This window comes from Rhinolophus hipposideros (genome assembly GCF_964194185.1).
Source record: "Rhinolophus hipposideros genome assembly, chromosome: X".
NCBI classification, from domain to species: domain Eukaryota; kingdom Metazoa; phylum Chordata; class Mammalia; order Chiroptera; family Rhinolophidae; genus Rhinolophus; species Rhinolophus hipposideros.
In genome coordinates this window covers 6,989,188-7,126,108 of record NC_138046.1, presented here as the reverse complement: position 1 = coordinate 7,126,108, position 136,921 = coordinate 6,989,188, and the positions used below count along the sequence as shown (strand labels likewise).

The 136,921-nt window shown below is 54.8% G+C and overlaps 7 protein-coding genes across 25 annotated transcripts; 2 read left to right on the top strand and 5 right to left on the bottom strand.

Moving 5' to 3' along the window:
- Positions 1-982: 982 nt before the first annotated feature.
- L1CAM (L1 cell adhesion molecule) lies at positions 983-25,423 on the bottom strand. Of its 4 annotated transcripts, XM_081043952.1 has the most exons (29): positions 25,303-25,423; positions 15,492-15,682; positions 12,711-12,725; positions 11,951-12,056; positions 11,530-11,732; positions 10,585-10,707; positions 10,309-10,479; positions 9,959-10,070; positions 9,654-9,838; positions 9,354-9,485; positions 9,074-9,217; positions 8,491-8,602; positions 8,206-8,372; positions 7,947-8,103; positions 7,604-7,728; positions 7,333-7,443; positions 6,893-7,090; positions 6,573-6,643; positions 6,167-6,389; positions 5,458-5,573; positions 5,054-5,258; positions 4,837-4,959; positions 4,548-4,721; positions 4,329-4,448; positions 4,053-4,208; positions 3,431-3,565; positions 3,071-3,143; positions 2,159-2,404; positions 983-2,035 (listed from the first exon to the last, which is right to left on the bottom strand). In XM_081043952.1, exons 2-28 carry the CDS (start codon positions 15,565-15,567, stop codon positions 2,173-2,175), a joined length of 3,765 nt encoding a protein of 1,254 aa, XP_080900078.1. In that variant the 5' UTR covers positions 15,568-15,682; positions 25,303-25,423; the 3' UTR covers positions 983-2,035; positions 2,159-2,172. The 4 variants fall into 4 exon arrangements, with proteins under 4 accessions (XP_080900078.1, XP_080900077.1, XP_080900079.1 ...); XM_081043951.1 differs by having other exon boundaries at positions 983-2,404; XM_081043954.1 differs by lacking the exons at positions 983-2,035; positions 2,159-2,404 and adding an exon at positions 2,816-2,970.
- Positions 25,424-47,868: 22,445 nt separating this feature from the next.
- Positions 47,869-50,751, top strand: AVPR2 (arginine vasopressin receptor 2). The gene is made up of 4 exons (XM_081041773.1): positions 47,869-48,195; positions 48,729-48,772; positions 49,135-50,019; positions 50,191-50,751. Exons 1-4 carry the CDS (start codon positions 48,116-48,118, stop codon positions 50,394-50,396), a joined length of 1,215 nt encoding a protein of 404 aa, XP_080897899.1. The 5' UTR covers positions 47,869-48,115; the 3' UTR covers positions 50,397-50,751.
- Positions 50,752-51,055: 304 nt separating this feature from the next.
- On the bottom strand, positions 51,056-69,058 carry ARHGAP4 (Rho GTPase activating protein 4). Of its 4 annotated transcripts, none has more exons than XM_081042796.1 (22): positions 66,943-67,065; positions 62,979-63,186; positions 62,741-62,903; positions 62,476-62,538; positions 61,982-62,188; positions 61,090-61,218; positions 60,792-61,013; positions 56,576-56,677; positions 56,243-56,434; positions 56,066-56,150; positions 55,870-55,897; positions 55,515-55,617; positions 54,887-54,947; positions 54,727-54,804; positions 54,511-54,645; positions 54,302-54,407; positions 53,973-54,206; positions 53,804-53,886; positions 53,542-53,725; positions 53,258-53,350; positions 52,829-52,922; positions 51,056-51,681 (listed from the first exon to the last, which is right to left on the bottom strand). In XM_081042796.1, the coding sequence occupies exons 1-22, from the start codon at positions 67,007-67,009 to the stop codon at positions 51,448-51,450; spliced, it is 2,871 nt and encodes a 956-aa protein (XP_080898922.1). In that variant the 5' UTR covers positions 67,010-67,065; the 3' UTR covers positions 51,056-51,447. The 4 variants fall into 4 exon arrangements, with proteins under 4 accessions (XP_080898922.1, XP_080898923.1, XP_080898921.1 ...); XM_081042797.1 differs by having other exon boundaries at positions 51,058-51,681; positions 53,813-53,886; positions 66,943-67,099; XM_081042795.1 differs by lacking the exon at positions 66,943-67,065 and adding an exon at positions 68,958-69,058 and having other exon boundaries at positions 51,058-51,681; positions 53,542-53,886.
- Positions 69,059-70,419: 1,361 nt separating this feature from the next.
- On the bottom strand, positions 70,420-75,942 carry NAA10 (N-alpha-acetyltransferase 10, NatA catalytic subunit). The gene is made up of 8 exons (XM_081042610.1): positions 75,792-75,942; positions 75,251-75,349; positions 74,839-74,897; positions 73,980-74,025; positions 73,779-73,894; positions 73,536-73,580; positions 72,123-72,207; positions 70,420-71,420 (listed from the first exon to the last, which is right to left on the bottom strand). Exons 1-8 carry the CDS (start codon positions 75,810-75,812, stop codon positions 71,184-71,186), a joined length of 708 nt encoding a protein of 235 aa, XP_080898736.1. The 5' UTR covers positions 75,813-75,942; the 3' UTR covers positions 70,420-71,183.
- Positions 75,943-76,112: 170 nt separating this feature from the next.
- Positions 76,113-82,681, bottom strand: RENBP (renin binding protein). 5 transcript variants are annotated; one of them, XM_081042609.1, is made up of 11 exons: positions 82,582-82,681; positions 82,192-82,301; positions 81,963-82,038; positions 81,672-81,747; positions 81,326-81,498; positions 80,561-80,785; positions 79,912-79,993; positions 79,381-79,556; positions 78,735-78,866; positions 76,429-76,516; positions 76,113-76,339 (listed from the first exon to the last, which is right to left on the bottom strand). In XM_081042609.1, the coding sequence occupies exons 1-11, from the start codon at positions 82,606-82,608 to the stop codon at positions 76,206-76,208; spliced, it is 1,299 nt and encodes a 432-aa protein (XP_080898735.1). In that variant the 5' UTR covers positions 82,609-82,681; the 3' UTR covers positions 76,113-76,205. The 5 variants fall into 5 exon arrangements, with proteins under 5 accessions (XP_080898735.1, XP_080898732.1, XP_080898731.1 ...); XM_081042606.1 differs by having other exon boundaries at positions 79,267-79,556; positions 82,582-82,664; XM_081042605.1 differs by having other exon boundaries at positions 79,267-79,556; positions 82,522-82,625.
- Positions 82,682-85,525: 2,844 nt separating this feature from the next.
- On the bottom strand, positions 85,526-110,338 carry HCFC1 (host cell factor C1). 9 transcript variants are annotated; one of them, XM_081043363.1, is made up of 26 exons: positions 108,924-110,338; positions 102,850-102,998; positions 102,469-102,629; positions 101,676-101,884; positions 100,659-100,743; positions 100,059-100,165; positions 98,762-98,941; positions 98,271-98,630; positions 97,834-97,994; positions 97,109-97,306; positions 96,536-96,760; positions 96,343-96,447; positions 95,903-96,122; positions 95,476-95,618; positions 95,187-95,325; positions 94,758-94,978; positions 92,655-94,173; positions 92,258-92,421; positions 91,194-91,767; positions 90,437-90,760; positions 90,119-90,237; positions 89,892-90,029; positions 89,312-89,497; positions 88,338-88,641; positions 87,764-87,827; positions 85,526-87,541 (listed from the first exon to the last, which is right to left on the bottom strand). In XM_081043363.1, the coding sequence occupies exons 1-26, from the start codon at positions 109,114-109,116 to the stop codon at positions 87,502-87,504; spliced, it is 6,288 nt and encodes a 2,095-aa protein (XP_080899489.1). In that variant the 5' UTR covers positions 109,117-110,338; the 3' UTR covers positions 85,526-87,501. The 9 variants fall into 9 exon arrangements, with proteins under 9 accessions (XP_080899489.1, XP_080899490.1, XP_080899491.1 ...); XM_081043364.1 differs by having other exon boundaries at positions 90,437-90,757; XM_081043365.1 differs by having other exon boundaries at positions 91,194-91,638.
- A 4,691-nt stretch (positions 110,339-115,029) lies between these two features.
- TMEM187 (transmembrane protein 187) lies at positions 115,030-116,450 on the top strand (the record flags this gene model as incomplete). The annotated part of the gene is made up of 1 exon (XM_081042977.1): positions 115,030-116,450. One exon carries the CDS (start codon positions 115,030-115,032, stop codon positions 115,828-115,830), a length of 801 nt encoding a protein of 266 aa, XP_080899103.1. The 3' UTR covers positions 115,831-116,450.
- Between the last annotated feature and the right edge of the window lie 20,471 nt (positions 116,451-136,921).

The following is a 136,921-nucleotide window of genomic DNA, read 5'->3' as shown; positions in this document are numbered from 1 at the left end:
TCTGTTTCTTTAGGGGCACAGCCCAGAGGTTACCTCTTCACTCACATTCCACTGGCCCCACCTAAGTGCAATGGAGCATGGGAAATATATCTTCAGCTATTGTTATGTAAGAACAAGAAGACTGATATGAACAAGCAGACACTGCTACAGGTGGAAATTAAGCAGAGATGAGTGTAGACAAGTCTTGAGGGGGTTTCCTGCAAGAAGGAGCAGAGAAATGGGGCAAGAGCTGGAAGGGTGTGGTTAGGAGTGGGTGTTTTTGGTGATAAAAGCTATTACAGCACATTTGTCTGCCCACAGGACTGACCAACAGAGACAGAAAAATGAGAAGTACAGAAAAAGAGAAGGAAGATGCACGAGAACAATCCTCCAGTGGGTCACGAAGATGAGACCCAGTGCTGGGTGGAGTGGCTGACCTCAATGGACTGTGGCTCACCCATGGGGGCCAGGGAAAGGCAGAGGGTTCCGGGAGGGGCAGGGGAAATGGATTTGACGGTGGAGAAAGAAATTCCCTTCTGGTGCTTTCTACTCACTCAGTTCAACATGAAACAAAGGTCTCGGCTGTCAGTGCAGAGACCAGGGGTTGGGGAAAGGGATGGGCCCTCACCTGGAGGAGCAAGGAGAGAAATGGCTCAGCAGTTCCCAAGGCAGGCTAGCTGTCCCTGTGAGACCTGAGATTTGTGTGCGGTCATTCATTTAACATGCATTATACTGGTGTTGATGGCTGTCACCCAGGGAGGTCTACTTCAGCAGGGCACGGAGGCTGGGAGCCAGGCGGGCGCGCACAGGTTGGTTGTTACATGAGACAGGAAAGAGGCTCCTGGGACCTGCCAGGTTGCAGAAACAAGGGGCCCAAGGATGGGGAGAGCCCAGAGCTGCCCCAGAGGGCCAGCAGAGGGGAGAGGGGCAGGCAGTAAGGCCTGGAAGCTGCAGCAGAGGGACATGGTCAGGGAAGTCATGCTCAGTAAAATGACAAGGGTTTCTCTTCATTTCCAGGTTTTATTTGCCTGGTATAATTCTGATATTTATATACATATATATATATACTTTTGTTTCTTGTAAAGGGCTCATTAACAGACCAAGCAAAGGCAGACAGAGGGGGTGGGGGCTGCCGGCAGCACAGCAGAGCTGGGAGAACCCATCTTTCCTTTTTTTTTTTTGTCTGTTTTTATTTTTCCTGGGATGGGATCATCAAAGCTAATTGCTATAAAACCTAGAAACCACCTAGAGACTCAGACATCTGCCTACACACTAGTGGCATATGGGAAAAGGGCAAGGGTAGGTACTTTCAAAGTCACGGTGTATTTACATTCCCAAGGTAGGCGGAGGGGAAGGCTGAGGAAGGAAACTGTTCAGACTGGGAGTGGAGGGCTAAGAGGTCCTGGGGTCCCGTGGGGGCTGGGAGAGGCCCGGGGCAGTGGGGAGGAGGCATGCCTGCCCCGCACCCCGGCAGTGATGGAGGCCACTTGGATGATGTCTGGTGGGTAACGAAGGCAGCGTGTGTATGGAGCTCCTCGAAGCCAGCCCCAGGCTAGGGTGGGCAATGGGAGGATGGATGCTGGGCTCTCCACATGGCTTCCTCTGTACCTGTGGCCAGCTTGTCCAGCTCCCATCCTGGTTGGAGCAGAAATGGCAAAGGGAGCAGGTGGTGGGGACACGGAGTTCTATCCCCAGTCCCAGCCAGACTGGCCAAGGAGTGGCTGGGCGTGAAGGTGCCAACTCTGGTTCTGAGGAGACTCCATCAGGCAGCATCTGAGAGACCCCTCTGGGGCCATCCCCACTCCCCCCCCCCCCCCCCCGCCCCACAGCCCTTCTGCCCAGAAGCTGGCGAGGCAGCACCTGAAGGCTCCTGATGTGTGAGTGATTGGCCGGCCCCCAAACTGGAGCAAAGCAGTGTGCCCAAGAAGGGGTGCAGGTGGGTTTTGGCAAAGAAGTGGGGACCGGGTAGTCAGAAGGGGATTAGGCAGTGAGATTCTCTTCTCTGCTCCGGACTCAAGCCTTCCCACGCGCTCAGGGCCAGAGGGTGGGGTGCGGCCTGGTGGAGACAGGGACGGGCCTCAGTCCCAAGGTCAGGGACCCAGAACAGGCATCGGGCTCAGGGGTCTTGGCCTCTGACTCCCCTGAGGCCCAGCCCTGGGCTGTACCCTGCCTGTCTTGCCTGACTGGACCCCACTACTCCAGGGTCCCTGCAGGGTTGATGGGGGAGGCAGCTCCTGAGCTGTCATTGCCTCCTGCTGCCTCCTTCTCCTTCTTGCCACTGTACTGGCCAATGAAAGAGCCGTCCTCATTGAACTGGACATCCACGCTGCCCCCATAGTCAGCCAGGCTATCATCGCTGCCCAGGGGCTTGATGTCTCCATTGAGAGATGGTTGGCTGCTGCCGAAGGCCTTTTCCTCGTTGTCACTGGAGGGGCAGAGGGCGGGAGGGAGTGGGAGGCTGCCCAGTGGAATCCAGCAAGAGCTGGCAGGTGCTGGCCCGAGGGAGGAGGCCTGGCTGGGGGGCATGGCGAGCTCATGGTGGCCTAGATTCTGTCTTCCTTCCATTTGCTTTGAATGCATTGGGGAAGAGGTTTTCATCCTCGGCACATATCCGGGAGGGCAGTTGGCATGCACGCCACCAGAGGGGCAAGGCTTGGGCATACCCAGGATCCTGGTAGATGTGAGGGAGCAAGTGGGCACTCAGCTTGGGGGGCTCATGGGGCCTGGCAAGACAGACAGGGGCACCTCTCTGGCTGTCAGTCCTTGTAGAGCCCAGAGAAGGGATCTGGAAAGGTGACAGTGTGCACAGGAGGAATTGAGGGTGTTGGCTTGTCCCTGAAACAGGGAGCTGCCAGGACAGAAGGCTGGGGCAACGCTGAGCCCAGCAAGCGGGGACCCATGGCGCTCCCAAGCACACAGTCCACAGGAGGGTCCCTGCCATTGGGGTCTGACAGTGTCTTCCCACCACTCCTGCCTTACCTCTCCAGGGACCTGATGTCACCCAGCAGCACAGAGAAGAGAGAGAGACAGGGTCAGATATGAAAGTGAGGGGAGTGCTGGGTGGTCAGCTGGCAATGACCGCCCTGCTCACCTGTACTCGCCGAAGGTCTCGTCCTTCATTGGCCGGGCCTCGGAGTCCACCTGGGTGTCCTCTTTGTCCTTCACTGGAGACACACAGAGGGGGCCAGGCTTCTTCTCCCACCCCAGCCTGTGCCTGGACACTGGGCCCCATCCCCAGGCGAGGGACGTGATGAGGCTCTCACTCTGTGCTCGGAGCAATCCCAGCACCGCCTCGGCAGCTCTCCGAAGCCAGTAAGCCTTCAAGGATGTACCACTCACCCCACGTGGGCCTGGCTACCATTGGCTCTGGGCCCCTGCCTGCCCCCAACATGCTCATGCTGTCCTGCTGGAGGCTCAGGGACCAAGAAGGGTGGCCCGGGGTCAGGGTTACCTGAGTACTTGCCACCCTTGCTGCGCTTGATAAAGCAGAGGATGAGCAAGAGGAGGAGTAAGAGAATGATGGCACTGACGAAGCCGATGAACCAGCCCTCGGCGGCAAAGCCGGGAGAAGGGAGTCTCACTCGGCCTGAGGGGGAAATCCCAGGCTGGGGTGAGACAGCCCTCAGCCCAAGCCCCTGCCTTCAGGTTTATGGCCTCGAGTGCGGGCCTCATTTGGAGCCTCGGGCTTCATCACTCACAACCCCTCCGCCCCCAGGCACTGGGGCATAGATGCCCTTAGACATAGACACCGGAGGGCCCGGGCGTGGGGGTGTGATGACCTGGGGCAGAAGCGTGCCTGTAACTGACCCTCCTGCGGGACTCTCTGGGGAGCAGGGAGGAGGATCTTCTGAGTAAATGACCGCATTGGAAACAGTTAAAACAGAAGGATAGTAAAATGGGCCATTTCAGGAGCCCGGACTTCTCTGTCATAGGCCGAGGGGCACCGAGATTCTTGGAGGAGGAGAGAGGAGCCATGGCACGGGGCCTGGGGCCTGGGGCCTGGGGCAGTGGTGGCTATGTGAGGGATGGAGGGAAACTGACTGAGAAGTGCATGCGGCTCCCTGGGGCCTCACCGGTGCCATTAGTCTTCACAATCATGTGATACAGGAGCACCGCCTCCTTGACCAAGCTGATGTCATAGTTAGTGTCAGGCTGCAGATCCCACTGTGTGTAGGATGTCTGGTTGTAGCTGACACACCGCGGTAGGAGATGAGGACTCATCTTCTCTTCTGCAGGAGTGAGAGCAGCAGGTGTAAGCGGGAATGCCGGGCAGCACGCTGGCTCCACACCAACCCCAGCCCTTCTGAGCCCAGAGCCCCTTCTCCCCTACAGGCCCCATTTGTGCTCACCGCCCCGGGGTTTGAACTGGATCTGGAACCTGAAGTTGCACTGGCCCTCCTTGGGGACCCAGGAGACCACGCTGTAATTCTCACCAGCCATGGCCGAGATGTTGCTGAAATCCAGGATCCCTGGGGAGTGAGAGGAGGGTGTGGGACCTTGAGGCAGACCAAGGCCCACTCGGCTGGGTCCAGCTGCCTGGTGGGGCCCGCTCAGCCCTTCCGGCTTACCAGTTAAGGCCATGGTGCCTCCTTCCTGCACAATGGCCTCCCCAGGGCCCTCCTTCGTGGTGGCCTGCAGCTGGAAGCGGTACCGCAGGTGGGGGCTGAGGTTGGTCAGGTTGTGCATTCGCAGCTCAGGGTCCGAAAGGTTGAAGGACAAGTGTTCCATGTTCCCATCATCCACTGCAAGGACAGGTGGGGAGTCAGCTTTGGCAGCCAGCTCTGCCCGCCCCCCGCCCAGCTCCCCTCCATCTCCCGGCCGGGCTGGACTGGGGCTCTGGAGCCACAACGCACGTACGTGGGTGGTAGGAGAGCACGTAGCCGGTGAGCACGCCATTGTGGCTGAGTGGAGGCTGCCAATGCAGCAGCAGGCTGGTGTCTGACTGGCACTCCAGATGCAACTCCTCAGGTTGGCTGGGCACTGCGGGGTACAGAGACGAGCAGCAGGTCCTCGCCCAGGCTCGACCTGGGCAGGGAGGAGGGTCTGGGATTGGGACTCGGGGTGCAAGTCTCACCTCCCTCTGGGGTGCTGAAGGTCCTATTTTCGCTGGCGGGCCCCAGACCCCGGCTGTTGAAGGCCTGTACCTCCAGATGGTAGAAGCTGTAGGGCCGCAGGTCTCCCAGGATGACGCTGGTGGTATTGGCAGGCACCAACATGTGGTCTTTGTGGACATGCCGTCTGCTGTGCTTCCTCTGACTGCCCTCCCACCAGTACGTCACCTGAAAGGCAGCATGGGCCCAGCAGTGACCCCCGGGCACATGCTAGCCCCTGTCCTCAACAGCGACCCTGTCTTCCAAACCCAAAGACTTTCGGGAGAGTAGCTGGCAAGGGGCAGAGGTCTGCGGCCAATCCTGTCCCTCCTGGTGGCCTCACACCTCACCAGGGGATACCCCCAGCTCCCACACCTTGGACCCTTACATTGTATCCACGGAGGTGACCCTTGACCTGAGCTGGGTCCACAGGCAACCACTTGACCAGCACGGCGCTTGAGTTGAGGATCTTAATGTCTTCCAGCACAGGCCACGCCTGGGGATCTGGAGAGAGTCAGTGGCATGGACGAGGGCCCGTGGCTCCTGAGGCCAGCCCAGAACCCTCCCTCAGGGGGAATCATGGATTTAGATGCTCTATGGGATTGGGCAATTTGAGGAGCAGGGCATTTGCTTGGTTTCACGGTCTCTTCCTGCAGATTGTTTATTGTTACGTTGGTGCAAAAGTTACTGTGGTTTAAAAGGTTAAAAATAATTGCAAAAACCGCAATTACTTCTGCACCAACCTAATAGTTGCAAGGCACAAAAATAGTAACTCCGAGGACAAGTAACCAGAAAAGATCTTGACTGGGTGATCAAGATGAACATCTGGTAATGTTCCAGATTCAAGGAAAGGAAAGCAGCCGGACAACTAGACCCAATGCAGGATCTTAGACTGGGGGAAAAGAAAGCACTGATTGATACAAATGGAATATCAGCTGCCAACTAGAGATGTTGTTTCTGGACTTTTGCAACGGCACTGCGGTAATGTAAGGTAATATCCTTACTCCTAAGAAATGCACTATGAGGGGTAGGGGCTAGGTGTGCGGTGGGAGGAGTGCGCTGTGCAGGCTCATGCGGGCTCCACCTCTGCTACTCACAGTCTTCCCCAGAGTAGCCGATGGTGACCTGTGGCTCGGGGCCCTTGCCGTGGCTGTTGATGGCCTGGACCTTGATCTCATAGGGCACAAACGTGGACGTGTTGGACACCACCAAGAAGGGGTCGCTCACAATCTGTTCCTGCCAGGCCCCCCGTGTCCCCTGAAGGCGCCACTGCACGCGGTACTGAACCTGAGGGGCATTCCAGTCCATCCACCGGAGTGGCTGGAGGGGGCAAACAGAAGAGGAGCTGGTCGGCAAGAGTACCCCTTTCCTGTGACCCGCCTCCTCCATGACCCAGCCTCACATCCCCAGTCATCTTCGGGGCCTTAGCACAGACGGGGGAGTTAACAAACACCTGGGTCCTGGTCTGACATCTAGGGGCGAGCTCAGCCCAGGCCCCCTCACCTTCCAAGTGATGACCATGTTGTTAGTCTCATTCCCTTCCCCCTTCACGTCCACGGGGTTCTTCTCTGGGGCTGGAAAGTAATGTGTTGTTAACACATCAACACTGCGGGCTCCCGCTGAGGCAGTGAAGGCTGATGACCAAGGAAGGAATGGCCCATACTGGCCCTGGAAGCCAGGAGCCAATAGCCCTAAAAGAACCCTGCCCTCCAGCGCCCTCTGGAAACGTGAAAGCAGAGGAGCTTGGGAACAGTAACCTCTGCAGCCCCTCCTTGCAGAGCCTTGGGACCCTGGCGTCTGAGGCCCTCTCCCAGGTGGCTCACCTGCCTCAGGTGTGACCACAGGCTCAGAGGCCGGGCTGGGCTCCCCAGGGCCGTATTTGTTGATGGCAGTGACTCTAAAGGTATAGCGGACATAGGGTGACAGCTTGAGGGTGGTGGAGGTCTGGTTTCCGGGCACCTTTCCCAGACTGTACCATTTGTCAGGCTCCATCTCCTGGTCTTCAAATTCAATGTCATACTCTGCCAAGAAGTGAACCAGCAATGGCGTAATCAGTGTGTGTCATGGTGGAGGGATAACAGGGGTCCAAGTCTGGCTTTCCCTGAGGAAAGGAGTGCCCAAGGCAAGGGGTATTCTCGGATTTGCACGAGGAACTGTGAGCCCCAGTGAGGTGGCAGTCATGGAGTCAGGGCCCCTGGGAGGAGGAAGGGCTAGCAGGGGAAGCAGTTGGGGAGGTGGGTGGCACCATGCTCAGGCCTCTTACTCTCAATGGGTGAGTTGTGGTCGTCAGCGGGGCTCCAAGACAGCTGCACCTGGTTCTGCTTTGGCGGGTGATGATCAGACAGCTCCAGGCGAGGCACTGGCCCAGGGCTCCCTGAGGGCCATGGAGGGTGGGTTCTCTTGACCACTTGTGAGCCAGACGCCCTGCCCCCCAGCTCAAAAGGGCCCTGGAATGTGAGCCTGGGTTCCTGTGCCCTAAGGCCTGTGCCCCCCATGCTTCCAGGCCACGAGCCTGATACCGCCCTAGAACTCACCCACCACAAGGAGCTTGGCCCTCCTTTCCACCACATCCAGCTTGGTGCTGGCCACACAGCTATAATTGCCCTGGTCACTGTAGTCCAGGCTGTGAATGACCAGACGCTCGTCCTCTATGAAGTACCTGGCAGGAAATGGTGGGGCGATACTTGTCCTTCTGCTTCCAGCACATCCACCACTTTCTGCCATCTGCACCCTGCTCCCCTCTCCTCCCTGTCCTGCCAGAACCTTCTCCCTCAAAGCAGGGGCGCTCCCCCCATGGATGAGGCCAGGAGGTCTGGACATTCTGCTTTTCCCACTCTGCCCCATTCCACTGAGCCCATGTTGGGGCTGGGCCCGCACTTGTCACTGTCCCCAAGCTCCTGGAGGTGTCGGCCATCCCTGCGCCACGTGATACTGTGTTGCAAGGAGGGGTCAAAGGAGGCCCGGCACGTGAATGTCACTCTTGAGCCTTTCTTCTCGATGGCGTCCTGGGGCTCCTGTATGATCTGAGTGGCATCTGAGGGCAATGAAGGGAAGGGAGGGTCACTCTGGTGTCTTCCAGAGACCCTGACCGTCCCTCCTGGAAGTGCTGCTGACCACATGGGGGGGGTCGCCTGACCTTTGACCTGCAGGTTTGCCACAATGGTTACATTGTTCTGGTCATTGGCAGCCTGGCAGAAATAGTGTCCAGTGTCGTTGGCCTGGAGGTCTCGGATGCCCAGGGTCCCATTGGTGTAGGGGAAGAAGCGTTCATCCTGTAGCACGGTCTTTCCTTCTTTGTCCAGCCTAGACAAGCAGGGCAAGCAAGCCTGGCTCAGACCCCACCGGCATGCTCCTCTGCCCTCCCTGGCTCCCTGGGCCAGAAGATGGCTTCCACCATGCCTGCCGGAGTGGGGGAACTCACCACTGGACGCTGGGCACGGGGGCTCCAAAGGCCTTGCATAGAAGGTAGGCAGTGCTGCCCTCAACCGCCAAGTAGGTCTCGTTGTCTGGGGTCAGGATCTTGGCCGGCAGCTCTGGAAGCAGGAGTCACAGGAGACAGAGCGGGACAGGGGGTTGGAGGCCGATTCCGGGCTCAGCAGGGGAGCCCTGCCCATTTTGCGTCCTTGTGTCCAGCTCCAGCCCCCAACCGCCTAAGCGTCTCCTTCACTTCAGACACACTGCCCCCTCTGCCTTGGCCGTGCCTCCCATCCCAGCCACCCACCTTTTACCAATGATTCAAGACACACTGACAGTCTACCCCTTCTGGAAAGCCTTCCAGGCCTCGCCCCATGTTCCCTGAGGCTCCAGGACAGGAGCCACCAGGCTGGCCTCAGGCACGTGCTGGCCAGGGTAAGCCTCTGTGCCCCAGAGAGGAGACAGGCAGCTGAGGTGGACAAACAGCTGCTGGCTGAGTTGGCCTGGTGGCCTTGCCTGGTGGGCCGCAGGGACTAGGGCTTATGAGGCACAGAGGAGAGCGCGGGCAGGCCCAGCTGGCTAGCACTCACGGACGACATAGATGTAGGCATTGGCCAGCAGGAGCCCATGCCGGTTGCGGGCCTCACACTGGGTCACCATTGTGTCGCTGGGCTGCACGTTGCTCAGGATCAGGGCTCCATGCTGGATCCGGTACTTCTGGTCCTTGGCTAGCTCTGTGCATGCGGCAGGTGGGCCCGAGGGCCAGGGCAGAGGAGTGAGCCGTGCTGAGGTCCCTTCTCACCCTCCTCTTCCTCCCCTCCTGTTCCCAGGGCCCCCCACCCTCCCTGCCCCTGCCCGAGGCCCTCTCACCCTCCACAGGGATCCCATTGATTCTCCAGGTAACCTCTGGTTGGGGCCTGCCCTGCACTTGACAGTCCAGGCGGGCAGTCTCCCCGGGCCCGTACAAGTGGCTCTGGGGCTTGTGCAGCCAATACGGGGCAGCTGTGAGGAAGAGGAGAGCCACCCTGAACCCACAGCCTCCAGCCAGCTTTTGCCCCTCACTCAACCCCCACCGTGCCTGACAGTAGGCATCGCAGACTGTCGTGCCCGGAGGTCCGTCTGCATAGCCTTGCAGTGGGGCACGGGTGATGCCCCACAGGGGCAGCATACCCTCCACAGTGACGTAGTAGGCGTGCCGGTCACTGCCCAGCGAGTTCTCAGCCAGGCAACGGTACTCGCCGTCATCCTCCTCGCCCACATCCAGCAGGTGCAGGGTCTTGTTGTGGTTCTGGTAAGTGACTCGGTCGGCTGGCATGGGGCCACTTGGGCGAAGCCACTTGATGGTGGGCGTGGGGCTGCCCGGGGCCATGGTGCAGGGACGCCAAGTAGGAGAGGAGAGGGGAGAGAGGACAGGGCTGCTGAGCCCCGCTGCTCGGCACAGGCCCCGCCCACTCCCACCCCGGGCACCGACTCACAAGCCCTCGGCAATGCACTCCAGGACCAAAGGCTGCCCCTGCAAGGCCACCAGGTGGCTGCTGGCGTTGGCGGGGAAGAGCAGGCGCGGCCTCCTGTCGATCATGCTGTTGGCTGTGAGAAGCAAGGGCATGGGTGACTCTGGACACCTCGGTGAGCCCCTGGGGGTTCGGTTTTCTCCTCTGCTAAAGGAAGGGCCCGGTCTCTGTACTTGCCACCTAGGAAAGGGTCTGGGCAGGGTTCAGATGGCAGTCTAGCTGTCCTCGAGGAAGACCGAAGTCCTCCAATCTAGGGGATTGGCCAGGCCTGAGGGTGAGAGGAGTGGGGCGGTGTTAGAGCCTTTGGGACTCACTGGCCTTGACCCGGAGGTCAATTGGTTCCTTTTGAATGATGGTCCGAGTGCCAGGGAAGTGGGCATGGCAGATGTAGTCTGAGTGGTTGTCCGAGGTGAGCACGTTGGCAAAGTAGAGGTTGCCATTCTGGCCCATTGTCACCCGCTCATCCTGTTTGATGTGCAAGATCTCTGCAGGAGTTGGGGGACAAGGAGGCAGAGGTCAGGAACCCCCCTCCAGGAAGGCACTCCCACTGGCGCCCCCACCCCATGCAGCAGCCCCTTGTGGACACCCACTGCTGTTCATCCAGTAGATTCGCAGCGGCTCTGCACTGGGTGGAGGGTGGCAAGGCAGAATCACTGACTCCCCTTCTTCTACCTCGACAGGTTTGACTGTCTCCTTTGGCCACTTGGGGGCACCTAGAAGGGACAGAGAGGCCAGCAGGGTGGGTCCCATCTCTCCTCCTTATCAAGGCTGGGCAAGGCAAGGGAAAGGAGGAGGGATGGCTGAGGGCACGAGGGCCAGGCTGTAAGGAAGGTCACACTTTGTAAGGAAGGCAGACACTTTGGTTCCTTTACAGGCTCAGGGCTGAGACCGGAACTCCACGCGGAGGAGACGACGGACAGGCCAGATGGCTGTGAAGGGTTAACCGTCCACAATTCTCAGCTCCCACCCCCAGGACAAGATGAGGATGGGTGGGGGGAGGCTGAGGTACAGCAGTGGGGGAAGGGAGCTGTGGAAGGATGCGGGAGTCACAGACCCTTCCATCATCCTGACATAGAAACCATGGCAACGGTTCCCAAGGTAACCGAAGGGGCAAAGAGGAGAGGAGCGTGCTTGGGAGGCAGAAAGCTCAGGGAGGATGGAATGCAGAGGGAAAACCCCAGGGAAAAGGCGACACAGATAAAGGCAGAGCCAGAGAGGCCAGGTCAGAGGTGGGGAGAAGAAGCAGGAGGGAGGCAAGAAGAGAAGCAGAGGGAAGGAGACAGAGAGGTGGGGGAGGTGGAGAGAAATGACCTGAGAGTGGTGAAGGAAACAGGATTACAGAAATGAAAGGGGACAGAAGCCTAAGCGGAGACAGGGCAAGCTAGAGGGAGCTACAATACACACGGAGAAGCCACCCTCCACCCACTCCGTCAGCCAACAAGCCTGAGCCCATGAGCTCCCACAGGTCCCTGAGACCTGGTCGGGGACCCGCTCCTGTGCCCCCGATCCTTGCTAGTCCCTGCAGCGCCTCGCACCTTCGGCCATGAGCTGGATTTCATGGGACATGGCGGTACCCAGCTTATTGCTGGCAAAGCAGCGATAGGTGCCCTGGAACCTCTGAGCAAAGTTGCTGTTGTTGCCGGTGATGGTGAAGGAACCAGAGTGCGGAGCCTTGCGCACGGTCACACCCAGCTCCTCTTTGGGTTTGAAGTGGACACCATCCCGGGTCCAACGGAACCTGTGGGCAGAAAAGGGCTCAGAGGAGCAAGGCTCTGGAGCCTGGGTCAGGGGCTGGAACAGAACACAGCAAAGGCACTAGCAGCCAGTGGGTCCTCGAGGGGGAGGAGGCAGATGTGAGGCGACGGAGCTCAGAAGTTGGGAGGCCTGGGGGGGCATGAGGATGCGAGGCGGAGGTCAGCAGTCAAAAACAGAGCTTAGAGAGTGACGGTCACTCACTGTACTTCAGGTTTGCCACTGGCTTCACACTTGAGGCTTATGTCATCCGTGGGGAAGACAACCAGGCGCCGTGGAGACTGTTCTGTGATGACAGGTGGTTCCATCACTGGGGATAGGACAGGAGAGGAGTGGTGAGGATGACGTCTGACTGGCGTCATGGCCTCAACCCCCATCTCATCAAGAGGGAAGGAGGATGTGGAGCCCCTAGAGGCCCCAGGGCCATGGGGGTAGGGGAGGAGGGGGACAAAGCTAGAGAGACTGAGTAGCTTGGCCACAGGTGTGTGGGACATGAAAAGAGGGAGAAAGGGACATGGAACAAATGTAGAAAGAGACAGAACAGAGGGAAGACAGCAACAAAAGTTACGAAGACGCCTCAAAGAGAGAGATGAAGCCAAAGAGAGAAGCAAAGAGTATGGAAGAAAAAAAAAAAGAGAGCCAACAAAAGCCAAGAACACAGAAAGCAAGGACATACCCCTCACGGGAGAGGCGGAGGATGGGGGCAACAGAGAAGACAGAGCACCAGAAAGAAATGGCAAAAGTGAGTGAGAAAAGCCAGGTCAGGGCAGAGACAGAACAAAGACTGTCCCCACACAGGTGACAGGGAGAGGCTGAGGTGAGCTTCTAGGCTGAGACCGTGGGACAAGGACCCAAGAGCCAGAAAAGACAGCAACCAATACAGGGCACGTGGCACACAGGAAAGGCGAGGGAGAAGGGGACATGCTGGCCTTCTGGAAAACACTGCCACCCTCCCCCACCTTACCGTGGTATCCTTCATCTGAGAAATCCAGGCAGCAAGGGAGAAAGTGGAGAGAAATTCTGACAGGCAGCCCCAGCAGGGTGCTCGATGGCAATGGGAAGAAATAAGCATGTGCAGACCCCCTGGGGAAGGGGAGGGCGAGAGAGGAATCTATGGCCGTGTAACTTCGGGGCACATGCAGGGCTGGAGCTACGGTAGGTCAAGACCCAGGACAGGACAGAGCCCGGATCACCGGTTGGGGGGGGGGCAATGCCCAGGAGGAGACAGGCCACAGCGCCAGAGGGCAGGGGGAGAGAAATCTGTGCCTTTAACAAGGCGTGCCCTTTGGACAGACCTTGTATCTCCCTGGCAGGGCCTGGCTGGGTCTGCAGAACTGACCCCCACCCCACTCAGGACGCCTCAGAAGCCTGGGAGGGCCCCCTCCCCTGCTCCAGCCCACTTCCCTCCTAATCCAATTAGCACAGCTCAGTGTTTTCAATTACCCAGGCCCAGCCTTCAGAGCCCAGCTGCCCCATCCCTGCAAAACCCTCCCAAAGGCCCTGCTGCATCTGAGTTTCCATCCCCTGCAGGGCCACGGATATAGCAGCCCCCTTGTTTTCTGCCCGTCCTTCCTCTCAGCCTGCTCCTGAGCTCCCTGGGGTGGAGGCCACAGTCACTGGCCAGTGGCAGGACTCAGCCCGGCACTGGCCAGGGTGGCCGTGGAGCGGGGAGAGGGAGGAGAGGCAGGATGGGGAGGAGAGTACTTGGCTGCTTCTGAAAGCTTTGTCTCTGCAGAACACCTCAACGTAAGGGTCCTCAAGAGAGAGGAAGGGCTCCCTGGGGACACTGCAGAGAAAGCCCTGAGGGGCCAGTGCAGGAAGCCCAAGAGCAAGAGACAACGACAGGGACTACAGGATGGGGAAATCCAACTGGGGAGAGAAAGACAAAAAGAGACAAAGGGGCCGGGAATGTCTGGGGAGCGAGCAAGCTCAAGCTGGAGGCCACGTTGTAGCAGCGTCAATACGAAGTGCCACTCCTGGCCAGGGCAGCCTTGGAAATGCCATGGTCTTTGGCCTACTTTTCCTTCCTTGCTTTTGCCTTTCTGCAAGTCTCCCTGCCTCTCCAGACACACACGCCCGGGCAGATGGCCCAGCCAGTGCGATAGCAGGGTGGGCCGATACCCAGGGTAAGACCTGAAAAGCAACTGAGAGGAGATGGAGAGGGAAGGGGGACAAGTACATACATGGATGTGAATATGCAAAAGTGTGAGTCCGGGCACACGAGTGTGGATGCCCCAGGGTGTACTTCAGTAGGTTCATGAGTGTCCACTGTGTATTTGCATAGGGGTGTGTCTTGCCAGAGTACCTCTGAAGGCTGTGCGTGTGTGCGTGTACTTACATTCAGTGTACAGTTTTGTACTGTACACCCGCCTGTGTCTGTGTGGACGACCGGTCCTTTGTACCTAAATCCCTCACTTTTGTGTATGTGTGTGTGTGTGTGTGTGCGCGCCCGTGCACATGTCTGTGGGCCTCTGCCGCTTCCGTGTCTTTGTCCCTGGCTTGATACAGGTGGCTTGTCTGTCTACCCCCGTGTGTGTCCATGTGCATCTGTAGCTGGGGGAGTCTGCAACCTTTCTCTTGTCATCCTTCTCCACCTCCTTCAAACCCTCACTGCCCCCCAACGCCAGGTGCCTTCTAAGCCCACCTCCTTTGGCCCCTGTCCCATCCCTGGCATGGACAGTCTTTCCCATTTTCAGCCCCTAGCTCTTCTCTCAGGGACACTGGTCTCCTCCAGGTCCAGGCTCAGAGACAAAGGTGGCAAGGTAATGGGGGAAGGGATTGGAGCTACGGAAGGAGTACGCTCAAGATACACAAATTCTACCCTGTGAAATGCCCCTCACAGAAGCCCAACAGCAACTTACAGCAGTGTGTTTACATCTCCTGCTCACACTGAGGAGAAAACACTGTCATAGTAACGCCCCCCTCATCCCCCCAACATAATCAAATGTTAACAGTCTGATAACCTACAGACATTCACAAACCTGACCAATAAGTAAGTAACAATTCTGGTGATTCACCAACTTACCCATATAGGAAATTCCAATCACACTCAGGAATACCCACTTAGTCAATTATAACCACACACATCCACACACACAAATATAGTCTGTCCAACTCACAAGCATACATACATACTCATGTTCAGTCGCCTTCTAGCTCCACTCCCCAATACCCCCAACCCTACCCATGACCCCCCACTCACAACCCCCCCATAATGCTCCAGCAGCCCCACCTCCCAAATAGCTACACATCAAATCGTAAAGATCCAGAAGGCTTCTGGACCTTTTCAAGGTGTCTCTTCCTGTCTCAGTACACAGGGCTTCAAGGGCTCAAGATGAGATTACCGAAGTCAGAAGTGGGAGCAAGACTTGAATCCAGACCTTTGCACAAGCTAGTTGAGCCCTGGGGACAGCCCTATTCTCTCTCCCGCCACACCCCTGAGGGAGTGGGGTGGGGGCAGACCGGGACGAGCAGAGGAGGCCCGAGGAGGCGGGTCCAGCGCCAGGCCCGCTCTCCGTGGTGCTGAAACCTCCCCTGCCCGCCCCTGTACCCTGTCCGTGGTGCTGACACACCCTGCGCCTTCCATCCTGTTCTCTCCAGAGGTACCCAACTTCCTGGGTACCTCCTGCTCACTCCGTGCCCGAGAATAATGGGGTGAGGGTCCGGAACCGGGAGAAGGCAGAAGATAAAGAGGAGCCCAGCGCAGTGGTGAAGGGAGGCGCCGAGGCTCCCTCCAGCTACTCACATTCCTTGGGGATCTGGATGAGCAGGCAGGGGCTGCACAGGAGGAGAGGCCACAAGTATCGCAGCGCCACGGCCATCTTCCCGGCGGTGCCGGCGACTCGGCACAGCAGGCCGGACTCAGCTCAGGCTCTGGCCAGCCCGGAGGGAAGGGGGCTGGTGGGCAGCTTGGGGCGGGAGCCGGGGGTTGGGGCACTGGGAGAGAGGAAGAGGGATGGGTGGGGGAGGAGAGAGGAGAGAACGGATGGTGGTTAGTGACCAACATCTGGGGGAGCCCGGGCTACTGGCCCCGCCCCCAGCCCCACCCTAGGCTGGCCGGCTCCCCCGTTCTTCCCCCAACCTTGGAGGGAGAAACCTGAAAGAGATTAAGCACTGGCTGGGCCTCCGGGTTGCTTGTCATTCCCTGCTTACTCTCTCTGCCTTCCCCACCAGCTGCATCTCCAGCTCCAACTTGTTGCCCCAATCAGCTCCCCTGGGCATGCCACAGGCCGCTCTGTGCATGTTGTCCCCATGTGTGACTCGACATGCCAGCTAGCAGGTGCCTGTGGGCATGAATGCGGATGTGGAACTGCATGCAGCCAAATGTGCACGTCGGTATTTATGTGGCTGTGTGTGTGTGCGCGCGTGCGCACGCATGCAGGAGCACATTTGTATGTCATCTCTGGAAAGGGGCTGCACGCAGGAACGTGTGTCTTCTTGTGTGTCTGTATCTCTGCAGGTGAGTCCTCATGTCTGCTACTGGTGTGCACACATAAGCATGGGTGCACACGTATGTAGAGAAGAAGTCTTGTCGTCTCATTGCTATGGGTTTCAGAGCCAAATGATCCCTGGGTGCTGTTCAAGCCTCAAAAGCTGCCAGGAGGTGGGGGGCTTGGGAAGTGGAGGCAGGGAAGGAATGAAAGGGGCCCAAGGAGGCTGCATTTCACAGAGTAAGTTGAGGAAAAGGAAGAAGAATGGGGGAAGGAAGCCTCCCTCAGGAAATGGCAGCAGGGAGAGAGGGAAGGAGGAAAACACCTCTCTGCTGTCCCTCAGGCCCCCTGGGAGCAAGGGGTGACTGTGGCCTCCCTAATTCCAAATGCTCCAGGCCAGGGACAGAGAAATCCCTGCGACAGTGTTTCTGACACCTCTCCAAGGTCTGGCAAGCCCAGCTTCTGGGTCTTTCTCTGAGTCTTCAGGACTCAACTACTAGTTGAGTCCACCCAAACCCCAAGTATCACCAGCCACACCTACATTTCCTCCTGCATGCAAGGAGTCCAGAAGACTGGGGGCCCAGGGAAGGGGAGGAGCTTCTCTACCAATGACTAGAAGAGGAAACAGACTCCAAAGAAGATACAACTTTGGCTCCAAACAGGAAAAAACGTGGAAAAGGCAAGTGGTGAAAGTGCAGGAGGAGCAAGAGCAGGATGGTGGAGCTTGGGTGTGGATGCCCTCACCAAATCCATACTGGGCATCCTTTCCGTGCCAGCCAGGAAGTTACTGAGCTGTGTGTGTGTGGGGGGAACTGAACCTCAACCAGAAGGCTGAAGGGGTGAGTGGGGAGGCCGGGAAGCGGTGCTAAGGCATCTGTACTGTCAGGAGGCAACTGGGAGCCACAAAATGGTTTTATGTAAGGTAACCCGAGAAGAGCAGCGAATGTAGCAGTCTGCCTGGGGACTGGGCAGAGAAGGTAGCTTGTGGCAAACAGCAGTCAGCTTGGAGCTCTCAGACTCCTGTACCCAATGCTGCAGGGGGAGGTGGAGAAGCACCGGGGTGGATCCACGTGGATGGGCTGAAGGCCAAGAGAATGACTTGCAGTATAGGAAGTGGCAAACACATAGCCAATTCTCTACATGCAAGAGCTGAGCTGGGGCCCAGAAGGGAGGAGCAACACTGGACCTATTCCACCCCCACCTTCCCTCACAAAGCCGGTGCAAGCAGGGTGGGCCCCAGGCAGCCTTGGCCTCAACTTCAAGGCCTGTAGGAAGCAGTAGGAGACTCAGATCAGAGGGCAGGCGATCAAACAACAGCCTTGGGAGCTCTGAGAGCTCTGGTCTTAGGAGGGGGAGGGGAGGGATAAGAGAGAAAAGAAGCTCGAAGAAGGACCTTCCCGAAGAAGGACTTTCCCATACTGGAGGATACCCAAGTGCTCTCTTTGCTGGAATGATGATCCCTGTGGTGTCAGCTCAATTTGTCCTCCAATTCTAGGCTCCCAGAATGGGGTCTGGCATGTATATCCCGGGTGGATATGTCAAGGAAAGATACCTCCAACTCTCTGCTCCCCACTCCCTACCCCATCCCAATGCCCCCGTCTCACATGCAACCTCTTTTGGTCTCCTGGTATTTGCCAACCAGCTCACCACCTTCTTGGGAGCTCAGAGACAAGCAGGAGCCAGAAGGTGGAGAGGCCCCCTGACAGCTGGGAGGGGGCTCTGCCTCTTCTCCTCCCACTACTGCTGGGTCTCTGATCTCTCGCCATTCCTCTGGCAATTACAGAGCAAGCAGCTCAGGTTGTCAGCTCAGCAGGCCCCCCACTCCCCCATCAGCACTTCCAGGGGCAAGGGAGGGGGGAGTATTCCACAAGCTGGTGTACAGATGGAGCCAAGGCCATGTCTGTGAAGGGGGGCAGGCTGGGGAAGACTGAAGGGTGACAGACAGGGCGAGAAAGAAGCAGGAGGGAGCAGGAGACGCTGAGAAGTGGGGCTGGGGGAGGGAATGGAAGACAAAGACGGATGGTGGACCACCACGTAACCAAGATGGAGAAATCCAGAAACCGAGCCTGAGGTATCAGGGAAAGAAAGAGGAGCGGGAAAAGGAGTGCAAAGGGTGGGAGACAGCTGCAGACAGCACTGATGAGAAGTGGGTGAGTGGAAGAGTGAGGGGCGTCCTTGTGTGTGTGTTGAGTGCGCACAGGTCTACCCTGGGGGATGCTCCAGGCAAGAGGCGGGGAAGGAGGACGGGAGATGGACCTGAGTCAGAGGAGGGGGCCTTCTTGGGCTTGGAGGTCAGGCTCGACTGATGGGCAGGCAGGGCAGAGAGACAAATGGACAGCGGAGAATCTATGAGCCAGCAGCAGAGAAACAAAGCCCACAAGTACAAAGACGACAATGACAGAGACAGAGCGGCTGGTCCCTGGCCACTTGTGGCATTGGAGCACGGGTGCGGTTGTAAAAGAAGATGAATGAGCCACTGCTGGCTGCCCCTCAGGGACCACAGTGGATCCTTCCAAGATCGCTGGTAAGGTGGAGTGAGCAACCGCCTTGATGGGGGGAGATGCCCACGCGTGCACAGGCACAACAGCGAGTGTCTCTGTGCTCACCCACACGTGTATCCACTGCATCCACCCGCCGCTGTGCTAGGGAAGGGCACAACAAAGGCAGTCTGTTCCTGAGTGGGTCCAGATGGGAACCCATCCTTCCCTGGGGCCTCACACACTACTCACGGGCTGGCAGAGAGAAAGGGCGTAGCAGGTGCTGAGGTGGAAGAGGTCGCCCAGGTCAGCCCCACTGGAGCCTTCAGGGAGGGGCTCAGTGGGACCGCAGAGGAGCCCCACCCCTGGCCACACCCTGGCCCCACTGTCCCCCTGGTAACTCCTCTCCTTTGGCCTCTGTCCACTGACTGGGGGGGACTTGGGAGGACATGAAGCCACACCGAAACCTAGGGTGGCTTGCTTTCCTCCCTGAATACACACACACACACACACACACACACACACACACACACTGGAAACCTATAAAGGTGCCCTGCCCTGCATGCGCTCAACGCAAAGGTGCCCACCAGCTCCCACGTCCCGCCTTGAGTCCTCTCTGCCCCTCCCATCTGATGGAAATGCACCTGACCAAGAGAGAAGTAACAAGAGGTCCCTCCAGCCCAGTGAGTGTTAAGAATGGCAGTGCCCTGTGACCTAGCAAGCCTGAGTGGGGGCAGGGCTGGGGGCTCAACTCATGTGAGATGGTCAGAGTTTGTGCACCAGGTCTGCATACTTGTAGGTCTGGGAGGCACACGGGGTGGCACCCATGCCTAGGTTGTCTCCTCAGCAGGGCTGGGGGGGGGGGCTTGGAGCCCGTGGGTGTGTATATGACGGTGTGGGTGACACCTACATCCCATGCACTGTGTTCCTTTAAGGCTCCCTCTCTCCCCCCAGGCTGTGGCTGGCGGGTTTCCATGGAGATGGAGCCCAACTCCCTCCTCTGGCAGAGATAGGGGAAGCCTAGAGGAAAGCTAGCCGCAGAGTAATTGGTTATTTAGATAATACATAAAGGAGGCTGCTTGGTGGGAGCCCCCACAGGTACATGAGGGCATGGAGGTCTTAAAGGACTGCAGTTTCATCCTCCGTGCTCTCCGCCTTGCCCCTCCCTAAGCCCCCACCCACCCAGAGCACACCATCAGCTGCTATAAGGCTGAGGTCTCCAAGGCAACTGACAGCTCACCTGTAAAGGACCATTCTTAAAGGAAGAGGAAGGGGCTGGATGGAGGTTAACCCTTTGTGGGAAAGCAAGAACAGACAGTCTCCAATGGGGAAGAAGGGGGAAACTCACCATCGTGGGCGGGGACAGTTTTCCTCCACTCCCGTGTTATAGTCAGCTGCCCCATTTTATTGACTAAATTCACGGATAGCACGTATCACATGCCAGAGACTCTTTTAAGCACTTTTACACATGACATTCATTTAATCCTTAAAATTGCCCTGGGGAAGGATGTGCTATCATTATCCCCATTTTACAGATGAGGAAAGTGAAGTTCAGAGAACCAGAGCATCACGTCCACGGTCTCAGAGCTGGCACTTACGCTCACCAGCGATGGGGTTCTGAATGGGCAGAGGCTCCCTCTGGGAGTCAGCTCACTTCTAAGAAATTTGGTGCCTGCTCCCATTCCCAGGGGGACAAGGATGGCCTCCAAGCCGTTCTGGCCCCTGGGGAATGGCTTATTTGCTAGCCAGATGGCAGGCAAATGTGGAGGGCAGGGAGGGAAATCTTGGGAGGAGGTCACACGGAAGTGGGATATGACCCACATCACGTCTCAGCAGAGTAGGAACCATCCCATCCCTTGGCCCTTGGCCTTGGGTTTTACATGAGCCCCCCTCACCCCCCAACATCCAAGGACTCTGTCCAAGAGAAGGCAAATTCCTTTCCCTGTCCAGCTCAGTGACAGCCTGGGTTTCTCTGCCCTCTCCCATTATCCACAATCTTGGGTTGCTCTGATCCCTTTTCTTGAAACCAAAGGCCCCACAGCCCCCTCACAAAGGGGCTTCGGCTACCTGGAAGGCACCTCTCCCCAGTCAGTGTTTACGGATAGTGTTGGCTCCCTGTGTAGAAGGGGAAACTGAGGCCCAGTGGAGTAGAGGTGGAGACTCTGACCTCCCAGACCCCCCAGAATGTCAGTAGTACAGCCAAGTTTCCCATGTACAGTTGGAAAAACTGATGCCCACGGCCTAGAATCTGTGTCCCCCTCCACCCTCTCTAAGTCCTCCCTCCAGTTCTGAAAAGTGGACTCAGAACAAGATCAGAAACCCCCGACGTGAGAAAGGAACCTGGCACAAGAGGGGGCTTCGGGGACCAGACCAGAGGGGCGACGGGCTGTTCCTACGGGCTGGCGGGACCTGCCTCCAGGACCCGAGGGGAGAGAAAGCTGCAGAGCAGGCAGGCAGAGCTGAGGAAGGCACTAAGCAAAGGGGAGAGGCAAGAGGGGGCCTAGGCAGCAGCAAGAAGCGCCGGCCCCACGCCTTGGAGCTTGCTGTTCACACCCACCCGTCCTGGGATGCCTGTCCCAAGTGTGGGGATGGGGTGCCTAGAAACAGCTCAGACATTGCCAGGCCCCTCCGGCCCCCTCAGGGCTCCCCACTCCTAAATGGTTAAAGGGCAGAGGGGGCACAGGAAGCCTGGGGGCGGACAATGGAGCCTCTGTCATCCCAGGCATTCCTAAGGCATGAACACAGGCAGCAGGGGAGGGGCCAGAGGGCACCCCCCAACTGGAAGCTCCATATCATGCAGCAAGGCATGCCAGCCCCCGAGGCCACCACCATCACTTTCGCCCCTTCCTAGCATAGGCCCAGTCGGGGCATCTGAGGGGTCCTACGTGGGCACAGGAGGATCGATGTGCACATGCTGTCTCTCACATGCATGCAACCAGATACGTGATCCCCACACATGCAAATACTGCAAGCCACACACACACACACACACACACACACACACACACACGCCCAAAGCCGCCCCCAGATAAACCCCCAGCTCAGCTGCCCTCTCCCAATTTGCCTGGCTCTGTTTGAAACCGGAGAGCTGAGAGGAGGGGGCTCCTGGGGACTCATTCCCTCCCTTTAAGCTCCACCATCAGACTGACATCAAGAAGGACAGTTCAGAAGACCCCCTAGGCTCATTGCACAAAGCTCAGGACGCTGTCACCCTCCTGCTCCACCCAATCCAAGGCTGTCCTTGCAGGGTTTAGGGCCAGGGACTGGCATGAGTGTCAGGACAGTGGCTGGGTATTCCCTCCCCAGCTTCGTGACCTGGGGAGAACATGGAGAACCCAGGCAAGTTCCTGAGGCATAGGGTGGGGGGCACTGGACAAAGAAAAGCTTCTGGAAAGACCAGCAGTCCAGGCTCTCCCCCTGCAGAGGAACTCGCCACTCTCCAGGCTCCTCCCTCTCTCCAACCTTTAGGAAACCACAAAGATCCTGTTGATATCTGGGGAGAAAGCAGGCTGGCCTTGCTAACCCCTTACCCCCTAGTCTTCTGGCTGGAGGCCACCAGGCACCCCCTGTCCACCCTCTAGGTCACACGAGGCCCCCACAGGAGATGTGGGCCCTACCCAAAGCCATGGAGCCCACTGGACACGTACTAGGTGGCTGCCACACCCGTTCTGAGGCTCAGAGTTCAGAGGGGTCAAGTTCAGGTGGGAGCAGGACAGGAGAGACCAGGACAGGAGAGACGGTAAATAAGGCAGGAGGGGAGAGAAGCCAGACAAAAGGGGAAGCGGAGAGATGGCGCCCAGGGCACCGACAGGGAGGGGTGGGGCAGGCAGAGGCAGGGGCAAGAGAGGAGGGGAGTGGTGCGCCCCCACAGTGAAACTCTAACTGAGCAAGGAGGGGAAAGGTGATGGTCGGGGACATGCGTGGAGTGGTGGGCAGCCGACAAAGAGAGAGCAGGGCGGCAGGGCCACAGAAGGGAATTGCCCAGGATGGGTACAGGGCCCCCTCTAGGGACCTAAACCCAACAGTTTCCAGTCAGGGGAGGAGGGGGCAGAGCAAAGCCAGCAGCCAGCATGGGACCCTAGAGAGGGGATTCAGACCTCCTGCCTCCCTTATTGTCCCCTACAGGGTGGGGCAGGGCCCCTGGGACTCACATCCACAGAGGTTGCCTGGTGGAGCAGAGTAGTTGGCTGAGATGCTGATCCTCTACTCCATTCTCCCCCAGAGCACTCCTCCTCCTCACCCCACAGCTGTTTCAACCTTTAGCCCAAGAAGGAGATCCAGGAAAAGCTTCCATCACACCTTCGTGTGGCCTCTCCTGGAGGCTGGGCTGCTCTGCAAGGCCACATGGCACTTACTGCCCAGAGGAGTGCCCCAGAGGCGTTCTCTCCAGCTGCAGCCATTTAAAGTGGCACCAGGGAATGTTTACCTTGAAAGGGACCTTGGAGTTTAAGGAGTCCGTGCCCTCGTGTGATAGCCAAGAGGGCTGACACTCAAACACAGGGAAGGGACTGAGGTTCCGGAGTCACTGGGCTGGGGCGTGGCAAGGATGGCACAGGGGCTGGCCTGCGCAGCTGGCCTTGGCAGAAAGAGGCTGATGGGGTCCAGCCTGAGAGCCCTCACCCACTGGAGAAGGCGTCAGACAAGGCCCTTCACTCCCCGCCTCCCTTGCCCCTTCAGAGAGTCAGTCACAAAGGGGAAAAGAAAACCAGTATGTGCCCTCTGAGGATGCAGATGGTGTTGGTCTGGTTCGTTACTGGCTTTTCCATGGGCAGTTGTGAGTTGGCCCAAGTGGGCACTTGGCAGTGAGCAGTTGCCCAGCGAATGGCCAGGGAGGACCTCATTACTGTGCAGGGAGGGGTCACCGCCGCCTAGGGGAGCTGTGTGCCCACTCAGTGCTCTGCAGCGGGCTGGGCACTAGGGGAGGAACTTCTTGGGAGCACCTTGTAGCAAATCAAGGAGACAGGCTGGGGTGTGCTGAGTGCGTCTCTCTCTTAGCGATCAGATCATCGGTGAGCCTTCATTTCTTTTGTTCTTTTCTGTGTATTTCAAGTATACCACAGTAAGATGTACTACCTTTGGGGTCGTGCACACACACAGACATAAATAAGTATGGAGAGAGAGAGAGGCTAGGATGCAGCAGAGAGAAATGGCCAGGAGCCGGGGAGTCCCAGTCCCAGCCCTGACCTGAGCTCGCCATGTGGTCACAGACAGCCAAGAGCCCCGAAGACTCAGGAGCCCATGGGTGCACGTGCTGGCGCTGCATGGGCGTTGTGCCAGGTGAGAGGCCGGCCCAGCCGAGTCCATTGCCTGCAGCAAGAAGCTGGTCAGAGGCGAGAGGCCCCAGGCAGGCCTCTGCCCCAGCCACCCCGCAGCGGGACAAGAAAAACGGGGCTTGGTAGCACTTCGTGGGAAGAAAGGCTGACTGCATTATTCAGTATCAGGGCTACATGAGTCAGCAGAGATGGCACTGGGCTGCCCAGAAGCCCCTGCCCTCTGGGAGGAGTTAACTGGAAGCAGGGCACCTACTTGGAGGAGAGTGCCAGGCCCTCACTTCTTGGGGTGGGCAGATGGCCCTAGGCCTGCCTCCTGGACACAGGCAGGGATGGGCAGGGCTCCAGATATCCTGTAGGGGGCAGCAGGCTGTACTAGGTGCTCTTCGCAACCCCTGCCAACCAAGAGACTCCCAAAAATCTGCCCTAGGAAGGGGAGGAATAGGAATTGCAGACCCTCCCATAACTGAACAGAGCGGGGACGCCTTGGCAATGGGCAAAAGACCTGCAGTGGTCGGGGCAGGGCCTCAGCTCCAGCATCTTGCTTTCCAGCATCCCTGGTCCTGGGTCAGTGAGGCCCTCCTTCCTACCCCTCTACCTGACGGACCCATATTCTACAAGGACTACACCAGTGTGTGCCCAGGTTGACCTCACTGGCTGCACCCTTTCCTGGCCACAAGAGCCTGCAGAAACTGGCTCCAGACGCACCCTGCGCCCCTGGGGAGGAGATCCCCGTCCTGTTGCGGTCTTGGAGGGGAGCCCCAGGGAGTCCAGCCCGGGGTTAGAAAGAAGAGGGAGGAGAACAAAGCCCCCACCCCCATCTTGGGGCCAGAAGGCCAGGCAGCGCCCAGCCCAGTTCCCTCCCCTCCCATTGCAGGGACAGCCTAGCCCAACCTCCCCCCTACCACGCTGGCGGCCGGATTTTCAGTGGAACAGGGCCCTCGACTGGAGAAGACGGGCAGCCACGCCCAGGGCCACACCCCACGGCAGCCGATGGGGGGTGGTCACCAGGCCCCATCAGGCTCCCTTTCTCACACATGCCCACACCCTTAAGGAGCTGCCACCTTCAGCCCTCACCTGCCTGCACAGACCCTGCCTCACTGCCCATGGAGTGACCCTCCCCGGGTGGGTATTTTGGGCGCCGCCCAGGTACCCCTCACCTGTCGGACGCCAGCCCTGGCCTTCTTCCCCGGCCCTGCTAGGGTCCGCAGGGTCCAGAGCTGGGGGCCCGGCCTGGGTGGGGCTCCTGCCGCCCCGCCCGTGAACGCCCGCCGGACGGAGCAGCTCTGCCCGCTCTCGCCGCCTGGGCAGGGCTGGGATGGGGGGCCCGGGGCGTCGCAGCCGCGGCTCGGTCGCGAGGGCAGTCCTGCCCGCCTTACCTGAGCTACGGCCGCCGCTCGGGCTGCCCGCCCAGCCTCCGCGAACGCCGGCCTCGGACCCGCCGCCCGAGTGCGTCTGCTGTGCCGCTGCTGCTGCGGCGGCGGCGGCGGCGGCGGGGCGGGGGCGGGGCGGGGCGGGGCGGGCGTGCGCGCAGGGGAGGGGGAGGGGAGAGCAGGGAAGGCGGGAGAGGGGGGAGTGAGATCACCTCCCCCGCCGCCCGCTCCGCCCCGCCGCGCCCTCGCGCCTCGTCCCGGCGGAGCCCCGCGCGTGCTGGGAGCCTCTGCTGGCCCCCTCGGGGAGCTCAGTGGGACCCGCGCCCGCAGCCCCCAAGTCCCTGGCCCGGGAGCGCCTCGCACCCCGGCGACCGAGCCACAGTGAAGGCGTGGGGCAGGTATCGCCTGGCGGGTGCTCCAGGGGCACGGGGCTGGGCCGTGGACAGTCGGGTGGGAAAACAGATCCCACCCAGCCGCCTCCAGTCCCTCTAGGGTGATGGCGAGCTACGGGCACCCACAAGCAACGCGGGCCCGGCCATACCCCGGGCTTGAGGTGGTTAGACGCCCCTCAACCCAAGACAGGATTCCAGAACCCCCCCCCCCAATCCTAGGCGCCCGGTCCCGGAGGGGCGCGCGGGCCTCGATCTCAGTCCACCGGGGACGCGCAGAGGGGCACAGCCTCCTGCGCACTCCAGAGCCCGGGGACAAGGAGGTCGTGGAGAGGGCGCCCCTCTTAACTGCCACTCCCAATTCCCAGATATTCCTGACTCCCGGCCAGCTTTTCCAGGCTCGGCGTCTTATTTCTTTGTCGCGGGTATTGGCCCCATCCCGACCTTTCCCGTTGGTCTCACTCTCCCGCAGCCCTGCCCTGGAAGCCTGGGAAAAGAGCTCCTCCCCAGCGCCCCCCTAGGCTTGCGGCGGTCACGCAGAGGGCGCAGGAATTCCGGAGTGAGCTGAGCCGGCCGCAGGGCAAGGAAGGCCTAGGGCCCAGATGGCAGATTGCAGCCCGGGTGGCCACGGTATTTTTATGGGCATGCCTGATGCCCAGTGAAGCATTCCCGGGGCCCTCAGCTCAGCCGCCCGAGACCCTCCAAGCCCTGCAGGTGGCCCACACGGGAGGGGCCCTGGAGTCCTGGCCTGTAGTCCCCACCCCATCTGCCCATCTCCATGGGAGCTTCTATTTATCCTGAAAGAGGAGGCTTGGAGTGGCCCCACCTACCCTCAGGGAGGGTCTGGATGCCATGGGGGTCTTTAGTAGGAGCATGGACAAGACTAGACACCTGAGTGAAGGTGGTGGGCGCTTCTCACCCAGTTCTGGCCCACTCCTAGGGCTGCCAGTGACCGACCACCGTTTGCTTCTAGGAGCCCCAGAGTGGAAGTGCTGGCAGGGCTCTTATGCCAATCAGCCCAGCCCCTTCAGAGGCAGCGAGGAGGCTGAGCAGGGGAACAAGGCCAGTGGGACAGCAGCTGCCTGTGAAGGGCGGGCCTGCGCACCCAAGAGGGGGGGATTTTCCATGAGGCACTGAGCTGTGGTATGCTTCCTGCCTGCTCTGATCCGACTTCTGATAGGCCGGCCTCCCTCCCTGTCAGCCGCCTCTGCCTCCCCCCACCCCCCACCCGAAGTTTCCAGCCTTTTCCCCCAGCCCCAACTTCTACAAATCCTTTATGGAATATAGGGTTTGATTCTGGTCACTGCGACAATGACAGGAGTAAAGTAAGAGGAGGACAGAACCCCTTTAGTACGCTCCACTAAAGTGCATGATGATAGGTTCCGTCTCCATTTATTATACTACTACCCATCGCTATTATTACACTAAATCACAATTATTGAACCTACCGTTGTTCTAAGCATATTTCATGTATTAGCCTATTTATTTTGCACACCAACCAGTGTGTGTGTGTGTGGGGGTCAGTCATTAGCCCAAATGACAGATGAGGACTCTGAAGCCCAAGGCGGCAAGGAATGTGTCCAGGGAGCACAGCCAGGAAGTGTCTTTCTTCACCACGTCATTGCATCTGCATATGACCTTGTGATGAAGCCCCTGTTAATCATCCTCATCCTCCAAGTGAGGAAGCCCAGGTCCAGACAGACAGCCCCACAGCCAGGAGGCGCTGTGCCAAGCATTCCCTATGCATTTGCTCACTGACTCCTCAGTCCATCACTATGAAGTACACTCCATTTCACAGATGAGGAAACTGAGGTTGAGGCAGACCAAGCGACTTACCCAAGATCACTTAGAAGGTAAGTGGCAGAGCTGGGATTTGAACTTTCTTCTACATATGTGACTGCAAAGCCCATTCTCCCACAGCCTTTTGCCAAGATGGAGGGGTCAACGGGAACAAGAGCAGAACTTTGGGCAGAGCAAGTCCCAGGAGAAGCAGGAGGTGATGGCCTTGAACAAGAGGTGAGCTATCACTCCACTGCCACATGCTTGCTGAGGAAGCTGGGGGAGTACTGGACAGACAGACAGGTGGGTCTTGCCCCTTCACTCCCCCTTCAATGGCAAGTTCTCCTCACACCTCCCTGTAACCCACCCCTCATGGGCACAGTCAACTAATTAAGGGCTGCCCCCAGAGTCTGGCCAGACCCCCCTCCCAGATAGCCATGTGATGAGGGGGCTGGAGTCACAAAAGCCAGTGGGGCAGGAAGAAAGTGCCAGTGGGCTAGCAGGGTGGGCTCATGAAGCTGACCTATCTTTCTCTACTCATCCCCTCTCAATCTATGTCTTCGTTCTTTGATGTATCCCTTGAAACAGCATATTATTTGGTTTGGTTTAATTTGATCCTATCTAAAAATCCCTATCTTTTTTAAAAAATCAGTTTTATTGAAGTATAATTTATATACAGTAAAATTTGCCCTTTTAAAAAGGAGTGTATAGTTCGATGACTTTTGATAAATGTCCCATAACCACCATCAACATCAAGATACAGAACATTTCCATGACCTCCCTAAATTCCCTCGTGCTCCTTTTCAGCCCACCACTCCCTCCAGCCCCAGCTCCTGGCCCCTGGCTCCCACTGGTCTACCTTCTGTCTTTGCCAGAATTTATTACAAAAACAATTGTACAGTATGTACCTCTTTCGCCGGCTTCTTTTGCTCAGGGTAGTTCTTGAGATTCATCCATGTTGTATGTGTGTTTGTGGCAACAGTTTTTCCTTTTTATCACTGAGTAGTATGCCATTGTTTGCTTAGTCATGCACCCATTGATGGACATCCGGGTAGTTTCCAGTTTTGCTCAAAAACATAAAAAGGAAAAACTCACAGGGAGGTTTTTGTATAAGCAGCCTTCATTTCTGTATGGTAACCACTGAGCAGTGGGAATGCTGGTCACATGGTGACTTTGTCTACCTGTCTTTGACCTGTAGGGTTTAGTTGATTATATCACACTGGTTGCTGTATGTTTGGATTTACTCTTGCCCACTTATTAAGTACTTTCTATTTGCCCTGCTTTCTAGATGCCTCTCCCTCTACCTCCACTTTCTATCAGTGAAGGTTTGAGGCAGGAAACAGACATCGCTTCAGCCATCTTACACAGAAAGGGATTCGGTACGAGGAATGGTACACAACCATCAGAGGGGCCAGAGGGTGTGTTCTGGGTGGGGTCCACAGGACACCACCCCAGAACCAGCTCTCCAAAGGAGCTGCCACCTCTGCCACCATCATCAAGGTGGGGGAACAGGCGGCCACCAGTGTAACTGTTGAGTTCAAGAAGACACACGCCACCATAGTCAAGAGCCAGGGATCAGCAAGCTGGGACCTAGAAGTCATCACTTACCCAAGAGCAGAAGATGGACACAGGAGCATTGCTGCTGAAGCCCCACACCTCCTTGATCTTGGTATCCAGCAGAAAAACAGCTCCACACAGCAGGAAAATGGCCTCCCCTTCCTTCAGCCTTCTCAATCTTGTGTAAGTGTACCTACCTAATTGGCAAAACCTCATTTGCTTCCCAGAGCCCGGCTGCACACAGTCCGGGAAACACCACACCTCGGCAAAAGTACAAAGGCACATTAAAAGGAGGTGGGAGTAAGTGCTGGGCCCAAGTTACTCTGACCTTGATCATCTTTCAGATGGATTGAATTTGTTTTGTTTCATTTTTTTCCTCTATTTGTTTAGAAGTACTGTATGAATTTTTTAGTAGTTAATCTAGTTACTTTAACACGCATTCTTAACAAATCCTAAAGTTAATCAATATCTCTGCCCTGGTGGTTTTAACTGGTGGCCGAAAATTCTTTGTTGCTCCTCCCTTCAAGAGGTAGTACATACTTCCCCTCCTCTTAACTGGGGGCTGGACTTCGTGACTCCTTTTTAATGACTAGAGTGAAGCAGAGGTGACGGCTGCACCTTTGGGGAGCAGGTCATGAAAAGCACCTCGACTTCCTCCCTGTTCTCTCTCCTGGGTTGCCCTTTCTGGAAGAAGCCAGCCACCATGTTGTATGGGCACCAAGCAGCCCTATCGAGAGGCTCCTTTGAGGCTCTTCTCATTGTGCCTGGCCACCCTCTGCACCTTCTTATGCCATCACTCTGCCTGATTCACCAGTGACTCCCAACCTTCCTCTCACCCACACAGCACCCCAACCTCTCAGTTTCTTGACCTTATCTTCAAAGACCTTGACCTCACCTCAGCCTCCCCTTCTCACCGCTGTGCCTCACAGTCCCCTTCATCATCCATAGAAGTGCTCTGACATGTTAAGTTCCAAATGCCAACTCTCTGGGCATGACCTCCAATCTGCTCCTTGCTGTCCTCCACCTTCCTTTTTCCTACTGCCCCTCTATTTTAACCTCACAGAACTTTCCAGTCCCTTCATCCCTGCTCCCAATCTATTAGATCCCACTTGGTCTTTCTCTCTTCCACATCCCGCCTAGACCCTATAATGTATCTCTTCATCATGCTCAAGTTTCTCCATTAATGGATGATTCATGTAGGAATGGGGGAGACAATTACATTAGTCAGGGTTCTTCAGAGAAACAGAGCCAACAGGTAGAGGTATGTGTGTGTGTAAAGAGATTTACTATAAGAAACTGGCTCATGTGACTATGGAACCTAAGAAGTCCCAAGTTGTATAGTTAGCAAGCTGGAGACTTGGGAGAACCAACGGTATAAGTTCCAGCCCAAGGGAAGAAGACCAATGTCTCAGCTCAAGTAGTTAGGCAGGAGGGTTCCCTCTTACTCTGGCTCTTTGTTCTATTCAGATCTTCATTGGGTTGGAGGAGCCCCACCCACCTTAGGGAGGGCAATCTGCTTTACTCAGTCTACGATTCAGGTGTTAATCTCATCCGAGACACACCCAGAATGATGTGTGTCCAAATGTCTGGGCAGCACGTGGGCCAGTCAGTTTGATACATAAAAATAACCATCACAACAGTAACCTCAGACATGTGGACAGGAAGCCGGGGAGAGTCAACACCTGAGCTTTGGGGAGTCTGAACCAGGTTTTTGACCAGGCTTTCTTATTCCTGCCCCCAGGTTCCCGCCCCTGAGCTGTTATGGTGATTCAGCCCCTTCTGCTCCTGCCACCACCAACCAACAACCTCACCTCCTCTGTGGCCATCTTTTTTTCATCTCTTTGCTTCTAATTAATCCTAGTTTATGCTTCCCCTTGGCTTCTAATGCTTCATGATGATTACACATAACCTTTTCTCCACAGGTCTTTTGGCTTCTAAACTTACTGCAGCTTAAGTACCTATGAGAAAGAAGCTTATTGGCCCAAATAGTCACTATCCTTATTTGGGAGGAGCCTTCATATCAGGTAACTTGGATAGGGAACTGGCCAGTCTATAGCTGTTCTTATTCAGGTGCTTATACCTGGTCCAAGCAACTGAGGCCAAGGTTGGGGCAGGCTATGTGATATACAGAATGACCATCTGTTATTGCCTGAATTTTGTGACCCCTCTAGAAATCATATGTTGAAGCCCTAACCCCCATGTGACTGTATTTAAAGATGGGGCCTCTAAGTAATTTAGGTTAGATGAGGTCATAAGTGTGGGGCCCTGATATGATAGGATTAATGTCCTTATAAGAAGATACCAGAGAATGAGCTCTCTCTCTCTCTTTTTCTCTCTCTCTCTCCTCTCATCTATGTGAGGATGCAGTGAGAAGAAAACCATCTATCAAGAGAAATACCGGGCCAGCCTGGTGGCTCAGCATTGCTCCATACTAAGCTATACTCAGTATTGGCTCAGTACGGAGCTATGTCCTCCTAACGTTGAGGTCGCCGGTTCGAATCCCACGTGGGCCAGTGAGCTGCACCCTCTACAGCTAAGACTGTGAACAACAGCTCTCCCTGGAGCTGGGCTGCTGTGAGCTGCTGAGTGGTGCTGCGGGCTACCGTGTGCTGCCATGAGTGCCCGGCAGCCGGTGTGAACGGCCGGCATCTGGCAAGAGCTGCCATGGGCTGCTGTGAGCAGCCAACCGACTGCCTCAGCCTGGGGGAGCGCAAGGCTCGTAATACCAGCGTGGGCCAGGGAGCTGTGTCCTACACAACTAGACTGAGAAACAACGGCTTGAACCGGAGTGGGGAGGGAGGTGGAAGAAGAGGGAAAAAAACAAAGAATGCCTTCACCAGAAACCAACCCTGTTTGACCTAGGACTTCCAACCTCCAGAACCGTGCGAAATAAATGTCTGATGTTTAAGCCCCGAGTCAATGGATGTTTAAGCCCCCAGTCGATGGTATTTTGTTATGGAAGCCCAACCTTACCAAGACATTATCTATGTGTAAATCACTGCCTAGAGGTGCTCCCATAGCAGGGAGCTATGTCTCAGTAGACATCTTGCTTGGCCTGTCCAGTCTCACTACACTTAAGTCACTTTATCTCTTGTTTTTCCTACAAACCCCCAGGCTTTGAACAGAATTGTCCATCTGATTTCTCTGCTTTTCCTCACAGGCTGCAGAGAGAGCTGCTGGAGACAATCACATCAGTGTGTAGACAGGTATCACTAGGGACTCATGAGCTCCAAACAAGCTGGCTTGTGAGTAGCACAATTCTGCCACGCGACCCTACCCAGAATCCCTCTCTTTCCACTCAGTGGCTCTTCCAGACTTTCTCCACATGCTGTTGATTTGGAAACAAAGGGAACAGATTAAACACATGCATTTACTTTCTTTCCCTCCTGAAACCCCACTAAAATGACATTAAATGATTTTTTTTTTTAAGGAGGGTGCAGCTCACAGTGGCCCATATGGGAATCGAACCAGCAACCTTGATGTTATCAGCACCACGCTCTAACCAACTGAGCTAACCGGCCACCCCTAAATGACTTTTTAAAAGCAAAATTCCCAAGGACAAAAATAACAGGAGATGAGATAACAGCAACGAGATTGTGATAGTTGAGCAGTAACCACTGTAGCATATCTAAGAAAGTGGGGGCAGTGGGGACCACTGCGAAGGAGCTGAATTCACATGGCAAAGCTCACACATGGCTTTAGAAATCAGCAGTGAGAATGGGTGTGAATATCAAGCTGCAGTTGAAAATCTGTTTAGGAGGCACTTAGGCCTCCAGGTACCATCCTCCATCTCAGCAGAAGAGGAAGTTCATTCTTTGGAGTTGATGGAACCAAGAATGTATTGATTGGGGAACAGCAGGAACAGCTTACGGAGTACCACACTGAAAACAGGGCAACTAAGTGAATGTTTACTTACTAGATATGGAGCACTCTGGGCCCTCTTGTCCTACTCAGTTCCTTGAGTGCTGACAGCTAGCCTCAGGCATCAGACAGAAGATCTTTCTCTGGGCTATTTGACCATTCCAAGAGGAAGGAACTAAAAGAGTGACCTTGGGATTCCCCACTAAAACAGCCCAGGTACATCACACTACAATGAAGCCCATAGATCACAAGCCCACTCTTTTCTTTTCTTTCTTTTTTTTTAAAGATTTTATTGGGGAAGGGGAACAGGACTTTATTTGGGAACAGTGTGTACTTCCAGGACTTTTTTCCAAGTCAAGTTGTTGTCCTTTCAGTCTTAGTTGTGGAGGGCACAGCTCAGCTCCAGGTCCAGTTGCCATTGCTAGTTGCAGGGGGCACTGCCCACCACCCCTTGCGGGAGTTGAGGAATCAAACTGGCAACCTTGTGGTTGAGAGGATGCACTCCAACCAACTGAGCCTTTCGGGAGGCAGCTCAGCTCAAGGTGCCGTGTTCAATCTTAGTTGCAGGGGGCGCTGCCCACCATCCCTTGCAGGACTCGAGGAATTGAACTGGTAACCTTGTGGTTGAGAGGCCACTGGCCCATATGGGAATCGAACCGGCAGCCTTTGGAGTTAGGAGCACGGAGCTCCAACCACCTGAGCCACCGGGCCGGCCCAGCCCACTCTTTTCAATAAGCTTTTAGTATCCCATTCTTAAACATGAGACGACAGCCAAGGATCACTAGACATCTGAGTAAACCTTTCACATGAAAGCATAAAAGACAGAGATAAATGAAGAACAAAACAATCTGTGCGTAACAGGACTATGAGAGATAAGAAATATTTTCTTAAAAACTCCTTAGCTTCCTAGGGGAGATAATAGAACGTGAATATCTATTGAAAAGAACAGGGTTCTATAAAAAGGAACATTCAGAGAACAAACAAGAACTTTCTGTGGCAGCATAAATTAAAGAGGGATATAGAAGTTGCAAGACAACATCAATTCCATCCTAGCTACAAGAAGCTGGATAACCTATAAAATCATAGGCTTTCTTTTTTTTCTCTTTTAAGCCTATCAGGAAGCTGAACCTGCCAAAAGAAGAAAAAGATGTGAGCCAAAATCTGAAAAATGTCAAGCCTTTCCTAGGAAAAAGACCCATTGCTGCTTTCATCCTTGGCAGCAGCAGGAGAAGAAGAAGGCTGCCATAGACTTGTGTAAGAAGAAAACAGAGGGCCTTTTTGTGAGATATAGATAAGGTATTACAGAATTGTACACCTGACATCTATGTAACTTTAGTAACAATTGTCACACCCAATAAACTTTATTAAAAAAAGAAGAAAACAGAGGGCCTTTTAACAAAATTGTAAAGGTCAAGTATGGACTGGCATGAGAGTTTTAATCCCTATGGACCTCAGACAAAAAGAGAGTTGTCATTCACACACAACTCTTTTCCATAGGCTTTCACCAACAAAATTTGGAGGCAAAGCAGGTGGACTAAGCAATTCTTTCTGAGGTATAGATGTACTAGGCATGCTGAAGTCTGAATGCAAGGCAGGAGAAATGAGAGAAACCACACTCCAGGCCTTCCATTGGCAGTTGGTGGCTGGAGAAGGGAAGAAGAGTTGAGAGGGATCAACCCCAGGCTGAAGGGACAGAGGATCTGTTGAAGTCTTAAGGCGGTTTAGGAGGACTGACAGAAACCTTCCAGGCTCCCTAAGTCTTATACTGAGTACAAAGCAGAAGCCAGTTATGACAGGAGTCGAGGCAGGGGACCTGAAAGAGACGCTCGTGAGGCACATGTTCATGGATCTACTGAAGTCTAAAGGTGAGCTAGAACTAAGACAAATCCCCCAGGTACTCAGATCACAAGTATTGTTAAAGAGGAGGTTCTGGCCCTATCTTGAAATACATTGAAGCCTATGTGGAACTGAATCTAGCTAAATCAACAAGAAATCCCAGACACAGCTTAAGTACAGACAAGATTGACTCAAAAACACCCCCCCACACACACACATGATCTAATGACCTAATAGAAGAAGAAACATATCCTTCTTCTTTGGGGCCATAAATCTCATTATACTCCCTATTGTTCTATTATATACAATGTCTGGCATTCGGTAAAAAAATTAAGATACATGTGAAAAAGCAAGGAAATATGACCTACCAGCAACAGAAGAAGCAATCAATAAAACCAGACACAGAGATGGCCCAGATGTTGGAATTATCAGACAGAGACTTTAAAATAATGACATATGTATCATAATTCCAACACCCCCTAGGCACTTCACAAACTGCTGAAAAACAAATTGAAAAAAAAAAACCCACACAAATCTTGAAAGCAGTCAGAGAAAAAAAGACATGCTACATACAAGGGAACAATAAGAGTGGCAGCAGACTCCTGATCTAAAAACAGTAGAGGCCAAAAGATAATGGAACAACATCTTTAAATACTGAAACAAAATAAAAATTTTTCAATCTGAAATTCTATATCCACTGAAAATACCTTACAAAAATTAAGACAAAATAAAGTTGCATCCCCAGGTGAGAATAAATAAAAAATTCATCTCCAGAATTCATCTTCAGACTCACAATAAAAGAAATGCTAAAATAAATTATTTAGCTAGAATAGAAATTATACCAGACTGAGTAAATATATATGACTACTTACCGTTTAAAGTAAAAACAATAACAATGTGATGTGGTGTTATCTTTTTGCATATTGTATGTAAAAATAATGTGTGACAACCAGAACACAAAGGTTGGGACTGTAGCAATTGGAATATTGTTGTAACATCCTTATATTATTCATGAAGTGGTAGAATATTTCTTTGAAGGTAAAATGTGCTAAGTTAAAGAAAGAAATTGTAATCTCTAGAGCAACAATTTAAAAAATAACACAAAAAGATTTGTATCTAAAATGTCAATAAGGAGATTTCCAGTCAAGATGGAGCAGTAGGTAAAAGCTGTGTTTACATTCCCTCACTACCATATCAAAATTACAGCTGTCCTACAAAGCAACCATCATTGAGAATCACCTAAAATCTTGCTGAACCAAAGCCCTACAACTAAGGACATGCAAAAAAAAGCCACCTTAAGTCTTGTTGGAGGGGCAGAGATGCAGAACTGGCTGATCCCACACCTCCATATGACCATTAAAAATTGGGAGGGATATGTCAGCTGCAGAGATCCCCCTGGAGAAGCAAGGGGTACCAGCCCCTCCCCAGCCCAGATGTCATGCAGGGTGGCATGCGGGGTGTCAGCTCCCGCTCCCTGCACAAGAACACAGGATCTGATGAGTCCAAAAAGGAACACTAATGGAGCCATAGATAGGGGAGTCACACCACTATAGTCTCGCTGGCGGCTGGGTTGGAGGCACAGGAAGCAGGAGCCACACGATCCACAATCTGCCGTCCACTTCTCTGCCAACCAACCTCACTTGCTAACTGCCATCCAGCTTACTAGCTCAGCCACGGCAGTTATATCAGTGGCCAATGGCTAACTGGTAACAGCTGATGGCCAACTAGTCACAGCTGATGGCCATCCAATCACAGTTGATGGCCACTTACTACCTGAGCCAGCACCTTTCCATGTGAGGCCGAGAGCCTGGAAACTGCTCTCTGGGGCTCTGTCCCCACACCAGGTTTCCAGGGCTGGGCTGAGAAGTCCCCTTAATTTCTGGCTGTGAAAATCAGCGGAGATTGTGGTTGAGTGAGACGGAGGGCAGCTGGAGTCCCAGGTGCTCCTCTTAAAGCGAATACACCAGACTTACCAATGGAATCACTGGCTCTGAGCTCCAGCACTGGGGCAGCAGCTGGAGAGGCAGCAGGGACATATAGTGGGGAACTGAGTTGTCTAGCTTCAGGACAGGGGCTGCAAGGGCAATTTTCTCCTGGATGGAGGAGCTGGCGGAGGCTGTTGTTTGTTTCTTGAGCCCTCCCTCTTCCCAGCATGCTGATGCAGGTGGCCGCCATATCCAAATCTCCATCAAGCTGGCTAAAGCTGTTACTTCGCCACGCCCTAGTGATTCGAGACCCTGCCCCACCCAACTTTTGGGCACACCCAAATATCTTCCAGTAGCTTTTTCATACAAACTGCCTGTCTTGACTTATACTGAATACTTTCCTAGGGTTTCTCAAAGGTTTGTGGAACCCAGACAAGCAGCATCTGGCTTGAGCATGTCATGTACCTCTGGCTGAGCAGCCCTAAACCTGGCGCTAGTGGGAGCCGACCTTGGTTCACAACATGGCCTCTTGAGGCACTTCCAAGCATGGCACTGGCGGTGACTACCTGTGGATTTCTTTGTGGCTCCTGCCAGGTGGTCCCAGTACAGCAGAGGCTGTGGCTAAACTTGACCTGCAGCAGGTCCCCTCCCAGTGGCCCTGGAGCTGGAGTGCCAAGTGGCCATCTTCAAAATGAGCTAGAGCATTCGCCAGCCACCACCAAGGATGACACACCCAAGGGACAGATTAGGCAGGCACCAGAGTCCTGCTGAGGCAGATCCTGCTCCATAGGATCAGCCCCTGCACAACAACTCTTCCACTGTAGTCAAGGCCGGTCCTCACAACCAGTGAGCCCAAGGGTCAGTCCCTCCCACTGATGTGCAATTATCAACCAAGGCTCAACTACAAGAGGATGGCACACACAACCCACACAAGGGACACACCTGGAGTGCGTGGCTCAGGTGACCAGAAAGACTGCTCCACTGAGCCCCACAGCACACCTACTACGTGAGGCCATTCTACTAAGACTGGAAAACATAGCAGCCCTACCTAATACCTAGAAACAAACACAGGGAGGCAGCCAAAATGGAGAGACAAACATGTCTCAAATGAAAGAACAAAACAAAGCTCTAGAAAAAGAATTAAACAAAATAGAGACAAGTAATCTACCAGATGCAGAGTTCCAAACACTGGTTATAAGAATGCTCAATGATCTCAAGGAGAACTTCAACAAAGAGATAGGAAACATAAAAACAGAGATAGAAAACATAAGAAAGAACCAGTCAGAAGTAAAGAATACAATGAAGAAATGAAGAAATGAAGAACACATTACAGGGAATCCACAGATTAGATGAAGCAGAGGATCAAACCAGCAATTTAGAAGATAAAGTAGCAAAAATACCCAATCAGAACAGCAAAAAGAAAAAAAGAATTCAAAAATTGAGGAAAGTGGGGCCGCCCCTGTGGCTCAAGCAGTTGGAGCCACTAACTCCGAAGGCTGCCGGTTCGATTCCCAAATGGGCCAGTGGGCTCTCAACCACAAGGTTGCTGGTTCAATTCCTTGAGTCCCGCAAGGGATGGTGGGCTCCACCCCCTGCAACTAAGATTGAACACAGCACCTCGAGCTGAGCTGCCGCTGAGCTCCCGGATGGCTCAGTTGGTTGGAGCACGTCCTATAAACCACAAGGTTGCCGGTTCGACTCCCACAAGGGATGGCAACTGGACCTGGAGCTGAGCTGTGCCCCCCATAACTAAGACTGAAAGGACAACAACTTGAAGCTGAACGGCACCCTCCACAACTAAGACTGAAAGGACAACAACTTCACTTAGAAAAAAGTCCTGGAAGTACACACTGTTCCCCAATAAAGCCCTGTTCCCCTTCCCCAATAAAATCTTTAAAAAAAAAAAAAGAAGAAGTACAAATTGGTAGTTACAAAACACTCATGGGGATGTAAAATATGGGGAATCTAATAAATAATATGGTAATAACTATGTATAGTGCCAGGTGGGTACTGGTCAGGGGGATCACTTCCTAAATTATATGAATGTCTGACCACTATGCTGTACACCGGAAACTAATATAAAATCATATTGAATGTCAACTCTAACTTAAAAATTTTAAAAAGAGGGGGGGAGATAAAGAAGAATAAAAGGCTCAAAGTCACAAATATATAAAACAAATAAGTCTTGGGGATGTAATATCCAGCATAGGAAATATAGTCAATAGTACTGTGATAGGGTGGTATGATGTCTTATCGTTGCTGGACTTACCATGGTGATCACATCTTTAGCATGAGGAATATAATCAATAATGTGGTAATAACTCTCTACAGTGCCAGGTGGTACTGTTGAATACCTACAATGTACACCTGAAACTAATATAATATTGTACGTTAGCTATATTTTAATAAAACTTTTTTAAAAGTCAACAAAGAAGATGAAGTACTAAAAAAATCCAATTTGTCTGCCCAAAGAAGACAGAAAAGGAGGAAAAGAACAAAAATGGATGGAACAAATAGAAGTCACACACTGAGTTGGTAGATTCAAACCCAAAGATAATTATATTAAATATAAGTGGACTACGTGGGCTAAAACTCTATTCCAGTTATTTTTGTTGCATAAGAAATTGCTCCAAACTTTAGTGTTTTAAAATATTACAATATAGGGCGGCCGGTTAGCTCAGTTATTTAGAGCCCAGTGCTCTTAACAACAAGGTTGCCGGTTCGATCCCCACAGGGGCCACTGTGAGCTGCGCCCTCCACAAGTAGATTGAGATAACTACTTGACTTGGAGCTGATGGGTCCTGGAAAAACACCCTTAAATAAATAAAAGTTTTAAAAGTTTTTTAAAAAATTAAAAAATAAAAATAAAATAAAATACCACTATAATACTCTTATTGCTCATGTTTCTGTGATTTAGTATATGAGAAAGGCATTACTCAAAAACGTAAACAGGATTACCATATGGTCCACCAATTCCACTCCTAAGTATATCTTCAAAAGAATTGAAAACAGGGACTCAAACACAAAGTCGGGGACTTGTACAGGAATGTTCCTAGCAGCATGAGTCACAGTAGCCAAAAAGTGGAAACAACCCAATGTCCTTCAACAGGTGAATGGAAAAACAAAAGTGGCAGAGCCATACAATAGAATAGTATTCATCCATAAAAGGGAATGAAGTCTGAATATATGCTACAATGCGGAGGAAACTTGAAAACATTATGAGTGAAAGAAAACTAAAGGACAAATATTGTATGAAATATCTGGGCTAGGCAAATTCATGGAGATAGAAAGTAGATTAGAGGTTACTCGAGGCTGAGGAGAGGGAAGAATGAAGAGTTATTGCTTAATGGGTACAGAGCTTCTATTTATGGTGATAAAAAAAGTTTCAGAAAAAGAAAACAGGGGTGATGGTTGCACAACATTGGGAATGTAATTAATGCCACTGAATTGTACAATTAAAATGGTTAATATATATATTCCACAATTAAAAAAGAATCTGAGAAGTGTTCAACTGGACAGTTTTGACTGAGGGTCTTTCATGAGGTTGCTGTCACAGATAGTGGCTGAAGCTGGAACAGTATGGAGCTGGAGCAAGTTAGAGCTGACTGGGCATCTCTCCCTCTTTATGTCACCTCAGAGCCCTTCCACGTGGTCTCTCCAGGAGGGCTAGTTTGGGTTTCTTCATAGCATGGCAGTCTCAGGGAAGTTGGAGTGCTTAGGTGGTGGCTAAAGGCAGGAAGAGTGAAATTCCTGTTCACAAGGCAGAAGCTGCATTGTCTTTTCTGACCTAGCCTCAGAAATCAAGTGGCATCACTTTAACCATATCGTGTTGATTCAAAGCAAGTCACAAGCCTGCCCAGATTAGAGGAGGGAGGGTTAAATTCCACCTCTTGATGGAAAAATGGCAAGGCTCCAGAAGAGCATGTGGAATGGGAGACATTGTTGGGGCTACCTTTGAAAAACACAATCTGCCACACACACCAGTGAAAAGGCAGAGACTTGTCAGGCTACACAAAATAGCTATATGTTATTTACAAGAAGCGTACTTGAAGCATAAAGACACAGACAAGTTGAAAGTAAAAAGACGGAAAAAGATACACGATACAAACACTGCACATAAGAAAGCTGATATGGCTATATTAATATCAGAAAGTAGAATTCAAGGCAAAAAGTATTACCAGAGATAAAGAGGGACATTTCCCAATGGAAAAGGACAAATAATCAAGAAGATATAATCTTTGTACATATGTAAGCACCTAATAATAACAAAGCTCCCAAATACATGAAACAAAAGTTGACAACACCAAAGCATTCTAGACATAGACAAATCTCCAAACATAGTTGGAGACACTAATATCTCTTTCTCAGTAATCGATAAAACAAATAGGAAAAAAATCAGTAAGAATATAGAAGATTTGAACAACACTATCAACTAAGTGACCTAATTGATATTTTCAGAATACTATACTCAGCAACAAGAAAATACACATTCTACTTAAGTGCAGATGTAGTAACATTCACCAACATGGGTAGATAACATTCTGAGCAGTAGAACAAGCCTCAGTGAATTACCAAGGCTAGAAATCATACAAAGTAGGATTTCTGATCAGAGGGATGTTGAATTACAAATCAATAACAGAATGCTATCAAGGTAATTTTCAAATATTTGGAAATGAGAAAAATATACTTCTAAATAACCCATGGCTCAAAGGAGAAATCATAAATTAAATTAGAAAATATATGTAATTGAATAAAACTAAAGACATAAAATACCAAAAATCGGGAATTCAACTAAATAAACGATTGCAGGAAAATGTATAACATTAACTGCATATATTAGAAAAGAAGAAAGGTCCCAAATCAATTATTTAAACTCACACTTTAAGAAACTAGAAAAAGAAGAGCAAATTAAATCCAAAATAAATAGAAGGGAGAAAATAATAAAGAGCAGAAATCGATGGACCAGAAAACAGAAAAAGCAACACAGTACATATATGAAACTGAAAGCTGATTTGAAAAGATTAATGAAATTGATAAACCTCTAGCCAGTCTGATTAGAAAAAAATGGAGAAAAGATAGACATTATCAATATCAAAAATCAAAGAGGGGAGATCATTACAGACCTTACAAACATTAAAAGAATAATAAGGGAATATTGTGAAAAACTCATGCCAATACATTCGAGGACTTAGGTGAAATGGACAAATTCTGTGAAAGATACAAACTATCAAAGTCCACTCAGGAAGAAATAGATAATCTGAATAATCTCTTAAAGGAATTGAGTTTGTAGCTAAAAACATTCCCACAAAGAAAACTCCAGGCCTATATGGCTCCACTGGTAAAGTCTACCAAACGTTATGGGAGAAATAAAACCAATTCTACACAAACTCTTCCAGAAAATAGAAGAAGAAGGAACATTTCCTAACTCATTTTACAAGGTAAGCATTACCCTCACACCTAAGCCAAAGACATCATACAAAAAAGGAAACTACACCAGTATCCCTCATGCATACACGTGATGTAAAAATACTAACCAAAATGTTAGCCAATCAAATCTAGCAATGTATTAAATAAGAAGATACATCATGGCCAAGTAGGGTTCCTCCCAGGAATGCCAGTTTACTTTGAGATTTGGCAATAGTCAACATGATCAGCCAAATTAACAGAACAATGACAACAAAGAAAACCACGAAATCATTTCAATAGACGTAGGAGAAACATTGGACAAAATTCCACACCCACTCATGATAAAAGCTCTCAGTAAACTAGGAATAGAGGGAAACTTCCTTAGCCTGATAAAGGCAGCCTATGAAAAACCCACAGTTAACATCATATTTAATGACGACAGAACGACTGCTTTTCCTTTATGATCAGGAACAAGGCACATCTGTTTATGATCAGGAACATCTGCGCTCATCACTTTTACTCGACGTTGCACTAGAGGTCCTAGCTAGTGCAGTAAGGCAGGAAAAAGAAATAAAAGGCATATAGCTTAGAAAGGAAAAGTAAAAGTGTCTTTATTCAGAGACAACATGATTGTCTATGTGAAAAAAAAATCCTAAGAAATGTACAAAAACAGTAGAATAAGTGAATTTAGCAAAGTTGCAGGATGTCAATATGCAAACATTAATACTGTTTTTGTATACTAGTAACAGACAATCAGAAACTGACATTTTAAAGTACCATTTACAAATAGCATCAAAAATATGAAATACTTAGGCATAACTTAATAACATGTGCAAAACCTGTATATTCAAAACTACAAAATATTGCTGAGAGAAATTCAAGAAACTTAAATAAATGGAGAGAAATAGCATATTCAGGGGTTGAAAGACTCACTATGGTTAAGACGTCAATTCTCCCACATTTACCTATAGAGTCAATGTAATGGCAAGTAAAATTCAGGATTTTTGCGCAGAAACTGACAAACTGATTTTAAATTTTATATGGAAATGCAAATTACCTAGACTAGCCAAAGTGATTTTGAGAAAGAACAAAGTTAAAGGATTTATACTGAGTTCAAGACTTACTATAAATCTACAGTAACCAAGAGTATAATGTTGGTATAAAGATAGGATATAGATCAATGGAACAGAACTGAGAGTCCAGAAATAGACCCACTTCCATATGATCAATTTGTGGCAAAAGGGCCAAGGTAATTCAACGAGGAAAGGACATTCTTTTGAAGAAATGGTGCTGGAAAAACTGGTTATTCACATGCAAAAGAATGAACCTATACCTTTACCTCATGCCATGCACAAAACTTAACTTGAAATGAATCCCAGACCTAAATATAAGAGTTAGAAATATAAACCTTCTAGAAGAAATCATAGAATATCTGTGACACTGGATTAGGCAAATATTTTTTAGATAGGACACAAAAAACACAAACCATGAAAAAAACAAGATAAAATTAGACTATTTTTTTTTAAATTGGGGAAGGGGAACAGGACTTTTATTGAGGAACAGTGTGTACTTCCAGGACTTTTTGTTCCAAGTCAAGTTGTCCTTTCAGTTTTAGTTGTGGAGGGCACAGCTCAGCTCCAGGTCCAGTTGCCATTGCTAGTTGCAGGGGGCGCTGCCCACCATCCCTTGCAGGAGTTGAGGAATCGAACAGGCAACCTTGTGGTTGACAGTCTGTGCTCCAACCAACTGAGCCATCTGGGAGGCAGCTCAGCTCAAGGTGCCCTATTCAACCTTAGTTGCAGGGGGCGGAGACCACCATCCCTTGCGGGATTCGAGGAATTGAACTGGCAACCTTGTGGTTGAGAGCCCACTGGCCCATGTGGGAATCGAACCGGCAGCCTTCAGTGTTAGGAGCACGGAGCTCCAACCGCCTGAGCCACCGAGCTGGCCTAGACTGTATTGAAATTTAAAATGTTTGCTTTTTAAAAGACACTATTAGTAAAAGGAAAAGGCAAGCCACAGACTGGGAGAAAATATTTGCAAAACATCGGTTAAAGGATTTGTAACCAAAATATATTTTAAAAAACAAAAACAAAAAAATTACAACTCAATACTTGAGAAAACTTTTAAAAATTGACAAAAGATTTGACTAGATATTTCACCAATGAATATATACAAATGGCAACTAAATATACGTAAAGATTCTCACTATCATAAGTCATAAGGAAAATGCAAAATAAAACCCCAATAAAATACCACTGAAAAGGTTAAGATTAAAGAAGCTTAAAAAATGACAGACTAATCGCAGTAAGTGCTGGCGAAGAGGCAGAGCAAATGGAACGGTCATGTCTCATGATGAGTGTGGAAAACAATTTTCCAGTTTCTTATCAACTAAAGCATACACTTATCATATGACCCAGCAGTCCCACTTCTAAAGGGTTTATCTAGAGATATAAAACATGTGCATACAAAAGCTTGTACTCAAGTGTTCAGAGTAGCTTTCTTCATAATAGCCCCAAACTGGAAACAGCCCACACGTCCATCCATCAACTGGAAGTGGGATAAAATCATCTGTGGTCCATCCATACAATGGAACACCAGTTAGCATGGGAAGGGACAAACTCCCGATACACAACAGAGAGGAACTCAGAGGCATTCTGCTGAGTGCAAGAAGCCAGACACGAAAGACTACATACCCTGTGAATCGTATATAAGATTCTAGAAAAGACAAATCTGTAGTGATGGAAGATCATGGTTGCCAGGCTCCAGGTGGGGGAAGGAGATTGCAAAAGGCCATGAGGGAACTTTCTGTTGTGATGCAAATGTTTTATATAGTTACATGATTGTATCCATGTGTCAAATCTCATCAATTTGTGAAATGTATTGTGTGCTAATCATGTCAATAAAGCTGATTTTTACAATTTACTCAGGGCTAGGAGAGAAATCATTGCCTGGGCCATGGCAGTCAGAATAGTGGAAGCACTGAGCACCCATGAAGTGCTCTAGACGCAGCCATGTAGAAGGAAGGCCAGCCGAGGAAAAGGGTATGTGGTGACGGCTAAGGTGAAAGAGCAGGAGGTTCATGACTGAGTAAGAGGGAGGTAAGTACCCACGCTCTCCTGGTCTTTGTCCCGGCTTTTTCATCACTCCTCCTCCACGTCGTTGGCTGGCAACTCTTCGTCTTTAATCCCTGTGAATGTCTTCCAAGGGTCTCCCAGGGCCAGAGAAATGCCTTTCCTCTCTACCCTCCACTGCCTGGTAACTGTGCCCCCGCCATTTCTCTCCTGGGTGCTTCTTCCGGCCTCCCTTTCCGCACCCCTCTCAGCACAGGACCCTGCCCTGGTGGCTGGCCCCTGGGGTAGTCAGTGCACCCGCACCTCTGGGGCCTCCTGTCCTCTTCTGCTCAGACACTGGGCTAGTGGAGACACACCACCCACAGAACTCTTTCTGCAATCACCGTCTTAGAAGGAGCTGGTGGAAGGGGCAGGGCAGAGGGGGCTGCAGTGGGGGGCTGAGGGGATGGGGAAGGTGTCTACTCAGTCCTGTCCCTGTCTCGAGGCTTGGTAAGGCTAACTGACAAGCTCCATGGCCAGGCCCTTCTTCAGCCTTCCAGAATGAACGTCCCAGTGCTCCGTGGGGTGGGCGTGGGCCCGTTAGGCCACTCCCTCAAACATTTCTCAGGGATTCAGCGTTCTCTCTTCTCTCCAGGCACCCCCTCAACATCTGCCTGTCTCTGGGAGGCAAGCCCAGGGCTCTGCCTACCCCAAGGAGTGGGGGCAGGGCACCCCCTTCCAGGCAGGTGCCCTGCTCTCAGCTCACGTTGCCCAGAGGGCACAGGCTTCTGGGAAGCCCAGTGCCATTTCTGTGGAGTCACGTGGCCCTGACAGTGAATAATCCATTCAGGCTTCCTTCCCACGAAGTGCTGTCCAGCCTCTTCTTTCTTGTCCCCTGCGGGGCAGGAGGGCAGGGGCCTGCCTGGGACCTCTCGCCTCTGACCGGCTTCTTGCTGCAGGCAATGGACTCGGCTGGGCCGGCCTCTCACCTGGCACAACGCCCATGCAGCGCCAGCACGTGCACCCATGGGCTCCCAAGCTTTCGGGGCTCTCTGCTGATGAACCAGACTCTCTGGCATGCCCTCCTGCCTCGGTAGTGCTCCGTTCCCCAGAGGCCCCCAGTACTTCTTCTGGCTGACCTGAGGAGTTCTGTGTGACGTTTCCCTTTAGGTCCTGGCCTTGGTGTGGATACAAACCCCTCCCCTTGCTTCTTGGAGGCCAGAGAAAACTACGGAGGAGGGGGGGCCTTCCCCAAGACTTTTCCCTGAGCTCAAAAACAGGAAACAAGGAGTGCACAGAACAGAGATGGCCACGGGCCTGGCCTCAGGGCTCAGGGGCCCCACCCTGCACCAGCTCTCCGCTGGGATCGAGCCCTAAAAGTCCTCTGGTCAGGCGGGGAAACTCAAAGGACTTGATTGTCCGTTTCCCCCACGAGGCTGGCTCCACTCCTTGACCGGCCCCAGGAGCTTCCCTCCCTAGCTTCCAGGGCTGCCCTCCGGAGGCTCATCACCTGCCCGGTCCACGTCTTTGCCCATCTGATCACCAGCTGCTTTCAATCACTGGCAAAGCGGGGACGTGTGTTCCTCTGTAGTGTGCGGTGTGCGTGTGTGTGCAGTGGGTGCTGTGTGTGTGGCACGCGGAGGTATAGTGTGTCCGCGGTGTGTTGCTGTATGCTACATGTGCGGTGTGCAGGGTGGGGGTGTGGTGTGTGAGACACCCAGCCCCACGTCTCCTGCTGCTTTGGGAAGGAGTCTCTCTTGGCCTTGGTTGGACTTGGGCCTGGTCAGTGTGGGGCTGGTCTGGTCTCTAGCTTTGCAGGTCAACAGAGAAGATGGACCAAAGGAAAAAAAAAGGGATGATCTCGGCCCACAGTCTGGCCCTTGGTGGCGCGCAGGCCCCTGCCTTGGGCTGGGCTGGGCCTGCCTAGGCTGAATGAGGCCAGAGCCTGTGGCAAGGGCAGGGGAGGGGTGGAAAGAGGGTGTCTGGGATGGAGGGGAAAACAATGGGGTGGAGGTTGGGGTGGGTCTTGGAGCCTGATGAGGGGAGAGGAGGTAGGGAGGGCCCAGCCCTGAAGTCCTCGGTGGGGAAGCTCCTTTCTTAGGCCCTCTACACACAGTGCAAGGAACTTCAGTGTGTGCGTTTATGTCAAGTGTGTGTGCCTTTGTAGGTGTATGGCTGTTTCATAAATGTGAGGCTAAGTGTGGGTGACGGGTGAAGAGGGAGAGCTGGAATGTGCATGAGTGAAGGAGCTCGGAAGCCCCCACCTCCTAGGACAGGTAGCAGCAGGTGGGGGAGGAGGAAGAGGGCGGAGGTGTCCTTGGCTCCCACAGGGCCTTGGGGAGGAAACTGAATCTCTCAGGGCAAGTTAAACCCGGGCTTGATCCCGCCCCACCCCCTCCCTTCCTGTCCTTCATCTCCGGCAGGCCCTAATTGATGAGAGGGAGGGGCCTTCGTGGGCCTGGGAGGGGCTATCCCTCTGTGTTAGTGGGGATTCCAGGAGCACTCACCCCCTCCTCACCCCAGCTCAAAGAGGGACAGAAGGAGCCTGCTTTGGGAAAGAGGAGCCAAGCTTTGTCAACAAAAAAAGCGGTGTGGTCCTGAGCCAGTCCCACTCATCTTTGGTCTCAGTTTACCCACTTATAAAATGGAGACGCTGGAACTAAGTGATTTCCCAGAGCCCTGGCAGACCAGGCATTCTAAATAGGTGGGCCCTGTGGGGGTGGAGGCAGGCAGGGGCGGGGAGAGGGGCAGGATAGCCAGCCGGGCAGTTGCAGCTGTGCCGAAACGAGGACCAGCTGATATGGGCTCAGGGCCCTCAGGAGTGCAACGGGGCTGAAGGAGTCTTGGGGACAGACCTGGGAGGTGCTGGGGGCAGGAAGGGAAGCAGAGGAGGCCAGGAGCCTACTTCCCTGTGCCACAGGCCGGAGGCCAGGGGAGGCGCTTGGGGGAGGGAGGGAGGAAGTCCCCTCCAGGCCAGGTCACTCCCAGAGGCTGGGTTGGGGCGGGGCGGGCGATGGAGAGCAGATCTGAGCTCCTAGGACACCTTCAAGCCCGCTGCTGCCCAGCTTCCCAGGAACCCGGGAGCCCGGCCAGGTAAGGGATTGCTTGGGGGGCATGCTGGCCCCTCCCGCCCAGTCCCCAGCCCTCCCATGGTCCCTCTCTTGGCCTCTGTCAGGGCAGGGGGGGTCTATATGTTTGCCTTGGGTCTCGTGGGCTGCCTAGGTGGGTCCTAGGCTCATCTTGCCCATCTGTCTGATTGTCCCTCTCTCTGTACCTTCCCCTGCCCAGTCCTGGAAGGAGCACAGCAGGGCCCTGAGGCCCATGCGTGGCTCAGTGGGGCCAGATCTCACCATGTTTGATCGGGCTGAGGGTGTACCCCCAGCTCCTGCTCGCTAGAAAACTCACGCACGCACACACAAACCTCAAAGCCTGATCGCTGGAAAGCACACATATACGCACGTATATACATACAGTTGCATGCACAGGCTGGAAACCCCCCCACCCCACCGTGCACACAGACAATGCCACTCGGGCATCTCTCTAAGGGCCTCTGTCCCTAGACTCTGGGCAGCAGCGGGGCTGGCCCTTCCGATGGGAGGTTGAGCTTACTGTCCTGTCTCCACCAGGCGCTCAGAACACCTGCCCCAGCTCATGGCTTCTTCCACCTCCGGTAAGGTTCTAGCCCCTCCCCATACCCATGCTTGGCCCCTACCCAAACCCCCACCGGGATGAGCCCGGTGGGCTGAGTGGGGTTGGATGAAGCCGTGAAGCCCCCTTTTCAGAGACTTCTTTCACCCTCCTCTCCAGGATGCCCACGGGGCAAGGGGAGCACGTGGCGGTACATACTGGGGGCTGGGGCTACCCTTCCCTCCCTACCACTTGAGGTGGGGGGGCCGATGTGTGCTCTGCTGGCTGGAGGGAAGCAGAGGGCCCAGGCCACTGGCTCGGCCTGTCCAGTTGGAACCTCCTTGGGCTCTGGCCCCCCTGCAGAGCACGCTCCCTAACTTGCCCTCTCCCCCCATCCCTGCCCAGCTGTTCCCTGGCCCCTCTCTCAGTCTCTGCCGCCTGGCAACAGCAGCGAGAAGAAGCCTGTGGACCCCCGGGACCCGCTCCTAGCCCAGGCGGAGCTGGCCCTGCTCTCCACAGTCTTTGTGGCCGTGGCCCTGAGCAATGGCTTGGTGCTTGGGGCCGTGGCACGGCGCGGCCGGCGGGGCCGCTGGGCACCTATGCACGTCTTCATCTGCCACTTGTGCCTGGCCGACCTGGCTGTGGCTCTGTTCCAAGTGCTGCCGCAGCTGGCCTGGGATGCCACCGACCGCTTCCATGGGCCTGACGCCCTGTGCCGGGCCGTCAAGTACCTGCAGATGGTGGGCATGTATGCCTCCTCCTACATGATCCTGGCCATGACGTTGGACCGCCACCGTGCCATCTGCCGCCCTATGCTGGCGTACCGCCATGGAGGTGGAGCTCACTGGAACCGGCCGGTGCTGGTAGCCTGGGCCTTCTCGCTCCTTCTCAGCCTGCCCCAGCTATTCATCTTTGCCCAGCGTGACGTGGGAGATGGCAGCGGGGTTTTCGACTGCTGGGCCCACTTCGCCGAACCCTGGGGCCTCCGTGCCTACGTCACGTGGATTGCCCTAATGGTATTTGTGGCCCCTGCCCTGGGCATCGCCGTGTGTCAGGTGCTTATCTTCCGGGAGATTCATGCCAGCCTGCTACCAGGGCCAGCAGAGAGGGCTGGGGCGCGCAGAGGGGGGCGCCGGACAGGCAGTCCCGGAGAGGGAGCCCGAGTGTCGGCAGCCATGGCCAAAACTGTGAGGATGACGCTGGTGATTGTGATTGTCTACGTGCTGTGCTGGGCGCCCTTCTTCCTCGTGCAGCTGTGGGCAGCGTGGGACCCGAAGGCGCCTCGGGAAGGTAAGTGTGGCTACGGCTAGGGCTACGGGGAGCACCTGGGCTTGGCCGCACATGCACCTCCGCACCCCCACATACATATCCAGCCATGGGCTCACTAGCCCCTAGCAGGCACTTGGGGTCACACCCTGCCCAGGCACCCTCGGCCCCAGCCCTGCTCCTCCACCCGCACAGGGCCCCCCTTCGTGCTGCTCATGCTGCTGGCCAGCCTCAACAGCTGTACCAACCCCTGGATCTACGCGTCCTTCAGCAGCAGTGTATCCTCAGAGCTGCGCGGCCTGCTCTGCTGTGCCCGGAGGCGTGCCCCACCTAGCCTGGGACCCCAAGAGGAGTCCTGTGCCACTGCCAGTTCCTTCCTGGCCAAGGACACTTCCTCCTGAGAAGCCAGGGGGGCGCCTTCCCTTCCAGAAGCTCCTCCAAGCTCAGCTGCCTGCCTGGGGCTGGCCCTGGGAGCCGCTGGGAGAGGGCCTTCCCCTACTGGGAATTGGCTCTGGATTATGGGGGGAGGAGTGCAAAGGTCAGCTCCTTGGCACTGGGTATGGGGAGAGGCTGCAGGAGCATGGCGGTGACCAAGCTTCCACCTAGTCAGTGCCTGCCAGTGACATGGAGGTCCCAGGAAGCCCAGGAGGAAGGAGAGGGGAATGAGACCAGAGGACTTCCGTTTCTCCATCTCTGTAGTTCCCCTCTGCCCTCCCTTCTCAATCTCTCCCTAATAAAGGTTTCAGCTCATTTTCCACCCGGTGAGTGTCCTTGGATCAAGGTAGCTGTGGGTGTCAGGGTGGCACGGAAAGACACTCCCAGACCCTCTCACACCCACAGACACGGGCGTGGTGCTGGAACCCATGACATAGGTGACTGTCCCCAACCCAGGCAGCCCTGAGCCAAGGCCCCCTCCCCCTCCCTGCAGAAGCTGTTCCAGCCACAGAACCTTCCATCTTTGCTGAGAGCCCTGTCATCTGGCCTCGAGCAGTGAGGGAACCGGGGGTTGGCCCTATACCCACCTGCCCAGTCCCCCAAGGCAAGAGAACTGGCTCACGTCGTGGAGTTAATGCACAAGTCTTTATGAATGGCTGCCAATACCTGCCAACCTCCGCCAGCCCCCCACCCTCAGCTGAGGCAGAGATGGGCCTGGTGACTGGTTTGTCTGCTCATCTGAGCAAGGGTACCCATCACCCAACAGCCACTGACGCGCCCTTACAGCAAAGCCGGGGAGGGGCCTGCCCCCAGCCTCCTTCCTCAGCTGCCTCCCAAAGTGGCCTAAGCCAGGGCTGGGGGCAGGCAGGGGCATATTTGGGCAGCTATGTCCTCCTCTCTGCAGAGGGTCAAGGGCAGATGCTCAGTGCTTGCTGGACAGGGCCAGGGAGAAGCAAAGGGCCTGGGGAGGGTGGCTGCCGGGGGTGAGGTGGGGCCTGCAGAGAAGCCAGCAGCACCTCACTGTGACTTGAAGGGAGAGTCCAGGCCTTGGGGGTGCGATGCTGAGGGTGAGGCCGGGGCCCCAGGGCCTCGGGAGATGCCTTTGTTCTTGCCGAGGCGACTGCAACCTGGAGGCTTTGGGCTGCGGGACCCAGGGCTGGGGGAGCCGGTGGACGCTGGCCCGAGGCCCTGGCGGACAGCGGTCTTTCCCAAGAGCTCCTTAAAGACCGAATCCATAGTCTGTGCCACAGCCTGGCAGAGGTGAGAAAGGGAGGGCGTGTGGGGGGACTGTCCCCCATCCCCAGCCACTGCCCCCACCCTCAGGTCAGTGTGTTACCAACCAACCCAGGAAGGAGGCCCTCCTACCCTCTACTGCCCAAGCCTCCACCAGAACTCCCCTCTCCAAAAGCGAAGTGCTCAGTCACCACCCTGTCACCAGGCCTTGCCTCTCCGTGGGCCTGAGCTGCTGCCCTTCCTCCCTTGCCTGCTTTCCCTCCTGCCGCTTTTGGTGTGGCTGTGGAGGCCTCTTTTGGGGATAGTAATCTTGAGCCCAGCCATGAAATGGGGGAATCTCTGGCTGGGCCCCGGCCCCCTCTCCTCATGCTTGCTGTCTCCCTGGCTGAGATCACAGCCACCTCCCATGACCTCCAAGGCTACCAGTGTGCACGACCTCCCAGGTGAGCGTCCACTTGCACCTCTCCTGGCCCCACCTGCTGCCTGCCTAGTCTGGGGTCTCTGCCCCTACGAGCTGGCGACCCTGCTCAGCCCATTCCCCAGGCTCCCAGGCCTGGCTGCTGGAGCAGCCTGGGTGTGCGGTAACACCCAGGATACCGCATGCTCTTGAGCTCTCTACTTGGGCTCAGACTCTCCCAGTGCCCAGCTGGGAGCAGCGAGCACCCATCAGGTGGGCATGCTGCGCCCATTGGGCATCCCCAGGCTACACCCCTTGCTGGGGCCGCATGCAGCACCCACGGCCTCCCCCTGTGAGAACCAGCTGTTCCACCCAGCTCCCCAGCCAGCCACCCCCTCCAGCCTCTCTTCCATCTGTCCCTTTCATACTCCCTGGCCCACCGAGCTCCTGCCATGTCACCACCTGGCACCTAGCCTGGCTCTAGATGCCATCCTTGAAGTCTGTGGGGTAGCCCGTCTCCCATACCACTCACCACGTCCAGCTCAAGAACCAACCACGAAGCCCAAATGTAGGAGCCACCACATCCTCACCTCTGCCCCTGGGCCCATCCTTCCCAGCCTGCCCCTCCCTGGGTTGGACTCAGCCTGTCTGAGGCCAGGAAGGGCAGACTCAGACCTCGAGAAGGAAGAATTCGGTTCATCAGGAGGGCGGAGACACCCCCCGGGAGAGACCCCCCCCACCTACCACTCAGCCAGTCCCGGCTCTCACCTTATCCACCTCCACGTGTCGCTCTGGGGAGGTTGGGACCAAGCAGTGCGGTCTGTGCCCAGAAGGGCCTCCGGGAGGGGTGCATGGCTCTGGCCTGCAGGGCACAGACAGTGAGTCTGGTGGGGACCCCGGGAAGTCCCTTCACTAAATTGGCAGTGGCTCCTCCTCTCCCAGGGCGTGGCCAAGGGAAAGAAGACAGCGAGGCTGACCCAGCGGGCCCATTCTGTTCTTTGGCGTCCCTCTCCTGGACAGCTCTCCCTACACGGGCCCCCTCTCCATGTGCCCCAAACCTCACCCCAACCCCCTCCGGCCTGGCCTGGTGCCTGCTGCCTGGGACAGGACTGGCCCCCAGAGCAGTGCTCAGGTTGGGGTGGGCAAGCGAGGCCACCAGAAGGGGTCTTTCCGAGGGGCCAAAGCCTCCTTGCTCACCGTTGGACGAACTCCATAGCCAGGAGGCCCTCTGTACTGCTCAGCGGGTCTCCTGCAGCCTGTGGTCCCTGGCCCAGTGAGGGTTTCTCTGCCCTGGGGTCAGAAAGACAGCCTGTTTAAGGCGCTAGGGGCCAGCGGGCTCTGTGCCTCGGTGCTGGCCAGAAGTGGTCAGAAACACGCACAAAGCGTCTAGACACTGGGGCTTGCGGTGGGGGAAGGGCCGGGACCTGGCTGGAAGGGAAGCTGTAAAGAGCCTCCTGGTAGTGTAGGGCACACGCACTCACCCCCCAGGCAGTGTGATGTACTTGTGGGGAATGAGTCCCCGAGTGCCAGCACACTCGCCCCGCCACCAGTCGCCTGAGGCCCGCTCGTGCAGCCGCAGCACATCCCCGCGCTGGAAGGTCAGCTCCTGGGCCGTGCGGCCCGTGTAGGAAAAGCAGGCCACGGCCTCCAGGACCCCCTCCAGGACTGGGGAGAAGAGCAGGTCTGAGTGGGGGGATGGAGTGGGCACCCAGGGAGGGGACAGAGTGGGGTCCTCCTTCCTACCCCCTTCACCATCCTCCTGGGCCAGGGTCCCAGCTTCCAGTTCCGGCTCATTCTCCCCTACCAGGCCTTCCAGCTGGGCATCCCTGAGGTCCAGAGCAGAGAGGCAGATGAGTGGTTGAGGGGGCTCCCCTCTGTTGGACCCCCCGCCCCCACAGCACAAAGAGCATACCCCAGACAGCTGGCGGAAGGCGGTGCCATGCACTTCTCATAGACGGGGCCCGGCAGCAGCGTCAGGGGCGGGAAAACCCGTGCGGGCTGCATGATGAGTGTCTGCACCAACTGGTTCACCCGGCCCTGCAAGGCCACCGGGTCCTGCCCAGCGGGCACAGGCAGCAGTGTTGGCCCGAAGCACACCGCCAGGTTGTAGGGGTCCATCATGTTCTCATCACTGTACTGGGCCAGGCTGGGGGCACATGCAGGTCACAAGCAGGGAGCTCCCTGCCCAGTGTCCCCTGCACCCCCCCCCATCAGCCGCCCTCGCCCCTGAGAGGCACTCACTGGTTGAGGAACATGAAGAGGTAACGCAGGACCACCAGCACTGGTTCCGGCAGCCGGAGCAGAAGGGGGCTCACAAGCTCCACACGCTCTTCAATGGCCTCCAGCTCTGTGGCCACGGCCACCACCCCGGAGAGAAGTACATGAGTGCGCTTCTGGCCACTGGGGAGCGGCCTTTCCCACCGGCCGCCTCAGGCCCCGCCCAGCCTCACCCGCAGAAGCCAGAAGCTCCCCGAACAGGTCCGGGGGGAAGAGCGGGGGATCCAGGCTCCGGAAGTAGAGCTTCAGCACCCCTGCCACTGAGTCCAGGTCATGGGATGTGCAGCCTTCCACCAGTGGGTCCTCCCCTAAGGATGACACAGGGGACAAGGCCTATCAAACCTGCTCTACTTAGCTGCCCACCCCCACCCTGCACTGCCTGCCCCCACCTCTCTCGAAAGCTTCTCGGATTTCTGAGACCCGGGGCTGGGCACCCGACACTCGGAAGATGCCCTCGTGCTGCAGGCCTGCGGGAAGACAAAGAGCCAGTGGGCAGCACGTCACCTCCCACCCCTCTAGACGGTGCCGGGCACTGGGGGTCAGGCTTACCGTTGAGGTTAATGAAGCGGATACAGCTGTCCACCACCAAGGGCACGGCCTGGCCTGAGCTCTGGGGACAAAGAGAGTGTTCACTTCACTCTGGACATGGCAAGTCCCGCCTTATCATTCGCTCGTTTCTATTTTCTCTTTGCAATGCATTATGGTGGTTGGCAACCAGGCCCGGCGCGTGGCTGGCAAGATTCACTCCCAGGGGTCTGATGTCCCTGGTGCCATTTTAGGCAGAGCCTTACATTTTACTTGCTGTTTATAGCTGGCATGTGAAAATGTAATCCAATTCTGTATGATGACCTTAAATCAAGTAGCATCGCAAAACTCCAATTTGTTCACTGAAGTAGTCTGTTGACTCTTTTCAATGTTTACACACATAATCACATCATGCAAATAATAGCTGCTGCCCGAGGCTTTCGGTAGATGCCTGTTACTAGTTAACGATGTTCCCTTTGATCAGTGGAGGCCTGGCAAAGGCCCACCTGGGAAGGTGGGGTGACCGGTAGTTTGCAACGGAAGATACTGGGGTCATAGGCAGCGTGGCCACAGGCGTGGCCTGGGGCTGGAGAGAGACCAGAATGCAGCGGGAGGGCCTGCACTTAGCTGGAGCGTAAGGTAAAGCAAGTACCTGGATAAACTTCTCCATGTCTCCCCCGAAGAGTTTCTGGTTATACTGGGAGCTGGGGCGAGGGTGGCGGCTCTTCTGGAATTTTCTCTGTGTGTACTGCATCCTGTGGTGAATGCGAGCTGGCTCCAAGGGTTGTGGGCATGGAAAATCGGATGCCCTACCCCCAGTGCAACCCACCAGGGCCCTGGAACTTGTGAGTTATTCTAGAACCCACTGGGCAAGGTGGGAACTTGAGGCCACAGAGGAATGAGAACTAGAGTTGGGCCCGAAGGAGAGGGGAAGTTGAGACATCACAGCTTGGCCCCTGTAGAACCCTACCTCCTCGAAACAAAGCAGCCCCTCAGGAAGGACTCACCAAGATACCTCCCGCTTCTCTTTGTCACCTGGTGAACAGAAAACATTGGTCCTTTCTGTGCACCCCAACCAATGTCTCTGGGCAGAGAGGAGCATGGGCCAGCTGGCATTCCCGGGCAGGAGAGCCGAGGGCAGGTACTGCTCCTGGCTCTGGGGGTTAGGTGGAAGGGAACAAGGGGGGCAGGAGTGGGGCCCACCTCGCTGAATGGCCTCCTGCAGTTTCTCGTGCTTGGCCTGTAGCTTGGCAAGGACGCTCCGTCCACTCAGATACTCCTGGAGCTTCTGGGAAGCCCCCCAAAGAGACCTAAGTTTTAGTCCCGGCTCTGGGCTCTCCCTGTGCCACAGCACTGCCCCCCCAGCCCAACCCTCCCCACCATGATATAGAAGGTCTCAGTCTCCTGCTGCTGGCCCCGCCTCCGGCCAGCCTGCCGAGCACCCGGGTCTGAGCTGGTGGACTTGAGGGATTCGGTAGAGGGACAGGCTTGGAAGGAATCGAGCATGTCCCCGTCTTCCAATGCCACCACCTCCAGCAAGGCCTGCAGTGTGGCCTTCAGCGTCTTATTCACCTGGGGAAGAGGACAGGAAGAAGTCGGGGACAGATGAAAGACAAGAAGTCCAAGTCTGAAAGAAGGGGGAGGGGAGGCCACGGCCACCTCGCTCCATGTCTCCAACTCCCTGTTCCCCTCCCCAAGCCAGGCCACTCATACTTCCTCTGTCTCAATGGTCTGTCGGTCCAGGCGGCTCTGGATATTCTGGGCTCTGGGCAGAATCTCATCCCGCAGCTCCATCTCAACCTGGATGTCAGACACCTGCGGAGGGCAGTGTCCAAGGGAGTGAGAGCCGAGCCTGGGGACAGACAGCTCAGACGTGGGAGTGGGGCTGGGCATGAGGGAACTGAGCACATTTCTCCTGCCTGATGTACAGGACCGCTACCCATGGTTCTGAAGGATGGCAAGGGCATCTCCCCAAGAGAAAGGAGCACAGCCATGCACAGCGAGACCTGGGCACGGACACTCATGGCGGCACACTCCTAACAGTCCAAAGGCAGCAGAACCCAAGTGAATGGATACGCAAGCATGGTACACACGCACAATGGAATAGTATTCAGCCACAAAAAGGAATGGAGTCCTGACTGATCCATGCTACATTGTGGGTGAACCTTAAAGACATTCTGTTGAGTGAAAAAAAGCCAGAGACAAAAGGCCACGTAGCATATGAGTCCATTTACATAAAATGTCCGGAAGAGGCAAATACACAGAGACAGAAAGTAGATTGGGTGCTGGGGGCTGAGAGGGATGGGGAGTGACTGCTTAATAGGTCCAGGGTTTCTTTTTCAGGTGAATATGTTTTGGAATTAGATAGTGGTGATCGTTGCACAACTCTGTGAATATTCTAGACGCCACTGAATTGTACACTTTAAGTGGACGAATTGCATGGTATATAAATAATACCACGGTAAGGCGGTTTATTATTTTTAAATGGTCAGGGGAGCTGGGGTCTGAGAGGGAGGGCCCAGCCCGACCTCTCCTAAAGAGAGCAGAGGGAAGAAAAATTGCTCAGTTTAATCAGGCAGAAATAGATTCCCAGGGGCAGCGTGGAGGATGGGAGGAGGGAGCTTTAGGAAGTGAAGAATTTCTCTCTTTTGAACATGGAAGCATCCAGGGAACTCAGACACCAAGTTAACATTGAGAGTCAGGACTTCACTTATCCACGGCAGGCTAAACATGTCCTGCTCCCTCCTCCCCCCAAGCCTACCGTGAAGGGATGCATGAAGGCATGTCACAGGGACACTGGGCAGAGGCGAGGACACAATGGCCCATGAGAGATGTCAACAGACATGTGGAAGATGGAGACTGGTGTGTCTTACTCAACAAAGCCCAGACAGAATCCAAAGTGGGCCCTTAAAGCCGGAAAAGCTCAAAAGATCGAAGCAGTGGGTGCCTCCCAGGTGCAGGGGGCACAGAAACCAGGACTAGTGGAACGTCTATCTGGAAACAGTACTGCGGTTCTTCAAAAAAATTACACATAGACTTGTCAGATGATCCGGCAATTCCACTCCCAGCTGTGTACCCAAAAGAATTGGAAGGAGGGTCTCAAACAGATATGTGCACACTCATGTTCAGAGCAGCAGTACTCACAATAGTCAAAAGGTGGAAGCAATCCAAGTGTCCATGGACAGAGGAATGGATGAACAAAATGTGGTCTCTCCATACAGTAGAATATTATTCAGCCTTAAAAAGGAAGGACATTCTGATACACGTTCCACATGGATGGACCCTGAGGACATGATGCTAAGTGAAATAAGCCAGTCACAAAAGGACAAAAAGTACATGATTCCACTTGTATGAGGTCAAACTCATGGAAACAGAAAGTAGGATGGTTGGTGTCAGGGGCTCAGGGAGAGGGAATGAGGGCGTTAAGTGTCTAATGGGGACAGAGTTGCAGTTTGGGAAGAAGAAAAAGTTCTGGAGATGGATGGTGGTAGCGGTTACTGTGGTTAAATGCCACTGAACTGTATACTTCAAATGTTTCAAATGGTAAACCTTATGTATATTTGACCACAACAATAAAAGTCTATCCTAGGGAGCACTGACATTAGAAGACCCACTCCCTCCAAACCCACACAATTGGCAGAAAACTAGAGATTTACTCTCTGGAAAGGATAAATCAGAGGGATTCTGAACTCAGGAACACTAGTGATGGCTGAAGGAGGGGACGAAACCCCCTACTGATAAGAAAGAGCAAAGCAGCTGCCGCCATCTGGGGCCGGCCAGGGGCTCACAGCTGGTCTTGGTGCTGTCCCACTGAACATAAGGAGTGTCACTGAGCATCAACATCAGACAAAGCCCCTTTGTGACCATGATGGTGACGACAAAAACAAGACCACCATGTCATCACGCCTGATTGCAGACAAAAATGAGAATGTTGTCAAAGCCACAAAAATCAGCAAACCTCCCTCGGTCCCAGCTCATATAAGTGACTGCTACTTCCTCACCGATGACAGCTCTAGCCTCCCTTAATCCCCCACCCTGCCTTCCAGATGAGTCTTATTAAGACACGCAGTCAGAGTTACCCCCTGCTTCCTGACAGCACCCAAGCCAGAGTCAAGTCCCTTTCTAAAACCCTCCAATCCCAGCCTAAATTCTAGAGTTTTTTCTAGCACCCGCTTCCTGAGACGCACCCCTCTGGTTCCCCACAGTGGTGGTCCCTCTCGCAGCAGTGCTGTGAGTCCCCTTCCCAGCCACCCTGTCGGGAAGCACATGGCTGACCAGCTCTGCTCACACACAGTACATACCTAACCCCTCTCAGTGACTCCTCTTAAATACGAACTAATGGCCAAGCCCACCATGTCAACAAATCTCTAAAATGGAAGACATAGATCAAAGCAAGCTTTTTTTAAAAAAAAAAAAAACCTGTGAGGAAACAGAGAAAATGTGAGGAACAGAGAAACATGTCAAGAAAACAAAATACATATTTTAGAAGGATTTGAGAAGATAATGTATCCATGAAACAAGAACAAAGGGTTATTTTAACCAGTAATTTGGAACACAAAACCGAGCTCTCAGAAACAAAGAAATACGAAAGTAAATTTTAAAATTAAAACTCAACCAGGGATTAGAAGAGATACCTGAAGAAATCGTTAAGAAAGCAGAATTAAAAGGCATAGCGATGGGAAATTCAGGAAAGAGAAAATATAAGAAAATTAGAGAATCAACCCGTGAGGTCCAATATTTAATGACAAGAATTCTTGAAAGAAAAAAAAAAAAAGAATTCTTGAAAGAAAAACTGAGAAAAAATTGTCAAAGAAATAACATGAGCCCCAAACCTAAGAACACAGCTTTCCAGACTGACAGGGCACACTGGCTGCCCATCACTGTGAGGGATAAAAGGTCCCCAAAGTACAGCATCATACAATTTTACAAGGGGAAAGAGACGACCCTGAAAGCCTGACAAAGAAAAACTACAGGTCACATACCAAGGTTCAGAAATAGAAATGGCGTTGGACTTCTCACCTACATTACCGAGAGGAAAATGATTTTCTACCTTGAATTCTATACCAAGCTAAAATACCAATCAATTTCAAAACTACAGACATTTTCAGACATGCTCTGGCACAGGGGTTGTGCACAGACTGCCTGGTGTGGGGGAACAGGACCGAGAGGACTATTACAGGGAGATGATGGTGGGGCAGAGCCCTGGTCATCCATGGAAGGAAGTCGGTAGAGAGTAGGGAAAGTTGAAAAGCAACTAGCAGGCTAACGCACAGAGGGAAACTCTAGAAGCAGCGGCTAGAAGAATGGGAAGTGGCTGTTTCTGGGGAGTGGGAATTGGGAACCGAAAGGGTGAGTCAGAGAACAGCTATGTGACACTGTAAGCCTTGAGAGGACTAACTTTTTCAACTGTTACTTTGGTCCAAATACAGATTAAATAAGTAAAAGCTCCACGCAATCCCAGCCCATGCGCAATGCCCATGAGGGTAAACTGGTAAAGGGAAAAAGCATCTGAGACGCACGGAGAAACATGCCTAGTTGTATTTTACTGCTTGTACGGCTTATTCCCGCCCCTAAGTTTGCATTATGAAATGTCTGCGACATGCACAACAATCGGAAGAAGCTGTATGCCCACCTACTACCTGGCTTGATACTGGTGATGTTTTTGCTGTGTTTGCAGTTACAGGGGCTGTTCATTTGCTGGCTCACCTGCTGTGAGCTGCGGAAGTTTGCTTCACATGCAAGTGCGGAGACCTCATTTGCCTCGAGCCCATTGAATGGGGCTCTGAGAAATGAGCTGCATTCAGGACTTTCAACTCCTTGGCAAAATGGCATTCATTCAACTTACCTACCATGAAAATGAAGAGCAGACAACACAGAGCCATTGGCGTCAGCACGGGGAACAGTCAGGGGCAGGGGCAGTGATGCTCACCTCATCCCCCTCGTGGGGCTGGTAGTCAAAACGAAGCGGGGGACAGAAGGCAACTGCATGCACCTCTAGCACCTTGGCCTTGTCGCCTGGAGGGTCTAGGGCCTCCACCGCCTCCTCCAGGCTGCCCAGGCCCTGCATTTGGGAGGCTTGGGTGCGGCTCTCGGCAGCCGCGTAGCTGCGGAGCACCCGCCCCAGGGCCAAGTGGAAGCCTGTGTCACAGCACTGCGGAGGAAGCAAAGACACGGCTCAGGTGCGCCCCAGTGCACTCGGCACCCCGGCCCGGACCCCCAGCACTCACGTCCATGAGGTCCAAGACATCATGCAAGTAGTAGTTGCTGACAGCAGCGTTGACACTGGCCAGGCTGAGCAGGTACTCGTTGCGCGCTTTCGTGCACTTCAGTTTGTGCTCCAAGAACTTGGCCTGCCGCTGCTCAAGACCACACAGGCACACCAGGGTCATCGACCTGGGCCAGGCGGCCGGCCCCCATCTCTGGCTTTCTATGGAACCCTCACCCCCACACCCCCACATCCTCTCCCCCCTCTTCTCCCCATGTGGACAGCTTTGCCCTGAAGTCCCACAGGCCCCTCAAACAGCAGGGCCCAGAAGTCTCAACGTGCTCGCCCATCCCACCCCACCCTGCTGTGCATAAACCCTCCTGTCTCAGGATGGCAACCCTGGCTGCCACTCAGCTCCTCCCGGCTGGACATCGACATACTGGTATTTCTGCCACCCTCAACCTCCTCCTCCTCTCTTCAGGGTCCACCTCAAATGCTCTTCAGCCCTGCACGTCACCCGGTCACCCATTCCCCGTGTCTTCTGGCCCCTCTGAAACCTCACAGGATTGTGTGAGGCAAGGAGGGTGGGTGGAAAGGCCCCAGGCTTGAGAGCGCCAAAGCTATGTTCACCCCCGCTGGGCTGGGGAGACAGCTAGGAGCACGGGAGATGCTCACTGTCCTCCTGACCTCTCTGTCTATCATCCCAACTTGGGGAGCCCTCCAGGGCCATCAGGGCTGACCAGGCCCAGGCCCTCCCTTACAGCCTTGCTGGACATCTGTGCTCTCCCCTCCTCAGCCCTCCCTTCTCCCTCTGTGCACCACCTTCCAGCAGGCCACGTGAAGGCCAGGGACTCGCAGGGACAAAGGACAGGAGACAGAGCCTTCAGAGACACACAGGTGCCCTCCAGGCCCACCTTTTGCACCAGCCGCGATCCCTTCTTGAGAGAGGTCTTGCGGAGGGGCCCTGCCTCGGTGGTGCTGGTGGCGGTGGCGGCAGCGGTGGCGGTGGTGGCAGCAGCGGCACTCCGGCCTGTCCGCTTTTCTTCTTGCCGCTCGGCTTCCCGGAGCTTGGCCTCAGCACTCATGCTCTCTGTGTGGTACACCTGGTATGTCTTCTTGACCTGCAGGGAGGCCCAAGGCCAGGCAGCCCTGCTTAAGGTGACGGCCACAACCAGCCCTCTCCCTCCTCCTCCTAGCCCATCTGGGACTCAGACCTCAGAGCTAGGTGATCCCATGTGAGAACTTAGCCCACCCTCCCTGTGCCCAGGGCAGGGACAAAGGGCCGTGCTTGTAGTCCGTAAATCCCAGGTCTCTTCCGGGTACCCGATCTTCCCGCTTGAGCCTGGCTTGGGGAGGTGTGATGTCATGGCCTCCCCTCTGATCGCGGAGTGCCCTGCCCCATTCTCACCGTCTGAAGCTCTGACACCACCTCCAGTAGCTCCTCCTGCAGCTGTTGCTCCAGATCCTTACTCTGGGGAGGAGGGGGAATGTGACCACATCACTGCTGTCCTGGGGTGGCCACCACACCTCAGCTCAGCACTCAAGGCTCAGCTCTATCCAGCCGCCCCTGAGCCCTCCCAGCCCTGATGCCTCTGGATCGAGCACCCACAGGCTGCCCTCGCTAGGTGCAGAGGGCATCATCACACTTCCCGTGCCCAGGGCAAGGGCCATACCTTCTTGACAATGCGTCCTACATCCTCCGCAATGTGGCTCAGGCGCTGAGCCAGTGGCCCGGCCAGGACCTCACTGAGGGCTGCGCTCTCCCGGCTCTGCTGCCGTGTCTGCTGCAGCAACACGGCCCAGCAGTGCAAGGACGACAGGAGGGACGGCTCCTTCCTGAGGGCAGAAGGGCAGTCAGACCAGGATCAGGGCCTTGGGCCCTGCCATGGCCATCGGTCAATGCGGACCTACCGGAAGCTTTGGTGCTCCCGGCTGCTGCCCCCCAGGCGGCCTCCTCGGCTGGAGAAGCGCTCGGCCAGCTTGTCCAGGCCACGGGAGTACTCCAGCTCCACGTCAGCGCGGCGCCGCATGAACTCAGCCAGCTCCTGCAGCAGCTCCCGCCGCAGCTCACCCTGCAACTCCAGGCAGCGCAGTTGCTCGCTCAGCTGCCAGCGCATCTCTGTGGGGAAACCGTGGCTCAGGCCCGGGCAGCAGGCCGTCCTGTCTGCCCTGAAGGTTAGGGCTGGGGCTGAGGAGGACGAAGGAGGCCGGCCCCTAGGGAGGAGTTCCAGGTTCAGCTGTCCAAGTGGGCTCAGGACAGGCCTGAGGAAAGGGACCTCTGGGTTGAGGCTAACGGGAATCAGTCACACCCAAATGGTTGATGCTGAAAGGAAAGGCTGTTCCACGGAGAGAGGAGAGCTGTGCAAAGGCACAGGGGTGAGAGGGAGCATGGCAGATCCAGGAGGGTTGCAGCCGGTTCTGACTGACCGGGAGAACACAGAGCTGCCCCAGCCCCATCTTGCCCTGTCCCTAGCCAGGCGCCTCTCACTTGGGCTTCCCATCACGCCTCAGTTCCTGGAAAGCCCCTGCATTACTTCCCCTGCCACTTCCTGCCCTTCGTGTGCCCAGGACTCCAGGCACAGCAGCCTCCCTGCAAACAGACACATAGGACTGCTCAAGGGCAAGGCTGTCGTGGCACTCTGCCAAACCTACAGTGAACTTGAGGCAAAAGGGCAGCCCCATGGTGATGGCCGGCGGCCAGGGAGAGCTGGTCAGGGCTGAGAAGTGAAAGGAGCGAGGAAGCTGGCCTGTTTTTCTATACCCAGTTCTCACTGTGGATCACCCACCTCCAGGGCACCCCAAGCCCCACCTCCCAGCAGATAGAGCCACACCCAGGGCCCCCACACTGCTGGCTTTTGACACCTTACCACTGACTTGATTGGGCAACACTGCTTTCCCCACACAGACCTAAAGCAAAGAACCGCCTGAATGACAAGCTTAAGCAACACACTGCCAACACTTCTGCCACCCACTGGTTGCCCAGGTGGGCACTGGGGATCCTGGGTAAACAAGGTACTGTCTTGGCTTCTGTCAAGCCGGTCACCCACTTACTAATCTCTGCCCACATGCCTAGGGAGGGACATTAATTGATGTCTTCATTCAGCAGAATGTTGATTATGTACCCAGTCTGTGCCAGGCACGTTCTAGACACAGAGACACAGTGGCAAAGAGGCTTGACCAAATGCCTGCCCGCATGGAGCTGAGATGGGAATGGGGGGACAGCCAGTGACTCCCCAGGGACTGCGGGGCCTCAGCAGGTTCTGCCTGCCTGGCATCTCCATCTCCTCCTCTGATGGCCCTTTGGAGAACACCCCCTTCCTATTATCAGCCCATGTCCCTCTGCCTGACTTCAGGTGCCCACACCTCAAACTTTCACTAGAATTACTGAACAGGGGTTCTGTTTCCACCAAGGGATCAAGCTTGGAGAATGGAAGCCTGGGGAAGGGGCTGAAGGTGGGGGGCTTCCTGACAGTGAAATCAATGCAGACCAGGGCAGAGCCAAGCAAGACAAGTGTCCTTATATCAACTGAGGCCAAGCTCCATGTGGAGCAAGTTCTACAGCACTTGCAATCAGGAAAGCCTTCACTGAATCAGGGTAACACTTTTTTGGATAAAAGTAAATTTCATTTCATTTCAAGAAATGTCTGAGACCTTCCAGCTCACCTCACCTTCCGCTGGTGTTTGCCCCAACCTCCCGGGGCAACAGCTCCCTGGGGAAAACTGCACAGTGCTGAATGGACCAGCCCGCCAAATTTTCATTTATTCTTCAGGGCAGCCATGCCCCCCAGTCAGGATCTGGACATGTGCAGCAACTGATGTCACGTAGGAGACTTGTGAATTAGCGCCATCTGAACACAGTGAGTTGGTGCCTAGCCCCAGCCCCTAGGCTGTGTCCCTGCCCACCTCTCAGGTCTCAGCTCAAATGCAGTTATCAGGGAACCCTTCCCTGAACCTCTCCCCAAACTAGGACTTGCCTTCTTCCCACCCTCTTTCCTGACATTGTGCTTTCCCTTTATAGGGGTCAGCATCAAAATTGAAAATAATTGTGTGATGGCTTATTTACTAGATGTCTCCCCAACTAGACCTGTGAGCCATAGGAGGGCATGGACTGGCTCTGTTTTGCTCGGCGCTGTATTCCCAGGGCTCAGGACAGAATAGATGCACGCTAAACATCTGTCACAAGGAAGGATGGACTCCACTATGCTGGGGCCCCACCAGCACTTCCTGTGAGCAAGGCCTAGGTCTCACTTCTGCTGACAAGCAAAGCAGAAGAGAAGATGGCCTCCCAAGCACGACTATGCTGACCTTTCAGAATTTAGGCTGTCAAGTCAGTGATCCTTTTTTCTAGCATGATAGGAAGTTTCTTTTGGCGGTGGTGGGGGTGGGGAGCAGGGAACATAAGCTAAAATCATTGGACACCCAGAGCAGGTAAGGACCGTCTTAAAGACAGCCTCATTCAAACCCACAATTTTTCAATGCGCATTAATTGACCCATATTTGCTGACTGAAGAGTCTCCCAAGTTCTTCAGCCTCAGGACATTTTGGGGAAGAAGGATGGGGATCGTTATCTCCATCTGAGAAATGATGAAGGCAAGGCTTGGAGAGCTCGCTCACCCTGCATTGTTGCCTCCAGCTGGCTCTGGGCGGCAGGCCGCTTCTCTCGGGTGGGGAGGATTCAGACATACTTTGGGGTAAATTGCTTGCATTGATAATCACGTTGGAATCTGCATCTCTGGGCTGGAAGGAACTTCAAGGGTTATTTCATTCTACCTGCTAGGAGTTGTAGTGCTGTGTGACCAAGTCACTGCTCCTCTCTGAACTCGAGTTTCCTCCGTCGGTAAAACGGAGCGATTGAGAATGATATGTGGAAGGGGTGTCCAAACTTTTTTCAACGTTTTTTACCAAGGGCCATACGCGGTAAAATACACAAACAGCTGGGCCACTCACTCGAGGTGAAGTACATATTTCCTCACTGGTTTATTTAAGTAAACTAAATATATTTTTGGAATTTGCTGCGGGCCAATTAACAATGGATTGCGGGCCACAGTTGGCCTGCGCGGGCTGCAGTTTGGACACTCCTGATATATGGGGTCACACATCTAAAGACACAGGGAAACTTTATGGCCCCAAACTGCTGGTTCTTGGATGCTGCCTTCTTTCCTTTGCAAGAGTTACCATGCCCTGAATAAGACCGAAGAAGCTGTTGACTAAGAATTTGCAAAGCTGATTTGCATGCGATTTGCACAGTGTTTTTATCAGTACCCCAAAAATTCTATTCTTCAGAAGCTTTGAGGCTGGCCCTGTTGAAACTCTCAGGCCAAGATTCACTGCGCCACCTTGACCCCGAGGCAGTGGCCTCAGCTCTGAGCTACCTTAGTGCCCAAGGGAGGGCAAAGGGGCTGGGCTCCAGGGACTGAAGTGGAAGTGGTTCAAGGACAAAGCCATCACTAATCCATCCACCTAGGCACCTAGATGCCCTCACCCGGACCCCCTCAGCAAAGTCAAGGTGATCGCTTTCATTCTGGCTAGGATGCCACTTTCTGGGGGGGGCCCTTGGTGCATCCGGAGGCCCCTTTCCCTCCTCCGGCTCCTTGGGTGAGGTGCAGGGAAAACCAAGGAGGGCAGTGAGACCCAAAGAAGGGAGGGAGGGAGCGAGGGAGGGAGGGAGAGAGGAAGGGGGGACAGCTGGCGGTTGAGGCCAAAAGGGCTGAGAAGTGGGCAAGGGGCTCAGGCTCACTCACCCAATGCCCCTTTACGAAGGTAGCGGGCCCTGGACCAGAGGTGGGACTTTTGGGGCTCCCCAAAAGTCTCCCCAAAAGACTCCGTTCGGAGTCTCCACAGGGAACCTGGCCGGGAGCTCCCATCGCCCTCTCACCTTTTACTTGAGTCTCATAGTCCGCCTGCAGCCCCCGTTCCCGGCGTAACTTCCCGTGTGCGGCCATGGGGGCCGTGCGGCCACGCCGTCGAGCCCGGCTGCTTCCACCGGGCCGCGAGCGGGCCGGGCGCTGGGACCTGGGGCTCTGCAGCCCGCACCCTGCGCCGGCCCCGCCCCCGCCCCGCCCCCAGTGCTCTCCGGGGCGGGGCGGCCCAGGCCTGGCGCTGCCCGCGAGGGGGCTCCTGTGAGGGTCCCATTGCCCCACTCTTTGCCTCCCTTCCCTCTGGACGCTGGGCTGCCCCTGGAGTGCCCTGTGCCCAAAGCTCTGCTGCCAAGAGGCCAGGGCCGGTGTCAGAGCCCCAAGTGCCCAGCAAGCCGGCACACTCTGGCTGCTGTATCCCCACCTCCGACAGGCTGTCTGGCCAGCACTGCTAGACAGCACCCTTCACGTAATGGCCATTGGCCTTCAATGGGCGGTGACACCGTAGCTGCTACAGGCATTGAACTCCCCTGGGTCACCTGCTTTTCCCCAGACCCCCAGGACATCAGATGGGGCCCATCCTTCCCAAGTCACAGCCCTGAGAGTCAAGTGCAAGGAGCCTGAAGAACGGGGTGGAAAGTTCCCAGGGTGGGTGGATAGGAAGGTCAGCACCAAAGACCAGAACCTCAGCAGTTGTTGCCTCCAGACCCCTTGTGAGGGGGAGAGCAGTGTTCAGCTAAGGTTCCCCTTCTTCACCCCATAGGGAGGAACAAGCGTCGTTTCCCCATAGGTGGTTACCACTTCCTGCTACAGGAAGACACTCTTCTGCCTCCTTTCCCCTGCAGCTTGCACCTGCCCTGTCCTAGGCCTGGGGGTGGGGGGACACCCTTTCTCCTGCCCCCTCAGAGCAAGGCCTTAGCAAGTCTGGGGGCAAATTTGGGGGTCTCCTTTATCCACGGGTACTGTCATTTCCCTCCACCACTCTCTACCAACTCAAAGGCACAGGGCAACAGTTTTTCTCCAGTAAACTGGGAAGGCAGGATGCAGGCGGCAGGTGACCAGCCAGCTTACACGACTGTCTTCAGTTAGGTGGGAGGGAAATCCCTAGGGTCTAGATGGTGGGAGAGGGGGGAAGTAGTTAGGTTCTGGGCTTGTGCCCGGGGAAGGCAGGCCTGTAGGCACTAGTGCAAGAGGTCCAGGCCTCTGTGTGCATGGATGTCAAAGTCAGGCTCTATGCACATGTGAGCACACGTGACTTTAACCTGCAGCTCTTCAAGAGGGAGAGGAGGTTATGCAGGTACTTCCTGCCTTTCAACTATAAGCAACTCTCTTGCCCAGAAGGGGAAAACATACCTTCTCAGCTCACTGCCCCCCACCCAGTACCAAAGCCCCTCTCTAAGATGCCATGCGTCCCTGGGGCCTGGGGCTGGAAGGCCTGGGAGCTGGCTATCCCCCAGCAGGTCCAAGACCTGGGTTACCGGTAGCTGGTGTCGGTTGTGCCACTGTTTGATTCCTCCAGCAAGGTGGGTGAGCCTCCTGCCCCTTCCGGCAGCACCCAAGGGTGCACCCATCCCCAAACCTGCTCCCGTTGTCAGGAACCCATGCCCCTCATCAGCTAACCCCAACACACTTTGCCTCCTACCCTCCATCTGAGCCTTGATGGAGGGTAGGAGGCTCAGATGACTGGTCCTCCAGAGTCTGGCACAGGACTTGAGCCCACAGCAAAATGCTGCGGAACTGGCCTTAGCCCCTACTTTTATTGTATTAAAAAAATTTTTTGTTTAAGGAGGGCACAGCTCACAGTGGCCCATGCGGGCAATGAACCCGCAATCTTAGTGTTATCAGCACCACGTTCTAACCAACTGAGCTAACCGGCCACCCAAGCCCCTACTTTTAAAGACTCCTCTGTCCTTTACTGACTTCAGAAATTCTGACTTCAGAAATATTGAAGTGATGCCCCATTCAGCCACTGTTTTAAAACCTCAAATAATTAGCCCTGGCTTTTAGGACACTTGTTTGGCATTTAGGGCCTTACCGCTTGCTCTGTCCTCAGCTCCATTGTCCCCAAAGAATCCAAAATCTCATTATCCCGCAGGAGAGGACCAGATCTGTGGGACCTTGCTAAATCTGTTGCCGAGTGGAGTGTACATTTGGTCCTGAGGGGTGATGGCAGGGCTGACGTGCTCAGGTCTGCTGTGTGGATGATGGACCAAAAGGGAGATGAGATCAACGGGGAGGCTGTTGCCGTCCACATCAGGGCAAGAATAGGTGAGAGCATAAACTGGCCAGTGGGGCCCCTCTTACTTTTCTTCAAGTCAGCTTCCCAGAAGTGACCTCTGGGGATTTCAGAGGTCAATGTTATGCACCTCTGAGTATAGGTTCAACCCCTGGGGAGACGTCCCTGGAGGGTCCCCTGAACCCACTCCCATTCGCAAGGCGAGAGGGTAAGGGAGCCTGCTTTCCCTCGCTCAGCCTTCCAGCCTAGGCTAGGCTCCTGGGCACAGAAGCAGCCCTTCCCAGAGGCGGGTGCTGCAGAGGCGGGGGAAGTGCTGGGCCCCGAGGACCAGGCGTGCCTGCGGCTTCCCCTCCAGTTCCCACCTCCGCCCAGGAAACCCAACCGCCTGGGGGCGGCCAAGCATCAACAGCCCGCCAGGGACACAGGGCAAGGAGGGTAAAGGGCGGGCCCGGTGCCTGTGGGCCCCGCGGGAGAGGAAGGCGGGCGCCCCAAGTCGCCGCTTCAGGCCCCGCGGGCTCCCTCCCATCAGTGCTGGGGCGCGGCCCAGGTAGCGCGCATGCCCGCTCGCTGCCGCCGGACCAATCAGAGCCTGGGAACGAAGCCCGCCCCGGCTCGCTAACCGGAAGGGACTGGCGGCAGGCGCGGAGGGCGGGGCGAGGTTCTTTCTCCTCAGCCCCGCAACTTCAGCCAATCAGAACTCAGCCCCGCCCAAGCGGGAGACCAAATGGGAGTGCGCAGGCGCATCTTTCCGGCCCCGCCCCCAGCCGCTAGTTTCGCTCTCCCCCTCCCTGCTGCCTGTTCATCCCGAGCCAGGCGCCAGCCAGAGAACCGAGTTCCAGGCCCCAGTAGCGAATATTCAGCCTGGCGGGGGAGCAGTGTGCCATCTGCAGTAGCAGGGGATAAGGTACAATGACAGCTCAGGAGTGTTGAGCTTCCATGGGAGGTGGGCAGCCCAAATGCCGCTCAGGGACTAGGAGCAGCAAGTGATGGCGCTGCAGCCAGAGGGAGGGGCACAGGAGCCAATTTGGGGGTTATAGTGAAGCCATGAAAAACGGAGGGCTTATATTCTCCATGAAATGACATTATGCATTTGTCAAAACACATGGGGGTGGCCGGTTAGCTCAGTTGGTTAGAGCGTGGTGCTAATAACACCAAGGTTGCCGGTTTGATCCCCGCCTGGGCCACTGTGAGCTGCACTCTCCTTAAACAAACAGACAAACAAACAAAAAGAACCCATAGACTGTACAACACAGAGGGGAATGTAAACCCTGGACTACAGTTAACAATAATGTGTCAATATTGGCTCATCAATAATAACAAATGCAACACTTAATGCAAAATGTTAATAGGGGAAACTGAAGGGGTAGAAGGGGTAAGTGGGAACTCTGTACTATCTGCTCACTTCTGTAAACCTAAAACTGTACTAAAAAGGAAGTCTATTAACTATTTTCAATTTAAGGCTTAGGTTAGGGAGTGGAGTCAAAGGGTATTATGGTGCTCGAACACATAGGACTCACTGACCTTTTGGATGGCAGGGAAGGGAGGAATCAAGGATGGCTGCCCAGACTTGACTAACTGGGTAGTTGGTTGGGCCATTATCCAGCTAGGACATCACTACATAAGCCCAATGAGCAGTTGGACTTAGGCATCTCGAACCCAGCAAAGCAGTGGCAGAGCAGGGTTCAGAAGGCAGTGTCTGCCCCCAAGGTGGAGGTGGCTCCCAGAACTCCAGGGTCTCCCTCCCCAGGGCCCAAAGATGCCGAAAACCATCGGACTTGGGAGCCCCACCTCCAAAGCCCTGATAAAGCTCTTCCCTTCTACTTGGGTTTTGCAGGACGCACTGTGCCAAAATGCTGTGAGGTCCACATCCATAGGGACACAGAGGGGCCTGAGAGAGGCACACCCCCCAAATGTGCACACTCGCACACACAAACCCCCCAAGGCCACTGGGTGAAGTTTATTGTGAAACCTTGAGGGGTGAGGATGGGGTGGGCAGGCCAGGGCGGAGAGGAGCACTTGCAGGCTCTAGGAGGCCGAGTCAGAGGCTTCTGAGCTGTCCTTGACGTCGGTGCTCTCTGTGGTCTCACTGACCTCGCTGAGGTCCTTGCTGTCACCACCGCTGTCCTCAGCTGCCAGGCCCTTCTCCTCACGACAGGCCTCTCCTGAGCTTGGGAGTGAGTTGCTCTTGCTCTCCACCTTGTTCTCGATGGAGCCCAGCACTGTGTGCCTGCCCTTCTCCTTCAGCTCCAGGTGCCGCCTCAGCTGCCCCCAGGGAGAAGTGGGAAGGAGGAGACAGGACCTAAGTCTCCAGACCACGTAGGTCCTCTCTGGCCACCCAAGGGAGCCTATGCTTGTCAACTTGCTGGGGGCAGGGGACAAAATGAGAGGCAGCAGTGCCAGGGTAGGAAACAGGACTATGTTGGGCTGAATCCTGGCTCTGCCCTCCCTGGGCCTCTTTCTCCTGTAAAGGGAGGGTGCTCATGCCTCCCTCACACGGGCTGCTGCAGGACCTTGCCTTTCCTCAGCCCTGTTCTGTCTCAGCCCTGAGCCTTAGGGCAGGCCATGGCTATCCCCGAGCCGCCCCTCCACCCCACGTACTATCCTGGGGCCCTTGCTCTCAGCGAATCCAGGGGCCTCCTCCCCTGCCTGTCACATCACGCTGTGGGGTGGCACAGGCTTCTTCCGGACAGAATGGAATCTTGAGCCGACGTGGCCTCCTTCAAAGCCCTGCCAAGGCCCAGCTCCCCACCTGACAGCTGAGGAAAGTCAGGTGACGAGGGCCATGACTCCCAGCAACGTAGCCACAAGGGCTGGCACCCAGTCGATCTCCCCTCCAGCCACTGCAGGCCTCCTTCTGTCTCGGGGCTCCTGGGAGCGTTTCCTTCCCTCCAGCAGGATCTCCCCTGCTTGCCTTGGCGGTTCTTATCTGTGGGGACTGTGGCCCTGGCCGCACTAAACGTTTACCTCATCAGCCATCTGGGTGAGATCCCGCTTCATCGCATACGCGTCCTCCCCATCTGCATAGTATTTGGGCTCCACTTCGCTGATCCTGTGGGGAGGGGTAGAGAGAAGGAAGATGCCCCAAATCAGGGGGCAAATTCTTTTCAGCCTTCTGGCATCATATGCTAGTGGGGCAGGGTGTCATTCCTCCTTGAAGGACTCTTCTGGAGACAAGAAGCCCTGTTTCCAACACTGCCTTCCCTTTGCTCTCTCCAGCACTAAGTAGTGCCCAGAGTCTTTATCCCCACCCACCGCCCCAGGTCCTGCTACTGTCCTGCGTCCCTAACTTGGCCACCAAGATCTGTTTCTGTGGTTTCTTGTGAACTGAAGCCCTGAGTTTAGCCATCTCTTTCCCTCCCTGTCCTGTTCCCTGTCACTTACTGAACACATGTGGCCGGTTCCTATGCCTAGCTATCGGAACCAGGGAGGAGTGGTACTGTGGCTCTGTTCCTGGCAGTCGCGCCAGGCAGCACAGTCCCGGGTCCGAGCGGCTCAGGGGCGGAGCCTTCACCGGAGGGCTGCGTGCAGACTTGGGCGCCCAGCCATTAAAAAGGGAGCTGGACTCGATGGCCTAGAAAGGCCCTGCCAGCCCTAAGCCCCTGGAATTGCTGGCTACCAGAGGCATTGGCATCCGGGTCAAAGATCCTTTCTCAGATGCCCTTCACAGCAGTCCCTTATTATCCCCCGCCAAACTGAGGCTGAGTGCCGTCTTGGTGGGCCCTCCATGGACAGCCTGCCCCAGCCTCACTTTCAAGTGGCTTTCGTCACTGAGTACTGGGCACGTGAATTCCCTGCCAGGCTCTCTCTGTCCTGTGCCGGGCACACAGTGACTTCCGCGACCCTGAGCGAACCTGTCCTCACCCACCAGGAGGCCCAGGGCTTTAGATCCCTCCACTCCTCGTGCTGATGGTACATCCTAACTGGATGTGCTTAGGTTTCTGTAGCACCATATTCTCCTTTCTTCTGGTCCCACTTAGATGCTTTTAGGTGCCTGGCCACTTTGAGTCCTGCTCCTTGGCTTCTGCTCACGTCCTGGGCCCTCATCTCTACTCCTGAATGTTCGGTGAAAAGCCTGTGTACTCTTCACTACGCCCCAGCCTACCCCCAGCCAGCATCAAGCCATCGCTCCTCCACCCAGCAAGGCATACCACGCATCGACTGCATCACAACCTGCTTTGAGCAGATGGCAGCAGGTCGGTGCCATCACCACTGAGAGTGGAGGAGGAACCCTGGCAACGTGCGTGGAGACCACGACCTGCTCCCCATCTCAGCCGCTCCTGACCCCCTGTCTGGAAGGCAGGTCACCCCATCTCCACCGCCAGGATGAGCCAGACCTGGGACCACCCCACTCCGTTAGAAAAATGTACATCTACTTACTGAAAGTTGAGGGTGTTGGAATAGAGGTGCAGGGCGGCCCGGTTACTGCAGGGGAATAAGGCACTGCTGAGCTGCACAGACATGGCCAGGCAGGGACAGCACGTCCAGGTCCTGCCCACCTTCACACTCCCCCTCCCCACTAAGCCCACTGCCCAGATCTTTTCCAAAAGCCAGGGTACTCCAGGACCGACATCAGGACGGTATCCCCTCCCCACTCCCCCCTTCCCTCGGCCCAGCTTCCACCTCTTCCTGACATGCAGGGAGACGTATTTGGCATTGAAGTTCTCGATCATGGCTCGGGAGGCTTGGTCCATCAGCTTCTGAGCCAGGCCGAGGCGCCGGTGGGAACGCTTCACAGCCTGGTGGGAGAAGGGTGGGACCTCAAGGGCTGCCCAACCACCGCCTACTTCCACCCCCACCAGCGCATGGGTGAGCCCTACACACCAGTGAGGTGATATGTCCGTGGGGCACGTCATCTGGGTCCTCTTCCCTGGAGCAAGAAGAAAGAAGAGAGGCTAGCAAGGAGCCTGATGAAGGTGTGCTGCTCCCCACACATGCACACGGCAGGAGTACAGATTCCTCTGGTTGGTCCCAAAGTCCCCCTAGACCTGGGGCGGGGGAGAGCTGGGACTCTCAAACCCCACACAACAGCCGAAAGGCATGTGCAGTGTCAATAGAATACAATGGAATATTGTTCAGTGATAGAAAGAAATGAGCTAGCAAGCCATGAAAAGACATGGAGGAACCTTAAATGCATATACTAAATGACAGAAGTCAAGGTGAAAAGGCTATATAGTGTATGACTCCATCTTGACATTCTGGAAAAGGCAAAACTATGGCGACAGTGAAAAGGGTAGTGGTTGTGATGGGGGGAGATGAACAGACAGGGACACACAGAGGATTTTGAGGGCAGTGAAACTACTCTGCATGATGCTCTAATAGTGGACACATATCATTAAACATTTGTGTAAACCTACAGAAAGTACACCACCAAGAGGGAAATGTAATGGGAACCACGGACTTTAATAATGTAGCAATATTGGTTCATCCATTGTGACAAATATACCGCAAGATGTCCCTGAGGAAATTAGGGGGCAGAGGGGACGGGGTATATGGGAACCCTGTGTCCTTGCCACTCAATTTTGCTGTAAACCTAAAACTGAACTAAAAAAAAAAATGTCGATTGATTTTTAAAAACAACCCAGGCAGCATCCACCAGACGTGCGGTGTTGATGCCCCCCAAGATCCCCCCTCCCCTTTCCCCTCCCCCACCAGGGTTCTCTCTCCTTCCTTAGAAACTCACATTTTGGCCAGGACGTACCCCACAATCTTCCCGTTCTCATCTTCAGCGATGTAAGAGAGCTGGGTGACAGGGAGGAGAAAGAAGTCAGAAAAGAACTTCCTGTCCGGTGAGGAGCCCCTACGGGACACGGGCTCCCCCTTCCCCCCACCTTCCCTCTGGCCTCTCGCTGTGTGCATGACAGGCAGAAGTCAATCAAGTGGCGACTTCAGTGACAGCTCCTAACCTCTGGGCCAAGTGGCTTGGTTTCCCCACACCACACTGTTCCCGTCATTCGCCAGGGAGAGGACAGACACAGGTGGGAATCCTGCCCATCCCTTGGCCCAGTTCTACGCCCCCCAGCCCAGCTGAAAGCACTAGCTCCTGCCAAAGCGACGCCTGGTGTCCCCTGTCCCCAAATGCCCCGGCTGCCCACCTGGGGCCAAGAGAGGCCGTGGTAGAAGTAGTATTTCATCTGGTAGTTCTCCGGCAGGCACAGGAGGTTGCAATGTTGCATGTTCATGAGGTCCTCCGGCTGCGGGGAGGAGGGCAGTGCAACGCGATGAGGGCAGGGGCTGCGGCGACTCAGTAGGCCTCGGTCCTGTCAGAAGCCTGCTCCCTGCCTGTCTACTCACCGCACGCCCCGCCCGCCACGCAGGGCTAGGCGGGCCTGTGACGGCCTGCCTTTACACAGGCCTGGCCCACAGCCGCTGTGCAAAAGCCGTGTGTTCCTGGCATGAGCGTGGGTGCCAGGGGGGCTCCCGGACACCACCCAGCTGAGTCCAGACATCCCGCAAAGACGGGATTCGCAGCCCCGGCCTCCTCTGCAGGCAGGTCCGGTCCCACGGGCACGGTGGCCTTCACCTCCCCACGCCAGGCAGCTGGCCCGGGATCCACCGGACCCTCGAGAGCATGCGCACGCGGCCACTGGGCCCGCACCCACGCGGCGCGGACAGCCTCCCGCCCTGTCCCCTCACCCTCGCATTGCGGATGTTCATAACGGCGGCGGGACTCCCGGCTCCCAGCGGGTCGTGAACGCGCAGTCAGCTGCCGCCACGCTCCGAAGTGACGCCGGGGCGGCCGGGCCGGGGCTGGGGCTGGGGCCAGGCTAGCGGGGGAGGCGGCGGAAGGGGCGGCGCGCCCCGGGACCGGTCACCGGCCGGAAGTGCGAGCCGCCGGACCCGCCCTCGCGGTCGCTTGGCCAATGCGCGGGACGGGCGGGGTTGGGGCGGGACTGTCGGCTGGCGGGGTGTCAGGCTGTCGGGGACCCGGGCGGGACTGTCGGCGCGCCGAGACGGTCCCGCGCGCGGGACGGGCCACTGTCCCGGCGAGCAGGTGCCCTCCCGAGACCCCACAGACGCGTGCACACGCATTGTGTTGCAAGCTCAGCTTTATTCCGCGTCACGGTGGGCGGGGGCGGCTGGCAGGGACCCAGCGTCGGGGGCCCGGACCGGGGGTAGGCGGCTCAGTAGGTCGCCAAGCATCTCCTCGCACATGGCGAGACACCGCGGCACGTGGAAGCAGCCTGCGGGGAGAGGCGAGATGGCGAGTTGGGGGGTTCGGGGGCGGCCGAATGCCCCGCGGCCCTGCGGCCCCACCCTGTACCCCACTCACCTTTGAAGGGACCCCCCTTGATGGTGAGGACGACCCTCCCCTCACGGTTTAGGTAACCAAACCACTCCCCGTACTCGGGATCGCGAAACTGGAATAACAATGAGACAGTGACAGCCAGCGCCTGCAGGACCCGCCCAGATGCCACAGGCTTAGGGAAGGGGCGTTCACCGTCCGGCCACCCGGGGTCAGGTCGACTCAGGGTAACATGGCTCCAGAATCAGTGCCCTTAAACGCGGTACGGCGTCGTGGACGAAACGAAATCAAAGGGCTTTCGCGTTTCCACTTTCTGCAGTGGGGTGCGAGTCTGCAGCTAAATAACCGACTGGGGGAGGGGGCTGCAGGCTGTGAGATGAAATACTGCAATATGCACTGAAAACAACCCTGCTTGGGAAAGATTGAAACATTCTATATCTCGATTGGGCTTGTGGTTACACAGATGTATACATTTCAAGTCTTAGTGAACTGAACACTCACGATGGATACATTTTAGTGTATACAAATTGTACTTCAATAAAATTGATTTAAAGAAAGAAACAAAGGAAACCCTGATGGAGGTGCTGACCTGTCACATAACTTTGTAGTAAGTTACTCCCTTGGAGCCCCTGTTCCCTGCTTCCCAGGCCTGCCTTCCAGTAGGTGAGATTGTGGACATGCAGCACCGAGTTCTGACTCCTGCCTTGCTCCCCAAAGGTCCCAAATGCAACTCCCCATCCCTCAGGGCCTCCTGAAGCCTGCCCCTGCCCAGCAACTCTGTTGACCCTTCTGCACCCTTTCTTCTCTCCAGCTCACTTCCCATTGGGCACCTGTCCCCTGGAAGCTTCTCAATTTCTTCCAGATACCCAAAAGACAGACCTCAGAGCCCTGACCTAGGCCCTCTCTTTCCTCCCCCGATAGAGACTTTAGTGGAGTGCGGCTCCTTCTCAAAAAGGTCACAGAGGAAATCAATGACATTGAAGTCCACTACCAAAAAGTCTTTTTAAATTGGGGCCCATGAGTTGGTGTATTCTTCGTAGGAAGTTAAACTAGTTCTGTATCTGTTCATTCTTTCTAGCAACACTGTGTCCTGATTTTTCGACTACTTAACCTGGCATGGGAAGATAAGAAAGAATGTAACCGTTGTCCTGTTCAGTTTTTCCATGGATGTCTGGATTTTTGCTTTTTGTATTCTTACCTCTTCATAACTAGTGTGATTGTTCAACACCATCTCTGTCTCTTTAAAATGTATTCCTTAAATTTCACTTTATGCATCTATAACTGGTGGTCTCTAACACGTGTTCTTTATGAATCCATTCGACATTAAGATGTAGCCTCGGGTCTCATGACTCCTGTGTTTGGAAGTAGTAACAAGCATGAGAGACACTTGGAGACGCCTCTCTAAGTACAATGTAATATGAACACATTCGGGGTTTCTATTGGTGACAAAGTTGGGCACTGCTAATACCACTGTGATCACTGCCTCCATTCATAATGGAAGTAAATGCTGGATTCCAGTTACAGCTTAGTGCAAATAAAGATGCAATTTTCTCTCAGGTTTCGAAGCCCACAGACTCCAGAAAAAGACTCCCTGCCATAGTCCTTCCCATTCTGGAGTTTGCCAATGGAGTGAGTGGTTCTAGAAACACATCAGGAATCTTCATTCACTTACCACGAGGCTCAGCACCTGAGGTCCCCCCTCGGCAGTAGCTGGTACAGCTCAGCACTCTGCCCATGGCACTTTGGCCCCCGGCTTCCTTCCTACCTTACAGCTGATTCTTGTCTCCTCTGCTGGCCCCTCCTAGTCCCTCTTCTCTTTCTGTACTCGAAAGCTCACTTTGCCTCCTGGTTCCCAGGATCACGTATATTCTCATGACACTCAGACAACCATGGCCCAGACCTGTCCCACGTGACCAGACGCTGGTCCATCTGTCCACTGCAGCTCCCTCCCCAGGCCAGCCCCTCATCCTCGCTGGCCGCGATGACAGCTGCAGCTCCCTATCTCCCCACCTTTGCTCTGTGATCTCTATGTTTGCTGATTTACTTCTTTATAGTCTGCCCCCCCACACACACACACTGAAACATGGGCTCCAGGGTAGCAGGGACCATTTTGTTGACTGAACAGAGGGCACTGGGGCCGGACTTCCACCAACTCTCATACCAGCTGAGGGACCACACCCAGTGTGGGTGAGACCCTCCCCACCCCTACCCAGCCTCCTCCCACAGCCCGGGAAAGTCTGGCCCTGGCCTGCCTGGAAACAAATGGCTGCCTACTCCCTCCTCCACGTCCTTGCTGGGCCCATAGAGAGACGTGGACCAGGGAGCACACTTACCTGGCGGAAGGTGTACTCAGCCACCTGGTAGAAGAGACGCAGCAAAGCAGGGTCCCCGCTGTCACTGTAGCCCATGAGGAAGGCAATCATGGCTTCGCTGTGTGGCCACCACAGCTTCATGGCCCACTCCAGCTGAAAGCAGAGCAGAGACATCTCTGGGGGTCTGAATGACCGCTCAGAATGGGACCAGCTTCCTGACCTAGTGCACCCCAAGTGCCCTTTCCCAAGGGAAAGGGTGGGGCAGGCTTCCCTTTAGCCCTGTCTGCCTTGTCGGTCTGTCTAAAGTCCCTTGGACACTCAGCTCCTGCCAGTGGCAGGGTCAGCTGCCCTCTGTGGATATCAGCAGGATCAAGGCACAATCAGAGGCAACAGACATAAGGGAGCAAATCTGCTCCCACTGCTTAAAATCACCCAGAATGCCTTTCAAAGATGAAGGGGACATGAGTCTCTGCATTGGCATTGTTCATGCTCCCTAATGGCCTTCCTATGCACATGAGGTTGAGTGCCACGGGCACGGAAGTCAAGAGCTTACCGCTGGGGTCACGTTGGGCAAGGTCACGGCTCTGAGCCCCAGGTCCCCCCTGAATCTCCCAGGACAGAAAGCTTTGCACAGGTTAGTATCACGTGGCCCTGGGCACATCCCCACCTGGGTGGGGCAGAGGCCATCAGCGTCCTGGAAGTAGAAGAGACCTCCATGATCCGGATCCCATCCAGAGCGGAAAGGCAACAATAGGAACTTGTCAACCACGTGGGCTCGAAGTTCAGGGTCACCTTTCCGGATGGCGTGTCGCAGCAGGAACCATCCGGCTTCCAGCGCATGGCCTGGTGAAGGCTCAGAGTAAGGCATCCTCCCCCAGGCGGGAGGCCCAAGTCCCTGCGCTGACCACCTGCCCACGGTGCCCCTTTCCTCTCTCCCTAACAGTGGGAGCAGCTCTGAGCTCCCCCGCCCACCCGACAGCTGCTCGCATGCGGAAAGCTTGCCCTCTCAGTGCTTCCCAGACTTGCTCTGCTGCTGCTGACGCCCCAGCCTGGGAGGCCTGTCCTCCCTTCTTGCCTGATCCTTGGCTGGTGGAGGGTGAAGGGAGGAAATCAGTCCCCAGGTGCTCCCCACATCTAAGCCCAGAACCCAAGACTGAGCACTTCCCCTGGGCAGCCCCCAGCCCACCATGTCCCTCACCTGGGTTCTGGTGTCTCCCCAGGCAACCAGGAAGTTCCTCACCATCCTCTGACACATTCTCCAGCACAGCCTGCCCATCCCTCTGCCAGGGGAGGAGCAGGAGAAGGTAATTCTGCCTTCAGCCTTAGCCATCGCTCCCTCCATAATCTGCAAGCTTGGGCAAGCCCGGCTCAGAGGGGCGTTTGAGCAGGAGCCGATTCACTCCCAAGCGCCTGAACGGGTTCTAACCCTGGCTTTGGACCTGGGTCCCCCAGGTGGCAAGGGTGAAACATTGAGGGGGGACTGAGATTTGGGTGCTGGGCTGCCCACAGAGGCCTGGGAGGACTTGAGTCTGGCCAGGTTTCCTGCTCTCTGACGTGCCTGGGGCTCTGGCACCTTCCTGGCCCTGGTCCCAGCAGCTCCCTGGGGCCTCCACCTTCCCGAGGGTCCCAGGCCATGCCTCGCCCTGGCCGAGCCTCCCCGTGTCTCTCTGTCTGTGAAGAGGACCACCAGGGCCCTGAGGCGTGGGGGTTGCCCTGCCCCCCAGTGCCAAGGTCGCGTCTGGCAGCAGGCGTCGGCCTCCCGCCCCCCACCTGGACTCCCGCCCCCCACCTGGACTCCCGCCCCCCACCTGGACTCCCGCCCCCCACCTCGGCCTCCCGCCCCCCACCTGGACATGCTGCAGAATCCTCTGGGCGCACCAGTCCCCCAGCTCCGCGTAGTTGCCCGCCAGCTCCTCATCCGACTCCCCGAGCTGCTCCACCAGGTTGAGCAGCATCATGGGCACTGCCATGGGCTCTGAGGCCGGGGCCCCTGGGAGCTGGGGTCGGCCCAGCCCCGACGGGTCCTCCCGCACCCAGTGTACGATCTGATCCATCATTTCCACCGCTTCGATCTGGGTGGGGGGCAGGGGTGAGGGGAGGCAGAGGCTGAGGCTGCGTCCCATCCAGTGCCGTCCCCAGGGCTCAGCCCTGAGATGGGAAAGCCCTGTCCTCCCACCTACTCGCAGGACACCTTCCTTCACCGAGGGCCTACTCTGGGCCTGGCCCCGGGTGCTGGGGGCCGGGGTGGATCCGCTCCACCCTGCCTCAGGTCTCAAGGGGCCCCAGGGAGGAGGGAGAGCCCCTCTCCCAGAGGCAAGCAGAGCGTGGATTGGGCCCTCTGCGTCCAGGGCCTCTGTGAAGGTGCGGGGAGGGGGGCGGATTTCAGAAGTGAAGGAGACTTGGGGGGGGGAGGGACACCCTTAGACACACAGTGACACTAGAGCGCAACAAGGAGGGTGTTGCCTGGAGCCTTGGGGTCCTAGAAGGATTGACATTGACAACAGACCCAGCCTGCAGACAGGGCCCAGGCGGGGGCTTGCAGAGTAGGAATGCATCAAGTGGCCATGCCCAGTACAAGGAAGGGCACGGAGACTCACAGGGCTGCCACACACCTGGTAACGCGCTTCCCCTGTCACTCTCCACAGCTCGTTCATGGCCATCGTGTAGAAACATTCACTAAAGATGGTTCGCTGCACCTTGACAGGGCGGCCATCCCGTGTCAGCACAAAGGCACACTTTTTCCCAGGAGGCGCCACTCGGGCAGAATGGAGCAAAAATTCGCCACCTGGTGGTTGGGAAGTGGCATGTTAGAACGCAGGTAAGGACACGCCCCCCTCTCCCCTCCTTCCCACCTGTGAGTGTCCCCAGGCCCTTCGCTGTTTCTAGACCCCTCTAGGAAGTAGAGACGCCTGAGCTATTGAGTAAACTTGCCCTCTGGGGACATAGGAGGCAGGGCACCTGCTTTAGCTGAATCTAGAAGTTCAGGGCGGCGGAAACGCTCGAACTTGCGGTACAGGTGACAATACAGCCACACCTGTGGAGGAGCAGAGGGAATAAGGCTTAAGCTGGGAGCAGCAGGGTCCGGATGAGAGGGGTGGTTCTAGGTGCCCAGGACGTCCCAGGAGGAAGAGTGTCGAGATGATGGGCCTTGTCGCGTGTGCACGCTCGCGGACAAGACCGAGGCAGGACAGGCCACGCTGACTCTGACTTCTGGCCCTGGAAGAGCTGCAAGCCTGGGCACATTCCTACCTGCCTCCCCTGCAGCCAGACATACTTGAGGTCGTCATACACCCGCCCATCTCGGCCAAGGCACGTGAAGAAGCCCCTGTGGGACGCAGCAGCGTTAGCAAAGGGAGAAGGGGCCTTGCACTCCCCACAGCCTGCTGGGCCCAGCAGCAGCTCTGAGTCTGCTGAGAGTGAGGTGGGGGCTCTGGCAGGGCAAAGACCCTGCTGAGAGCACTGGAAAGGCGAGGCGCACCCATGCTCCTGGTCGTGGGAGTGATCCATCCAGAAGGCCATCACACGGTCCAGCTCCTGCCCCACACGCTCCTTCCAGGACTGCAGAGTCTCCCGCTCCTTCTCCATGTCCTGGGGAACTCGGAACTTGGAGGCGCAGCTCGCCCGCAGACCTCCCCGTCTTCCTGGGTCCCAGCCTCCTCAACCGCCTCCTCTCACCCCAGGCTCGAGTGCGCACCAGGGCGGCCTGGCCCGTCTCCCGTCGGCCCCCAGGCCTGGGGACCCAGCCCTTGGGGTTCCCCCACCCGTGTGCGGGGCTGCCCTCCAGCCCGGGTTCCGCCCCAGGACTGACCCCACCGAATCGGGGACCCTCCAGGACAACAACCTCTCTCCCACCGACCCCACCACTGGCCTGCCACTCTCGGAGACCCCTGCTCATCCCTCCCTCTCCTTCAGGAAGCCAGGCGGAGCTGGTCGAGGTCCCGTGACTGTCACTCAGCTGACCCAGCCTCGCCCCACCCACCCCCTCCTCCGGGGGTTCCGCAGGGCCCAGGGCGGGGCCCGGGGCGGGGGGCGGGGCTTGGATATGGCTCGGCCCCGCCCCTGCACTCCAGCTCCGCCCCCACACTCGGGCCCGCCACGACCCTCGACCCTTGGCAGAGTCCGGCGATGGCCGCTGTTGGGGGCCCTCGGCTTTAAATCCTCCTGGTGAGACATGTTGGGTGAGCTGACAGGACGATCTGGGGCGGGGGCGGGGGGGGGGGAATGCGGGGCTGGCTTTCCCCTCCCAGCCACCTCTCCCCACCCTTGAACTGAGTCCTGAGAGGGGCCCCAGTTGGGGGGGCTGGGCAGGGCAGGGAGACCAAGGGCGTGGGGCACAGGTGCAGCAGGAGAGGGGACAGCTGGAAATGCGTAAACCGAGGTTCCTCTGACCTGTGACCCCACAGGGTGGGCAACTGCCCTCTGATGAAGCAGTTCCTCATCAAATGCTTAAGCGGTCAGCACCGGCGGCAATTGTCGCTGACTTCGCCCTCGTGATGCAGCTGGAAGGCCAGCCAGCAACTGTGCAGGTAAGAGTGGGCGTCTGGGGACCTCTCTGTCCTCCGGCCCCCAAAGTTCTCCAGGCCTCTCTTCCGGTGCCCAGATGTGGTTTGTATCGCTGTGACTGTCTGACCTGACCAGGTGCTCCAAGCAGGGCCGGCTGAACAACTGTCCCCCACTTTCCCTGCCAAGGGCAGAATTACGTGGAGGGGGCGTTCCAGGGGCCAGATCGCCAGAGGGTCCTGGGCTCCCAGTATGGCTTGGGCTTGCTTGGACTTCTGTGCTGGTTGTCCTTTCTTTTATTATGATGGACTGCAGCCCAGGAGTGTAAGTGGGCCTCGCTACCTCGTTGGTGCAGCTGTGACACGGCCAGCACACAGAGGTTCTGGTGCCTGGGCTTGGCGCTGTACAGTGGCTCCCACTGCTGTGTGCTGGCCTTTCATGTCACAGTGGCTTCCTACTTCCAGGTTCTGGCTTCTTGGCAGGCACAGTTCCTGCTGCAGGCTGACCTTCCCAACCTCCCATAATTCACCTTTGTAATGCTTGCGAATCAGACTGACCTCCCTGGCCAAAGGTACAGACAGACCTCAGCGATACTGTGTGTTCGGTTCCAGACCACTGCGATAGAACCAGTTGTGATCTTTTTGCTGGTGAAGGGTCTGGCCTTCAATTTGTAAAAGACCCAACATCTGTGAAGTACCATAAAACAAGGTATGCCTATACACTGTAGCCTGTCGTCTCCACCCTCCACCTTAGCTCATGCGTGTGTGTGTGTGGGGGGGTCCTTGCCGTGGGCCCAGCTGGGCTTGTGTTGACTTGCCCTGCTCACAGACAGCTGTCATTTACGGCATCTCCCTTCACTCCCAGCCTCTCCCCTGCCTTCCTTGCATTCTGTCCCCCTCATGCCTAGCCAAGGACGAGCCTTGGTACGTGGAGGTTTCTAAGGTTCCTATTGGTGGGACCCTGGCCCTGGATCAGTGGGTGTGGCCTTGGCCAATCCCCAGGTGGAGAACTGGCCACCCCTATCCCCAGCACGGCTCTCCCCAGGAGGCTGATGAGTGCTGAGCCCATTATTTTGAGAGCAGCGCCAAAGATGCTAATGGCATGGCCCTTGCCTTCTGGAGTGCCACGTAGGCCGCTGTGAGGCAGGTGAGTGTGGGGACAGTGGAGGGTGCGTGGGAAGAACCCTTGCAGCCCTCCACAGGCTAAGCAGCCAGGGCCATCTGTCACGCACCTGATGGAGGTGCCCAGGCCCCTCCCCTTCTGGGGCCAGCCCCACTCAGACCCTTCTCCCCAGCTGGCCCACATCTTCCCACCGCTGGGCATTGCTCCTGTTGCTCCAATCTGAAGGACATGTGCCTGCCCCTTCCCACCTCGTGAGGCTGCTGGGCAAAGTTGGTGTGGCGGGGAAGACAGCGCTGGGGCTCCCGCTGCCAAGATCAACAGGACTCTACACCATACAAGATGTCGTGAGGCCAGTGGAGTGAACACCAGGTAGAGCTGGCCCACAAGAGGCTCCCCTTCGGCCGTGAGCTCACAATGCACACGCACTCACCAGGCAAAGATGGAGGAGGCAGCTTTTGGCAGAAGAGCAAAGCGGCAGGGTGGGTAAAGGAGGCAGGCATGCTGAGGCAGGGTTCTCCCCATGCCTTCTGTCCCTGGCACTCGTGCGAGCACCGGGGGACTGCCTGGCCATGCCTAGGCTCTCTGCGCTTCCTGGCTGGTTGGCACTAAGTCCTAATTCCGTCCACCTAGCCAAGCCACTCCACCCCTACAGCGGGGCTCTCACAGTTCGCTCAAGAAAAGTTCTGCTTCTTTCCTTCTGGGGGCCTGGCTCTTAAGGGAGCCAGCCGATTCATTCCTGCAGCGCCTGCTGAGCGCCAGACGGGGGAGCCAACCCACGGGCAACGCCATGTATCCGGGAGGTGACACTCCCGGGCCCTCCTGGGGGCCGAGTTCTTGGTGGAAGGAGCTCCGTCTGGTTCAGCCCTCCCCAACCGTCTGAGGCTGGCAGCTGCTGACCTTCCCCGTCCTTTGCCCCAGTCCTCTGTCCTCTGGTAGGGGAGGAGGGAAGGTGACTGGTCTCCACACAGGAGTTGGCAGCAGCTGCCCAGGAAGCCCCTTGGCTGCAGTAGCCTCCGTGGGACCTTGTGCTGCGACAATCTGGTTCTATCCAGGGTCATAGCTGTAGTGGAACCTTGAAACTTGCGAGGCAACCGGGAAGCAGAATCCCACTCACAGCAGGTCCTGTGAGCAGGAGGCTCCTGGGGGTTCAGTAAGACTGGGGATCCCAGACAGTGAGAGACGGCAGGTGGTTACTTCAAAAAAAGTCTTTTAATTGTTTCAAAATAGCACAAAACGACATCGCACTATGGTAATATTGAGTCACGGGGTTACTCTACAATAGATGAATGGGTGTACTGTTCTCAGAAATGAGAGAAATCAAAGGGCGCTCGGGACAAGGGATGGGGAAACGATGGGACCAGGCGAGTGGGCTCCAAGGTGACTAAACGTGACATTTTCCACAGCGAAATATACTATAATACATCAAACCAGAGGCCCCAGAGGGCGCCAGCTGGTGGGGGGGGGGAGGGTCTGCAGAGGCTGGGGGACCCCCCTCGCCACGCTGTGTCTCCAGGGCAGAGGAGGGCTCGGAAGAGATGGACTGCTCCTCTCAAATCTTTTGTGACCTGCCTGCAAACCTTGCTCCTTGCCTAAATCTCAGGTGTGGAACAGAAAGCTGGCCTATTAGCTACTCCAAGCAGGATCCCAAGCGCCCCAAACCTGGCCCTAGGACTGCACAGCCTGGGGACAAAGCTGCAAACTGAAAGACTTGCTTCTTCCCCAGCCCACCTCCTGGGCTTGCCCTCCCAGATGATCTCTGAGGCCTGAGTTCCCCTTCACACCCCCATCCCACCCTTTTCCTTACAGCTTTGCCTGTAGGGGGGTGGCTGCGGGAAGCAGCAGTTGAGGGTGTCAGATATTCTAAGCCAGCTCTGCCAAGGTGGGAGCCTGGGTGGGGGGTGGAGAGCGCTGTGAACCCAGGACCAGAATGACAGTTCGCCTTGGCTTTGGCCTTGACCTCCTGAGCTAGCTCTCCTCCTCAGAAACCTGATTTTTGGCTCCTGCAGACTCTCCAGCTCAATCCTGTGGTGTGGAGCAATCGCCCGTAGGGAGTGAAGTTTGACAGCTCACCCCTCCGTTGTCCAAGGCGTGGGGACAGGCAAAGGGGCAGAGGGCAGGGGCCAGCAAGAGGAAAATTGGGCTGGGCAGCAAACACCAGGCCTGCAACGGAAGTTTCACGCCTGTCCTCCCCTTGCTGCCCCCAGCGTTTCCTCCAGAAAGATCCCTGCCAAGGCTTAGCCAAGGAGAGAAAGTTAAAAAAAAAAAAAGAAGAAAAAAATAAAGAGATACACATTCTGTACACGGCTAACAACAACAAAAAAGGGACAAAACCCCACACGCTAAGGCTAAAATTACAATAAAAATGTTAACTTCAACTTAAAAAAATACAACAAATGCAGCAGTTGGTGATGTGGCTGGCCCCTAGCCCCAACCCACGGGGGGGCCGAAGCCAGGCTCGGTGGGGGCTACTCTACACCCCATTGGGAGTCAGGAGGTTTTCACAGAACACTGCTCAGGCCACCACAGGGCTCCTGCTCACCCCGCCCCCATGTCTTTTTTCTTGCTTCTCATTTTAAATGGGAAAGAGGGAAGGGGAGAAGAGGAGGGGGTGGATACGAAGGCCTCTGAGAAAATGTGTAAGCTTCCTGTGGGATCGCAGGCAGAGACGGACTGGATAAGCTGAGGGCAAGCTGTTAACGGTAGCAGAAAATGCAAAGGGAACAAAATAAAACAGAACTCAGCCCAGGGTGCCCTGCGAAGCCTCTCGCGCGTCTCAGAGCAGAGGCAGGGGTAGGGTGAGGACGGTGCCCTTTCTCCGGCTTCCATGTGCCCTGCCTGGCCCCTGGCTGCCCCTTGGAGTGGCATCTTTGCTCTAAGTTTCTGTTTCTCTCTCTCTCAGGGCCTCTGGGGGCTCACTCGGCCCCCAGGAGAAGGCGCAGGGGACGAAGGCGCGCTGCTCCCACTTGCTCACTGCTCTTCCAGACCTGCCCCCGCTTCCTCCCAACAACAATGGCAAAATGTGCTTTCTTGAGATTATTTTAAAAACAGAGAAAAGGAGAGAATGAACGGTGGCCAGTAGCTTGGGAGGGTGAAGTGTGAGCGCCGGGTGGGGTTCCTGAAGCAGAGGGGGGTCTGGAGAGGAATCCAGGTGCCAAGCAGCTGCCTCTCACTGACCATCTGCCTTAGATTTCTTTGGAGCGGATTTTCTGGGAACATGGAAGGAAAAGAGAAAGTTTAGGGGGGCTCCTGACAGCTCTGCGGGACTCGTTGTAAGTTTCTGGCTGGTGTCCAGCGCGGCTTCATACCCAGTTAAGCCCCGTCCCACCCAATCATTCAAGAAGCGGAGCCCTAGGATTCCCACAGCTCCTTGCTCCCAGGAGCCGCCCACCCTAGTCTCAGAAGGTTCCTGAAAGGAGATTCCTGCTTACATTTCCGGAGAGGACATGGGCCGCTTGCTGGCTGGCTTGGTGCCAGAGTTGTCTTTACTGGTTTCTGAAACGAAAGAAGGAGCAATGAGCGGTGCAGCAAAGCGCACACCACTTTTGTCGCACAGCAGCTCCCAAGCTGAGAGAACACGTCTGCACCCCGGACCCCAGCCCCCCAGCCCTGCAGCGTGACCAGCTGAGAATGATGGTCCTTCCCGTGATTCTGGCCACCTGTGCGCTGCCCCGCAGGCTGGCCCTGGACTCAGGTTCAAGGCCCTCACTGTTCTCCCTGCTCAGCCTCGTGGGAGCTGCCTCCAAACTTGACGGGGCAGCCTGGGGTCTCCACTCCCCACCTCGACAGCCCTGGGACGCTTTCCCTGCACCCCAGGTGAGGGGAGGGAGCTGATGTCCGCAAGATATCTGCCTAGCACCCTAGGCCATCATGCCCCACCCCTCCCCAGAGTGTAAAGCTCCAAAGTCCAGCTTGGAGCGGGGTCACCCCGCCCGCCCGATGTCTGCGAGGGGCTTCCACTCCCCAGAGGCTGCCCAAGGAGCGAGCCCAAGGAATGACACCCACCTTGCAACCACCTCACTTGGGTGGCCGGGCCGTAGCCCTTCTCGTTGCGGGCAGCGATGCGGAAGATGATGGCGGGCTTGGTGGTGTAGTCAATGTGGGCGTTGGAGAGGCTGGAGGACTGCACGAGGCAGGAGGGGCTGGGCCCGCAGTACACCCGCATGAAGGCCAGCTGGGCCGGGGTCGAGCTCTTGGGCTCACCGCCGCCGGCCTGGGAGCTCTGGATGGCCAGGTAGACCGAGTACTCGATGATCTTGCCCGAGGTCACAGAGGGGGGCTCCCAGGTGAGGTGAGCGCCGTCGGGACTCTAGAAGCAAGGCGGCAGAGGTCAAGCTGAGCTACTGTCACCTCTGCACCTGCATCACACACTGCCTGTGGCGGAGTGCTTCCCAACTTGCACACTCAGTGCTCACACCTCACTGCTCCTCCTAACACAACAGACCTATTTCACAGCGGAATTCAAGGAGCTCCAGAGAGATGGCCTCATCCGCCCCCAGCTGGAAGGCAGACTCATGCAACGACAAAATAAAAGAAACGAGGACTCACAACAGAGCCTTCCTCTACCCACTCCGACACCTAAAGACTTATCACTCAGCCTCTTGGTGCCTCAGTTTCCTCATCAGGAAAATGGAGCTAACAACAGGTTCCAGACCTCCTCAGGCTGTGCTAAGGATTAGATAAAAGAACACGTTGGACATGACATGCAGCGAACGCTCACTGACCATCAGCTGCCATGTTCACAGACGGGCAGAACGAGGCCGGGGGACAAAACGGAACTTGCCCTTGTCACCCCAGCACTTGGGAACAGTGCCAGGACCAGAGGCTTCACCCCAAATCTTGGGGCCTCTCCTGAGTCCCCCCCACCCGGTCCAGCACAGAAGGGAGTTCTGTATGTATGAACTCAGCAGAGACCTGCTCTGCTCCAGGCAGGCAGGGGACCAGCCAGCAACTGAGGGCCGCTCCGTGGTAAGACTCACTTTGCTGATTTTAATGGCACAGGGGGCCCCTGGGAAACCAGGCAGACACGTCTTAAAAGCTGAGATCTCGCTGAAGGGCCCCCTGCCACAGGCATTGATCCCGGCAACACGAAACTTATAGGCTGTGCCGGGCTGCAGTTCCTGCTTCTTCAGCTGGGTATAGTCTGGGACAGTGCCCGAGTCGTCCTGGGGAGACAGGCCAGAAGAACCGGAAGAGGGAGAGAAGAAAGTCACGTGAACCCCACTGTCAGGAAGGCAGCTCTGGGCTGGCAGAGCCCTTATTCCAACCCGGGGACCGCGCAGGTCCATCTGGGGAGCGAAAGGGGGAAACAGGGCAGCGATGGCATCCCCTCCATGACAAGGGGGGACGTGGTGAGAGGACTGAGACTGGGCTGCTCCGCCGCTTCGAGGGGCACAGGAAGTGGGAGTGTGTGGCTTAGGCTCTGCACCTGCCTGTCCCTGGGCGATCCCCAAAATGGAGGACACCCCTGGGGAGTTTCAGAAGTCTCCTCGAGCCCTGGTACCTGCCTCATGGCCAGGATCCACCCGCCCGAGGGCATCAGCTCCTGGGGACACTTACGTCAGACGGGACAGCGTCATCTGGTGGCAGGAAATAGTGTGTCACCATTACATTAGTGCCCTTAATCACTCCCACATCAAACCACTGGTTCTCTTTCTTCACAGGGGCTTTGCTGGGCGGGGGCGGTAGGTCCGGCTTCTGGAAAAACAGCAAGAGGAGAAGCGATCAGGCCCTTAGCCCTTGGGGCCAGGGCAGCAACCCCCGAAGCCCCATCACACCAAACTCACCACGCCCAGGGACTCGATGCCATTGGCCACCTCAGTCAGGGTAGCAGCGGCCTGCAGCTTTGCGGGACTGGCTCCCACGACTGGCTGGGGGGCCACAAACGTGTTGGAAGGAGCCAGGCCTGGGAGGAAAGAAGGCATCAGTGGGAAACAGCCCGGAGACTCGGCTGCTGATTGGGAGCCCCTCCCTCAGACCAGTCCATACTCCCCACCTGTGCACGGAGGGGCCCAGAATCCCCCCAAAACCTGTCCCCAATCAACTGAGTTCCCTGGGGGTAGTACTGCGGGAAATATGCCCGTGGCTGGCCAGGCCCCGCTTACTCTCAGTGGCTGTGGAGGGCAGCAGGGCCACGGTGCTGGGGACGGCCCCGGCCAGCTCGCTGAGGCAGTTGCCCTCAATGGCCGGGTCGTTGAGGCTATCGGCAGGAGCCAGGGCCTCGGTGGGGAGGTGCTGCTGCTGCTGCTGGGCCTGCGCCTCCTGGAGCTGCTGCTGCTGCTGCACCAAGGCGGCCAGCTCCTGCTGCGTCAGCACGATCGGGATGGCAGTGGCCTGGCCCTCCTGACCCTCGGCTGAAAGGTGGCTCAGCTCCGCCTGTGTCACAGCAGCCGCCGCCTCGGATGTGTCCATGGGCTCCCCAGTGCCTGCTCCAGAGTGGGGAAAAACACTACTCAAGACAGATGCCAGCCAGGGGGAGCCTGTCCCTCGCCTCCCAATGTCACCCACTCCCCCCCCAGCACTAATGGCAGAGTCCCAAGGGGCGTAGGCCCTGAAAGCCTCTACCATGGACATTGTTTCCTGACCCATCTCTTCCCTGCCTTCCGCTGATCAAGGGGCCCCGCCTCCTTCCTGGGTGCCCAGCCCAGCCCGTCAGCAGTGCCTGTCCTCCCTGTCACATGGGACTTCGGCCACCCTGGCGGGAATGGGCCTCTTCTTCTCATGATGTCCGTCAGCAGGGGGGCTCCAGAACCCCGAGTCCTCCTCACTCCTCCTGAGGGACCCATCTTCCCTTCAACTTCAGGCTGTTCCTCTGGCCTTGATGGCAGATGGCATGGCGAGCTGCCCTCCCCCAGCACCTACCCATGACGGCTTGCTGTGCAGCCTGGAGCACTGCCTGGATGGCCAGGGCCTGGGCTTCCTCTGTGGCTGCGGCCTGGGCAGCTGCTTCGGCGGCAGCAGTCACCGCCAGCTCCTCAGGGGTGAGCCCTGTTACCATGAGGGTGGTGGTGCCTGCCTGGGCCTCGGCCATCAGCTCTTGGGGAAGTGACAACTGGTCTACTTCAGACTGTGTGGGTGGGGGTGGCTGGACCACCACAGTGGCCACCACAGCCGAGTTGGCAGGCTCCTGGCCTGACGATGGGTCCCCTGTACTGCTCAGATCCACGGCGGTCTGTAGCTCAGGGGCCTGGGAAGCTGACAGGACATCGGCGGACTCCCCCATCAGGGGTGTGGAGGCGGACTGCAGAAGTTGCCGTGGCGGCAGCTGCTGGCGTGGCCCTGGCGAGGCCTGGAGTTCCTCTGGGGGCTGCAGGATGTCAACAGCAGAGAAGGGCATGTCAGAAGTTTCTGTGTTGGCTATGGTCACTGTTATCGTGGCCGGGATGGGGACTTCGGTGGTCAGAGCCCCTGGGGTAGTCTCAGTCACTGATGAGATCTTCTAGAAAGGGAGAGAAGCCCCTGTCAGAGGGGAGGAGAGGGAGGCCCGAACCAGACAGCCTTCATCTCTCCCTGCGGACGTGGATCCCCATTCTCCACAGGCCAGTGCAACCCCATTAAATGGGGAGGGGTGGCGGATCACTGAGCAGCAGAAGTGCAGCAAGACGAGAGACCTTCGAGTCCCGCTGGCCAAATTGAACCCGTCCTCAGAGAGGCCTCCCAGTCTAGTCAGAAAGGCGCCCTCACATTCCCGCCTTGTCACACCTACAGGCTACAGTGAAACCACAAGCCACGGAAATGGGTGGCTCCCGCCTCCTGCCCTGTCATATCCACAGGCCACCCCCTTTCGCGGTCTGGGAAAGGAACCAGGAGCAGCCCTGTGCCTGGTATGAGAGCGACACCTGGCGTCCGACTCCGGAACAGCACAGGCTGAAGGCGCACCGGGCAGCGGGGAGGCACCAGGGGACCCTCCCTCCCAGGGCTCTTACGGGCACAGAGGGGCCCGGGGCCGGTGTGGACTGTGTCACGGTAGTCACGGCCCGCGTCAGGGTAGAGGACACGGTGGTCGTGATGGCACTGGAGCTGGTGATGTTCACACTGTCGCCCTCCGTGCTCTCCACCTCTCCCTGGTCGCTGGCAGCCGGTGGGGGATCTGTGGGGGGCAGGCAGTGAGGCGACAGGCACTTGGCTAGCACGAGTCTGGCGGGGAGGCTGGCTGACAGGAGCCGCAGGGACTCTCCCCTAGAGGACAGTTGCCAGCAGGACCCCCCCCATGAACTGAGCCCCACAGAATCTGTTGGGCTCTAAGTAGATCCTTCAGTTCCCGCTTCCCTCACCCTTTGCGCCCTGGGCTCCGGGACACCAGGAATGCCAGCCTTCACTCACCCTGGTTGGAACTCATGTTGGAGGTGACAGTAGTGGCCGTGTGCGTGGTGCCGGTCTCGTGGGTCTCACAGGGGGGGTTGGAGCACACCCTCTGTGTTGGGAAAGGAGTCAGCAATGAAGCACCCGCCTGGGGAGCGATGGTGGACGGTGCTGCCCCCTCCAAGCTGGACTCCAGGGTCCTATGGGAGGGGGCGCTGTCGGGCAGCAGGGTGCCCATGCTGACCGACATGGTGGTGCCAGTGGAAGTGGTCTGGTGTGTCTCGCAGGGGCGGCCGGCAGGGGGCTGCTGCCCATGCTCGGGCTGGCCCGCACCCCCACCGGAGGTGGCGGTGGTGGGTGTATGGGTGGTGCCCGTCTCATGGGTCTCGCAGGGCGGGTTGGAGCAGACCCGCTGGGCGCTGCCCGCGTTCGAGGTAGTGGCCGTGTTGGTGGTGCCTGTCTCGTGGGTCTCGCACGGCGGGTTGGAGCAGACCTGGGTCACGGTGGCCGAGGAGCCCAGCAGCGCCTCCAGGGCTGTCACAGTCACAGGGGCGCTGGCTGAGCTCTCGTACGCATGTGTGGGGAGCCCCCGCATTTCGCCAGGCTCGCCAGCACCCATGCTGGAGCAGGCAGTGCTGGGGGTGCTGATGGTGTGGCTGTGATGCGCCTCCAGCTGGTGCCCCATGGACACCAGGCCAGCTACTGGGCTGTCCTTGCCACTGGGGCCGCTGGGCCTCACTTGGCCACTCGCCGGGGCCAACTGCACAAAAGTGGTGCCATGGCCCCCGGCCTCCAACGCCAGGCTCGGCCCAAGCAGCGGGCTGGCTGAGCACGGGGCCCCAGTGGCCATCACAGTCATGGTGGTGCTGGTTGCACTGGTCTGGCGAGTTTGGCATGAGGCTTTGACAGAATTCTGGGCTCCCTCCAGGGCCCCTGCTGCCACCCCGACCCGGACCACAGCAGGGCTGGTGGTGGTCGCACAGCTGTGCCGGGCGTCTCGCTGCTGGCCCGCACCAATGCTCGACATGGCAGTGGAGGCGGTGTTGGTGGTGCCCGTCTCGTGGGTCTCACAGGGCGGGTTGGAGCAGCCGTGCTGGCCAGCCATGTTAGACGTGGCAGTGGTGGCGGTATTGGTGGTGCCTGTCTCGTGGGTCTCGCACGGTGGGTTGGAGCACACGCGAACCACACTGCCGTTCTGCTGCCCCACTGTCGAGGTGACGAGAGAAGCGGCTGCGTCCTGTCTGTCACAGACGAACTGCACTTGGGTCGGCTGCGGGTGGCCCCCAAGGTTAGCCACGACGGTGGTGGTGGCCGTGTTGGTGGTGCCTGTCTCGTGAGTCTCACAAGGCGGGTTGGAGCAGACCAGCGTCACAGTGCCGGGCTGCACGTCACCCTGACCAGAGTCAGCAATGGTGACAGTGGCCGTGGGCTGTTCCGTAGTAGGTGAGGCCAGGATGGACACAGGGAGGTCGTGCACAGGCTGGGCCTCCACCCCACTGGGCGCCGTGATCAGAGTCACCTGGGTAGGCTGGGAGACAGGCTGGGAAGACACCAGACGGTAAGAGTTAGCAGCGCAACTTTCCATTTGTCTGTCCCTTCCAACGTCCTACACTGTCATGCATACCAACTGGGATGACAGACTTGGCTCCTCCTTGCTCTGACCCCCAGGCACTGGCTTGCTCAGGAACCAAGAGGTAGTGCTTCACCTCAAGGTCCAGGGCCAGCCCTGGTTAGGGAAGAAACCCTGTTGACCCTGCGCCACCCAAAGGCCAGCAACACATGCTTCACCAATTGCAGGAATTCAGCTGAAGATGTATGAAAAGGAAAATGCTACATGCACATGAAGATAAATGGCTGCAGCATCTACAACATAATGAGAAAAGAACCTAGCGGTCAAAAACTGGAAATGACTTGTGTTGTCGCAACAAGAGATTATTAGTGATTCAGAATTATGATTCTGCAACACAGCCCATGTCCCATGATGCCACACACGAGGGAGAGAGAGGACCTGCTACACAAAGTAGCAGAGCAATGGGAGACCGTACCCCTCAGGCTGGAGCTCACGTGCTTTCACGCAGTCCCCGGCATGCACGCACAACCCTCACGAACTCTCAGCCACACTACCTGCATGGTGATGGTGGGGGTGGTGAGACCACTGGCCGCTGTCAGCGTGGTCTGTGCGGCCGACACAGTGATGGCAGTGGGGTTGATCACCTGGCTCGAGAGGGTGGCAATGGTGCCTAAGGTGGTGATGGGTGTGGCCAGGGAAGCACTGGTACTGTGGCCCCCAGCTCCGGCAAGGCTGGTGGAAACGGTACCTGTCACGGTGCCCAGGGTTGTGACACCTAAAGGCAGGGAGAGGCAGGATGAGGATGAGGCCTGCTGCTGCTGCCTCCTCTCCAGCAGCTTTTCTCACTGGACGGCGCTGGGGAGCACTGGGAAGGCTACAGTGCCCCCAACAGGAACAGAAGGCTCCAGAGAGAGTACCTGCCCCTTTCCCCAGCCCTCCGATGGGAAGGAGACCCAGAAAGAATGTGGGGAGAGGCCACACACCTGTGGTGCCCTTCACAACCAATGTGGTGACGGCTGGTTTGACAGCAGAGACAGTGACGGGGGTGACTAGGCGGACGCCCCCCATGGGCACAGTGCGGAGGATGGTGCCTGGCTGTCCAGGGGCCCCCTTCAGCACCACCTGGAACGACAGAGGAAAGCGCCCCCAACGTCACTCACAGGGTGGCCAGACCCGGTGCTGCCCCCTCCCAGGAGGACACATAGGGCACATGTGGCCTGCTGGGGTCCTGGGCTGGACACAGGGGTGAAGAGAGGGCCAGGCACGCCTCACCTGGGTCACTCCTTGCTGTCCGTGGCCAGTGGCAATTTTGGGAACAGCAGTGATGATTTTTGCAGGTGCTCCAGTTCCCGAAGTCATAACCTTGGTGGTGATAATGGTGATAGGAGACTTGATGCCAGGAGTGCTGGTCACACCTGGACAGGAGAGGGGACAGCGTGGCTTCAGGCCGGGCCTGAGAGCCCCCCGTGCTAGTTCCCATGTCCCACTTCCTTCTGCCACTCGCATTAAAGGAACAGGTGCCAATTCAAGCCACACCCTGCCACCTCCCTACAAACCTTATACAAAAGGCAAGGGGAGGGTGGAGAAGAGGGGAAAAACCAAACAGAAGGCAAGAGCACAGCACAGCTCAGCCTGCATGCCTGTCTGGGGTTAGCACCCCTCCCCGGTTCATCACCCACGTGCTGGGGGAAACCTCTACCTGTGGCGCCCGCCTGCGTGATGATGGCTGACATGGGGATGGTCTTGATGATGGTGGTGGTGCCAGGCTTGGTGGTGCTGGGGGACACGCTGCTGATGCCCAGGATGGTGGGCTTAGTCCCAGCCCCGCTGGCCTGTGTGGTAGTGATGATGGTGGTGGGCTTGCCATCTGCTGAGGTCACCAGCTTCAGGATGGTCCCGGCTGGCAGGGGCCCTTTGGTCTGCGAGGGAAAACAGGCGGAGGAGGGCGAGGTGGATCGGCAGCCAGGACGGAGCTACTCTCCACCGCAGCCCAAGCAGCTCCGGGCCTCTTCTGCACACTGCGGGCGACAGGGCCGAGCAGTAGAACTTTCTGTGCGACACATGCTCAACGGGCCATCTCTCGGCAGGGACACCAAGTCCCACGTGCTGTGTCGCCGAGTCTGGGACCCACAAGCTCACCTGGATGATCTGGGTCACCGGGCCTGTAGATGCCTGGCCTGTGACTGCCGAAGTCTGAACTGGTTTGGTTTGCACCACTGACATCACTTTGCCCAGGTTGGAAATCTAAAAAGCAAAGGATGGAGCTGGGAATGATCACAGCTCTCCTGGCATGGGCCCAGGGCAGTGCCACAGCCTGGCAGCTGTCACTCACCAGAGCACTGCCTCCTGGGACAGAAATGGGACTCTTCACCAGGGTGATGGTCTTGGTGACCCCACCCACGACTGTGGTCACAACCTGGGCTTGCTGGGCCACAGTCACAGTCCCCGACTTGTGCACTGTGATGATGGGGCGAGTGGATGTGTTGGCAGCAGAGGAGACGGACGTCCCCACCTGGGCGGCTGCAGTCTTCAGCATGCGAGTGGCTGGGTTGCTCACCTGGGGCGGGGGGAAGAGATGAGTGCCAGGCAGGGCTGAGAGAGCCAGTCTATGTGGCATGTCCTAGAGGGCCTGCAAATCTGCTTCGTCTCCCACCTCCACCCTTCCCCCTCCTACACTACAGAACTCGGTTTGGTTCACCTTTCCCTTAGCGAAGCAAGGGAGGAGACTGAACGATATAGGTCTCGTCCAAAGCTATCACACCCGTGACAGCTTCGTCCAGAGCAAGCACCGATGATGGGCTAAGAGCCTCTGCGGGCTGGTCTGAAGCCCTGGAAAAGTGACCGCTGTCTGACCGCACTCTGCCTGGAAGCCCCGGGCTCACGCCCAGGTCCCTGGGACGCTCACCATGACTGGTGAGGAGGCCACCTTCACAGTGGCTGGAAGGGTGGTAGTGCCAGGTGTCACGGCCACGGTTTTCACAATGGTGGTGCCTGCTGGGACACTCAGCACTGTGGGCGCCGAGGAAGGAGGGATCTTCTGGGTGGCGGCGGCTGCAGCCGCCAACGCAGCCATGCCACTCATCTGCGGGTTGCTGCCAATCACCTGCGGTGGGCATGGGGTGTGTGAGCCGCAGGGAGCGCAGGGACCTGGGCCGCCTAGCTCCCAGCTCCCGACTTCACCAGGGAGCCTTCTTCCCACCCAGGGCTCCACGCTCCTCGCAGCAGTACCACAGCTCTCCCGGCCTCAAACCTGGACTCCTACTACTGGGCAGGCACAGGGACCCCAAGGCAGAAGGTTGTCAGCATCTCTGGATCTTGCCTAAAGACCAGAGTGAAAGACAGCTCCCTCTGAGTCTGGATTAACCACCAGCTGCTTAGAGTCTCCCCTCGGGCTTTAGGACAAGAAAGTTCACGTTAGCACGCCCTGTGGATCGAAGGGCAGGGAGGTCCTTTTGAAACAACAACTTGTTGATTCTTATTAACTTGGTAATGAACGGTCACTTCATCAGTGCTTTACAGGCGACAAGGGTGAATGGTGCTGCAGGCAGGTGGGATTCAAATCCAGTCAAGGTGCCACCAATCACCAGGAAGTCCCACCCCACCCAGTCTGGTCACGCAATGGCTCCTCACCGTGCCCTGGGCACTTTGAGTCGGCACGACCATCCGCACGCCTGCAGGAAGGGAGGTCATGGTGACGGGGGCTTTCCCTGCCTGGCTGGCAGGTCGCATGGTGACCAACGGGGTTCCTGTTGTAGCCTGAGGACCGGTCACTTTGAGAACAGCAGGGACACCTGGCAAGCACAGGGGGTGGCCATGAGCAGGGCTCCAGCCTCTGTCGGGTCTTTCAGCATTTAGACGTGAACTGCTTCGGCGACCTGCTGGGGCCTTATGTCTGGCCGTTGCAGACACCCTCAGCGCCTGTCCCCACAGGTGGGACTGAGCTTTCTCCCCACAGCCCGGCCCGCAGTAACAAGCCCGCACTAATGGCTGCCGTGTGTGCTGTCTGGTTAGCAGTCCTCATTCAGGAGTGCACTCTCCCGGTGGGCCAGCCCCACCCACACGCTCACCTTGAGTCCGGGCGGCGGCGGGCACTGAAATCGAGCTGCCGGGCACTGGTGGCAGCACCTGGATGGTGGTGGTGGTCGGAGGCGCGGCAGCGGCCTGGGGCAGGAGCGTGATGCCTACTTGGGTCAGCGGCTGCACAGCAGGTGCGGCTGCTGCCGGGGCAGGGCTCTTGGGAGGGTTGGTAGGCACAGATGGGACTGGATTGGGTGTGGGGGAGGTGGCAGTAGCAGCCGTGGCAGGAATGTCGTATTTCTGGAGCTGCAGAAGGTAACTGTCGGCAGTTGCCACTGCCCCCCAGCTCACCTCCAGGGAATTGGTGTTGGCTCGTACCAGTTGTACTCTGGCCGGGGGCGGTGGCTTTTCTGTTAAGAGACCAAAACCGGTGAGAAGGGGGAGGTTTCAGCTTCAGGGGTGAACGTGGCAGAACACTTACACCCGCAGGCTCAGCGGCACTGTGGTGGGCCCTAAGGCTGCCTCCTCCAGTTGGCCTTACCTGTTTCCAGGTACCAGAGGTCCTTACAGCACACCTGGTTGTTCCAGGCCTTTCGGTAGCCATCACGCCCACTCCAAATGTACAGGCGGGTATTGATTGCCACAGCACAGTGGCCGGCTCGGGCCCGGGGGATGTTGTCCTCCAGTGTGTCCATCAGGATGGTCTCCCAGGCCATGGTATCTGGGGAGAGCAGGAGGCAGAGGTCAGCAGGGAGGAAAAGGAGCCTACCACCCCCAAAGCGGCCCTTTGGCCTTTTGCTGTCAGGGATGGGGAATTAAAACAGGAAGTCATCAAAGATGACTCAATTAGAAGAAAAACTCCAAACCCCCAAAACTCTGTGGCCAAAAGACCATAACAATGATAATCCATGGCCTACAAACTGGGAAAACTATTTGAAACACACAGCCAAAGGTTTCCCTTCCTGCATACCAAACAACACAAGAGCCTACAGAGAGAGACGGGCAAACAGGAACACAAGCTACAGAAAAGGCGACAGAAGAATCTAAGAAAAATGACGTACTGCATTCACAGTAAGAGAAACGCCAGCTTAATCCACAGCGCGCCTGGCAGTTGCCTTGCAGTGCCCGCTGCAGCCAGGGGCATGGGGCTGGCCCGTGGGGAGAGTCAGTCACCCGTCGGGCTTGGTGAAGAGCAAAGGTTTGACTGTCGCTGCGCCCGCACTGCCAGGGGTGTGTATGTGGGTACAGCCTCTGCGCAGGGCAGGCTGGCAGCAATTCTACCTCAAGGTTTCTACCTTTCAGATACACTTGCACGTGGGTGAGAACGGCGCCAGGATACTCACGGAGCAGCGTCTGTGCAAGTTTCGACAGCAGGATAGCGATTCAAAAGAATGAGGCTGTGTGGCGTGTGGGGATGGGATGGACTCCAAGACAGAGTAAACGGAAAAAGGCTGAGTGTGGCGCTGCGCAGAGCAGGCTGCCACTTTGTTTGTTTCTAAAGGAACCTACAAGAAATGCTTGTATATACAGAAAAGCCCCTGCAGGGTGGACAACCCAGCAACGTGGCCGCCTCTGGGCACAATGGCAGGCAGGGGGAGGCTCTGCACCCTTCGGCTTTTGTGTTTCCACATGTCACACCATGTGTAGGAAGAGCCTATTCGACAAATGAAAAGGAGGAGGTTCCGTCCGAGCGCTCTGACCACTGGCTTCTTCTCGAATTCTAGAGGCACAGGCCTGAGAAGCTTCGCTCCCTGCACACCCCACACAGCTCTCAGGGCCGAGGAGGGCCTGCCTCCCGCAGCCCTCCGCAGGCCACTCCAAGCCCGAGGAGGCCATACCCAGGTTGAGACAAGCCAGTGTGTTGGTACACTTCCATTCCTTCTCGTGTGTGGCCACTTTGACGTCATCCATGACGAGAGGCACCCAGCCACCAAACACGTACATTCTGGAATGCGGGAGGGAAGAGTAGGAGACGACTGTAGAGGAGGTGCCGAGCTAGAGGCCTCCTCTTCCATTCACAAAGCTCTATGCACTTGGTCCTCTAGCTGTCCCAGGAGAGTCCCCCAGGATGTCAGAAGCTCTCTGCGTGGCCCTCTCCTGCTCGGTGGCTCAGCCCTCCCAAGAACTGTGTCACCTCCACTCTCTGGAACGGCTGTTGAGCTCATGTCAGTCGCCAGCATCCTTATATTCGCTTTGGGACCTCGGTGTTGACACACACCCAGCTGCTTATATGCAGGATCTAGAACAGTCTGTGCCCCTCTACCCCGAGTCTGTCTTCTCTGGGTCCCCCAGGGCCACAATGTAAAGATGGGGCCCCTGACAGCCAGCCCAGCCAGAAAGAGGCCTCCTCCGGATTGCTGGGACCACGCTGAGAGCCATCTGGGGGGCGGGCAGAGGAGGGCTAGCAAGAGAAAAGCAAGGCATGGCCGGCTACTCACTTGTTGCCTATGGTCGTGGCCGAGTGGAGGCTGCGAGGCAGAGGTGCTACCCCGCTGAGACTGGGCTTATTCCACGTCAGAGTCTCTGTGAAGAGCGAGGGAGGAAGGAGGGTAACCCACATTATGTCAGACACGTGCCCTCTGACCCAGAGGAAGTGCCCTGGCCTCGGGAAGGCTCTGGAAGGTGGGTGCTGACCCAGGCCAAGAATTCCACACCTGTCCTCCCTCTAGTCCATAGGAGGCCCTTGGATCAGCATTTCCCAAACTATGTTCACCATCGTGGCAATTAGCGTCTCTTCAAATATTAACTGGGCGCCTGCTATCGCCAGCACTGCTGTCAGGGCTGGGGTAGGGTCAGGGAGCGTTAAGACGCGCCCCTTCCTACTCTCCCCAACATGCCTTCACCCTCACACCACCTCCGTTGTCTATAGACTGCGTGTGGGGAAGCTCCATCCTCCTGGGAGTTTTGCTCACAAGAAACTGTTCCTTTGGAGTGTCCACACTAACCTACAGGACTAAACAAACCTCCAGAGATGTGTTGTCAGCCACCTTCTCCCCTCAGCCTTCTTTGGGTCAGAACCCCACACTTCTTTCTGCCACTCCCGATACCCCACCTGGTTACCAGCCCAAGTAGCCCCCAGACATCTCATGGGCTCTCGACATCCCATGTGACGACAACAGACCAGGGTGCAAGACTCCTGGTCCAGTCTGACCACTGATGAATCGAGAGGGACCCATGCTACCCAATCCACACAATTCCATTCTAGAAGGGCCTTGACCTCTCCCATTGATCTCCTATAAGCTGGCAGACCAACTGAACCTTCTTCTTTCTCAAGAGCAGTGCCACAAGCTCCGGGGAAAGAGGACAGCCCCAAACAGGGTTTGGCCCCCCACCCTGCCACAGCAAGGAGCCAAGCAGGACACTCCCCCTGCGAACCCTGCACTGCCACCCCGTGCTGGCCACCCAGCAGACTAGCTGCTGCGAGGAGACTTGGAGAAGCCACAGCCACATCTTACCGATATCCAGGGTCCACAGGTCCCCGAGCCGGCAGCCACTCATCCCTCCGTAGATGACCAGCTTGGACTTCTTGTTGTCTTTCTCCGTGTACACCACGGCAGTATGCGACTCCCGGGGTGGGGGCAGGACGCCGTAGGTGATGGGAATGTCCCAGGCTACCACTCCGGAGCCGGGCCGCAATTCCAGGATGTATAAGTCATTCAGGTACCTGGAGAAGAAAGGTCAGTTATGGCCAGCCTTGAGTCCACGTGCCAGCTGCCGCACCGCCTTCTGTGGGTGAACAGCAGATTCCTTGGGAGACAGACAGAGCTAAGGGCCCATGAACAAGTTCTTTTTCTACCCTCGCCCCCAAGGACGGGCTGCCAAAAGTTCTGGAGGAGGAGCGTCAGTCCACGAGGAGCAGCAGGACGGGGCATGCTGGGCTGCCTTGCCCACGAAGCCGGGCATTATAGCTGGGCATCCTGGCTTGGGACAACTCCGACTTTAGAAAGGCCCTTGGCCACTGGCCTTGGAGAGTGAAAATACCAACTGCTAACCCTGCAGGCAGGCGGCAGAGGCCGTGAAGGAAAGCACCATCGCTCAACTGGGTCTGAGCAGAGACCAGTCCAAGGCAAGGAGGTTCCCACGTCCTTGCTGCCCTCCTCCCCCAGGCCTCCTCACGGTTAGAGGCCTCAGAGCCCGAACGCTCCTCTAGGCCATCTAGTGGCACCTTCTCCTTTCATGAGGGGACTTGGCATGGTGGGATGGGCGGGCTGGCACGTGGGAATCCGCAGGAAGAGCACAAAGCCTCACCTCGGAATGTTGTTCTTGGGGTCCTCGCTATCATTGGCCAGACCCCCAAACAGGTAGCATTTATTGCCCACAAGGGAGAAGCTGTGCCCGAGCCGAGGACATGGAGGGGGCCCGTTTTTGGGCGTCTTTGCTTTGAGTCTCTTCCACTCCCACCGGCTTGCCTGCAAAATCAAGAGTCGCTGATCAAATCGGGGAGCGCGAAGCTGGCCTTTGGGGCCTGGGCCATTCGTGCTGTGGGGGGAAGTGACCGGGCTGAGGTAGGTGTGTGAGGACAGAGGAGGTCCCGGGCAACCACTTGAGCAGCCCCCGTCCCCTCCGCACTCCTGCCTCGCCACCCCGCACCCTGGCCACAGCTGTAAGGAGCACAGCAGGGGCTGCTACCTGGAGCTCGTAGAGGTCATTGCTGTATTTCCCATACTCGACCATCCCACCGAACACCAGCAGGCGGGTCCCATCGCACACAAAGCCATAGGCTGCACACCCTGGGGGGATGTCGCCTCTCACGGCTGGGATGAACCACTGGTTGGTGGCTGGGGAACAAAAGGAAACAGAAGTCAGAACAACTGGGGAGCTCCTGGAACAAGAGTCCCCACCCCTCTTCCTCCCCCAATCCACCAGCCTTCCAAACATGGCCCGAGAAAGGAGGGGCCGAGATAGCACCTCTTTCCAAGGATGTGGGACTTTCTCCTTTCAGCATCCGAATGCCAACCCTCTATCCCAGCCATCTTCCAAACACCTGGACCTGAGAAGCCACCTCCAAACAGCCAGCGATCACCCTGCTTCTCCTCAAGGTTGCCCCAGTAGGGCGGAAGTCACTGACCAAGATAGCTCATCAGTTTCTGGGAAAGTGGCCGCCGACTTCCTTCCCCTACTGCTTGGTGGGTCATCGGAAAGAAACTTGTAACACCCAAAACACCCGCTCGGTGGCCCCATGCCCCTCCTCTCCAGGGGCCCACAGTTTTATCTAGAAGGGGCCGTAAGAACCACGAGTACTGGCGGCTGCTCTCCCTTCCTGCAGGCGCTGGGCACTCAAGTCAGCGTGACCTGCTGGTTGAGGAGGGAGAGCAGGACACACAAGAACAATCTGTGCTGGCGTCTCCTAGGTGATGGTCCACATCGCCCCTCCCCCATATCACGCCCACACCCCTCCAGAACATTCTCAAAAGCCAGAGGTGGCAGCAGTAGCGAGAGCTTTTGTAGCAGCCTCAGTCTCTGCTGGCCACAGAAGCTTCCCCAAAGCCCATCACCTCTAGCTGGGGGTGGGGTAGGGAGGCCACCAAGGAAGAGGGTGAAGCAGAAGCCAGGCCGTGAGCCTGGTGGCCTGGCTTTCAACTGCCCTCACACTGGAGGTGCCAGGGCTTCCTGGAAAAGTCACGGGGCAAACCTCCTCCTCCGTGGAGGAGTCCCTTTCATCACACGTTATTTGAGGAGCTGTTCCCAAAAGGATACGCCACTCTCTCCCCCAAAACCTCCAACTGGGGGCCAGACGTAAATCAGTTTTGGTCCAACATGAGCACGCAAGGGGATTGGGGTGTGGGTATAAACGGGGCTCCCCCTGGGGTCTGACTGGGGATTACGCTAGCCCCTTGGGGAGGGCCTTGGGAGTCCCCAGCTGCTGCTTCTTGGCCTCTCTGCCTAGGCATGCACTTGGTCATTGACACAGCGCCCCCGTGTGCTGGGTACCTAAGTTCTATGCTGTCACCCCCAAGGCCCAACATGCACCTTGCCCCAAAGACCTGCCCTCATTTAAAAGCACAAGTGCACCCCCGGAGACAGTTCCAGCTTTTCCTACCACTGCCCACTACCCAGCTCTACAGGCTGGTTTGGAAGAGGCTGTCGGTCCCCTCTGTGGTTTAGCAGAGTCACAGGGACTTCAGGATGCCCAGCACCAATCCTCCTCTCCCCTGCTCTGCCATTTTCCTCGTGGAGGTGCAATGCTGTACTGCCTGGCCCGCACACGCGCCCAGACCCCAGGTCCCGGCTCGCTGTCCCACTCACGCCCAGAGCAAACACACACTACGAGAAGCAGCAGCTCCCCGTGCTGAGGCAAACTGCCCTGCGCGAATGGTCCCTGGAAGGGACTCAAGTAAGTTAGCGAGATAAAAGCCCACAGAAAACCTCTGAGATCACCTCGGCCAACATCCCTCGACTGATAAAGGAACGGAGCCTGGGAGGGGAAGTGACTTACTTGAGGTCACAGAGCAAAACAGACACACGGACAAGAATCTTGTGACCGACTTGAAGTGACCGCTAGGAGCCCGCCTCAGGGCCCAAAGAACAGGGAGCCATCAGGTGGCCTGGCTCACCTGAGCATCCCTGTGGCTGCCGTACATAGACAGCTGGGGGGCCATGGGTCAGGGCTGAGACAAAGCTACCCAGCAAATGGGATCAGTCCACAGCTTTGCCATCACACTCTGATCACTAACCTAGCCGCCACAGGTCCTGATCTCGTTCTAGAACACTCCAGGCAGGGCAGGGGCCCTCTGCACCCCTATCAAGAGCAGCCTGTCAGGCAGTTTCTAGTATGAAGTTGCAAACCGCCTCTCTTCCTTTCGCCCACAGTCCCAGTTCTGCCCCTGAGGTGGCACAAGCAACTGCCTCTTAACTATGACAGCGATTTGCAGTCGCCCCTTAATCATATTATCTCTAGCTCATCTAGTGTGTGTGTGGGGGTGTCACATAAGCCAATCTCTGGGCCCCTCATTCTTGATACGCTGCTCTGGCTTGTCAGCACTCTCGCGGGGGAAGGGGTTGAGAAAAGGAGGAGGCTGCTTGCCCACGGGACCCTTCGTGGGATGACCAGAAACATGACCCCACTTTCTCTCCCCTCATCAAGACCAAAACCCCAGCTTCTATGTTCAATGAGCTCCCCAACCCCTTCCCACACTGTGCCAACTGTCTGGCCTTGCTGCCATCCCATCAACCTCTAGGCATCACCACCTAGAGGCACATCCCCACGCAGTGGGTAGACAGTCAAGCCGCACCAGCTGCCTTTTTGTTCCCTGTCACGCTGGGGCACTTCCTGTGTGACAGCCGTGGTGCCGGGCGCTGGAGGCAGAGGAGACCGCTCTCATTCTCAGACCCCCCCAGTGCACTGGGGAGGCTACCGTGCCCTCCTTCTGTGATGCAAAGAGCAGGCCAGAAGACCTCTGCAGTGAGCAGGGGCCATTATGGGGGGTGGAGGGGGGGGCTTCTCAGAAGAGGTGACGATTGGAGCCGGGCCTTGAAGGGTGAACAGGATTTCCCGACAAATGAAAGTAGCGGGACCAATCAGGAAGTGAGTACAAGAGCCAAATGAGAAGAGAGGAGGGCCCCAAATGGAGGGGGAAGAGATCTGAGACAACCTCAACTTAGTGACCAATTGGCTACAGGGACAGAGGCACGGGGAGGTGTTTCTAGGTGGTGGCCTGTGCCTGTTAACTGAACGAAGAGCCAGCCTAACAGTCTCCATAAAGGTCTGTACTCCTGCCAGACTCCACCACCAACTGGCAGGGTGACCCTAGACCTGTCATTTCCCCTCTCGGACCCCAATTTCCTCATGTGCAAAAACAAGGAAGTTCCACTCGATATTTTCCAAGGCTCCTTCCAGCTTTCACAGTCGGCAGACCTTACTTCAAGAACCATTGAGGCAAAAAAAAAAAAAAAAAAAAAAAGAACCATTGAAGCCAGCCAGCCTTGGGCAACCGACCATGCCCGCCATCCAGCAGGTCACACACTACCCCAGTCAGCACCAGGCCCTCTGGGTAATCCGCTTTGCTAGGTTGAAATGAAATTGCCCGAGGTCAAGGACAGAAGCTACCCAAAGACCTCCCAAAGGCCAGTCAAGTGTTTCACAGCTGCTCTGGCGACTGCCCACGAAGAGGAAGGACACGTACTCTCTCCCACACCTGCCACCCCTCAGCCCAACGTCAGCCCCAGGTCATCAGCCCCAGGTCGCTAAGCTAAGCAGGCCTGTGATGTGCACGCATGTCCCCTGAGTGCGCCCCCTGGAGTCTTTTATCTTAGCAACAGGGGATGCTTCCAGATCAGCGGGTCTCTGAGCACTCATCCAGCAAAAGGAAAGTGCGAGAAAAGAGGCATACAGATAATGTGGCCTGCCCTCATTTAAAACAAAACAAAACAAAACAAAACAAAAGAAAACAAAGGTAAGCAGGAGGGCACCTGTGCCACCACTGGTGGGGGAGGGGCAACACCAAGCCCCATCTCTGTCTCTCTCTCTCTCTCCTGAGAACAGCAGCACCTCAAAGCTACAGGAACAGCCAGAGATCCCCGCTCTGTTATTGGCAGGAGCGGAAACCCTGAGTGAGAACAGGACTGGGGTCGTTAGTCACTCTCCTGGGAAGTCACATAAGGAGTCGATTAGGGCAGTTTCCAAAGTGCTCCCGGGAGGAATCAGGGCGGCAGCCCTTTGGAGGACAGGCTAGGTCCTACTACTACAATTACTTGCAGCCTGGTAATGAATCAATGCCAAAGCCACCAGTTCATTGTAATAAACTAACAAATATACCAAGGCCCTAGGAAGAAGTGGACTTTGGAGCTGATGCTAATTAGGCCCCTGCCCTACTTTCTAAAATGGTATTTCCCAGCCAAGGAACCTGCTGCAGGCCTTGGGAGAATAAAGTCGGTCCAACATGTTGAGGAGGTTCTGCTCAGGGCAACGGCCTCTCTAAAAACAGCCCTGCCCCTCAGCCTTACCTTACTGGGCTAATTGCTGCCACCGCAGCTGTCTGAGCTGGCACGGAGCGCCACCATCCAGCCCGGCCTCGCTGGAAGCAACAGGTGCTGAGCCCCGGAATGCAAAGGGTCACCACAACCCACCAGTCTTTGAAAGTCAGCTTGGTCGGGGCAACAACCAACAAGGTTCAGAGAAAACTGCACTCTGCCAGGGAGTGAGAGCATCCAACTAAGAGCCCAGCTCCAACCATTGCCACTCCAACCAACTTCTCCCTACGGCTGCCAGCTCCCTAGCCCAGAGCAACCTCAAAGCTGTAAGTGCCTGACTCAAGGACCTGGTACCACCAGTACCCTGAGAGAGGACAGACCCGGAGCAAAAGGAGTTTGCTAGATGTGATGGCAAGAGGCAAAGGGCTAGCAGATGCCCCCCCCCGCCCCCCCCCCCCCCCCCCCCGCCATGGCTGAGCAGAACGCGCCTCTCCGCTGCTCTGATGGGGAGCTTCCTAAGACCACTAGACCACTGACGGGGGAGGGGGGCCGCGCACGCTTTTCCCTTCCCATGCCTTAGTCCCTCCAGGCTCTCACCCAGAACAGAAGGAACACAGGCCCACTGTTCCCAGCGACAACGCCTAGCTCCTCCTTACAAGCAAGGAGAGGTGCTGTGGGCCAGCGGCATTCAACAGGCCGCTCAGAACGAGGCAATAGGTGTGCAAACCAGGACAAGTGGCCACCCTGGGGAGAGGGCCACAGGATGCTGTGGACAAGCCCTAGAGACCTAGCAAGGACAGCAGGCAGGGGCCGAAAGCCAGCCATAGGACGGCGATACCCGGAGACAGAGACGCAGCACGGCGCTGTCTGCCATCCAAAGCCGCTCCTCCCAACCAAGGACGGAGGCCTTGGGTTTGGGCGAGACTGAACGTGGGCAGGTAACCTCCTCAACCTCTCAGTAAGAGGAGGGTCAGGTAAGGGGCCATCTGCGGGATCACTGGAATTCATCTCCTACATCGGAGGGCCCCAGGTAAAGAAAACCGGTCATTTGAAGAGCAGCACTGCAGAAGTGAATGCCGAGAGGGGGGGCACTAATGCCGCCTGATCTGTGGGTCCCCAAGGCTCCTGCTCCGCCCAGGAAAGGTTACCCACCACACACACAACCCCCAGAGATTGGGATTAGGCTGCTTGATTTTCGAGACAGAACTCATCTGTAATCTAGAAGTTGTCATCTCTCCCGAATGAGCATTAGCGGTGAGGTGAGCAGGCGCAGGAGGAGGGAGGGGTGGAAGGAGAGAGGCAGGGAGGGAGGCAAGGAAGGAGGGGGTGAGAATCTGCCTGCGCCAAAGGGACGCATCCGCCCGCCTGCCCGGCCGGGTAACGGTGTATCTCTGAAGTCACCACCGTTGGCGACGCCCCCGCACCAGCCGGACTAAACGTTCCTCTCCCATAATGAAAGCACCCCTCAAACACAGGAGAGTCAAGGGGTGTAAGAATGGGGGAAAGAGCAGGGGAAAGCAGAGAAGCGGAGCAGAGCAAAGGGTGGCGGGGCGGGGTGAGGGGGAGAAAGCAGATCAGTGCAGAGAGAGAGAGGGAGGAATAGGAGGCGGAGAGGGCAAGAGGCGAGGGGAAGATAAGGGAGGAGGGGGAGGGCGGGGGGGAGAAAAGAGGGGGAGGTGGGGGATCGGGAAGAGATGCAGGGACAGAAGGAAGAGGTGATGGAGAGAGGGAGAGAAGACGGAAAAGACGGAAAGAAGGCAAATTTCCGAGGGTCCAGTCAGCTTTGCACTTACCCGTGTTGTACACGTGCAGTTCGTCCACTATTCCCTCGTTGCCGCCACCAAACACCACGATGAGCTCTTTGATGGCCACGGCGCGGTGGCCGTGGCGGGGCCGGGGTACTGGACCCGACCAGCCCACCACTCGCTTCCAGCGGGGCTGTAGGAGCACCGCTGGCGAGTTGGCGGGCGAGACGGCCGAAGCCATAGTTCCGGGGAAAGGCGCAGTGGGAAAAAGTCACCAAGCGGGAATGGAACCCTCCAACAGCTCTCACACACCCCCTTTCGTCTAAGGCAGCTCTCACGCAGAAGCGGTTTTTCACACAGCGGTGCACGGTTCCATGGAGGCCGCCATCTTAACTATCCTCCTTCCCTTCAGCTCTTCCCCTTCTTCTCGCTTACCCCGTCTCCTTAAGAGCGTCCCGAAACTGTCGAGTGCCTAGGCCTGAGAGGCTGGAGGCAGCCGAGTCCTGCCGCTCTGACTACTTGCCTGGGCGCTCCTTCTCACAAGCTCGAGCGGGAGGCCCTGGGAGCCGCCATCTTGAGCCGCCTCTCTCTCCTCCCTTCCTCAGTCGTAGCCCTCCCCCGCCGGAAATGGCGGAGCCCCGGCCCGGTTCCCACACCCCCCAAGTCCCCTGCACTAGCCGGCTTCCGGGGCGGGTGGAAAGGAGCCACAGGCGCCGCGGTCGTCCCAGCCCCGCCGGCGCTCAGACCACAATTGTGGGAGCCGCCATCTTGAGACCGTCCCGCTTCCCCGCCCAGCGCTTAGTGTAGCCGCCGCTCCCGAAACAGCCTCGACACTTGTAAGGAATAGAGGTGCGCCGGAGGCCAGTGGAATGAGCTCGAATTCTCAAGAGTTGCTCCGAGGCTTGCGCCGTACAGCTTGTGAGGTCTCGAACCTCTCCCCTTGGTCCGCCTCTGCTACTCAGGCTGCGCCTGCCGCCCTGGGAGCCGCCATCTTGAGACTAGCTACCCCTACCCCCCTATTCTCTTCCTCCTGGGTCAGTTCTTCCACTGCAAACCAAACGCAAGGCAGCGTCCGATCCTCGCTTCCCTCCTTTTGACTCCTTCCCACAGGGACCGCTCCAAAGAGCCAGAGTTAGGCCCTGAAGTGGCAACTGTACGGCAGGAGAACCGGTAACGGCAGGGCGCTCATGCCTCCTCCCTGGGAGCCGCCATCTTGTGTAAAGAAGTAACAACTAAACATGGCGGCAGCGACGGTCGGGCGAGGGGGCGGAGTCCGGTGACGTCACTGCCTCCCCCTCCCGCCCTCTGGTAGGCTTCGCCTCTGGCCCGACGCCTGTTAAAGGAGCCCTTGTGCAGCCTCGCGGCGAGGGCCGAGGGCCGCTGGGCGCTCAGCTTGGGCTCAGACTGGGCTCGGGTCAGGCGCAGGCGTGCCAAGCCCCGCGGCTCCCCTCAGCGCTCCTCCACGCCTCCGCCCTGGGAGCCGCCATGTTGCCACTTCCCCTCGCCCGGCCGTCCGCGGGCGTCAATAGCGACTTTCAGCACAAAACAAAGATGGCGGCTGCGGCATCTGGGTGATGCCCGGATGAAAGTGCCTCAGACGAGCTTGGCCCCGCCCCCTAGGAAACCGTTCCCCGGGTCGCTGAAGGGACACATGCCTGAAGAGATGCCTTTAACTAGGAATGGGGACAGGGCATAGGTTGCTAAGGGTGGCTGTTGGGATACATTATAGAGTCGCGCCTGGAGTCGCGCAGGAGACGTTCCCCCGCTCCGCACACCCGGCGTCAGCCGGAGACGCGGCCCGAAGGCCCCTGCGGAGGGAGCCGGGGGCGGGGCGAGAGTGGGCGGTGACGCGGCCGGCTCCCAGGCCTGGCGGCTCCGCCTCCGGGAGCCGCCGCCGCCTCCGCAGCCCGCGCCCCTACGAAACCAGCTGGGTCCCGCGCCGGCACGCCGCCGCGCGCTGGACCGTCCCCCGCCCCGCCGGCCGCAGGGCGGGCGGAACAGGCTGGTGGCGTTCCAGCCGAGTGGGCGTGCGCGGGAGAGCTCTGTGTTGCCCCGCCTCACCTCACGTCACCCCGCCCCGCCTGCTTCCCAGAGCCCTGCGCCACGCCCCGTGCGCAGGCGCACGGCCGCTCTTCGGGTCCGCCCTTCTTCGAGATTTGAATTTCCCCCAGCGAAGCGAGAGAGGCAAAATACCCGGATGGTGATTGCTGGCCTTTTCGCGCCAATACTGTGAGCTCTCACAACAATCTTGAGAGGTGGGTACTGACGTCTTCCCCTGGTTCCAAATCTGGCATGAGACCGCCTGGGCGCTGGTAGGCGCAGGCTGTAGTGCACGGGTCCTGCACTGGTCTTTGGGAGCTTGGAGCTACAACAGGTTATTTTTTTCACTTTCTCTCATCTTTATTTTCACCAACCTCTAGCCGAAATTTGGCCTTTCCTGCAATTACTAATGTAGGCAGCAGAGCCCAGATCGTCAGCCAGGTGACTTTGTGACCAATGGACATGACAGATCGTTTCAGATCGTATAGCTCGTGTAGATATCCTGAAATTAAGTAAATGACAAGACCTGCTGGCAGGCAGAATAACTACTTTGAAATTACTGTAGTTATCCAACCTGCGCACAGATCTAGAATTCAACCTATTAGTAAAGAAGCTCATATATTACTGTATCCCGCGTTTTCAAAAACAGTTTAGTAACCATCTTACGACATATTAAATGTATGTTGTAATTCTCTGTTTAACTTTATGCCTTTAGAAGCATTTGTTTGAAAAAGACCAAAGAGGCCTCACCTGTGCGGCCATGCTACCAACTGCCCTAAGTGACCTTGGCCATTCAACCTCTGCTCCCTGACCCTAAGTTCCTGCCCCGTAAAACAAGCAAGCTGAGCTCCTGGTTTCCAGGGCACTTGCCCCCACTCAGCTATTCTCTCCCCAGAGTTCAGGAATCACTGGTTGCACCAGGCTCCTTGCACCCTCACTTGCTGGGATGTCCCACATTGCAGCCCTGGGGCTGGTATCCCCTTATCTACGCAGCTTAGTCAGGAACACAAGTAGTTGTCAAATGCTACAGGCCAAAGAAGCCACCACTGTGACAGGTGACAGTGGCTCCTGCTTACATGCATTCGCCCCGGGAAGCAAGAGAATCTAAGGGAACCGTGTTACCCCTTAGTCCTTAGCCAGGAGATAGTCATGCTTTTCACAACTCCCCCCAAAGGCCCCAGAACGGGGGCGGGCGAGCCTTTGGCCTTTGTTGCCAGGCACTGGGGGAATCTGTGAAGAACTTTGAGTGTCCCGTAACAAGGGTCATAGCAGTTCAGTGGTACAGAGGAGCGAGGCCATAAAGCACCCAGCAGTGGTCTTCCTGGCAGACTTGGCAAGTTGGTTTGATTACATGTTGTTTTCAGCTTGCACAAGGGCTCAGGTGGATTCTGTTCAGCAGCCGGAGAGAAGAGTCACTTTCTATGTCCTTCCTGGACCTCTTCTGCCAAGTTGATAGTGTTCCGACTCCTGTCCCCGGCTCTCCTTCAGGCTTGCTGGCAGACAGGAGGGTCAGCCTGCATGGGGTCCCAGAAGCCTGGCACTTCATGCCAGGGAGCCAGGCCCCAGATGGGTGCAGGGAGGCACCCAGAGACACCAGGCAGGGCCTCAGCTCACCTCCCAGCCTGAGTCAGGAGCTGAACTGGGAAGCGCCTGAGAGGAAATGCCAGCTGAGTTGAGGGAGCGAGCGGGCCAGGTACAGGAAGGACCAACCGCTGTCTCATTCTAGCTGCAGGACAGACTGGGTCTGGGAAGCTCGCAGGGCTACGTGGGGATGGCACTTTGATGTCCAAGAGGTTGGCACGGGGTCATGCGTGGAGCGGAGAGCCAGCCATTGAAGGCTGTTGTGCAGGGGCTTTCACAATCTGACCCAGTCACTTGAGGAAAGTGCTGTGGACTCCTGTGTGTAGACCACTTGAGTGGCTGCTCGGCCTGGAAGTGGGAACGATGGGGTAGGGGTGGCCTAGAGGCTCCTTAGCCAGAGGAAGAGGGTGTGGGAGGTGCGTGACAGTGCCACATGCTGACATGGAGGCTTGTGGTCAGGGGGAGCGCTTCCATTCACTTGTGGAAACGCTAGGCCTCGTGGCCCTCCTTAAGGGCGAACCCCCAAGGCAGGACAGACAGGAGCAAGAAAGCTCAGCGTGAGGCCCAGCAGTTCCCGCAGAATGCAGGTGGGCCTTGCCGAGATGTGACATGGCAAATAGGACCGGAGAAAGAGTACGGAAAAAGAGCAAAGGTGCTGGCGTGGTGCTTGAATTGAATTGACATTGAGCAGCTCTCTACTGAGTACTGGAGGGAGAGCAAAGAACTAGCTCCGGTCTCGCCCTTTCAGGGCTCAAACTGCAGGAGGAGAGACGTTGTGCCTGGGAAATAAACGGTGCTAAGTCATCTTCATACAGAACTCGTGTAATTTACACAACAAGTCTGCAGGGAGGTACTGGTAACACGCCCATTCTACAGGTGTGCATACTGAGGCCCAGAAGGATTAAGGCCCAAGGTCACATAGTTAGTAGGTGGGGGAGGCCAAGGTTTGAACACAGATAGCCCTTTTTGTCCCCATGCCTACCTACCTGCGCGCCCGCCCGCCCGCTTGCCTACCCACCTACCCGCCTACCTGCCTACCTGCCTACCTGCCTGCTGTTTTGGCTTTGAGTCATTTCCAGAACATCGAACCTCTTCTTTCTTTGACATTAGTACATTTCTAGGCTACCAGGCCATCTCACACTACAGCTAGCCCTAAAGCTGTTGGCAGTCAATGATAAGTCTACATTATTTTTAAATTGTTTGTCTGCTTCTGTGACTGCAGGAAATGGAAGGTTTTAGTGTGGGCCAAGAAAAGAAGGTGATTTGGGGATGGCATGGCACTTTGGGGGCGGGTAGGAGGGCGAGCCAGGGAAGCAGGCCTGGGGGAGAGCTCCTTGTGCTGTCAGGCCTCACACCCCCTCCTCACTCTTCTCTTACTCCTCCTATCCCCTCCTCCCCCTGCTCCTCCCCATTCCTCCTCCCCCTCCTCCTCTCCTCTTCCCCCCTCCTTCTCCCCTCCTCCCTCTGCTCCTCCCTCTGCTCCTCCCCATTCCTCCCCCATCCTCCTCCTCTCCTCCCTCTGCTCCTCCCCCTGCTCCTCCCACTCCTCCCCATTCCTCCTCTCCCCCTCTTCCTCTCCTCCCCCTCCTCCTCTTCCTCCTCTTCCTTCTCCTCTCGTCCTCCCCCTGCTCCTCCCCTCTTCCCCCTGCTCCTCCCCTCTTCCCCCTGCTCCTCCCCTCTTCCCCGTGCTCTTCCCCTCCTTCCATCCTCCCCCTGCTCCTCCTCCCCACTCCTCCCTTCCCCCTCCTCCTCCCTTCCTCCCTCCTCCTCCTCTCCTCCTCCTCCCTGCTTCTCCCCTCCTCCTCCCCCCTCCTCTCCTTCCTCTTCCCCTCCTGCCCCTTTTTCTCCAGCACACCATCTCTTGCCTTGGATTCCAGAACTCAGACCACAGCTAATAGTCTGTAGCTCACTGAGTATTGGTTCACATGGTTTGGGGGCTAGCCTGGAAACGTACATATTTATGACACCACTGAGGTGGGAAAGCGTGTTCTGAGTCGTCAAAACAGACTGAGGAAAGGTTAGACTGAATGCAGTGGCTCCAGGGGAACTAGGGCACGGAGCAGGATTGTCATAGTACACAGATGAAAGAACAGCACAGGTGTCAGGAGAGAGGCACGCCACGCCTAGGCGAGAGGATTCTACAGACTTCTAGAGGCTGTGTGGAAGGAGGTGAACGTACTGTGACTATTGGTTCACTTTTATTTCTGTTTTTTTCTGATGAAAACTTGATGACTCCTGAGGCTGAGAGTCGGGAAGATGGAGGCTCTTTTTTGGATGGTTTTCTGTCTAACCACACTCTTTTTCTAACCACAAAGGAAAAAGGCTGAACGGCCCTCCACTGGTGCCAGCCAATCAGCGGGACCCCCGCCTTCCTCTGGGCCGCCACCACCACTCGGGGCAAGGACTTCTTCCTGCTGGCTCAGCTGGGAGGCTGAGGAGTGGTTTGCAAATGCTCTTTATCTGAATTCTGAAATAACGGCAGAGGCTGCCCCTCTTTGAAGTTCTCTGCCCCGAGTCACAGCTAGCATTCCAGATGCAGCCCGAGTCGCGTCAGGCCCTGTGCCATGTGGCCGTGGCCAGCTGCCTCTGTTTGGCCACTGTCTACACGGGCGTCTTTGACGGCGTCTTCGTCCAAGTGGGTTACGAGCACTATGCGGAAGCGCCGGTAGCCAGTCTCCCTGCCTTCCTAGCCATGCCCTGCAACGCCCTCATTAACGTGGCCTACGTGCTCCTGGGCGTGTACTGGCTCCAGAGAGATGCCAGCACCCCGGAGCGCTCCGCGGAGACGCAGCGGGCTCGGTACCTGAAGGACGTCTTTGCTGCCATGGCGCTCGTCTACGGCCCCGTGCAGTGGCTGCGGATCGGGACGCAGACGCGCCCCGCCGCCCTGCTCGACCAGTGGTTCACCTTGCCCATCTTTGCGTGGCCAGTGGCCTGGTGCCTCTACCTCGACAGGGGCTGGAAGCCCCGCTTGCTCCTCGCCGTCGAGTGCCTCTCGCTGTGCAGTTACGGCCTTGCCCTGCTGCACCCCTGTGGGTTTGAGGTTGCACTGGGCGCCCACATCGCCGCCGCCGTGGGCCAGGCCCTGCGTGCCCACGGGCGCTACGGCAGCGCCTGCTCCGGAGTGTACTTGGCTCTGGCCGTGCTCTCCTGTCTGGGCTTTGTGGTCCTCAAGCTATGTGACCATCAGCTGTCACGGTGGCATCTCTTCCAGCGGCTCACAGGCCACTTCTGGTCCAAGGTCTGTGATGTGCTCCAGTTCCACTTTGCATTCTTATTTCTGACCAATTTAAACACTTGCCAGAGACTCCCTCCTGAGAGGAAGATACATTAAAGTATGAAAAGAAGTTACTTACAGCCGCTGACCCCCCAATGTCAAGGTGGATGGACTATGAGATGATATTTTGTCATCAGTGGTAAATTTTCTGGGTATGATCAGATTTGATGATTACATGGAAAACTCCCTTCCTTCAAAATTAGGGGCTTCAATACCTAGGGGTGAAATGTTATACCCTCTGCAACTTAACTTTCAGAGAGATAAAGCAAATATCCAGGTACAAAGAATGTGGGGGTTTATTGTACTATTCTTGTAATTTTTTTGTACTTTGAAATTTTTCCAAATAAATGTTGGGGGGGAATGGTGCCAAGAAATCCATGACGCTCGCAGCTGGAGAGAGAACGGTTGTCTGCAATAGCTTCGGGATGTTGGTTACAAGTATGGGCTGGTGTCAGCAGGGTGCAGTAGCTTCTGGCCAGTGTGCCCGGCCAGGCAGTGGGGGTACCCGTGAGTGTTGCCAGAGGTGAGGGTTCAGGAAGAATGAGTCGTGTGAAATACATGCTCGCAGGCTGATGGGGAAATGGAGGCCAGAGCACTAACTCACCATGATGTCTTGACTGCCAAGCTGATGACAGGGCGCATGGAAGCCACATCACTTCATGTCCTTTGTGGAACAGGGCAGGGTGCACCTACGTGAAGAAACATGAATGTCAAAAGTTCAATTCTCACCAGGGCGTTGCTTGGTGGGTCAACTCCCAGAGCTAGGGTGTGTGCCTCAGAGGTCCTTCACGGCGGGGGTTACTGGAGTGTCACGTGTCTGTCGTCATGGGAGAGACCCAGAGCATGGTCTGAGTAATGCCCTCATCCTGTCCCTCTGGGTCCTTAGGATCCATGATCTCCCGATGGCCCCTCACGGCAGGTCTCTGCAGTTGGCACCTTTAAACCCCTCACTTTGCTTCTCGTGCACACGGCAGTGTTTGAACCAGCGAGCCTGGGTGTGACACGGGCTGCAGACATGCTAAGGATTCTGCCTTTGGGTTGCCTGCTGCAGACCCTTGGATACCGTCCCCCTGTGCGTTCTTTCCCCCCACTTGTTCTGTAGGTGCCTGTTTCATCTTCTGTCACCTGAAAAGCTTCTGATCTTTAAAGGCAAAGGTGAGGGCAGAGAGAGGATGGCCATGTGCATCTGCTCTGTGCTCCCTACAGCCTCTCAGGTAGGCATGCAGGCTGTTGCTATGACTACCGACATGCTTTTGAAACTGGGTACCTGAGCCAGATGTTCTATTCCTGCTGGACTCATCTCAAATGGGTGGTGGGTCTCAACCAAGCCTGGGCAAATGGTGGGGCCTGGCTCAGGACTTGGGGCCCCAAGACAGGCATGCCAGCAGGGGAAGAGTGGGGGCAGGGGCACTTGCGTGGGGAAACAGCTTTGTGCCATTAGAGTTGTCATGAAACCTCTATATGCCCTAGAAGAGGAAAAAGCTATGGGCATCTCCAGAGAGGCCACCCTTACCTCAAGGAGGCCAGAGGGAGGGAGAGGGGAAGATGGACCCCCTTGGGTGGCTCAGAGGTAGGGCGGGGTAGGCTCATCATGTAGTGTCCAGGTGGTTTTACCCCCCTTCACTATTTCTCTCTTAGCTCTCTCTCTGATGGACAGAGTGGATCCACTGAGAAATGTTGGGACTTTCCATCGTCTTGCTCATTCCACACCTTTGAGCCACAAGCACCAATAACTTATTTTATTCAGTGCCTACTTAGTAAAAAACCTTGAGAACCTTTTGGTTTTCGTTCCACTCCTGTGTCAGGCTGGCTCTCCACAGGAAACAGGTGGTACGCTCAGTTTAGGGTGATGCAGGACGGTTTCATGGAGAACTAACACCTTTATGTGGGGGAGGGGGACCACAGGGGGCCTTTAGCACTCCAAGGCCTGGGGAGCCCCTGGACCAGGTGAACTGCGCCCAAAGGAGAGACTCCTGTGGCAAAGACACCTCGGGTGGGGCAGAGACTTCCAGAAGCCCCACCGCATTCTCTCCTGCTGGGGGCACCCATCCAAGGTTGTCAGATGAGCTGCAGGACTACGAATAATGTGTTAGTACCAGTGCGTCCAAAATATCACATGGGACATGCTTATGATGAAAAATCGTTCACTGTTACGTGACATTCAGATAGAACTGGGTGTCCTGTTTTTTCATTTGCTAAATCAGATAACCCTACACTGAACAGACCCAATTAAAGCCAGTGGCCTGGAACCTTCTCTTTCTGCCCCGTTTTGGATCAGTATTTCTCAGTGTGGCCAGCATTAGCAATGCAGCTTCCTGGTCCCCTCTGGCCCTGGCGAGCCCTGGCTTCCGGGGCCAGGACCACACACAGCCTCGAACCCAGGGTTCGAGGGTGCCAGCAAGGTTTGAGACACTGGAGGAAGGAGGCTGGTGGCTGTGCCCCAGCCCAGCTCCGCTCTGAGGAGTCCTTGCCCCCCCCCCCCCCCCCCCCCCGTGTTTATCGGCTGTTGTTACTATCACTGTCTCCATCTTATAACCCCACCCCCCAACAGCACAGCTGACAAGCTATTGGTTCCCCAATGGACCCTCTCCCCACATTTGGCCTAACGGTTTAGAGGCTCCAAAGCTGGGAGGAATCTTAGAAACCATCTTCACCAACCCCTCATTTCACAGAAACTGAAACTCCAGAAGTTCAACTTGGCTGGAAGTTGCAACACATCATTAGAAACCCCGGGTCCTACCCTCCGGCCTGAAGCCCCAGGCGGCCACCGCTGTGGCTCTACCTCTCCTTGGAAGAAGTAACGATCACGTTGACACCTAGCCTCTTCCCAGCCTTGTTGTACTATGGCCTGGGGATTTGCCCCACAGGGAAAATAGTTGTGTTGGTTTTGTTCTGATTGTGCAGGTGATACAGGCTGTGGGTGGGGGGACAATAAGCCCCCTGAGGGTACTCGGGAAGCTGGTGGCCCCACCGTGGGACTAGTTCTCCCCACTCCACAGTGATGGGCGGAGACCCTGCCCCAGGCCCCATCGGGCTTTAGTGACCGGCCCTTTCCCCTGTCCTCATTCGGCGCACCTTGATCAGCTTTCACTCGCCTTTCTTTAGGTCACTCTCAGGCATGTGATCGAAGGGCATGTGGGTTTTAAATCCCTGGGGTGCTTTCCCCACTGACACTCATGATTCACATTTCTACCAGTGACGAGAGAGGCCTCCCTGGGCCCCCACCCACCAGCAGGTGTTAGCATGCTTTTTCATTTTATGCCAATCTGATGGGGGCGAAACAAGATCTCATTGTGGCTCTAACCCACGCCTCTTCCACACACACGCATTCACGTGCGCAGCTGGTGCTCTTGCATTTGTCTGTTGGAGTTTGCTTTCATTCTCCTGGAAGTTCCTTGTTTATAGCTTTTCCTCCTTCTCAATGTGTAGGAACACTTTTTATATTGTAAATATTTACCATTCATCTGTCACATAAATACATTTCCTTAATCTATGGTTGCTTCCGGTCTTGTTCATTGTAAAAATTTAATTATAAAATTATTAGAGAAATAGTTGTTATAAAAATAGTTAAAATTTACATTGAGAAATCAAACAGTGCAGCTGTCACCATTGTTAAAATGATGATTTATCAAAGCACGGTTCCATGGCCCATTTAGGGATCGTGTGTAAGTGAGGAGAGGGAATTCCCAAACGCTGGGAGAGCCAAGGCGATTTTATTTCTCGGCAGTTAAAATTGGGTACATGCCACAGGCAAAGCATTTCCCTTTCACCTTTAAAGGTCTCCATGAGTAGAAAACTTTGGATAAATGTCAACGAGGTGATTTATGTCTTCAAGCTATCCCCCAAATAGCCATGTGGTGAAGGAATGTCTTTGCCCCACTAGTTTGTCTTTTCAGCCCCAATATATTTCTGTAATCCCCATGCTCGTTGCTAAGACAAAGCAGTCTTCGTCCTAGGTGCCCCTCGAGTCCCTGCTGCCTCTCTGGTAAGTGACCTGGTGGCTATTGGGCCACTTGGCTGGGCGGGGGGGGGGGGGAGGCTGGCTGATTGCCAGGGCCCGGCCCCCGTGGGTCTGGAGAGCTACCCACGCTTGGTTTCTATTTGCAGCCCAGGCCATGGTAGCCCAGCAGGTCCTTCTAACCATTTTCAGGCTTTTCTAGTCTTTTCTTCTGTTTCCCGCCTTTCGCTTTGATCTTTGCCCTCTGCTTCTCTTCAGAACTGCTGACTTCTGGTTTTACTTCTGCCTCTTCTTTCTTGGCCCCGCCTGACTTCCACCGGGCCCTCTGCCAGGGTGTCTGCACCGCCACCCTCTCGGCTGGCACAGGTCTCTTCCTTTGAAAGACATGAAACCTAACATTGAGTTGGAGCCCCAGAGGTAACCACCATCCGGAGTTGGGTAGACCCTAGGCCCTGGTATGCTCTCATGCCTTTCCAACGTGTGGGCATATGCACTAGCAATATATACTCCTGTCCTGCGTGTGCTATAACCTTCTGTAAATGTACCACACGGTCCAGATCTCTCTCCACTGGCTGCAGCACCTGACTGGTGGGAGTTTATCCCCAGGTCTCCTAGGGTGCCCATCAGGGCAGTCCCTCCTTTGGGGCCACTGTCCCTGCCTCTCCGCTTATGTGTGAGCGCTGCACAAGGAATCCACAGCTACACGTCAATCTGACTGGAGGTGGCCTCGCCCCTTGCCACAGTGGTTGCAGGAATTACTGCCCACCAGTTTCCACTGCTCCTCAGCCTCGCCAGCACTTGGTACTGTTACAGGATTTACTGTCTGTCAGTCTGATGGGGTGAAATAGAATTTCATTCTCTTTTTATTTGCCTTTCCTGGCTTAAAAGTAGGGTTGCCTGAAAAAAGTAAACATAGAATTACCTACCCTAGGATCCGGCAATCCTACATCTGAGTATCTGCCTAAAAGGATGGGAAGCAAGGTCTCTAAGAGATTTGCACACCCATGTTCACAGCAGCAGTATTCACAGTAGCCAAAAGGTCCGTGGACAGAGCATTAGATGAACAAATCGTGGTCTCTCCATACAGTGGAATATTACTCAGCCTTAAAAAGCAAGGGCATTCTGACACACACTGTAACATGGGAGAACCTAGGGGACGTGATGCTAAGTGAAACCCGCAAGTCATAGCAGGCAAACACTGCATGATTCCACTTCTACGAGGTCCCTAGAGTTGTCAGACTCAGAGACAGAAAGTACGATGGTGGCTAGGTGCCAGGCGCTGGGGAAAGGAGAAAAAGGGGAGTTAGAGTCTAATGGGGACAGTGTCAGTTGGGGAAGATGAAAAAGTTCTGGAGATGGATGGTGGTGATGGCTGATGGCTGCACAAAGTATGAATGTCCTGTTTTTTTGTGTGTGTTTTTTTTTTGTTTTTACTTTTTAAATGAATGTTCTTAATGCCACAGAGCAGTACATTTAAAATCTCTTAAAATGGTAAATTTTCTGTTATCTATATTTAACCACATTTAAAAAAAATCAACATTGCTCTCTGCAATTCACTAGGTGGGAGGCTTTGGGTGAGTTTCATAAGCTGTTCGGGCCTCAGTTTCCTCTCTTTAAAAGGAGATCCTAACAGCACCCCTCTCCTACAGTGTGGGGTGCTTGTGGGGATTAGTGGTGTAACCCATAAAGGCAGCCCAAGCTCTGCTTATAATAAGGTGTTTCTCTGATCAACTCTTCACAGCCTTGCTCTGTAGTCCTACGGCTGCATTCTAGATGAGGAGACACGAATCATATTGGCAAAGAGCTAACAGTTACTGAGGGCTTACTGTCTAGGAAAGTGGGTTTAGAGAAGTTGAATGACCTTCAAGTTCACGGAGGTAGGAAGTGGCCAAGGTGGGGTTTGCCCTGGCGCTTTAGACTTCCCTCCCTGGTTCTTGGCTGCTACTTTGTTGTTCCTAACTGGAGCCCTTGCCACCACGACTTGGGATCCAAATAGTATTTTGAAAATACATTTTTAAATGGAGACATAAATTACATACCATACTATGCACCCTTCTAAAGTGTACATTTCAGTGGTCATTAGTATACTCACAGGGTTTTGTCACCATCACCACTATCTAATTCCAGAACATTTTCATCCACCCAAAAAGAAACCCTGGACCCATAAGCAGTCACTTCCCATCTCTCTCCCCCCACCCCTGGCACCCACTCATCCACTCTCTGTCTCTATGGATTTGCCTCTTCTGGACAGTTCCTATCCATGGAGCCATACAACATGTGTCTTTTGTGTCGTGTCTGCCTTCTTTCACTGAGCATCATGTGTTCAAGGTTGCATGTTGAGTACGCAGCAGGACTTCCTCGGGTTTTTATGGCTGAATAGTATTCCACTGTATGGATAGACCTCATGTTGTTTATCCGGTACTCAGCTGATGGGCGCTTGGGTGGCTTCCACATTTTGGCTACTGTGAGTAATGCTGCTGTGAACACTTGTGTACAAATTTCAGTGGGGCCAGATGTTTTCCTTCCTTTTGGGTATAGAGCTGGGAGTGGAAGTGCTGGGCCATTTGCTAATTCCACCCATAGCAGCTGCACTATTTCACGTTCCCACCAGCAGAGCCCCAGGATTCCAATTCCTCTACAGCCTCACCTTGTCATTGATTTTGGATTATAGCCCTCCTGGGGGGTGTGAAGGTGGTATCTTATTGTGGTTTGAAAGTACATTCTTCATTTTCAAAAGTCTTTCATCGGAACTGCAACAGCACATACACTCGGGTGTGTCGCAGGTCAAGTTTAGACACGAGAGGCCACCGTGCCCAGCCCCGGAGGTTTCAGCCACACCAGAGAGCACCTGGGTAAGCCATTCAGAAATGTTTACCATCTGAAACTCTTCACCTTTACTATTCAGTTGGGTTCCCCCCGCCCAGATTGTTCTTTATATTCTACAACCCAAACAGGTGGAGGAGCTGAGCCTGTGACACCAACGACGAGCTGAGCCAGCCCCACTGGAGGTTTCTGTGGGGGCAGACACGACAAACAACATATGTCACCTCTGAGAGGACTTCAGATCGGAGGACTATCAGAAATTACAGAGATTATCATATTGTACCAAAACCACAACCTCCAGGCATGTGTTGTCTACTAGCGACACACGTAAAACGTATCCACAGAAAGATTACATGCGAAGAATGAGAAAAAAGATATACTAGGCACGTACTAGGCAAGAAAGGGCTGGCATAGCTATATTAATATCAGGCAAAATCGACTTTGGGACAAAACAAGAACACTTCAGGAATGATGTTAGAATAGGTTCAAAATATATAAAGCAAAAATTGACAGAACTCCAGGGAGAAACAGACAAATCTTGCATCATTGAGGGAGGTTTCTATGGGCTTCCCTGTATTTAGGTCAAGCAGACAACAGTTCTGTGAAGATACAGAAAGTGTGAACAAGCCTGTGACTATGGGTGCTCTGACAGGCTGGCGTCCTCCCAGGTCCTCCCGTGTCCGCGAGTGGCATCTAAAGACAGTGGCGGTACCCTCGCCATGAAGCCAGAAGCAAGGAAGTTGGAAGGCTTGATGTCAGTCCACACTGTTGGAGCACAGTACAATTACGTTCAAAGTCAGTAGCACACACACACACACACACACACACACACACACACACACACACCCCATCGCCATACATTGCAAAGTTTTAAAAATCATAAATGAACATTTAAAAATAATTAGAACTACATTAATAAAAATAACTACATAATAAAACTGTTGGGGATAATAGTACAAGTGGTACTTAAAGTGAAATTTACGGCTTTAAAAGCTCACATATTTGAATTATTTTTATTGAGCCCAAACATATTAAGTGCACACCTTGAACTTTTCCTATACACAGCGGAGGGTCCATCAAACCAAGCCCCGAAGGTAAAAACTATTGTGACTTCTGTCACCGCTGATTGGTTTTACATGTTCTAGAACTTCATAGAAAAGGAAGTATACAGCATGTGCCACTCATACACGTATCTGCACATCCATTTCTTTTAATTACTGAGTAGTATTCTGTGGCATGAATATACGACAACTTTGTTTATCTGTTCGTCTGGTGATAGGTATTTGGTTTTGCTCCAGTTTTTGGCTAACATAAATAAAGGGGCTAAGGACATGCATGTACAAATCTTTTTATGGATATATGCATTAATTTCTTTTTGGTATACAGCTAGAAGAGGAACTGCTTGCTTAGAGTAGGTGAAGTTCAACTTTGTAAGAAACTGCCCAACAGTTATTCAAAGTGACTGTACTAGTTTCCACTCCCCCTGGCTCCATGTCCTCGGCGACACTTGGTATGACCAGTCTCTTTTAGTGTTAGTCATGCTGGTGTGTGTATAGCTATCTCATTGTGGTTTGGTCTTCATTTCCCCCTGACTAATGAGCTTGCATATCTTTTCGTGTGTGTGTGTCCTAGTGAGGCGAGCAGGAGGCCCAGGCAGAAGAGTAGGAGGACGAGGGGGTGGCATGAGTTGAGGGCGGTGAGGAATGGAAAGGGGAGAGGTGTGGGAAGAGCAGGGCAGAGGAGGGAGGAGGGAGCTTGGGAAGAGGGGGGCTGGGGGCGATGCAGGGCCCCAGCAGGGAGAGGCACTGGGGCCCCTTAGGACTGGCCTCTCACTCTTGAATCACTAACGTGGGGCGAGGCAAGTTCTGTGTCTGACCGGAGGCCTGGAGTGACGTGCTGGGAGGGACCCTGACACTGCCATGGTCCTCAAGGTTTTAAGGCACATGCTGGGTCCCACAGTGGGAACTGACATTACCAGAATTGATCCCAGAAGAAAGGGAACAGCTGAGCAGAGAAAAAGATGGGTTGTCAGACAGCCACCCCTTCCACGGCCTCAGGCTGCAAATGAATTCTTTCTGGCCTTTCAGAAATGGGTAGTTCCAGAGGATTAAAGAAGGAAAGGAAAGCTTCCAAATATGTTTTATGAAACTGGAAGAACCTTCTCCCAGGAGAGCATTAATTAGTACCGCAGACAGACTCTGCAGCTCAGTCACTGCTCCATTCCAAGAGTCCAGAGCTATGTCTGCTGCTCAGTAGGCAGGCACTCCAGGGCTGACTAGCTGAGTGAATCTGGTCTCCACACTTGGTGACGATCACACACCCACATGCACACCACAAAGAAAGCTGCAGGTCATCAGCACTGGAAAGTATCGATGCACATTTCAAACATTAAAAATGAGCTTGGACAATCCAGAAGCAGATTAGGAAACAGATATACCATAACCGAGTGGAGTTCATTCCAAGAGTGGAGAGATGATTCAATTAGGAAGTATGTCACTATAACTAGTAATATGCATGTGTCAAAGGAGGAAAACATGACATCAGTAGATGTCAAAAAGGTATTTGAAGCGATTCCACTTCTGGGCGTGGACCCAAAGGGATTGACAGCAGGGACTCAAACAGGTATCTGCACACCCATGTTCACAGCAGCAGTACTCACGGTAGCCAAAAGGCGGAAGCCACCCAAGTGCCCATCGACAGATGAACAGATAAACAAAATGAGGTCTATCCATGTCAAGGAATAAAAAGGGAAGGAAATTCTGATACATCTTTCACCGTGGATGAACCTTGGGGACATTACGCTGAATGAAGTAAGCCAGTCACAAAAGGACAAATACTGTGTGATTCCACTTACATGAGGTCCCTGGAGGCATCACACTTATAGAGACAGAAAGTAGGGTGGTTGGTGCCAGGGGCTGGGGCTGGCAGATGGGGAGCTAGTGTCGAATGGGGACAGATTTCAGTCTGGGAAGACGAAAAGTTCTGGGGATGGACAGGGGATGGTCGCACCACAGTGTGAGTGTACTTAATACTGCTGAACTGGACAGTTAAAAATGGTCAAAATAGGGGCGGCCAGATGGCTCAGTTGGTTAGAGCGCGAGCTCTGAACACCAGGGTTGTTGGTTCGATTCCCACATGGGCCAGTGAGCTGCGCCCTCCACAACTAGATTGAAGCTATGGGCCCTGGAGAAACACACTGTCCCACAATATTCCCCAACAAAAAAATCACAGAGCAGAGATGAGCCCGGCCAGTGGCTTAAAACAACTCCCAGTGTTTGTTTTGCTGGGGGATCTGCAAGGCAGGCCGGGCTCGTCTCTGCTCCATGTGGCATTACCTGGGGCAAGCCCCCTGAGGGCTGAAACCTCCATTGCCAAGAAGGCAAGTGGGGATGGCACCTGGGGCTGAGGGCAGAGGGCATTTGTTCCTCTGCTCGTGGCCCTCTCCATGGCACCTTCCTCACAGCATTGTGTCTGGTTCCAAGGCTGAGCATTCCAGGAGAGGGACCTAGGCTTGGAAGTCACTAGTGTCCCTTCTGCCAGACTCCATGTCATCAAGGCAGTCACAGATGCCCATCCAGTGACAAGGGGACTCAACCTCTTGATGGAGGAGTGGAAATGTTTTGCAAGTGCAAGTGGGACGGGAAATATTATGCCAGCCATTTTTGGAAAGTGCAATCTGCAACAGATGATAGATTCATGAGCTGATACCATCTCTCTCTCTCTCTCTTATAGAGAGAGAGAGAGAGAGAGAGAGAGAGAGGTTTCCCTTCAACATATATATAATATATATCTCAAGTCAGAAGGTAGTGTTATGCGTAATGGTGAAACAGGAGAAGCATTTTCACTTGTCAAGAACAAGATAATATTTCCGTGATCGCCATTATTATTTAACATTGAAAAATACAAGGAATACATATTGGAAAGGACAAAGCAAAGCTCTCATTATTTGTAAATAAGATGATTGTGCAACTGAAATGTCCAAGAGAATCAACTGAAAAAGAATTCTACAAAGCAAATGCACTCAGTTGGCTACAAAATTAGCAACATACCAAAATAGTGGGTTTCTATTAAAAACAAAGTTATGGGGGAGGGGGTTATCACTTTGTCAGGGGTATAAATGTCTAACTATTACATTGTTTTGTACACCGGAAACTAATAGAAAGAAAAAAGTTAGAAAATGTCGCGGGGGACCCTATTCTGTTCCCATTTCCTGTAGTAATACCAGCACCAAGAAAAAAACAACCAATAAGCAAGAGAGCGGTCATCTTTACAATATCAAGCCTCATTGGGCCCCACAGTGGAGAGGGCTGGTCCCCTGCCCGCAGTTCTGACTGGGGTGGTGTGGAGGCCAGCTACGCCCATCATCAGCCAGGGAGGTGTCCTTTGGGTTCAGGCCGGCTGGAATGGTGTAGAAGGCGGAGCCCTGATTCTGGCTTTCTTCACTGGGCCTGATCTCAGACTGGGCATCATTTTCTCTTCCCGGGCTGGTCCAGTTTTCGCAGAGTTTCACTCTTTAACCAGGCTTTGTACTTGTGTCAACTCTTTTTTTTTTTTTTTTTAACAGTACTTGCCCCTGCCCCGCCATAGAGTAGTACCAAATCCCCCTAAGACCTGGAAGTTGGTCTGTCATTTTTCAGGTCTCCTGTAATTCATCTCATTCTGGTTCTTGAAACCAATGGTGTTCATTTTCTTCTTTTCTTTTTTTTTATGGCGTTCATTTTCAAACATTCCCCTTGTACCCAATTCAAAGTGTTCCCCTGAAAGGGAGTCCATCTGTCTCAGTCTGCGACCTCCACCTGGCCCCTCGGCCCTGCTGCAGGCAGCCTACTTCACAGCTCTTGCTGCTGGGGGCCCTCAGTAGGAGATCCTCGTAAATAGGAGTCAGCGAGACAGCCCACTTGAAAGCCATCATCTCCTTGCTCTGCCAAACGCTGGCCGAGCAGGCTGCCCGCAGCGGGGACCTCCTCAGCTGCCGCTTGGTGCATCCCCCAGCACCAGGAGCTCCACCATTTCCAGATGAGACAGGGACTAGTCAAGCACCCCTACTCTCCAGGAGTGATTCTCTTGGGGCACCCCTCCATTGGCTTTGCAGAGGGCAACCCTCACACGCTCCCCTCAAAGGTTATACCTCGTCCTCTGCCAGTAACGTGGCACTTCTGCCCAGCAAGTGCCAAGGCGAGATGGCTTCCTCCAGACAGCATCTTTTGACTTCAGAATGTGAGCTAATCAGGGAGAACTGAAACCACAGCTCACCACCCAGCCTCTGGTCTCCCTATAGTAACAAGCCTATTTACTACGCCAGGAAATTCTCATCTAGGAAGAGGAAGTTGCAAATAACTTCACTGTTTATTTCAGGAACTTCTGAAAATCCATTTAGCCAAACATTAGATTATTCACCTAGCCCTCCTCAGGGTAACAGCCACAAGCTCAGCTGGGCTTCTCAGAGAGCCGCTAATTCTTCAAGGGTTACCTTCAAAGCCCTTCCTGGCAGCACCCACCAATCCTAAACAAGGTTTGCTTGTCCCACTCGGATCCCCTCATTTAAAGACATGCCTTAAACCACACTTGAAAAACCTAATTAGAAACACTCCACCCTTGACCTCACCCTTCCAGGAAGCTTCCAGGAAGGCTCTGTCAAGGCTCTGGTCTCCTTTCTGCAGTCATCTTGATGGTCTTATAGGGGAGTGGGATCTTATAGGGGAGAGTGGCTGTCATGCAAGGTCTCAGCTCCCACTCCCCACATAAGAACGCAGGACATGGTGAGGCCAAAAAGGAACACCCACGGAGCCACAGATAGCGGAGTCATACCACTATGGTCTCGCTGGCGGCTGGGTTGGAGACACAGGAAGCAGGAGCCACACGATCCGCAACCTGTCCCCTGTCCGCTTCTCTGCCAACCAACCCCATTTGCCAACTGCAATCCGCGCCTGCTAGCTCAGCCACAGCAGTTATATTAGTGACTAATGGCTAACCGGTAACAGCTGATGGCCAACTAGTCACAGCTGACGGCCATCTACTACCCGAGCCAGCACCTTCCTATGTGAGCCTGAGAGCCTGGAAACTGCTCTCTGGGGCTCTGTCCCCACAGTGGCCTAGGGGTCTTAGTTGTGAAACCTAAACCAACACGCTTTCCTAGCCCTGTGTTAAATCATACTGCGAGCCAACGTGCCTTCCTATCCCCATGACAAACAGTTCTGGGACGGGATATCCTTTCCCATTCCGTTGTCAAACTGGGAACAGAGCAAAGCAAACGAGCTTTTGGCGCCAGGACATACTTGCTCCTGGAAGGTAAGACCGTGCCTCATTGTGTGGCTCTGTCCAAGCCTGCCTTAGGCTGTGTCCACCCATCCAATGTGATGGCATTATCACCTCCGCATGACCTTGAGATCCCACCGTGAAATTGCCACCGGCTCCTAAGCTCTGTGCATTTCTTCTAGCTTCCTCCTTCATTGTAGTGAGTCCAGTAAGCTCAGCTCAGCTGGAACAACAGGTTTTTCTGCTGGTCATTTTGGGGAGTCTACAGCCAACAGCTGCATTCTGGAAAAGACTGGGGGATCCCCCTTTCTCGCCTCAAGTGGCTCTGGTGGCTGCACACAGGTAGAGACAGACCACACACGCATCCAAAGCCAGATGGCCACACGGGGCAGGGGCAGACGCAGGTCCCCATCCCCCAACACGTCTCAGCTAGCCGGGCAGGGCACCTGAGTCTGGGAAGAGCTCATTTCTTCTTCTACACGGGGCTCTCTGGGTTTGTCACCTTGCGTGAATGCCTCTATGAAAGTCCAGAACGAGGGGCCGGCCCGGTGGCGCAGGCGGTTAGAGCTCCATGCTCCTAACTCTGAAGGCTGCGGGTTCGATTCCCACATGGGCCAGTGGGCTCTCAACAAAAAAAAAAAAAAAAAAAAAAAAAAAAAGTCCAGAACGATTTGATCAAGCCAGGCCATGGGTTGTGCCTGTCACATAGCAGGGCCTCTGGCCCTTTAGAGGTTTAGTCCTGCGGCTGGCAATTCCATGTCATATCTGATTTTTGTTCTATTCTGTTTTTCTACTCCTTTTTGAGACAAATTTGGAATCTATTTTTCAAAGAAAGTTGTTCATTTAATCTATAATTTTAAATGTATTGGCATACAGTTGTATTTAGCACTTAGTATTTTTCATTTTAATTTCCTCCTTAACCCACACTTTATTTAGAAGGGCAATTTTAAATTTCTAGTTGAACATTTTGCAGGGAGGAAGTGTTATTTTTTCCTGGTTCATCTTAATTTCTTGGTGTTGCAGTCAGTGGTCTGTCTGATTTGCGCTGCTGGGGATTGCATGCCATTTTCTCAGTGGCCCTCAGCACAATATTTTCATGAACGTTTTGTGTATGTTTGGAAAGGGTGCATATCGTCTGTTTGTTGGGCACAGTTCTCTGTGTTATACCTATCAGATCGGTGTTGGTCTTTTGCATAAAATATGTAAACATTAAAGGATAAATTCATACCAGACGAAAACACCAGTGGCTTTTAAAAATGAGCTTGAAGTGGGGAAACCCTTTTTAAGCCCAATACTGCAAGCCAGAAGCCGTAAAGGAAAAGCTTAGTTACATTTTTGCATGGAAAGTACCACGAGCAAAGTCAAAGACGCATCACAAACCAGGAGAGACTATCTGTACCTCATACGAGGAGACCAAGGGTTACAGTCCTGAATATGGAAAGAACTCTCCCTACCAAGAAGACAAAAGACCCACAGCCCAGTGGAAATCTGACCACGGGTATGACTAGATAGCTCACATGAGAAGAAATTCAAGAGATGCATGAAGACAATAAAGGAATGTCCAACCTCATTCAGACTGAAAGAAATGCCAGTAAAAAGCAAGATATGGTTTTTCACCGATTAGATTTACAAAGGTGAAGCTTTTTGCCAATACCAGGTGCACTGGAGGGTACTTTGGCTTCATCTATCAAAATGACCTTATCATCCAGCTCCTCAGGGGTCTCGCCTAAAGAAACCCTGGCCTAAGTGTGCAAAAATGCACCTGCCAGGATTAGTTACGACGGCGAAAGCACAAACAGAAAAACTGGCAACAGCCTAACTGACCTCCACGGAGGACTGGTGAAGGAACTTGATAGTATGTTCATACAGCTTCTACACTGCAGAAGAACAAAAGTAAGGTTCATTTGTGTGACAGGGTGCAGCCTTGGTGTCTATCGGTAGGGGGGCAGCAAGGTGGGGACCCTGATTGCGGCTGAGTCATGGGAGGTGAACCCGGAAGCTGCTCTCGGGGAGGAGAGTCCAGGCTGGGAAAGTGAGAAGAGGGTTTTCTTATTCTGCACAGTAGCCTTCGGTACTGCTTGAATTTTTTTTTTTTTTGTAATGAGCAGGTGTTTTTAAAAGAAAACGTTTGTTTTTGTTTTTGTTTTTTGTTTTTTAAAAAACAGACTCTAGAAACATTCTGGCTAGGAAAACAAAAATGGCCACATGGTAGCCGGGAATGGAAGTCCCTCTGATCCCAGGTTGGCTTAGCTCCCAGCCCGCTCACTGGTTGCCTTAGAAACAGGCTAAGAGAGGGGGAGTTGGGTATCTGGGGTGGCCATTAAGGCAGTGACTCAGCAGAAAAGCCAACCCCGGAAGGCAGTCTCCATTCGCCGTTTTGCCTGCTGACTTTCATTCTCATCCAGAAAAACAACAGCGAGGGAGGATTTCTGATGTTATATTTGCAATCTGCTGAGATGATAAAAAATGAAGGTGGTAGAACAAGTCGACACTCTCTTCTAGCTTTTCAGCAGCTCGGCATCATTTCTCTGCTCTCCTGTCCCTAGGACACCCATGGCCCCTTCCCCTGCCGGCTAGTCCTTTGGCTCTACTTAATGTGCAGCCTCCACTCATGGCACTTCGCTCTAGACCCTCTTGCTGAAGGCATAAAGCAAGCTTCCTTTCACAAGTGCTAACTAGAGGTTGCTACCGCAACTGGTGGCTTAGAGACCACAAGCTGAACTGAGTATGGTGCCTAAATTCAACTGAGAGAAAAGCCAAGGGACACAGGTTCGTGGGGACTTCTGGTTTGCCTACACACAGGTCTGTCTGAACGAGGGCACACGAACAGCAGACTTCCACATCGGAGTTTTGTGAAGTGAGTGCTGTGTTGTGTTGACAGAACTGAACGACCTTGAGTGGCAGGAAGGAGGCTGGAGAGCTAGGTGGGGGCAGGGCACCCACAGTAGGGTGCTACAGTCAGCCTTGACAGATGACGGTGGCCTGGGACTTGACGGGGTGCACGAGATGGTACGAGGCAAATGGGAGACATGTACAATTTGGAAGAAGATAAAATATGTTGGTTATCTGCTGTTGGGGGTGGAAATGAGGGAATGGGAGGGGTCAAGAATAACTTCTGGAGACTTCTGGTTCTGGCCATGATAGGTATATCAGACTCTCACTGAAAATAGCTATACAAGTTGGACAAAATGTATATTTTAAAAGAACGGTTTGAAAGAACTGGAGAACAAGCAGCAAAGTCATGATTTGAGGTGCTACAGTGCTGAGATAAGAGCACAGTCCTTTCCCCAAACAACAGAGAAAGGACAGAAGCAGTACTTAAAGAGATACTGGCTGAGAATTTTCCAAAACTGAGAAAAAGACGTCAAACTCCAGATTCAAAGAAGTTACAAACATTAAGCAACATAGATATGAAACAAATCTATGATAAATGCTACCATATGACGTAGCAATTCCACTCCTAGAGAAATTAAAACAAGGCCACACAAAAACTGATACATAGTTCATAAGGGCTATTCATAATAGCCCCAAGTCAAACCAACCCAAATGTCCATCAACAGAGGAATGGATAAATGAAATGCATACAATGGGACATTATTTAGCCATAAAAGGGAATGGAGCACTGACACATGCTACAATCTGGGTGAACCTTGAAATCATTGTATTAAGGGAAAGAAGTCAGACAGCAAAGATCACATAGTGTATGATCACATTTACATGAAATGTCCGGAAGGGATGAAACCATAGAGACACAAAGTAAATTAGTGATTGCCTCGGGCTGGAAAGACGATAAGGAGGATGAGGAGTGACTGCTAGCGGGTATAGTGTTTCTTTTAGCAGTGATAGAAATGCTTTAGAAAAATAGATTATGTGGCCAAGACATGGAAACAACCAAAATGGCCTTCGATAGATGGATGGATAAAGAAGTTGTGGTATATATACACAATGGAATACTATTCGGCGGTAAGAAAAGATGATATAGGAACATTTGTGACAACATGGATGGATCTTGAGAGTATAATGCTAAGCGAAATAAGTCAGACAGAAAAAGCAGAGAACCCTATGATTTCACTGATATGTGGTATATAAACCAAAAACAACAAAAGAACAAGACAAACAAATGAGAAACAAAAACTCATAGACACAGACAATAGTTTAGTGGTGACCAGAGGGTAAGGGGGATCAAACATATGGTGATGGAAGGCGAAGTGACTCTGGGTGGTGAACACACAGTGGGATTTATAGATGATGTAATACAGAATTGTACACCTGAAATTATGTAATTTCACTAACAATTGTCACCCCAATAAATTAAAAAAAAGAAAAAGAAAAATAGATTATGGTGATGGTTGCACAACTCTGTAAATATACCGAAAACCATTGAATTGCACGCTTAAAACAGATGAAAAACCCTAGCATATTCCCCCAGCCCTCTTAGTAAACACGAGGAGACAACATGTTTTCCCCAGGGCTGTAGAGGACAATCCATAGCATATTTGTTATTTAAAGAGTCACTCAAAATACACTGACGTCTTGTCTTACGTTGTTGAACCTGGAGAGGGTTTGGGTACTGTTTCTAGGGGTAGTGAAGACCAGAGAACAGCTAGGATGGCGCATATTCGGGAATGTCTCCTATAGTCATGTCACCCTCTCATTATTTTCTTGACCCTATTTTCTGCCAAGAAATGAAGTAATTTGAGAAAGAAAGGAAAGTGGGGGGGAGGGAAGAAATCCAAGATGAAAGAACAGACCTGCAGGAAGGCATGGAGAACATTAGAAATGGAATATATGTGGGTAAATACAAGTAAAAACAGACTGTGTAAAGCACCACCAATGACGTCCTTTGGGTTTAAATTACATGAAAAGAACACTGTCAACGGCAAGGAGGAGGGGCCAACACCAGGATGCAGAGCCAATCCTTAGGGTGACTCCTAGCGTCATAACACCAGTGACACCATCGGACGAAAGCAAGATAGGAGAAAGGAAGGGACAAGGAGCAGATGGGACAGCAGACAACAGATAGTAAGATACACTGGTAAACACATCAGGAGGGGGATGGGAGTTCCTGTTTAATGGGCAGGATGATGAAAAAGGTTTGGGGTACAGAGAGTGGTGATAAGTATACAACACTGTAAATGGATGTAATGCCCCGGACCTGTACACCAGTGGTTCAAATGATAAATATTATGTCATGTATATATTACCACACACAACACACACACACACACACACACACACACTCACACACAACCACGTCGGCAAATACATTAAAACGTTAATGGATAAACAAGGTCTCACAGGCTGGATTAAAGTGAACAAATCCAACAATACGCTGCTTAAAAGAGATGCACTGCATTTTTTAAAAAAGCTCTTTTTTGAGGTAGACCTGACATAAAATAAACTGCACATATTTAAAGCCTCCACTTTGAGAGTTCTATTTGTGAAACCGTCACCACTATCTTGAGAATGAACATATCCATCAACCCCAAAAGTTTCCTCATGCCTCTGGTGATCCCTTCCGCCAGCCCATCCCTCCCCACCCACCCTTAGACAGCCACGGATCAGCTTTCTGCCATGACAGATAAGTTTGCATTTCCTAGAAGTGTACATAAATGGAGTCATACAGTGCGTATGCTTTGTTGGTCTGGCTGCTTTCACTCTGCAGTTATTCTGAGTCTAATAATATGTTTCTTTTAACTGCCAAGTAGTGTTTCATTGTGTGAACACACAATTTGTTTGTCCAGTCACCTGATGGTCCTTTGGGTTGTTGCCACTCTCTGGCGATTGTGAATGGAGCTGTGGTGAAAATTAGTGTACAAGTCTTCGTGTGAAGGTATGAATTCGTTTCTCTTGGGTAAATCCTAGGAGTGGAATAGTTGCATCATATGTAAGTGGGTGATAACATTTTAAGACACTGCCAAACAGTTTTCCAAAGTGGCTGGACCATTTTACATTCTCCCCAGCAGTGGGTGAGAGTTCCAATTGCTCTACCATTGATATGGAAATGCAAAGGGTCTACAGTAACTAGGACAATCATGAAGAACAAACTGAAGGGATCACCGCTAAGAGAAATTAAGGCTTACTCGAAGGCTACAATAATGAAGCTAGTGTGGTATTGGTGCAGGGATGGCTAGATAGACTGATGTAACAGAACAAGGGCTAGAAACAGGCCTGTGCAAATACAGCCAGTGGATTGATGACAAAGTCCCCATTCTGATTCAGTGGAGAAAGATAGTCTTTTTACTAACTGGTGTGGGATACACTGAAATGTCCACGTGGGTAAACAGGACATCTTGATGCCTACTTATCACCAGGAACAAAAATCACTGTGACATGTAGCACAGACCTAAATATGAGAGGTAAGGCAATGAAGTCTCTCGAAGTGAAAGGAGAACACCTTCATAACTTTGTGAAGTTCAAGAACATGCAAAACTTATGTAGCGTGTGGTTCTTTTGCGTGAGGGCCCTTTCTGGGGTGATGGACATGCCCTTGTTCTGGTGTAAGACACATCCACAAATTCTTTAGCATCCATGCCATCAAAAGCTGGACTGTAATTCCTTTCCCCTCGAATATTGGCTGGCCTCAGCCACTTGCTTCTCATGAAGAGGGTATAGCAGAAGCCAGGCTACCAAAAGGGACACCGCCTCCACCGGGCTCTCTCTCGAGACACTCACCCGCAGAAGCCAGCCATGTGCTGGGAAGAAGCCACACAGCCACAAGGAAGAGGTATGTGTAGGTCTCCTAGCCTGACAGGGTCCTCAGCTGGCAGTAAGCCTCAATCCCCAGACATGTGTGGAAGTCTCTGGATGGTTCCAGAAACCAGCTTCAGGCCATTCCAGCTGACACTGAGTGGAGCAGATGAGCTGTTCCATCTGAGCCCTGCCGAGATTACAGGTTCATGGGCAAAATAAATGTGATTTCTCCGTCCCTAAGTTTTGGGGTGGTTTGATATATAGTAATACCTAATTGGAGCAGACTTACATCTTGGCTTAAGTGGTGGCTGTCACATGGCTGTATACATACATAAAGTCATTGCGCTACACATGTACAGTGTATGTACTTTTCTACCTTTTAGTTACAGCTCCCTAACACACGCTATTAAAAAGGACTAACTTCTCAGGGTCTGGCTTGGGCAGCTGGGTGGAAGGTGGAGGTAGTGCCACAGCGATACAGAGAGCTCGTGATGACTGGGAATCCAAATTTCTGTTGTGACATTTAAGCCATGGAGCCTGTGAGACATCAGAGAAGACATGTGTAGCAGGCAGTTGGAAGCATGGGCGAAAAGCTCAGAGGAGACTCATTGTCGGAGATGTCAGGAGGGAATGATCACTAGCAAGATGGTCTGCAGAGCCATGAGGATGAGTGAGTTCACCCCAGGAGGGAGTGGAGGTAGCAAAGAGGCCCAGGGTGAGTCCTGATGGCCTCCTTCCTACCTTGGAGAGGTTGGGTAGAGGAGACAGACAGGGCAGCACTGCAGAGGTTGCCAGGGGAGGGCAGTCAGAGGGGGCGAGGGCACAAAGAGGCTCATAGGATGACGTCGGGAAAGTGTCACTGGATTTGGCAACGTGATCATTGGTGACTTTGACACCATTTTGGGAATGTGGTGGAGTAGGAGCCAGATTATAAAGGGTTGAAGAGGGGATGGGAAGAAGTGAGAAAATAGACGATTATTTTCAGAAGTTTGGCTAGAAAGAGGAACGGAGAATTGGGGTTGTGATTGGAGAGAGATGTTTGGTTAAAGGAGTTCTTCACCAATGGAAGCTACCTGGGGACATATTTGATGAGACTAGATCCAGGAGCCAAGGGAAAATTGATCATGCAGGAGAGAGGGTGACCTTAGGAGTGAAGAATCGCTCAGAAAAGAGGGGAAACTTGTGATTGTGGCCATGATGGAATGGCCAATGTCCGAATAGCCCTCTGGTTGTAAACAACTAGAAAACTAGGCAAAATATTTTACGTTTAAGTATTTTCAGATATTGGACAACAGGCCGTGCAGGACCGTGATCAGAAGGGAAGCCAATGCAGTGACCCCAACAGCAGCCCGGATTTTTACCTTTCTGCCTCTGAGGCACTTTCCAGATCATGGTGCAGGAAGGGGTCTCGAGCAGAAC

Excerpts from the sequence above, each read along its gene's own strand:
- L1CAM (XM_081043951.1), bottom strand. The coding sequence starts at position 15,567 with ATGGCCGTGGCGCTGCGATACTTGTGGCCTCTCCTCCTGTGCAGCCCC. Across the intron at positions 11,733-11,950 it reads AGTGGCAAACCTGAAGTACA|GTTCCGTTGGACCCGGGATG; the intron begins GTGAGTGACCGT and ends TTCTGCCCACAG. Across the intron at positions 10,708-11,529 it reads AATCCAGCTCATGGCCGAAG|GTGCCCCCAAGTGGCCAAAG; the intron begins GTGCGAGGCGCT and ends TGTCCCTTCTAG.
- AVPR2 (XM_081041773.1), top strand. The coding sequence starts at position 48,116 with ATGGAGAGCAGATCTGAGCTCCTAGGACACCTTCAAGCCCGCTGCTGC. Across the intron at positions 48,196-48,728 it reads GAACCCGGGAGCCCGGCCAG|GCGCTCAGAACACCTGCCCC; the intron begins GTAAGGGATTGC and ends TGTCTCCACCAG. Across the intron at positions 50,020-50,190 it reads CCCGAAGGCGCCTCGGGAAG|GGCCCCCCTTCGTGCTGCTC; the intron begins GTAAGTGTGGCT and ends CCACCCGCACAG.
- ARHGAP4 (XM_081042794.1), bottom strand. The coding sequence starts at position 67,009 with ATGGCCGCACACGGGAAGTTACGCCGGGAACGGGGGCTGCAGGCGGAC. Across the intron at positions 55,898-56,065 it reads GCAGGAGGCCATTCAGCGAG|GTGACAAAGAGAAGCGGGAG; the intron begins GTGGGCCCCACT and ends TCTGTTCACCAG. Across the intron at positions 54,646-54,726 it reads CCGAGAAGCTTTCGAGAGAG|GGGAGGACCCACTGGTGGAA; the intron begins GTGGGGGCAGGC and ends TGTCATCCTTAG.
- NAA10 (XM_081042610.1), bottom strand. The coding sequence starts at position 75,812 with ATGAACATCCGCAATGCGAGG. Across the intron at positions 75,350-75,791 it reads TGAACATCCGCAATGCGAGG|CCGGAGGACCTCATGAACAT; the intron begins GTGAGGGGACAG and ends TCCTCCCCGCAG. Across the intron at positions 73,581-73,778 it reads TCCCTGCATGTCAGGAAGAG|TAACCGGGCCGCCCTGCACC; the intron begins GTGGAAGCTGGG and ends ATTCCCCTGCAG.
- RENBP (XM_081042608.1), bottom strand. The coding sequence starts at position 82,608 with ATGAGCAGGGGTCTCCGAGAGTGGCAGGCCAGTGGTGGGGTCGGTGGG. Across the intron at positions 80,786-81,325 it reads CAGGGGAAGCGCGTTACCAG|ATCGAAGCGGTGGAAATGAT; the intron begins GTGTGTGGCAGC and ends CCCCCCACCCAG. Across the intron at positions 76,517-78,734 it reads CTGAGTACACCTTCCGCCAG|TTTCGCGATCCCGAGTACGG; the intron begins GTAAGTGTGCTC and ends TTGTTATTCCAG.
- HCFC1 (XM_081043361.1), bottom strand. The coding sequence starts at position 109,116 with ATGGCTTCGGCCGTCTCGCCCGCCAACTCGCCAGCGGTGCTCCTACAG. Across the intron at positions 100,744-101,675 it reads CCTGTGGACCCTGGATATCG|AGACTCTGACGTGGAATAAG; the intron begins GTAAGATGTGGC and ends CGCTCTTCACAG. Across the intron at positions 90,030-90,118 it reads GCATCGAGTCCCTGGGCGTG|AAGCCGGACCTACCGCCCCC; the intron begins GTGAGTTTGGTG and ends CTGTTTTTCCAG.